Genomic DNA, 144,179 nt, shown 5'->3' with positions numbered 1-144,179 from the left:
CTATTCTTCCAATCCTTGAGCATGGAATATCTTTCCATTTCTTTGTGTCGTCTTCAATTTCTTTCAATAATGTCTAAATTATAAGACATTATTGAAAGTCTCTAGAACATTCATCTAGAAGTTCAATATGGATCTTTTTTTTATATCATCTATATCTCCCCTAAAACTATTCGTTCCCCTGTACATACTTGAACATATGGAATATATTAATCATAGCTATTTTAACATTTTTCTCTCTTAATTCTATTATCTGTGTTATTTCTGAGTCTGTTTCTAATTGATTTATTTTCCTCCTCATTGTGGGTTACCTTTCTTGTTTCTTTGCATGTCTGGAATTTTTTGATTGGATGCCAGACATGGTAAATTTTATATTTTGGCATGCTAGATTGTTTGCGTTCTTTTCAGTATTCCTAATCTTTGTTGTGGAATGCAATAGAGTTCCTTAGAAACATTTCAATCCTTTTGTAGCTTGCTTTTAAGCTCCATTAGGCAGAACCAGAGCTGCCTTCAGTCTCAGCAACTACTCTCAACCAGGGAAGATTTTGACCCTAAGGGACGGGGACATTTGGCAAAATGGAGACACTTCCAGTTCTCACAACTAGAGGAGTGGAAGTGCTACTGGCATCTTGCAGGTAGAGACTAACGCTGCTAAACACCTTATAATGCACAGGACAGCCCCCCACAACAAAGAATTATTTGGCCCAAAATGTCAATAGTGCCAAGATTGAGAAACCATGTTCTAGGTTATGTTGGCTCCACTGCTCAAACAACATCCTTCTGAGTGCTCTACCTGGTGCCCCATTTATTAAGAGATTGTTCTATTCTGGCTGTTGGGAAGGTAAACTATTCCAAGCTCTGAGGGATGTCTAAGAATTGTTTTCCCTTCTCCTTTCTGGTGGCCTCAAGTAGTTTCCTCACACACACATGCTGATCAGTTTTCAATTGTAGAAGGAGAGGACTCTCCTGCAGATTTCCAAGCCCTGTCTCTGTGACACTTCTCTTCTCCAGTACTTTGCCCTGTGGATTCTAGCCATTTTGGCCTCTGAATTCTCAACTCTGTCTCCTGAACACAGGGTGCCCACCGGGCTCTGTTTGGGATTTCCTTCCCCGTGCTTTGGTCTGGAAAGTCTCTCTGAGCAGTAAGCTGGGATAATTGTAGGGCTCATTTCATTCATTTCCCTTCTTTCAGGGACCACTGTCCTGCCCTGCCTGTCATCCAACGTCTGAAAGCCACTCTTTCATACATTTTGCCTGTTTTTTTTTTTTTTGTCAAATGATTAAAAAAATAGGTAAGATATATGAAACAATGGCTTTGATCTCTGAGCAGTGGCTAATGTCTCAAGGCACAATATTCAGTTAGATAAGGGTTCATCCTTAAACATATTTCAAGTAGTCTTGGTAACTTAGAAGATTTTTCCTAACTTTGTGTCAGCTCTAATTAGTATCATTGTTTTATCTCATTAGATGGCTGACAAAAGGTTCACACTAGGAGGAATGTGTCAGTGCTGCTATTTTCTTGTTGTTGGTATTTGCATTATTAGTGTTCTCTTCAATCTGTTTTATTTGTAAAAATCTATTTTAATTTATTATAGAAAAATTCAACCATACACAAAGATAGCATAACGAACCTTGATCTGCCCTTCACTCAGCTTCAATAATTATCAACTCACAACCAATCTTGTCTCATCTATAGTCCTACCCACTTCTCACAGCACCCTCCCTGACCCTGGATTATTCTGAAGTGAATCCCAGGTACCATATTGTTTCATCTATAATTATTTCAGTGTGTATATCTAAAAAACAAACCACAGTTCCGTTATCACACCTAAAAATATAGCAATAACTCTTTAATATCATGAATATACAATCCAGCCTCAAACTTTCCTGATTACTTTAAACTTCTTGTTTTTTGTGTTTATTTAGTTGAATCAGCATCCAAATAATGTTCATACATTTTGATTGTTCATATGTCTTTCATGTCTTTTTTAGTTTATAGTCCCTACTCCATCTTTTATTTTTCTCTCTTTCTTTCTCTGTAGTTTATGTGTTAAAGAAACAGTCGCTTGTCCTGCGGAGCTTCCCACCACCTATTTTGGCCAGGCGTCGGGTGTCATTTAGCATATTTCTTAGTTCCCTATATTTCCCATGAATTGGTAATTATATGTAGAGATTTGATCAACTTCAGGTTCAACTTATTTGCCAAAATTACTTCATGAGTGGTATGTAATTCTATCAGAAAGTATATTTTGTAATGCTAGCAGTCCTGGATAATCATTGCATAAATCCATTAATTCATCAGGGATATGGCGTCAGTCTAATCCAATCATTCTTTCTTCAATTATCAGCGGGAATACATGTGTAAAGGCAATCTTTTCTTCACGGTTATATTCTAATTTTGTCATGCCTTCTTCATTTAGTAAATTGAATACTTCTATAAAGTCAATACTTCTTAGCTTCAATCATTTCTTTTCCCAAAGAGTAGAAATTGTATAGGAAAGAGCAATAAATGCTTAATTCTTTTCCTTTATTTACCATTTTAAAAATAATAATTGCTTCCTTATCATCCTTTAAAGGCAACCAAGGATTTTTTTTTTTGTATCATTATGAACGCATGGATTTAAACCTATTTGATGTGTATCAACCCATTGCACTTATCATTCTTGTTGATGCTTGATTTGTCCCACATCTGGGCAGTGGGAGCCTATTCAAGTTGACTCTTGCAGGCTTTCGACATGACCCCAGTAGTCTTTGATAGCTTCCTTTCTATCTGGTTTGACTGGATATTTCAGGCTTATGGGATTTTGCTAAACAGTAACAAATCCTCTCCATGGGGAGGTACCATTTTGCGTCCCCCCTGTAATATATGAGTGCTACTTTCCCCACAACCTTGCCAAGAGAGTATTGAGTCAACCTTGGAGTTTTGCAAATCTGATGGGTGGTCAAGGACATCTCTGTGTAGTTTTAATTTGCACTTATCACTGTGACTTAGGCTAATTATCTTTTCATATGGTTAAAAGGTATTTGCTGTCAGCTGTTTGTATCCCAGCCCGTTTTGCAAAAGGCTTCCTAGTAATCTGTAGCTTCTTTGCAAGACTATCCTAAGCCATGTGTCTATTTTGTAAAGTCAGGTTAGTCAAAATATAATATAATCTGTAAGTCCATTTAACCAGGCAATATAAATTTCAACATGCACTGTATGCAGCAATGAAGCAAAGACTGAAGGCCCTAATGATAGACCCTGAATTACAGCTCCCGTTATTCTTTCCTCACCATATCTCATGTTCTATATGTGACACATTTGAGCCATACATTATAGTTTGGGAATGTTTCATTTCTTTCTAGTGTTTTAGATAAAAATAGAACACAATATACCTCAATAAAGTTAATTTTTAAGTGAATATAATCAGGTCTAGATTTTCTTTTCCCACCCCAGTAGCTTATCTTCCACACCCCCAATGAGAGGTAGACGAAACCTGCTTTGGAGACCGCTGACCACAGGATAAAATTCAAACTTCTTTGGCTTGGCATAATGGAAGTTCTGCCAGAATGTGGCCCCTGTCCACATTTCAGCCTTATCCCATACCACTCATCCACTTGCTCGAGCAGTAAGCAAGTCTTCAGAGTTCTCTGAACATGCTCTTCTGTTTTAGGCACACTGCATCGTGCTCCACTCTGACCAGCAAGCTCCTACACTGGGCCACCAAGTAACCTGCATAAACACGCCAGGCAGCTCTGCTCCTACGCCATTGCAAAGACACAGCTCCTCTGTGAAGCCATCCCTGACTTTGTCAGGCTGACTTAGGCCATATCTTTCTCTAGGCTCACCGTGAACACTATGGTAAAAGCACTGAGAACTTTTTGGAGAATCTAGCAAACAAGCACTACTGGGCCTCTTCCCTTCACTCAAGAATCACTCTCCGGCAATCTTCAGAGGCAGCATAAGAAGAGGTGACTGAGAACGAGGTCCAGCCTGCGTCTGACTTCCTCCCCCACTCGCCGCATTATTAGTGATCTGTCTGGAGAGCTGGCTGAAGGCTCAGAGCCTGGGTGTGGTTCCTTGGAGTCAGGCAAGGGACAGAAGTCCTTACTAGAGATGGGAGAGAGAAACTGAGCTGGAGGACAGAGCCAAACCCAAAACTGGGCTAGAGAGGTGAGGTGCAAAACTCATGGAGAAGTCAGGTGGAAAACAATTTGGAGGAGCCCAGGGAAGAGGATTTCTAGAGGGGACTCGTCTCTGAGCGCTCACCCTTTGGGAACAGCGGGGAAGGAGGAGGGACTCACAGACCACACCTGTCAACCAGACAGAGTTGCCTTTTCCAGCGCAGGTCAGCCTCTTATCTCTCCATTCCTCTGGACCTGGCCAGTTGTACCTGACCCCACCTCCACTCTCCATAGGGAAAGCCCCCTTGTTGGGGCCTCCCTGCCATTGTCCAGCTTCAGGCCTGCAAAAGCCCCAAGTTCTAACAGAGAGCTGGGAGGCCCCAGCCCACATGTCATCATAAGCCTGACCACAGAGTGCTAAGTGAAACCAACACTTAGCTCCCCATTTGACTTGTATGGATTGTTCGATGGATTAGAACACAGAGGGGAGGAGGGAGGAACTATGGGCTTCTCCGACCTCAGACAGAAAGTCTCATGGGACAAACCTAATCAACCAAATGCACTCCACTTGAAGAAAGACTGAAAAGGAAGTGAACCATCAGTCTAAAACTACCTTCAGCCTTTATAAATCCTGCGGAGAATGTGTTAAAAATGCAGATTCCAGGGCCTCTCCCTCCAGATTTTGATTCTGGAAAGTCTGGGATGAGACCCGGGAATGTGAATATTTAAGTTCCCCAAGGAATTTGGATGCAGGTAATTTTCAGACCAGACTTTGAGAAACAGTGGCCTGGACAATAAAAGGGAGAGATTTAAACGTTTGAAGTTGCTGGGGTCACCTAAGCACCATGCAAGGGGCAGTCAGGCTGTACCAGCTGCACCCTTGTGGTGAATTAAGCAGCAAAACTCCCCTTGTTCTAGCTGTGGGCTCATCCACAATCTTCTGGCCATAATTTGCCTTCCCTTGTGGCTTGCCTACGGGGAGATAACCTACAGATCTGCTGACATGAACATTCTGCTCTGTCAACAGCTGTCTTTCTCATTATAAATCAATAGTTGGCATTCGCTTATATTTTCATTTCTGTGGCTTTGCTTAATATGAGTCCCTTCTGAAAAGCAGAGCTTCTCTCGTGGTGCAGATGAAAACCCTTTTCTGCCGTTATAGCAATTGAGCCTCACTGTGAACTGATCAGTCTCACTCACTGACGCGTCCAGAAGAATGTTCAGAACAGTAACTTCCCGCTCAGACCATCTGCTCTAATCCCCACTGTGTCTACCCTGCTCAGAGCTCCGCCCCTGCCCAGGCTTTGTTCTCAACTCCCAGGGCCACCCACACCACCACGCCTCTCCAGGGCCCTGGGGAGGCCCTCCCTTCACTGAGTGTTTCTTGTTTCCTATCACCTCTTGTTTTTCAAACCCCTCTGCTCCCCGCTCTCTCATCTCTTCTCTTCCCCTCCTCAGCTTTTGGTCTGTGTTGTCAATCATTCCATTCCCTCTGCTTTTCTGTCGTCGTCGTCCCCCCACCCTACTAGGATGGAGCTACGGAGAGTTTCTAGTGGCGGAAGTTCTGGGACAACAAAAGACCCCTTTCTGTTTCCCTTGCTCAGTGCACGCCTGACCCCAGAGGGAAGCTGGCTGTGTGCCATGCTCCAGGAACAGAAGGAGGAGGGAAAAACTCATCTGCCAACAGGGTTAAAGCCAGATTCTTTGCTGTGTTCAATTCATTCCAGTGAATGTCACCCTGTGCTGTGTCTTGGCAGCTAGCTGGCTTTCCTGGGCGACACCTCTGTGAATTGCCTGAACCACATGCATTAGCATTCACACCGCATCGCCATTCCAGGAAAAGTACAGAAGAAAGGCTGAACTAGATTAGACCAATCTTCCTTCCCTGGCAGTCCTGGGCTCTTAATAGCAGCCATGACTGACAGGTTGCCCTTCAAGCTATTTACCTCAATAGACTAGAGACAGCCTCAAACAGTTTATTTTCTTTAGTAACCTGTTATTTAAGCCTCTCTTTTCTTCCCTCTATCAAATTTGTCATCACATCCTGACAATTTCTGTTGCCACCATCACCATTCAAATCATTCTAATCCTCATCATCTCACATCTGGCCTATTAAGAGGGCCTGATTTCTGTGTTATCTTCCTTCACCCCCACTGGGGTGATCTCCATGACTTTCAAATTTCACTTGCTGGCTCAGAATCCTACTAGGGCAGTCAGATTCAGGCTCCCCTTCCCAGATCCTAGCAACCTAGCCCTACCTGAACCAACCTCACATCCCAGCACATACTCCTCTCCGCATTCAAGCCCATTTTGGTCCAGTGTCCCAAGCCTTCATGCTCATATCTGTCTGCAGTGCCCTCACCTGCATTCTCTTCAAAATTCTACCTCTTTTTAAAACACCAACCTCAAACCTTGCTCTGTGTCAAGTGGGCAGCTAGGACACGGTGAGATGGCACTGGGTGTGGTGTCACGGGTCCCAAGTTTCCAGCTTTGAGACTACTTCCTTGGCCGTGTGGCCTGGGGCAGACACCTTAACTTCTCCGCACTGCAGTGTTATTAGGCAATAATCATACTTCACAGAGTTTTTGTAATTTCAACCAGTTTGTTAACAACCTGAACTTGATGAGGGATAAATAGGAAATGATTTTATTTTCCTCCAGCTTCGGCCTCCCACCGACTTATATTGACTCTCCCTTCCTGGCCTTTGAACAACAGGTTTCTGGAAATTTTGGGGTATAAGAAAAAACCTCACTTCCGAATACTAAAAAGTCCAGTCCAACCCAAATACAAACCTAAAGGCTTCTCCCCTACCACCACTCTTCCTCCTCCCCCCAACTCAGCTGACTCATGGCTCAGGGCCCTGCTGCCATCTAGCCTTTCATTCCTTCTTGCTCTTCCACTCCTCTTTTGCCTGCTTCTGGGTCTTTCAGAGTCAGAGCAGGAGGAGGGAGAAACAAGAGAAGTGGCAGTCTTTTTACTTAGCTGCTGCTGTCTTATCACTGACGCTCTCTGTCATGACAGAAGACTAAAGTCTTGGCTCTTTCGTGGGGTGCGGATGTGTGGATTCTGTGGAAGCCCCTCAAGGACCTCTATGCCACACAGCTCCCTAAGGAAGACAATGCATTCCCCAGCTGGCCTCTTGATCCTGTGCCCAGCAGCACACACCACGTAGCCTCTTCTTGGCTAGAAGAACTTTCCAGCAGGGTTCCATTAACACGGACGACGGAGCCCAGTTATCTTCCCCAATGTCTAATTGGCCCAGCAAAACTTTGTGTATCTTTGCCATACCAACACCAGGCATGCAGGCTATCGCCTCAACACAGTCTCTCCTCCCTTGCCATTGTAGGCAGCTCCACCCCAGCTCCAGCTTTCAGTATCTCCAGGCAAAAAGCAGCTCCGTTTCTGCAGCTCAGCCAGCAGCCACCTGAGGCAGGAGATGACAGTCTCCTCTTGTTGCATCACCCTGATCATTCCTGGATTCCTCTTCACCTAGCTTAGGGGAAGGTGGAGCACAGAACTTACCACTAGGTCGAGAAGTCAATACCTCTTCTGCCTCAATGACATTTTCAATCATCTCTCTCTTCCAGTCTTCTCTTTACAGAGGCTGTACGTGGGTAATGGCAGTGAGAGATGGAAAATCAGTTTGGCAACCTCTCAGTTAGTTGTGCAGGGAGATGTGTCTAACAATTCCAGTTAAAAATGTGTGGCTATGGGGCTAGCCCTGTGAAATAGTGGTTAAGTTCAGTGCATTCCATTTTGGAGGGCTGGGTTCATGGGTTCAGATCCCAGGCATGGACCTATACCACTCGTCAGCCATGCTGTGGTGGCCACCCACATACAAAATAGAGAAAGATTGACACAGATGTTAGCTCAGGGCTAATCTTCCTCAAGAAAAAAAAAGGGGGGGCTACTTATCATCCATTGTTCTTAGATTTGGAGGCCTAATCCAAAAGTCCCAGACCTCGGAAGTCCCTTTCAATATTCATCCCATGTAGAACAAAGCAAATAATGTCAAATTCTCTATACAGAGCCTGACATAGTATACCCTCCATAAATGGTCATTGTTACATGGTTGTCCTCTAAGAATGGTAAAAATAGCATATACACGTGATAATCTGATGGTGGTCCTCTCTCAACTTTGTGTAGTATTTGTTGTCTATACACTGCAGTATGAACCCACTACGTGCTAACTGACTTAGTCAATCATTCTTTCATATGTAGATGCATTGGATTTTTAACTAGAATGTAAACTTCTTGAAATTATATATTTTTTTCTATTCCCTATAACATAAAAAATGGGGCTATGTCATAATTGCTTAAGTAAATATTCATTTGACTAATTTATTCTCTCATTTTCCTTTATTTGATCTTTAATTATATTCAATTTAGAATTTCATTATACTTTTCTTTGGTGATTTTCCTATTGTTTTGTGGGTACATTTTGCTATCCCAAGAAGGCTATAAATTTGCTGAGAATAGGTGTCCAGGTGTTTGCTTCTTTGCCATCTCTTGTTCAGTCTAATCCAAGAGCAAAGGCGAATAGACAGGAAGGTAGAGCGTGGGTTGCAGGAGAGAGGGGAGGCCCCGTGAATGCATTGTATTTAATACAGAACGAGGTCCTTAGTGACGTTCTGAAGAATAGTTCATCTTAGAGACTCTTACAGGGGAAATCAGACTGATGGAAGTTGAGGATTGTAAGCCAAGAGCAGCAAGTCCAGTTCAAACTTAGAGGGAGGGAGAGAAAGGAGAGTAGCTGCAGAGGAAAATTGGGCCAAGGAGGACAGGGGTTTGGAGCAAGTTTATAGGTCAAAGGAAAGGTGCTGATGTGGTGAGTCTTAGGGTTGACAAGAGGGACAAGCAGTGAGAGCCTAAGCTGAGATTAGCCTAGAACACGTGATCTCGACTAGGGGTGATTTGGCCCCTCAGGGTACATTTGACACTGTCTGGAGACATTTTTGACTGTCATGACAAGACATCCAGGTACCAAGACAAGGTATCCAGTGAGTAGGGACCAGAGATGCTGCTAAACATACTACAATGCACAGGATAACCTGCCCACCATCCCCTACAAAAGCAAAAAATTATCTTGCCCAAAATGTCAACGGTGCCAAGGGTGAGAAACCTTGGCTGAGAAAGAGGCAAAACGGAAAGTTAACATGAAACAGATATTCATTAAAAATAGCATGAGTGAAAACTGGGGGTTATTTGACAGGATTCAGGGGACAGTCCCAAAACCCAAGTTTGGAGGAACAGCCTCATAGGAACTGGAGGGTGATTTGGAAGCCACTCCCTCCACCTTGCTCGCTTTGGGGTCACAGACTTCCCTTTCTGCTCTTGCTCACCTGCTTCAGCTCCTCCTTCCATTCTGCTTCCCCAGCACATGGCCCAGGCAGTCAGTCCCAACTCTGACTGCATAGCAGTTTGTGGTCCAAGTCTGTATATAAGCATTAGTTGCAATCTTTGTGCTTATTAATTGTTCAAAAGGAGTTGTAGATTGGCCAATGGATGGTCTGGCTTTGAGTCAGACTGCAGTCAACTATGGGAAGAGGGCAAGATTCTGTCCACTGTCCACTCAGCAGGACTATGGCAGGCCTGGCAAGGAGAAGTATTTTTCTTCATAGATGTAAAGAAAAAGAATATTTGAGGCAAAGGGAAGAGAAGTCTAAGGAATTGAAATCAGGTGCCCAGAAATCTTGATAGAATAAATGGCCAGGTCACCCGCCAAGAGCAGGGCCTCTGGAAGAACTTGGGAATCTCCAGGAGAAGGGGAGCTGGGATGAGTGGCTGTAGGCAATTTGATAAGGGTTGACCAGGAGGCAAAGGGTTGCCAAGTGGCTCTGAGGGTCTCTGCTGGAGCTCGAGAGGTGCCTGCTCAACCCTCCAAGGAAGGGAGGGGCTCCTACCTGAGCCCATGTTCCAGGGGGCCCCACAGGTCACAACCACCAGAGAGTCATTTTTTGGTCTCGAAGAGAGTTTTTTGAAAGTTTGGTAAGTGATTGAGAAATGGGAGTTTTGGGAGAGAGACACTCCAACCAAATTGGACATCCCAAGACAGACAATGAGGGGCTGAGAGTCCACAGGGACCCACCCACTCCACCCTGGGAAACCAAAAGAGGGCCTGCTTTTATTTGAAGTTGACCCTTCTCAAATCACCCAAAGTGGGTATCCAGGCAGCCTTCCTCCCTCTGCTTCGGTGTTGGACCAATTGTCAGTTCATCACCTCTCAGTTCCAAACACACTCTTCATTACCTGCTCTGTGATCACGCAGATGGACCCTGTGGGCATTTTTCCTTTGCAGCAAGCACAGTGTTAAGTTTTATCAGGACAGGACATTGGAGGGACCTCAGAGGATGAAGAGGCTTCTCTTCTCAGCTACAGTGTGCTTCCCTTTGCTTCTTTTGGATCCTACTGCAGAGCTGTAGGAGCTGTGGAGTATAGAACATCCACCCCAGCCAGGTGCCCGGACATGCAGTGTCTTGGCAAACTCACAGCCCTGGCCTGGTGACCACCTCACTGTGGCCCTCCTGATGAGGGTAACGTGACATATGCTTTACACACACACAATACACACACACACAGGTGATGTGTGTGCCTGTTAGCAATGATTGTCTCTATGCTGCGGGTTTATGGGTAATTTTAATTCTACTATTACATATATGCTAGGAATCGAGGCCAAAGAAAAGAGGTACAAATTCTCAGGTTTTAAAAGATAATCTGCTTTCGCCCGTCTTTTAGAAAGAAAAGTTCTCCAAGTTACACTGGTATGTATCAGTAGATTAACTTTGCTCATGTAAGTGCACAGAACTATTACATTAAGCTCTTACATTGTTTTGGACTCCATGAAATACAAAGAAACAGAGCAGTTACTTAAGTCTACTGTTTACCTTCTACCAAGGACAATGGCAACCCACCCAGCAGGATATTGTACATAGAAAAATGCATCTTGTATTTCTTTCTCAAAACTTGGGAGGTAGAAGGAGAAATTAAAGGGAATGAGTAATGCAAGCAAATATGAGTAATTATATGTGCAAATGGGTAGGTACTTATTCTTTTGGGGTGTTTCATTTTGCCTTCAAAAATGTATACTCTGAAACCACACGGGATTATTTGCATGCACTCTGAATTTCTACCTTAATTGCCTTATTAATTTTAGTGTTCCATGAAAGAAAGCCCCAGGAAAGAGAGGGGGTGGTGTATTGGGGGCGGAGGTTGCATTTGCAAAGGTCATTCTGCTATAATACTTGTTAAGCCCAAACTCTATGCCCTCTTTTCTATGGGTTAGAAACGTTTGTCTCTAATGCCAAAGTAAATTTATTCCTTGGCATTTAAAAGAAATACCCAAGTAACAATCTCAATGTGTTAAATCAATTTCAATTTCTAAGAGCGAAGGAATGTGTGTACGTGTGTGTGAGCATGAGTGTGTGTGTGTAAATTCTCTTCCAAGTCTCTTGGATTTTACTGATACCATTGTTACTTCTCGAGAATAGACCCTTCCTAAGTCATCCACTCATATTTTGAAACGTGCCAGGATTTGAAATAATTTGATTCATTTTTAGTGCTAAAATTATCCTTGAAGGAAAAGTTCTACACACCAAACATTCACCCATAAAGATGACTCTAAAAATGCAAATGTTTGGTTGTTTGTGCCAGCAATGAAGGTTGGAGAAGAAGTGAATTCATCCCTGCCCATGTTAGGGAGGGAAAAAAACCTGCTGTGCCTCTCACAGCACAAGTCCATCACCATCGTGGCTTGCAAGCCTGTTCATCATGCTACTGTGTGTGCTCACTTTCCTCTCTATTGATGCTCTGATTTTTGAGAGCTCCTTTTTCAGCTAAGCAAGAGGAGGAGTGAATCCAAGATGTCCACATCTCCTGGATAGCTGAGTTGCATGGATGGAATGGGCAATGATAGAGTGAATAAATGAATCACATTGTCAGCCAAGAGAATTTTTCCACTTTTTTGAGGCAGTTTTTGTAGTCTAGAAAATACATGAGTTTCTTTAAGGAAAAATACATCACAGGAATATTGTGTATATGAAATAATATCAGTACCATGACACCATGAACAATTATTGCTACTCTGTTTAGGATTAGAAACACTGGTGACTTTAATAATTCTGATTTGGCTTTAACTGGAGCACAGCTAAGTTATTTCAGATAGAGGTAACAGTTTTTCTAAGAAGCTTCAGTTACCTGGGCTACAAAGCCCATTCATTTCACAATATTGCATCCACCATACACGTAAATAAATGATCGAAATATGACGATTTAGAAGATTCATTTGATCACAAATATGGACTTTGCCTTCTAGCCTCAATAATTTATGTTTCCTTTTTCTGGAAAAGTCCCTTCCCTCCATCCTCCCTATCCTCCCTCCCTCCCCCCTCCCCACTTTCCACAACCCCCAAACCCGTGCATCCTTCCTCTTATTTCCCACAAGAGAAATTCCTACTTCTCCTTCCTGATCCAGTTTACCTGCCCACTTCACCCCAAGGACCAACTTAAATGAAGTGCCCTTCCTCCATGCTCCTTTGTCACCCTCCACCTATAGCATCGCACTTAATAAGCTTAATTGTAGCTGCTTTTCTCACTTGTCTCCTCCCACCTGACTGGGGGGCTTCTGGAGGGCAGCAATTGAGTGCTTTAATCCCAGCATTGTATTTGGCACAGAGAAGAATCTCAGTAAATTATGAGCGAGAGATGTTGATGCTCTCCCTCTCAGGGTTGGGTGAGGATCCAGGGAGATGAGGCATATGAGATTGAGTCTCAAATGGTAAGCCCCTTTCTAGATGGTAGGTAGTTTTGGCAAAACAGAATACCCATAAAATTGTTCTACTGTGCTCGTATTTAAGTGGAAGTTTGGAACAGCTTATGCTTGTTACGATGAATGAAGGGAGTTGGGAGGAGAATGAATCTTTACTGATCACGTTCTTTGTACCAGGCATTGTTCGTCTGTTTTCATTAATCCCTTTACCAATCCTGGAGGTAGCTATTAATATCTCGATTTTACAGATGAGGAAACTGGAGCTCAGCGAGACCAAGATACTTGCCAATATCACACAGCTAGTAAGTGGCAGAGCCTGGATTTGATCCCGGTCTGTCTGCCTTCAGAACCCGTGTTTGCTCCCCTCCAGGATGCTGCTTTTGCAGAAGAAATAATCTTGGGTCACAGATAATTACCCTGCTGATACCTCCACCCCTTCCCCATTCCATTGACCTGAAAAAAAGGGGCACCAGAAGAAACTACCTAAGGCATGCAGCCCAGTGGTGGCTGAGCTGGGGATGGCCCAGGACTTGCACAGCAAGTGTTGACTGGACACCTGGAAGACAGGAAGTTGTGGCATTTTCCACATAGCAAAAGGAAAAGATATTCACCCACAAAGTTAAGGCCACAAATCCACAAACAACTGGAGTCTGATAGTTAAGTAAGCATATTTTTCAAGCTCTGATTTTTTCCCCACAAGTTAAGGAACATAGGGATTTTAAAGGGATGGTAAAAGTCAGCTTAATCATCCAGTAAGTGGACAAGGAGAACTGTAGTGTGTGTTCTAACAACAGGAAGCTGGATTATTATTAAGAACACTATTGTTTCTATATTATTCTATAAATTGTATTACATATCACATATAATGCTGTGTATTATATAATTGTGATAGATTTAATCACGGTAGAGCAAAATCTTGACTACGATGTAAGTGCCTATTCGATTAGTTTGTCCCAACCTTTCTGGTATACAACTTGCAGCAAGTTCGTGAAGTGTTTTGCGGGTGTACACGGTAAAGAGGGATTTCATCATATAATCAGGCTGAAGCATGTTTGAATCTCACATGACAGGCACCTAGCCATCACCTGAACACCCTGCGCCTGTTAACAGTTAATAGAGGACTAGCTTCCTTTACTCAGGCTGCTCCTTCGATCGTGAAGCAACGCACACACACAGCCCTAGAAAACTCCTACACATTTTTCAAGGTTCTGCTCAGGTGTAGTGTCTTTGAAAGGCCCTTCTAGACACAGTTAGGGAGAATTAATTACTTTCTCCTTTGTGTACTCATAGATCTTTGCAGGTACTTCTGTTGTAGTTCCTTTTCACACTGCGCTATGGTTAAATGCCTCTACTGCTAGACCAAGAAATCAGCAAGAGTAGGAACTATGTCTTAACATCTCACTGTTCTCAAAGCCTGCCCCAGTGCCAAGCATGCAATAGATGCTCAATAAATGTTGAGTAAGACCACCCAAAAGGAAATGTTTATTGCACTTTATAGCCTCATAACACCACTAGAGGGCAATATAATCAAGATTACGAAACATGAAGTTGCAGATAAATAAAAGTGGTTTTGAAAAACATATATCTTATTTCTCAGATGTTCTTTGTATTTTCTTGCCATGCCTTTTAATCAATTGTGTGTTTAAGTTTGAGGAAACATTCCACAAATGTAGAAAGAACACGAAACAGAGGCTAAGTGCCAGAGGGCCAAGGAGTCTAGGGATTAATTCTCCGGCCTCGAGAGAAGAAACTGTGGGCTACAAATGGGGTTGGAGATGGTGCTCCTTATTCTTCTCAGACAGGAAGCAGCTTCTGAATATTAATGTTATATCTTTTCACATTTAAAAATGTTTGATCTTCCACATTAATCCCAGGCTGAATTTAAGCATCGTTGCATTAAAACAACAAACAAAATTGAGGGACAAGGGAATAAGTATTTACGGAGTGAGTGCTGAGAGAATAGAAATTGAGTGCAACTCTCAGTCTAAAAAGTTTCTGCATATCTATTTCTGAGGCATAGCAATTCTTCTGTTCAGATTTCAGGCCAAGGGGCAAGTTTCCAAGGAGACATCTCTTCTGTAAAATGTAAATAAACTCAGTGATCATTACCATGGTGCCAATGATGCCTCCTCCATGAAACCTTTCCCAGCCCTTCCAGCTACAAGTCAGCTCTCCACTGTTCAGCTCCCATGGTTCTTTTTGCCCCCCTGAGAGCGTCCCTCACATTCTACTTTATACTCTATGTACGTGGGTACCTGCCTTTGCTTCGCTCCTAGACTGAAACTCCTATAGGGTCAAGGCATGTGTGTTCATCCTCATAATCCAAAGAATATCTATGAATATTTTCATATAGTAGGTGTTCAGTCAATTCTGTTTAATTAAATGGAATGGAATTGAGTTTATGTTCCAAAAACTGGGAATCTGAAGCCCGCTTTTTGAAGTCTGTTTCCGCTTTTTCTTCACACAGTTGATTTAGCAGTAGCACTTATCCGTTTTAAACTTGGATAGATTCTTGTTTGATTAAAAAATTTCCTATCATAAACATTTAAAGCCAGTACCACAATTTAGCTAAAAGTTACATATTCATTTAACCTAACTACTTCTCTCATCTGTATTTCTAGGGGTGGGGTATGGACAAAAATAATTTTCAAAAAAATAAATTAATAACCGATGTCCCTTTTATTACTTTCCCCTGCCCATGAAGCCTATGTTTTGAATGATTTGACCAATCTAACTGCATTTATACATACAAGTAAGTTTATTATTCTCTAATGACTTCAAAACATAATTGGCAACAAATAACTGTTGTTATAATTCTGACTTGATATAATTCCAACCCAAGTCATTTCTTTGTTTTCAATAAATGTTTATTAAGTGCCTTCTGGGTATCAGGTTCTGTTCTTGGTATTGGGGATAATGATGAACAAAAGAGGCAGCATCACTGCTCAAGGGGTACTTATGTTCTAAAGGGGCTGAAAACACAGAAACTTGATAGTTATCAAGATCAAGTAAATGTATGTGGCAGTATTTGATAATAAATGTAAGACAATGTAAGCTTTTTAAAATTTGAAATAGCTTGTGGTTTTCACTGTTACTTGTGTCTAAAGACCTCCTTTGTCTAGAGAACCAGAGGACTAGAAGCCTTCTGAGGTTCCTTCTATCTAGAATATTCTGGTCCCATTTTTCCTGACTGCATATCAGTTTTCTATTGCGGTGTAAAAAATTACCAAGAACTTAGCTGCTTAAGACAATGCCCATTTATGATCTCACCATTCTCTAGGTCAGAAGTCAAGGTGGGCTTCTCTTCTCTGCCTAGGGTCTCACACTGCTGAGGTCAAGGTGTTCGCCCACTGGCTCTTATGTGGAGGCTCTAAGAAGAATCCACTTATAAGCTTGTTCAAGCTGTTGGCAGAATCTGGTTCCTTGCAGTTGTACGGCTGAGGTCCCCGTTTCCTGGCTAGCAATCCCTGGGACTTCTCTCTCAGTATCTTAAGGCCATTTACTTTTCTTCTCATGGCTTCCTCCCTTGTCAGAGCTGCAATGGCACGTGGAGTCCTTCTCATACTTTGAATCTTTCTGACTGCTGCTGCCAGCCAGAGAGAGCACTCCAGTTTTCTGGGCTCGTGGGGTTAGATGAGGTCCACCTGGATAATCGCCCTGTCTTAAGGTCAGCTGTGCCACATAACAATCACAGGAGTGCGATTTCATCAGATTCATAGGGGCCAGGTATTAGGAAGGACATCTTTGGGGACCATTTCATAGATTCTGTCTACCACACTGACCAGTGGAATTTATGCCTCAAGCAATCAGTCATTTAGAAACATATGTTGCCAGACAGGAAGATTTCAGACCCAGGACATAGATAAAGTTTTTAGATTCATGTACGATTATTTTATTTAATCAAATGGAAGTCTTTTTTTATTATTTGAGTTCATAATAATTTACTTCATTGTGAAATTGCAGTTGTACCTTATTTCTTGTCTGTCACCACATAAGTGCTCCCCTTCACCCCCTGTGCCCACCTCCTACCCCACTTCCCCTGGTAAGCACTGAACTGTTTTCTCTGTCCATGTGCTTGTTTATATTCCACATCTGAGTGAAATCATCTAATGTTTGTTTTTCTCAGTCTGGCTTATTTCGCTAAGCATAATTCCCTCCAGGTTTTTCCAAGTTGTTGCAAATGGGATGAATTTGTCTTTTTTCTGACTGAGTAGTATTCCATTGTGTGTGTATATATATCTTGTGTGTATATATGCCACATATTCTTTATCCAATCATCAGTCGATGGGCACTCGGATAGTTTCCATGTCTTGGCTATTGCGAATAGTGCTGCAACGAACATAAGGGTGCACCTGTTACTTTGGTTGTTGATTTCAAGTTGTTTGGGTAGGTATCCAGTAGTGGGATAGCTGGGTCATATGGTAGTTCTATTTTTAGTCTTTTGAGGAATCTCCATACTGTTTTCCATAGTGGCTACACCAGTTTGCATTCTCACCAGCAGTGTATGAGGGTTCCCTTCTCTCCACAACCTCTCCAACATTTGTTATTTTTAGTCTCAGTGATTATAGCCATTTTAATAGGTGTAAGGTGGTATCTTAGTGTAGATTTGATTTGCATTTCCCTGATGATTAGTGATGTTGAACATCTTTTCATGTGTTTATTGGCCATCTGTATATCTTCTTTGGAAAAATGTCTGTTCATATCCTCTGCCCATTTTTTGATCGGGCTGTTTGGTTTATTGTTGCTAAGTTGTGTGAGTTCCTTATATATTATGGAGTTAACCCCTTATCGGATATATGATTTGCAAAAATTTTCTCCCAATTGGTGGGTTGTCTTTTGGTTTTGATCCTAGTTTCTTTTGCCTTGCAGAAGCTCTTTAGTCTGATGAAGTCCCACTTGTTTATTTTTTCTTCTGTATCCCTTGTCTGAGAAGACATAGTGTTTGAAAAGATCCTTTTAAGTTCAATGTTAAACAGTGTACTACTTATCTTATCTTCCAGGACTTTTATTGTTTCAGGACTTATCTTCAAGTCTTTGATCCATTTTGAGTTTATTTTTGTGTATGGCGTGAGATAATGGTATACATTCATTCTTTTGCATGTGGCTGTTCGGTTTTCCCAACGCCATTTATTGAAGAGACTGTCTTTTCTCCATTGTATGTTCTTGGCAGCTTTGTCAAAGATTAGCTGTCTGTATATGTGTGCTTTCATTTCTGGGCTTTCAGTTCTGTTCCACTGATCTGTGTGCCTGTTTTTGTACCAATACCATGCTGTTTTGATCACTATGGCTTTGTAGTACATTTTGAAGTCAGGGATTGTGGTGCTTCCAGCTTTGTTCTTTTTTCTCAGTATGACTCTAGTAATTTGGGGTCTTTGCTTGCCCCATATGAATTTTAGGATTCTTTGCTCTATTTCCATGAAGAATGTCATTGGGATTCTGATTGGGATTGCACTGAATCTGTAGATTGCTTTGGGTAGTATGGATATTTTAACTATGTTTATTCTTCTAATCCATGAGCATGGAATCTCTTTCCATCTCTTTATGTCATCATCTATTTCTTGCGATAATGTCTTATAGTTTTCATTGTATAAGTCCTTCGTCTCCTTAGTTAAATTTATTCCTAGGTAATTTATTCGTTTTTTTGCAATTGTAAATGGAATTGTATTCCTGAGTTCTCTTTCTGTAAGTTTGTTATTAGACTACAGAAATGCAACTGATTTTTGTAAGTCGATTTTGTACCCCGCAACTTTACTGTAGTTGTTAATTATTTCTAATAGTTTTCCAATGGATTCTTTAGGGTTTTCTATATATAAGATCATGTCATCTGCACAGCGAGTTTCATTTCTTCACTCCCTATTTGGATTCCTTTTATTCCTTTCTCTTGCCTAATCGCTCTGGCCAAAGCCTATAGTACTATGTAGAATGAGAGTGGTGAGAGTTGGCATCCTTGTCTTGTTCCTGTTCTCAGGGTGATAGTGTTAAGTTTTTCCCCATTGAGTATGATGTTGGCTGTGGGTTGGTCATATCTGGCCTTTATTATGTTGAGGTAATTTCCTTCTATCCCCATTTTGTTAAGAATTCTTATCATAAGTGGCTGTTGGATCTTCTCGAATGGTTTCTCTGCATCTATCAAGATGACCATGTGGTTTTTATTCCTCATTTTGTTAATGTGATATATCACATTGATTGATTTGTGGATGTTGAACCATCCCTGTGTCCCTGGAATAAATCCCATTTGATCATGATGTATGATCTTTTTGATGTATTGCTGTATTCGGGTTGACAATATTTTGTTGAAGATTTTTGCATATATATTCATCTGCAATATTGGCCTGTACTTTTCCTTTCTTGTGTTGTCCTTGTCAGGCTTTGGTATCAGAGTGATGTTGGCCTCGTAGAAAGTATTAGGAAGCGTTCCATCTTCCCTAATTTTTTGGAATAGCTTAGGAAGGATAGGTATTAAATCCTCTCTGAAAGTTTGATAGAATTCCCCAGGGAAACCATCTGGTCCTGGGCTTTTATTTTGGGGGATGCTTTTGATTACTGTTTCAATCTCTTTACTTGTGATTGGTCCATTTGGATTCTCCATATCTTATTGATTCAGTTTTTGGAAGTTGTAAGAGTCTAAGAATTTATCCGTTTCCTCTAGATTATCCATTTTGTTAGCATAAGTTTTTTGAAGTATTCTCTTATAATCTGTTGTATTTCTGTAGTAGCCATTGTTATTTCTCCTCTTTCAATTCTAATTTTATTTATCTGAGCTTTCTCTCTTTTTTTCTTTGTAAGTCTAGCTAGGGGTTTGTCGATTTTATTTATCTTCTCAAAGAACCAGCTCTTTGTTTCATTGATCCTTTCTACCACCTTTTTTGCTTCAATAGCATTTATTTCTGCTCTGATTTTTACTATTTCTCTCCTTCTGCTGACTTTGGGCTTTGTTTGTTCTTCTTTTTCTATTCAATTAGCTGTAGTTTGAGATTGCTTATTTGGGTTTTTTTCCTTGTTTGCTAAGGTGACCCTGTATTGAGATGAATTTCCCTCTTAATATGGCTTTTGCTGCATCCCATATAAGTTGGTATGGTATGTTTTCATTTTCATTTATCTCCAGATATTTTTTGATTTCTCCTTTAATTTCTTCAGTAATCCATTGGTTGTCCAATAGCATGTTGTTTAGTCTCCACATCTTTGTCCTTTTCTCAGATTTTTCCTTGTAATTAATTTCTAGCTTTATAGTGTTGTGATTGGAAAAGATGCTTGTTATTATTTCAATTTTCTTAAGTTTATTGTGGCTTGCCTTGTTCCCCAGCATATAGCCTGTTTCTGAGAATGTTCCACGTGCACTTGAGAAGAATGTGTATTGTGCTGTTTTTGGATGCAGTATTCTATATATGTCTATTAAGACCATCTGGTCTAGCTTTTCATCTAATTCCACTGTTTCCTTGTTGATTTTCTGCCTGGATGATCTATCCATTGATGTGAGTGGAGTGTTGAGCTCCCCTACTATTATTGTGCTATTATTAATGTCTTCTTTTAGGTTTGTTAACAGTTGCTTTATGTACTTTGGTGCTCCTATCTTGGGTGCATAGATATTTATAAGTGTTATTTCTTCTTGATGGAATGTCCCCTTGATCATTATATACTGCCCCTCTTTGTCTCTCTTTACCTGTCTTATCTTGAAGTCTACTTTTTCTAAGTATTGCAACACCTGCTTTCTTTTGTTTGCCATTAGCTTGGAACATCATCTTCCATCCCTTCACTCTGAGCCTGCGTTTGTCATTGGAGTGGAGATATGTTTCTTAAAGGCAGCATATTGTTGGGTCTTGTTCTTTAATCCATCTCCCATTCTGTGTCTTTTTATTGGAGAATTCAATCCATTTACATTTAGGGTGATTATTAATATATGAGGGATTAAAGCTGACATTTTATCACTCATTTTCTGGTTCTCCTGCATTTCCTTTGTTTCTCGTCCTGTGTATTTTGGTCTACCAATTGAGTTACGTAGTTTTTTATGTTGTGTTTCTTTGTTTTCTCCTTATTTATTATTTGTGTCTCTGTATTGCTTTTTTGCTTAGTGGTTACCCTGAGGTTTGTATTCAAGATCTAGTGGATAAGACAGTCCCTTTTCTGATGGCCTCTAATTTCCTTAGACTAAACTGATTCAGTCCCTCTCCTCTTCCCCTCCTAAGTTGTTTTTCTCACATCTTATTTCTCACATCTCACATCTTGTGTTATGAGTTTGTGGTTAAAATGACAAGATTATCTTTATTTTTGGTGTTTTCCTTCTCTATGTCTTTAACGCTGGATTCTTGAGTATTTGCTATCCTGCTCTGAGTCTGTCAACCTATTTAACTCCTTACTCTGTGCTTTGTAACCCTTTTCTAGCCCCCTCCCCCTTATTTTTTTTCAGGTATGAGGGCCTTCTTGACGATTTGTGTGTGGGGGGGGGGTGGGGCATGTCTTGTAGCTCTGAACTCCCTTAGCTTATGTTTGTCTGGGAAAGTTTTTATTTCTCCACTGAAGGATATTTTCACTGGATATTCTTGGCTGAAAGTTTTTGTCCTTCAGTGACTTGAATATGTCATTCCAGTCTCTCCTAGCCTGTAAGGTTTCTGCAGAGAAATCTGCTGAAAGCCTGATGGGGGTTCCTTTGTAGGTTATTTTCTTCTGCCTTGCTGCCCTTAGAATTCTTTCTTTGTCATTCAGTTTTGTCAGTTTCACTACTCTATGCCTTGCAGTAGGTCTTTTCACAGTGACATATTTAAGAGATCTGGCAGCCTCTTCCACATGGATTTCCTTCCCTAGGTTTGGGACGTTCTCTGCTATCATTTCTTTGAATAAGCTTTCTACTCCATTCTCCTTCTCTTCTCCTTCTGGAATACCTATAATTCTTATTTTGCATTTTCTAATTGAGTTGGATATTTCTCAGAGACTTTCTTCATTTCTTTTTAGGCTTGGTTCTCTCTCCTCCTCTATCTGGAACATTTCAACATCTCTGTCTTCGATTATGCTGATACACTCCTGTATGGCGTCTGCTCAAGTGTTCAGGGAATCCATATTTCATTTTATTTCTTCAATTGTGTCTTTCATCTCTAATATTTCTGATTGATTCTTCTTTATAGTTTCAATCTCTTGTGAATTAGCTCCTGAACTTGTTGAATTGTTTCTCTACATTCTCTTTTAACTTGTTGAGTTTTTTGATGATAGCTGTTTTGAATTCTTTGTATTTAGATTACACGTTTCTGTGTCCTCAGGACTAATTTCTGGGTACTTGTTTTCTCTCTGGTCTGGAGACTTGATATAATGTTTGATATTGCTTGAGAGAGTTGGTCTGTTCTTTCACTTCCTGGTGTTATTTAGTTGCAGTTATCACCTATCGCCACTGGGTAGGGGTCAAGAGCCAAGTATTCTGAGCCCTCTGCTTTCAGCTGAAATCCCAGGGGCTGGAGCCATGCTGAGTGGGTGGGGGGAAGGGCGCTTTCTCCTATGTGCTTTTGGGTTTTCTCCCTCTGCTCTCCTGGGGTGTTGGCTTGATAAGGTCACCCCCTGAGAAAGCTTTTGCCCTGGTAGAGGGCTTCCCTCTAGGCTGCAAGGGCCCTTGGGAGTCCTTGATGTTCCCATGAACAAATGTCCCCTCCATGTTCCTTCCCTCTGGGAGGCCTCCTGCAGTCCTGATCACAGTCTTTAGGGGGAAGGAGCGAAGATTTCTCTTACCCCGTTCCACCTCCTCCAAGCAGGGCTCCAGTCTCTCCGGCCTCCGTGGTATGGCTGCATGGGTCTCTCCAATGTTTTTTGTGTTGTGTTTGGATGTCCTCTGTTGGATTATGGATGTTTCCTTTGTTGTATATTGGAGGGGAAAGATTTCTGAGAGACCTCATTCCACCATGATGCTTACATCACTCCCCAAATGGAAGTCTTTCAAAAATGCATTTTGGAATTTTATAGAAATCTTTTAAAGATTATTTTGGTCCCTTTCTCTTCATGTCCTTTCCTTAGAAAACATTATCTTTTTAGGAAAGTAAAAGGTTAATCAGATACAATAAGCATCTTACAGGAAAAAGAATAGCAATATTAATGAGTTGTCATTTACTGAAATCTTTTTATGCCTGATCCTCTAAGGCATGGGTTAATAAACACTACAATTTTCTTTTGTCCATTTTATCTGTCACTTATTGAATTGAATATTGAAATATGTGAACTATTTCATCAATAGAATACAGATAATGATGAGCTGATATCTGAAAGGGCAAGATGACAATAATGGTGCATATCAGTTTTATGCACCATTTTTTACTTTTATGGAGTTGAAGAGTAAAGGAACTATTAGTTTTGTTTAAATTTTCTGATCTGATTGTTGACAATTTGAGGTGACAGTTCAATTTTCACTAAGTAATGATTACTTAAAACCTGTTTTCCCCACTTCACCACATAGAGGCATAAGAATTATTGTCATTGTGGTTACAATAAAATCATTTCTTATGACAGCAAAGCAGAAAATGTATGATTTTAAGTTTCAAGAGCACTTATCTTGGCAGATGTGTTATAGACAAATGACAAACCAAAATACAATTTATTAAATATGATTTAAACTTTTTTTTATTTACCTACATATTTTCCTTAGGAGCTTTCAAAACTAAACTTATGAGACAAATACCTCTACTCTCTGAAAATGATACCTATCCAAACATATTAGACTTGGTCCATCACGACTGACTTCAGAATCATCTAGAGTAGCTTGTTTAAAATAAGGATTCCTGGTCCCACCTCAAAGTTACCACAACAGCTAAGATTTATTTCATTGCAAGTAACAAAAACAAAAAACAAAACATACACACACAAACTTTCTCTCAAAAGAAACAGGAGTTAATAAATCAAAGGGGTTGAGTCGCTTGTCAATGTCATTAAACAGCTGGTTCCTTTTTTTCTTCCTCTCTGCTTTCCACGGCGTCAGCTTCACTCTGAAGGGAGGTATCCCTAGCTCCCTGGGAACTTGCTTCCTCTACCATATCTTGGAAGAGAGAGGACGTTGTTCCTACAAGTTTCTATGTAAGGAAGCATCCTCCTCTAAAAGTTCCCAGAAAACACTGCTTCACTTCTTGTTAACTTGCGTTGGGTCATGTACTGATTCTGGAGCTGAATACCGTGATCCAGAGATGGGACTGTGTTTGATTAACTCTGAGCCATGTCTCCCATACTCCCCAACCAGAGGCGGAAGCATGGTCTCCTAAAGCACCCTGGGTGGGGGTGGGGGGGATATATTTACCAAATGAAGGGGAAATTGATGTTGGGAAGACACCACAATGCCCGCTATTCTCCTGAGGCTCTACAGTCAGACAAGTTGTACACTCATGTTCCAGAGAGTACCATCCTCACAGAATACAACATGAAGGCCTACCCAACCTACATCCCCATACAACCTGACAGCCCTAATCTCTGGCTGAAGCCTGAAAGTCTGCATTTTAATAAACTACCAACAGAGTCTGCTGCACAGAAATGTTTGAGGACCATTGTACTAAATTGCAAACTTCTTGGGGATAGTTTCATAATTCTTGTATCTTAAGCACCCAGTCCAATATTTTGCCTACTATAAAGTAAGTGATCAATGATGTTGGTTAATTCGTGATGGAATTATTGATTTTATCAACCAGATAAAGGTGGTCAGGAAGGCCTTATAAAATTGAAATTTGCAGTGGTACACTGTCTACAGTGGGAGAGAGCTGAGGGCACTGACGTTCATCCTGCCTTCTCTGAGCTTACAGACTAGTGTCTCATCAGCAGCAATGGACAAATAATCTAACAATATAACAGGGCCATAATGCAGAGTCCAGATTTGTCCTTAGGAATGGGCTTCCAAAAGAGGTTTGTAATCAGCATAATTATAAAAGCAGATGAGTACCAAGGTAGTCATGGAGCTTCCTGATTTCACCATGAGCTTCTTTACCAAGGTATTAATACTTCTCTATTGATAGCAGTTTTTTCAATAATTAGATGTTTTAGTGCCATTTACCATTCTGCCACTAAGCAAAGCGCCTGCACAGTGAAAAGAAGGGTCAGAGATAAGGAACAATGGTCCACAATCATCAGAATGCATTAGCACAGACCCTGAAGCCAGGAACTCCTTGACATTCTGGAAGGTGTCCTCGTGTTGGCAATCCTCATATCACAGGATATATTTATCCTGTGGCTGATGATGTAACTCAGCACTTCAGCTTCCTGTGAAGAAAAATATGATAGAGATAGAGTCACCCCAGGAAGGTTTACAGTACCTCCTTTGTCTTTGGAGGAGATTTACCATGTGAGTGCATCCTATTAGTGCTAATGCCTCTACCTAAATAGTGGTACCGGGAATGCCAATTTCATAATTGCCTGCCTTTTAAAAATAAACTATAATACCTGATGTCTTTAAATAACACAGGATTTACTAAAATCTTTCCAGAATGTCCCATGTTGCTCTTCTGATCCAAATGTGATTGTAACATCTGCAGAGCCCCCAAAAACAGTCTTTGTGAAGCATTTGACATTCATCTATTCAATATTTGTTAAGCCTGTGGGCAGGAGGTTGCAAAAGGCTGGGGATCCTCTGTATCTGTCCTCAAAAACCTCTAGGGGCAATAGAAATTCTTAGCCAAAGATGCTTAACCTGGATTGCCACCTTAATAAAGGGTGATTAGTCCAGTAGCTCTAGTAGAAAACGTTCTGTTAGGACATTGGGCAACAGGGAGGTGCTGGGTGGGCCTTCAGTAGCAGTCCTTTATTGTGACCAAATTCATGAGTTTACAACATCCTAGATGGTATACAATTATAGGATCTCAAAATGAATAAAATGCACATCTATTCCTGCCATAAACATTTTTTGAGTAGCACTTCTGTGCTTTGTGGGAAGTAAAGAGATGAATCTGCACAGTTTACTAGACATGATTCCAGAATTTCCCCATCTATAAAATGGGGATGAGTTCCTACCCTACAGCAATATCAAAAGTAGGTTCTTGAGAAGAATACATGAACCAATCCTCGGAAAACACTCATCACAGTCTCTTGTACCCAGTAAGTGTTCATTAAGTCAGATTTATTAAAATGCATCATTGTTCACAAAGCACTTTTGTACGTTTTCTCATTTTGCTTCACAACACCCATGCAAGGGTAAGGAAACTAACTCAAAGACAGAGGGATTTTACCAAGGCCACAGAATTAGTTAAAAATTGGAAGAGCCAGAACTAAAAACCAGTTTTCATAGTGCCTAATTTCACTGTGTTTAATACTTTAAGTTGAAATACAGAGGCTTATTTTCTAACTCCAAAGAAGAAAGTTCATGCTTTCACAACGGTTATTGCAATTCCTGATATTAATTATAGAATTAGATTGAGACATTCTACTCAATTAGGGTTATGCCTATACAACTGAAAGAACAAGTTAAACCAGTAGAAATTCAACCATTTTACTAGTTTTGGGATCAATCAAGACAAAAATATTATGGGGTGCATGTGTGTGTGCATGTGTGTGTGCACTGAGTATAACAGGAATGTGTTTAGCTGCAAATGATAGAAAAAACAATTAATGTGGATTTAAACAAGATAGTGATTTATTTGTCTCACAAAACAAGAAATCCAAAATATAAGCAGTCAAAGCTGGTCTATCAGTTCCACGATTTCAAGAATCTTCCAGATTCTTTCTTTCTACTACATTGTCTTGAGTGTTTGACATTCAATTTCACGCCTGCAGCCTCATGGTAACAAGATGGTAGTACCATATCCACATGTCATATCCTCATTCCAGGCAGGACAAAGGTAGCAAAACCTTTCCCTAAAACACTCATCTTACACCTCATTGGCCAGAATTATGTCACATGGCTACCTCTAGCTGCAAGGAAGGCCAGAAAACAAAACACTTTTTATTGGGCATAGTACTAGCCCAAATTAAATCAGGGTTCTGTTAGCAAGACAAAAGGGAAGAATGAATAGCCATGTCTGCCATTCTGACTTGTTTCATTGTCTTCAGCAACACTAGAACACAGAGAGTTTCTTTTAACCTAGACTCACGAAAATTTGAAATAGGTGCATCATGCACAGGACGCTTCTGTTGTCCCACTTATTGTTTTATTGTTGTTTTTGTCTTTTGTGAGTAGAAAACAAAGGTAAAACTGAGGTTAAGATTTAGAAGAAGTACCTATCTATCTATCTATCTATTCCTTTGGAAATATCTAGAGGGCATCTTGAAAACACAACAGATAGCCACATTTCAAGTGCTCAACAGCCACATGTGCCTAGTGTCTAGCATACAAGACAGTACAGATACAGAACATTTCCACCATTGCAAAAAGTTGTAATGGACAGCACTGCTCTGGAAGCCCAAGGTTTTTAAGAAGCAATATCAGAAGCAAATCACCTGAAGGAGAGCAGCCCGTCACTCAGAATGTTTTTGAAATTCCTCTTTGGAAATTGTTTTCAGAGCCCCTTACAAGCCACATTAAGAAAACGTCTTGTTTCATCCATTCTGAGCTTATCGAGTGCTTCCTCAGCAGTACGCTCCAGATAGTGTGCTACACATGGGAACTCAACAACTAAGTCGACACGGTCCTTCCCTTCTGTGCCATGACCTGTTGGAGGAACAAATAGCTAAAATGTAACGTAACAGGTGTTTAAATGTAAGGATGTGCAATATGTTCTGCATGCAAAACGAAACAAATGATCCTAATTAGAACATTAAGAAAACGCCTTCTTTGGTAAAAAATTCAGGTGAATGCCATGCTAGGGTTTCAGAGTTTTGCTTTGAAAGACCATTGAAGTATTTCTAAACAGAGGCCTGACAAGAAGTTATGTATTCTGAAAAGGTCATTCTAGTAGCAATTAGAGCAGGTAAACCATTGATGGCAAGAACAGTTGGCAAGCTACAGAAATAACCTGGGTTAGAGATGTTGAGGGCCTTTAGGTCAATGGCCATGGGAACCCAGACAGAGAACAGATTCAAGAGAGATCTGATTCAAAATACAAAGCGTGATGATTATCCATTCTATTCTTCAGTCTTGGCTCTACATAACAGTGTGCAATTAAAAGAAAATTCATCCTCTAAAGATAGACTTACCACACCACTGGGGATATTCTAAAGAACGAGTTGTACAGATTCAAAACAGTATTTCAGTACGTTCTGTTTTAATAAAAACAAAGTAAAAACAAAGTAAGAAATATCATATATGTGTGTGGATAGATAGATAGATGAGAGATAGATTGATCGATCCATCGATCAATCCACAGAGATGGGAGATTTTATAAAGACACAGACCAAGGTCTTAGTCATTGTCTGAAGTTGGGTAGGATCCAGGGGTTATTTTCTTCATTTTGGTAATCTGTATTTTCTACCTTTTTCTGTAATGACAACGTATTGTTTATGTAATGAAGAAAAGTTATTTTTTAAATAGTAATTTTTAAAAGCCCCAGTCATTCAACCTAAGGAAGAGTTGTAACAACATTTTCAACAATGTCAAATGGCTAAAATAAGTTTATTTCCCCAAGTTTACTACTTTAGAATAACACTCAGTTGAAATGGAAAAAGATGTTTTCTTTAAAAAATCAAGTTTGTTATTTCACGGCTGTACCTTCTATAATCAAGGTATTAATTATAAACCACTTTTAAATGACCTGTCAGAATTTACTTTGCTGTTGTTCAGTAGATTAGTATTACTGTGTGTAATTACGATAGAATGTTATCTATAATTTAGACCTTTCATTACTTTGTAATTTGGTCCTTCCTTTTCTTCCATGGAAATAACCAGTTCTCTAACCTCCTCACTCTCCAAACTCCTATTCCCCATAGGTATACTTAATGAGCTCAGGTTTTCCTTCTGGGCTTAGGAAGGGGAAATGTTTCTCCTGCCTCACTCCCCATTTTTCCAAAGCTATGAGTGTATACTTGGATGCCATCACTGTTGCACTTCTCCATGACACTTGGCATAGCCAAAAAGCATCTTCTCTGCCCCCTTGTACAGAATAGTCAGAGCTCTCTGTATGTCCTGCTCTACAACCACCTCTCTCCTACCTGGGCCCCTAGAAGCATGTCGGTGGCACTCTCTCAAGCCCATGAGTTCCCCTCGAGCCATCACTGTGCAGCTTTCCGGTAGCCCCCTTCCCACCCTCCAACCCCCATCCTAGAGTGCATGCGCAAGAAGGAGGGATGGGACATCCAGAGTAATATATTTAATAGGAAGTAAGCGAAAATATCAACGAATAACTTATCATTTTTGGTATGTACTTCACAGGTGAATTAATCAGTGGGCTTGTTTAGAAATAGATTATCCATTGTGGTGCAGTAGCAGAAATTAAAATTTCTGACTTGCCTTGTTTTGCCAATATTTAAGCATTTTGTTCTATTGAATGTGACTGCATGTACAGACACTGTTTTATTTTGTCTCTCACACGAAAAGAGAAAGCATAAGGCATGTAACTCAAGTGGTTTCTCATCCAAGCATTTTTATTGCAAATTACTAATTCTAGCTGAAAACAATAGGAAAGAGGATACTTTTTCCCCCTAGTATTTGTTCTATCCACCTACCTTAGCAGCATAGAATATCTTGTAGTTAAAACAAAAGCTTCCGTTTTTGGAATAACATCTGAGTTGTTGCTTTATCAAAAGATCGGCATGCTGACCTGCTAAAGTTAGGAAATACTTGTATGTTCCTCTCCGTAGGATAAGTATTTCAGAGGTTTAAGAAGGAAAGAAAATCCTGAAAAAGAATTCAAGAAAAATAGAAAGGAGGAGAATGCTTCAGAGTAACCTGTGTATACATCATTTCCCTCCAAGGCTAATTATCACTGAAATACTTTTTGCTGACTATATGGCACTTACTCCATACCTTTTGCTAATTAACATTTAAATAGGTGATGAGAGCAACTATATTAAAACCAGAAAGACTTTCTATAAACGAAAGTCAGAATTTATAATTTAGAAGGTAATCTTGAATACCAATTATTATATTCATTACATTGCTTCAGATCCGCTTGTTACAAATTCTGGGTTTGAAAAACAGGCAGCCTCATCTCGCAATGCACTGTAACTAGTACTTACTTATGCTAATAACTGTTAATTAGGTAAAGCAATAGATAACCCAAACATCATCTGGGTTTGTTTCATATTTTTGGTTCTCATATTTGGATCTCGATCTGAAAATTCACTCAACCTCGAGTAAAACAACAAAGCCACAACTTAAAAATCTGAAGACTTGGATGTCGAGAAACTCCCTATTTTTAATATTAAGGTCATACAGCGCATTCTGACTCTCCCTTCTCTTAGATCAGCAGGTGTCTCCGCAGCTCCAAGAGACTGAGAAAGGAAAAAGAGGGGGCGATAAGAAAGGAAAGGAAATTGTCTAGGTGGCGTGGGGGTTGGGGTTGTTTTAATATCACGATTAAAAGCTTTCCGCCTCAGTTTTAAAGTTCTTACCCATTACGGATTATGCAGCAGAATTTGGGTCTGTCCATCTGTAATTTATAAAAGGAAAGGAACAAGGAAGGAATAGGAGGCAGCAAAGGGATGCAGAGAGAGAGAGAGAGATGTAGGCGCGTGGGGACGGGAAGGGAGAGGCGGATTTGGCAGAGAAAGGGGGGACAAGAGGAACAGGAATGGAAAGTGTGGCCTGGCCGTCCGGCCCTGCGGTGGGAAGGGGGGGCCACGACGTCTCACTGCCCCTCACCCCCAGGCTTTTTCTTTGTAGGGGGGGCTACTAGGGATCTAGAAAGGGTCGGTCCGCTAAGAAAGGCAGGGCTGTCTCCCGAGGATGCGCGGGCTCGCCACCGCTGTCCTGGGGGGAGCAGGGACGGCAGGGACAAGCAGCAGCCCCGCGGCAGACGGCTTTGTGGGCCCTGGGGAGGGAAAGGCCCCCAGCCCGGATCCGGCGGGTCCAGGCGCCCCAAGCCAGGGCGCCCGCCCCGCCCTCCAGGCGCCACCCGGGCACTCTCCATCTCCTCCCGACCCTTGGCAGCCCTCGCCTTGATCCCCCGAGTCCAGACCCTACAGTACGGCCGGGGCGCGGGGACCCTCTCCTCGCCCTCTCGGGCGACAGTCTGTAAACAACATGGCGGCCTGGTGTCGGCCGCGGCGCCTCCTCTCCGGGACCTCGGGGTTGGCGAGGGTGGCAGCAGCCGTCGCCGCAGACCCGCCGCCCGAGAGCCCCGCGCGGGGCGGGGCGGGGCGGGGTGGGGGCGGCGGGCGCGCGCGGGGGCGGTGGCAGGGCGGGGCATCCGGGCGCGCGCTGGGCCGCGGCGCGGGGGGGGGCGGGGGCGGCGGCGGCGGCGGGGGCGGAGCGGCGGCGGCGGTGGCGGCGGCGGTTGGAAGCGGCTGCCCAGAGCCCTCTCGCGGCCGCGGCGGCAGCAGCGCCAGCCCCAGCCGCAGCCCGGCCGCCGCCGCCGCCGCCGCCGCCGCCTCGCGCTCCCGCCGCCCGGCCCGACATGAGCGAGGAGGGTCGGGTGCCCTCGCCCGCCGCGCTGCCGGCAGAGGCCACGGCCGCGCCTGAGGAGAAGAAAGGGAAGGAACTGGAGCGCGACAAGCTGCCGCCCATCGTGTCGGCGGGCGCCAGCGCGAGCGCGGTAGGTGGCGGCCGGGGGTCGCTGGGCGCCCCGACGGCGGGCGTCGGCAGGGCGGGCGAGGGGCGCCCGGAGGCCGCCCGGGGAGATGCGCCCGCCCGGGCCTCGCTTCCTCGGGCCGAGATCAGAGTTGTGGCTCGTGGGCAGCCGCGGCCACTTCGCGAGCTGCACCTTCCCCCCTCGGGAGATGGTGGGGTGGCCGGGTCCGCTGGCTGTGTTCGGTGATTTTCTGCTTTGAAGGGGCCCCTGCTTTGCCGAAGGAAATTTCTAGCATCTTGGAACGGGCATTATCTGTTGGATGAGGCTAAGGTGTCAGGCAGGCGCGAGTGGGTTTCCGCGGAGCTGCCCGCCTGCCTGGGGCGCCGAGATGTCCCCGTTCTCTTCGCGTTTCTTTCCCTTCCCGGTTCGGGTGGAACAGGCTCCGCGGCGAGTTTCTACTCGATCATGACCTTTCGGCGCTGTCAGGGTGGTGGGAGGTAGATGCCTCGGTGATGGTTTGCTTTTTCTTATGGTACAGGCATGTGACGTAAGGTGGAGAGGCTTTTTTAACCTTTTATTCAAACTCAAGTTCTCTAAGCTTGACAGGAATGGTTTCCCAGCTGGGTTTTCTTAAGGATTATTTGGAGAGCGCTCAGGCTTCAAACTACACGTTGCCAGATGATGTAATGGGACACCCCCCCCCCCTTCCTTATTTTTACTGGTGGTTATGACTTTGGTTACTTTGGAGCACCAAAAAAAATATTTTTCTGATTTTTGAGATTTTTATTTGACATACTATTGAAATACTTTTTGAAAGTTCGCTTTGGTACGTTTAAAGACCATGACTTGTCAGGCAGCTGTGCGTGACAAAATAGTAAAAGTTTAGAGAACATGATACATTTTCTTAATTCCTGCTTGCAATTCATTACTTAAAACCTCCCTCTTAAATGACTAAGAACTTACTAAAATAGCTCGCTCATCTTCAAAGTATGAGTATTAGGAATAATGTTTCGATTCGGTAGGTCTTTCAAAAATGTCTAAGGACTGTGATAACTGGAAATTGTTAGAATAAGCTCTTTAGATTAAATCAGGGCAGCAAAGTGTGGACAGTAATAAAATGACACACATTTTTAAATATGGCTATGATTGATTGGTGAAATGGAGTTTGAAGTTAGCAATTTCTTTGGGAAACGCTTTGAAGGAATTTGTCTCCCAAGTGCTTGCAGACCCGCTTCCTGTTGTTCGTACCCTAGGTTTTTAGAGCTTTTCTAGGAAGTTCTTAACTTGCAAATAGGTAGCGTTTCAACAGCTCTTGTCTAAGTCAGTGTTTAAAACAGTGAATGCATTACTTGTAGAAACGGTTACATGAATGGGGTCAGGTCCTCTAGTGAACACCCTCCCCAAAACATATTTATCTCAGTGTAACTGAAAACTTGAAGGTTTGGAATAAAAATTTGTAGAAATTGTTACAGTGTGGACACACATCTAAAGACTGTTATCTGAAACCCTTGGGGCTTTGGAATTCAGAGTTTTTCAGATTTTAGAAAGCTAATTTGGTATACTTATATATATATATATAATACCAACAGTGGGGTCCTGGCTATTTTCCCATAATCAAGCCTGTTAATAGCTCTGCAGTGAAATGTGTGTATGTTCACTCAAAATGAGGTGAAGTCAAACCATAAGTAGCTTCATATCAGTTCAGACCAGGTTGGATCGTCAGAGTTCAAGTCAGGTACCTGTTTTGTCGCCGAATAAGTTGCAAAAACCTTTCAATTTTAAGAGCTTACAGGGTTTTGGAATTGTGAATTAAGGATTATGCACTTCTGCTACTAGTCAAACAGAAGAATAGAGTTCAAGAAATTTTTTAAATCTTGAATTAAACCTTCAAAGGCATAGGTTAAATTAGAAGAGGATGAGGATGAATAGAAAGACGTAAGATTCTGAAGGCAATTTCTGGTTCCTTACAGAGTCTTTTAGGATTGATAGCGTTGTTTTTATTTTAATGACAGTTTTTTAAAAAAAATGACGTTCAGAATTTATGGCTCTTTGAATTCACTGAGGTTTGTCTTTAGCACTGTTTTGGGTCAGGACAGGAGGGAAAAGGACTTTTTCTCAGGTTTTGCAGTAAGAGAAGAGTAAGGGGAAGATGAGGAACTTATTGGTGGGGTGTGTGTGTGTGTGTGTGTGTGTGCGTGTTTGTGTGTGTGTGTGTTTGTCAGAGAGAATTTCCAGAGCTGAAATTCCCACCTATGGCAATAAAAAGCTTAAGTCAAGAAAATGTGTGCTTGGGCCTCCAGAGGGCAAGAATGCCAGGAGAGCTGGGATGATGACTGAGTTTACCAGTGGGTGGGGAAGGCCTTCGTGTGGGAGGCAGGGAATGACAGCTTGTGGCCTGTTTGGTGGATTAAATAGAACTTCTGGAGGTTTGCTTAGGAACCTAATTGCCATCAGCAACTTTTTTCTTTGCGCCTTTGTAGTGATTCTTCCTTTTTGCCCCAGGTTAGTAGCTCTGTCTATGTCGATTGAGTTTATGGCTCAATTCGTGTAGCCCTACAGTACTAGCTTTTTCCAAGAATCATTCTATCATGTTTTTATAACAGTATGGAAATAATTTACAGTGACAGCTCCCTAAAATAAGTAGAAGGCCAGATTAGGATGACCTTAACTAAACTTGAAGACTTGGGACTATATCCCAGAAGTTTAAAGAGGTGCAGGGGTGGGACAGAGGGTGCTGGAAAGTGCAGCCCTGGAGTGATTGATCCTAAGACCAGCTAAGTGTGCAGGAAGTCCATTCTAGTCTGGAAGTCCTAACACAATGGTCTCAAACATGACTGACCACAGAGTTACCTTGGTAGCGTGTTAAAGTCCTGAGTCCAAGATTTCACCCTAGAGCTCCAGTTGTCAGCCTTTGACACGCAGTAGAATCAACTGGTGGACTTTTAAAGCCTTCATTGTCCAGGCCCAAATGCAGGCCAGTTAAATTAATTTCTGGGGATGGGGCTCAGGCATCTTTTTAAAAAATTTCCAAGTGTAGCTAAGATTGAAAATTAATGCTTTGTGTACTGAATCAGAAGCTCCATGGAATCTGTATTTTAACTACACTGCCCCAAGTCTCCTTGGTTTATGGAGCACCATTTGAAATGGACTGGTGAAGGGTATGGATAGTGAATGAGGCACAGCAGAAATGGGGTGGGGAAGTGGAGAGAAATGGCAGTCAAAGTGGTTCTAGGTAGAGATGCTCATGAGGCTCAAGATAGAGCCCTCAGAGGACTATCGTTGTTGGGTGGGGGACGGGGGAGGTTGGCCTTGCTGCTGTGGAGAGGTGATGCAAGACCACAGAATTGAGGAGAATAAAGAATTTGAAGTAGTGTATGGGTATGAAGGGCTGATGATGTCAATATTGCATTTACTGAAGTTGATGGATTGGAGTGGAGGAGGATATTGTAAATTAGTTGCTGATGTAATAGGGAAGTTAGAAAAAATTGGTGAATGGGGAAGGAGAAAATGGTCAAGGAGGGGCAAAAATAACCATGGCAAGTGAGGGTGAGTTTGACTGTCTACTTAATATTTAAGTCAGATGAACAGGAAAAAAAGAGGTTCTCCACGGGAAAGGGTGGCAAGGAATGAAGTGGTTTTGAGAAAGAGCTAGATTTTACTTAAGTCAGGGAAGTGAAGGAAATCAATTTAGGATTTTAAAGGGAAGTTTGCCCACAGTGAAGGCCCGAAGACTTGTCCAGTAGGTGGAAGGTCAGGGGAAGAGTTTGAGGGAGAGCATAAGGTATGTGGAGAGGATTTGATAGGAAATCAGTACTAACAAGAATAAGTTTGTATGCGTTGTGTCAGGTATGTATAAATGGGCTTGTTGGAGCTGCTGGGCTAAAATATAACTACTAATTATTGAATATCTATTATGTTTAGTTTTGCACTAGATACTACAGAAAACACAAAGACAAGGTTAAAAAAAAGGTCCCTGCCTCGGTAGGCAGGGCTAACACGTGAAAATAGAACAAAGCAAAGCATTATGTAAAAGGCACAGTGAGCCATAGAAACAGTTTACACTATAGGAGATCAGAGAAAGGAAATCAGTGTGTGCAGAACTGTGAAGAAAGGCCTTGAAGTAAGCCTTGAAGTAAAGGTAATTATTTAAGCTGGCTGGCCATTGAAGGATGATAGGATTTGGATGGGCAAAAGAAAGCGGGAAAGTAATCCAGTGGGGAAAACAACATGAACAGGCTTAAAGGAGAGAATTAGAGAGTAATAGGGCGAGCCCAATGGAAACCTGCTGGGAACTTGTGGGAGGTGATTGCATGAGGGCTGGAGCCACATCACTAGGCAGAGAGGCATGGACATTTTTTTCTGTGGTTAGTGGGAAGCCATTGGAGTTTCTTAAATAGAGGAGCGACATAATGAAGTCAGTGGTAGTGATTAGAGGTAGTTAGACTGGAGGAGGGAGGAGGAGGAGCAGGGCGAAGGAAGAAGCTTTGTAGTTCTTACCTGTGATGATGGCGCATCCACTAGGGTGGCGGCCATGCGGTAACTTGTAAGGGATGGAAGGGTCCACACTATGTGGAAACTAAGTAGATAACAGAAATGAAAGAGGAGGAAGATTAGTAAAGAAAGAGGATTCTGAAGTTTCCAGATGAGTTCTCTCAGAGAAAATATTTACATAAAACACTCCAGTCAACAGCATTCCAAATAAATATGTGTATTGTGAACTTACAAAAACTCTGCCTATCTAGGTGTTTGGAACAATCTTATACATGGAAAATCTTTGTCCATTATGTACTAAATAGAAGGTGAGATGGGAAAGAACAAAGGCTATGGGGGCAAAGGCATTTTAAACAATTTAATAAACCATAGATACTACAAAAATGCATTACATATGTATATGTGTAATACATATAAGTAATATAAAAGCTACTGTTTGAGTACCTACTCTATGCTAAGCATTTTCCCTGTCTCTCTCATTTAGTCAGTCAATGCAACCAAAAACAGTAACACAACAACTGCTGTGATTGTGAGGAAGATATTGTTCCCATTTCACAGGAAGAATCTGAGAGTCAGAGAGGTTATATGTACCTTACCAAAGGGTAAAATGGATAGTAAGGGGCAGAGCTTGTTTTAAAATTGAGATGTTTCTGACTAAAATACTCATGCTCTTTCCCCTATTCCATATACTCTGTATCCGTGGTCAGAGGCCATGTGGTTCAAAGAACCTGCACCTATAGAAATATTTCTTATTTTAGAAAAGAGGATGTGGTCCAGTGACAAATTTGTTCAAAATTTTGTTGCCAGAGGTAGAACTATTATGGGAGAGAAAGATATGTTCTAGGATATCTGATAGTTTCAGTTTTAATATGGTATGAGTGTATCATTAAATTCTATGTAAAGTAAAGCAATCTCATTAAAGAAAAAGAATCTGAGTCTTAAGACATAAAAAGGGAGGGCTGTAAGCTATATCAATACATATCCAAGGTGTGTCTAATTTTGAGTGGGTGTAAAGTCTGTCAACTTTTTTTTTTTTTAAATGCAAAGCCATAGTGTAGTTGCCTGCTTATTCTCCTGTTCATAGTTAATTCAGGATGGTAGGACACAAATAATTTGACTGTATTTAACAATTGGAGAAAAGTGGTCATTAGAAGTTGTGAACCGGGGAACCTCCAAAATTGTTAAATACAATACTGCTTTGCTATTTGTAGCTCCCTGTCTATAAAATGGGGACAATAATAATAGAACCTGCCTCATAGGGTAGATAAGAAGACTTATCTAATAAATTAATTAACACACATAAAGCGTTTAGAAAAAAGCCTTGACAAAGAAAGCACTCAATAAGTGTTAGATGATATCATGATTATTAGCAAACCACCCTCTACAGCGGAAAGCTGTTTGTAAATCAGCCAGCCCTTTCTACTCTTGTCCTTTGGCTTGGGTGCTTTCCTTCACAGCCTTCTCTATCAAGCCTTTATCAGCCCATCTCCCTTCTCCTCCCCTAGCCCTCTCCCTGTCTCTCCTTCCATCTCCCTGTCTCTCCTTCCCTCCTCATCCCCCCATCACCCCCCCCCCCCAGCCGCACGCGCACACACGCTGAATTAAGGGGTATCATGAACTCTCTGAACTTTTCAGGGCTGATATATGTCTGGGTGCATATGAATTTCTTTTTAAAAACGAAATGTGGGGATAAAGCTTCAAAAAGGTGTACAGCTAGTGTTGCTAGAGTAGCAGCTTATTTTGGCATAGTGTTTAGAAATTAACTTGCTTGTTTTTAGTTAGAGTTGAGGAAGAGAGAGTAGAGAAAGATCAACAGAAGGTGAGTAAGGAAGAGAGTGGAGCTGAGAAAGCTCTGGGAAGCTTTGATTTCCCTATTTTTTCTCCTGGTTTTTTCTAGTATTGTAGTTGACTCTATGGATGAAGGATCCCTTTGCATTGCAAAAATGTTACTAGACTCCTAAGCCTTGTGTGAGTAACTGGTTGTTCCTAAGTTGATATTTATAACTGGGTGACATTTTAGTAAGCAATCAAAAAATTTGGGGGGAGAATGAATGTAATAAGTGAACAAGCCTTTTAACAATAGAAATTATTGAAGTTTTACTAATTCAGCTGAATTGAAAAGTCAGTCTGAAGTTTGAGCCTAGTCATTAAAGAAAGCCGTATTTCAAATTAACTTAGTTTTGATCCAGATGTTTTTATTAAAGAACAAGAAATTCATTGAGGAATGACTGCACCAAATCACACATTTTAAAAGTAATATTTTACTATATAAGAATAATCAATTGATGCAGTTTCTTTTCCTATGTTGTAAAAAAAGTGAGTAAAATCTCTCATGCCACCTTGCCTTCCTGATGACAAGTGAACACAAATTTCTGCGCTTCAGGACTAACATTTCTATTATATTAAGTAGGGTTAATTTTCAGTTATCTATAAGATCAGTATCAACTGTGTTGTGACTTTTTTGGTGACAAAATTTTGTTTCAGAACCCACATCCTTATTTCCTAGTCTCCTTTGAGAGATGTGCTTTATATCACTTAAAGAAAGCAATTCCACTTGGGCCAGTGCTATTTAGTTTGGGAGGGAAGTTCACACCCTGAAAGTAGCTAATTTTTCACATCTTAATGGAAGGATGTAGAGCAGAGATAGCACTTTTGATTTTATAACCCTTCATTCTTATAGGGAACTGTGAAAAAACATACAAAAAGAGAAACAAAATATCTTTACCCAGTAACAGAGCCTAAAATATTCTCCCTTGTAGACTCTAAAGACAATTGAGGCCTCTCAGCTGATGTGGTCCTAACTGATAGTTTAGGTTAGTCTATTTAAAAAGTTGGTAAAGCAGAGTATCTTAAATATTTTTAACTTAAAACATAAATGAACATTTGTTCACCAGTCTTTTGACACCATAACCTTTCTTAGTATCTCAGGAAGCCACTCTCTCTTTCGTAAATGGAGTTTTTCTGTGCCTCATTGAGACTGAAGGCAATGGGCCTTATATTAGGGGTGCTTAATCTATTGCCAAAATAGTCATCTGTGAATTTGAAAAGTAAATTTCCAAAAGTATATAGATTACCGTTGTCCCTATGTACATATCAGAAATTACCAAATCAAGAAACTCAGTGTTTGTTCGTTCAGACACCTTTTATTCTTTGTCTGTGGAGTATTTTATACCATATTTAAATTTGCTGCCTTTCTGGCAAATCTCTTTTTCCAAATGAAGCAGGGAAATTATGAATCAGAACAATAATTCTATCTTTTTTCCTAAGATTGTTTGTTAGGTTGGATCTAGTTTAAGAAAGTATGTTTTATCTATCTAGATCAGCTCTGTCCAGTAAAAATATAATGTGAACTACCTATGTAATTTAAAATTTTCTGATAGCCACCTTAAAAAAGAATAAACACAGTTAAAATTAATTTTAATAATTTAACTCAACATGTCCAAAAACTTACCATTTCAGCATTTAGTCAATATAGACACTTAATGAGGTATTTTATCTCTTTTCCATACTAAGCCTTTGAAAATTGTGTATTTCACGGTTACTAGATATCTCATTTTGGACTAGGACATTTCAAGTGCTCAGTAGCCACATGTGGCAAATTGCTGTATTAGTGTAGATTTAGATGATATTTTCTTGTTCTGCCAAGATTTCTTAAATTTGTTCTTAGTTCTAATTACTGTTTATCTCTATTTTAGCAGTCTTCAAAGTGTGGTCCTCCATATCCTTTTAGAGATCCACGAGGTCAAAATTACTTTCATAATGATAGTGTTATCTGTCTTGTCTTGTTCATGCTCAGTCTCTCATGAGTGTAGTCTAGGTTTCTAGAGGCTACATGACACATGATATTGTAACAAATTGAATGCAGAAACAGGTATAAGAATTCAGCTGTCTTCTCTTAAACCAGATGTTTAAAAAGATTTGGAAAATAGGGGCTGGCCCTGTGCCTGAGTGGTTAAGTTCGCGTGCTCCACTGCAGGCAGCCCAGTGTTTCGTTGGTTCGAATCCTGGGCGCAGACATGGCACTGCTCATCAAACCATGCTGAGGAAGCGTCCCACATGCCACAACTAGAAGGACCCACAACTAAGAATATACAACTATGTACTGGGGGGCTTTGGGGAGAAAAAGGAAAATAAAATAAAATCTTAAAAAAAAAATTTGCAAAATATAAAACAATGCTACTCTTCTCACTAAATTTGTTTTTGTTTGGGAAAATATAGTTATTTTACATAAAATATTATTTATGTTAATAAGAAATGGGTTTATTTTTATTTTAAAAGGAATTAGTACATACATACAATAATCTTTAAGAGTATAAAGGGATCCTGAGACCAGAAAGTTTGAGAACCACTACCCTAATGTATGTTGAATTTCTTTTGTACTGTTACTGTTAATGCTTTTTATTTGTCATTCTTGACGACAGGTATTCTACATAAGTGAATTTTCTGAATAACAAAGTATTACGGGACATTTTAGAATGCTTAGTCATTATTTGTTATATGGAGCATTTTCTAAAATACAGTGTGTACATCTCTTCTCAAAGAGAAGATATTGAACATCATTTAACATATACTGGATCCCCTGTGACAACTTTGCATCCAGAGCCCACCAAACCAAAGAGCTCTATGCAGAGTCCATCTATCTAAGCATTTGTAGTGTGTTGTCTCTTCAGTAAATAAAACTACTGCCAGCCTGACCTATCTAAATAGATAACCAGACTGCAACATTAATTTTCTCTTGATGTAGTTTAAAATGCAAGCATTTCCAGCTTGTTTGCAAAGCTAGTAATTTAAAATATGTTATAAATAATGAATTTTGTAGACAGAAATTCAGTTTAAAGTATTTTAATTCAGAGACTCTAATATAGTGAAATATGGCTTTAAAAAATGTTTCATGATGGAACAGAGCCAGCAATTATTCTTTTATCAAAGATTGGTTTAGATTGTGAACAAAAGTGTTTTATCTTTTAAGGCACCTTTTGGAGGATAGAGGATAGGCAAAGTAAATTTTACCAGAATTTTTTTGGAGGGGGTGGTAAGTGAGGAGGATTGGCCCTGAGCCAACATCTGTTGCCAATCTTCCTCTTTTTACTTGAGGAAGATTGTTGCTGAGCTAACATCTGTGCCACTCTTCCTCTATTTTATGTGAGATGCCCCCACAGCATGCCTTGAGGAGTGGTGCTATGTCCGTGCCCAGGATCCGAACCTGTGAACCTCGGGCCGCCAAAGTGGAGCACGCAGGAACCTAGCTAATACACCACCAGGCCGGCCCCCTTACGGGAAATTTGAATATAATAGAACTTTGTATTCAATACAAAAGCTGTTGTGGAAAACTGTGAATATCCTTCTTATTGGCATCTAATAGAAAAATATGAAAGAAATCAGAAATTTAACTCTATGTAGTTTGTCCTTCAATAAAGACTGAAAGTAGGAACTCATATATTAAAATAAAATTTTAAAAAAGGTTGACTAATTATTTTGTTAGCAGGAACAGAACAGGTCCTCTAAGTTTTTGTTTGTTTCAATTTTTTTAAATTATATCATGATCTTACGTATAACCTGTGTGATTATATTGTCAAAAAGACCATTGAGGTCCATGGTGGGTATTTGTGAAATATGACCTTTGATTAGTTATGTTATTACTATATAAAATTTTTCTGCTATTTATTAAACACACAGACTCTGCCTAGAGAGGCAGGTCCATTGTTTATTATGCCAAATTTAAGTATTTTGAGTTTTTTCCCTCAGTGAGTTCTGAGTGTGTTTTCCCCCTGTGTTCCCTGTTTGTACTTATCTTCAGTCTACAGCAGCTGGTTGGGTATCCTGCTACTATCTGTTCTTCAACACATCCAGCCCACTGTTTGTAGGCTGGCCGCATTCCAGGGCTTCATCCTCAGTGTGCTCCTTCTGAGGACTCGTGGATAACACTTCCTAAACTCCTCAGGAAGCCGGATCTAATAACTGTGGTAGATCCAATTCTTAGAAGGCTTATAAAGTAATGTTCTTTAATCTTTAATTTAGTCTGAAGTTTGATGTCGTGTTAATACCCAATAGCTTCTTGATTTAAGTCTCTAATTTTTAGTTAATCAGTTTACCATTGCACAACATGCTGCCCTGTTTTTCCTCATGAAAGCATTAGGTTGTGTGTAAGATTTCTCTTGTGCAAGGTAGTAGAGGACAACTGCTGTATTGAAGGTTTGCTTTATTTATCTGTAGTGCCCTGTCAACCTGTACAATTGTCCATGATTAATTTCTTGTCATCTCAAGTATAAAATATCAAGAGCACAGTCATCTTACAAACAAGGGACTTATTATTAGACTAAGGATTTTTTTTCATTTCCTTTTTTGGTTACAAGGAACAGAAAATCATGCCATATATGCCTCCTTTTGGAAAAAGGGGATTTATTGGAATGATATGCATAGATTAAAACCAGAAAGCAAGCAGGAACAGAGACTGGCTGCTCTCTGTGCCTCTGCTATTCTCTCACTCTTGGCTGGTCACTCTTTTCCATATTCCTCTGTCTAAAATCTGGAACAGACCTCCTCTGATTGATATCCTAGGAAGCATCAATGCCTTTTATGTCAGGCCACCTACATATGGCCACCTAGCCTGGAGGTGGCTTCCTTTCAGTTGAGAGCCTCTCTCTCCTCCAATCTATGGCCATTCCTGCGCAAAGAATAGCAGTAATGCTATGGGGACTACGAATAGGTCAGTTTAAATAGAAGTGAACATTGGATTGGGCAGCCATGATGCTCAGTGTATCTTTCCTCAAACCTGTCTACACTTCCAGCCACTGGCCTTTCTCTCCTGTGAAGCTTCTGGACAGAGCAATCCCTGCTCATTTCTTTCATTTCCCAACTTCCCATTCATTCACCAATCCATTTCGCATGGTTTCTGTCACCACCATTCCCTTGAATCTGTTGTCTCCATGGTCTGCAAGATTTCATAGTTGCTCATTCTAGTAGGCACATTTTAGACCTAACCACTCTTCATCGTTTAACATTGTTGACCACCTTTTTTCTTGAAACTTTATCCTCCCTTACTTTTTAACATATCGCCTTCTTTTGTGTTTCTTATCTCTTTGCCCATTCATTCTTAATCTTCTTTGTCAGCTCATATCATACATGCCAATATTTCTCATGGTTCTGTCCTTATATTAGTTTTGCATAACAGTAGCATAATGGTAACACTGTCAATTAGAAAAATTCTGTAATGTTGTCATGAGAAGCATGCTTTTGCCTACTGAGCATTGGTTCCTTTTCTAGTCATTCACAAATCGTATGTTTCTATAACCCAGTCTAGAATTTTCTTCAGGTTTTTACACATTCTTAAGTCCTAAGTCCTCTTCTTTACAATGTGGTGTCAAAGTTTGTTTATTTTCCTGAAATTTGAAATAAAGCATTGTTGTTCTTCATTTCATTTATTTTGTAATTTATGAAAGGATTCTCAGATTCTCATTATGCTTCACACTTGGACCTGAAATAGCTTTTACCATTTTTCCGTTGCTTTGGCCCAGGCTGCCATTCCTCTTCCTTCCCCATTACCACTGTCTCAGTTGGCACTTCATTTCTTCCAGAAGGCCTGGTTCAGCTTCTAGTAGTGCTCCCCTTCAGTCTGTTCCCTACAATGCTGCCAGAGTGATTTTTCTAAGATACAGATATGATCTTGTCACTCCCTGTACCTTCCAGGATAGAATCTATACTCCATAGCCCGAAGCCTTCATGATATGGTTCTTGTCTACCTTTCCAGTCTCGTCTGGGCCATTCTCCCTTTCTGATTCTATATTCCAACTGCATTGGTCCCTACATTCTGTTGTTGCTCAGTCTTAGATAACATCCATGACAGTTATCAACAAAAAAACACCTTCTATATATTAAGTTATTGTAGATATTTACAGCTAAGTTAACAAGGCTTTGTTACTGACGGGCCATTCATTGACCTCATTTTACAAGTTGGTTTCTTTCATTAATTACCATCTATAAGTGGTATAGTGCATCAAATTTGCCTTTTGTTCCCACTATTATTTAAGATGTTCTGGTAGAACAAAGCATACAAATAAGCAAACGTGGCCCCAGTAGTTAATATAATTCTTATTTAAGTATCCTAATAATTATAGCAAGGAATGATTTACTTTTTAAAATGCATAGTTTATTTTGGTTTTATTTTCCTAATCAACATACTAGTTCCGTACACTTGAGCGTCTTGCTTTAATTTACCAAGATTATGCAAATTATGTAATCTACTAAGACTGTTTTATAGAAAAGTATCTCATATCACTGTCTTATTTATCTCTTTCTCCAATTTTTGTCTCTTCTCCTTGGGAATCTACATTATAAATCTACTAGAGATTAGAACTGATAGTTGTTAAATGGCTTTATTGATTCAATCAGTTACTTGTTATTTTTTATTATTTGGAAAATTCCCCAAGTGAACTAAGCAATGTTCTTTGGGATCTCCTTTTATTAAGAAGGGGTGGAGGAAGGAGTAGGAAAAGAAAATGAAATATTGAGTCTTTCCTAGATTGCAAGGACATCAAAGATTTCCCTAAGGTACACTTAGTTTTTAATTTCTTCTGATGAGGTGAGTTGCTCCTAAGGCTATTAAATTTCCTTCAGTGTATATCTGTACAAGTAGAGAAGATAATATCAGCCACAAACAGCTGTTGTGAAAACAGGGTGATATGTGTAACTCACCTGTTATCATAGGATAAACCCTTAATGTATGATAGCTACCATAGTGAGAGACTGTGAGTTGTAGTGGTTTACGAATACACACTTCAGGGTCATTCAGATTAGAGCTTGAATTCCCACTTGCCAGCTCTCTGAACTTGAGCATAGTGCTTCAGATTCCTCATTTGTAAAATCAGGAGTAAATGCATATCTCATAGGAACGTTGTATGAAATCACGTAACGTAGTACTAGGCATATAGCAAGTACCCAGTAAATGACTTGTCTTAGTATGTTGTTAGCACAGGAATAATCATTTCTTGAGCACCTGTTGTGTTGTGCTGTGGGTTCTGTACAAGACCGTAAATGATATTGTCTATGGTTCTGAAACTTCAGATTCATAACTAAAATCTATTAGAGGACTACTTTATTTAAGTTAGGCAATATGTTTAACTTTTATAGGCTGGATCATGTAGGCTAATCCTAACACAGAAGTATTAACTCAGACTTCACTGAGCCTAAATGTATCCAAGAAGCAAGCTCAAACAAATAAAGCAAACAAACAAACAAAAAACAACAAATTCTGTGAGCAGCCAAGATTTCACATGCAAAAAATTGCATATACATACTTTCCTCGTGAAAGTATTCCTCAAGTTCTCGTTTAGTGTCCATCACACCTCTGTTGCTTGTTAGCTGAATGACTTTAGGTGAGTGTCAGACAATTCCAGTTTCCTCATCCATGAAATAAAGGAGTTGAATAACTCATTTCTAAAAATCCCTTAATTCCAGAAGCATTTTAATTCTGTGTGTATACTATCTGAAATTTCTTTCTGGGCTCGTTCTTTAAAAAAAGGAAAACATAAATTTACTCTAAAGTACAAGATCTATGCACAAAATTCACTTATGTCAAGCTCTGTGATGAATAAGGAGTTTCTGGTCTGGCATGAAGGACCAGTATGAAAAAAATTATTTCAGTGGAATAATTTAAGTAAATTACAAGCATAAATAAGAATTTGATTTTTGTGGAAATGGTCACCACCAGAAAAAGCTTTGCAGAGTAGTTACGATAGAATAGATTATGCTGCATTAACAAATTAGCCCCAAGTTTCAGTGCTTGAAAACAGTAAAGGTTTATTTATTGTTAGTGGTATAATGTAATGTTGGTCAGCAGTGGCTTCACTCCACATAGTCACTCAGGCACCCAAGCCATTGGATTCTCTAACATGTCAACCTGTAGCCTCCATGATTGTCACAGTGGAGGAAGAGAGAGAAGACTTGGGGATTTGCCCACCAGCCTTAAATGACTTACTACTTTGTGGTCCACAAATGACATCATTTCTACTTGTGGCCTATTAGAATTAATCAGACGGCTTCACCTATCTGTAAGAGAGTAGGGAATATGGGAGAGTGAATATTTGGTGAGTGTAAATGTTTTTGCTACATAGCATATGAGCTGATTCTAAAAAGGTAAATGGAAATCAATGAGGATGGAGCAGATGAAAAAGAAACTCTACTGTGAAAGCAAAGAAATTGTAAAGAAGTGGATGTTAAGGAAGAGTTAACTACTAGATTGTGTTAAGCATCTGGAAGCTAGAACATAGTGTAAGCTGGAAAGAGCTGAGGATAAGCCATGAGGTAGCTCTATAGCTTTAATAAATTAATAAATTAATCTTTATTTTAAAATTATAAATAATTTTAATAAATTAATCTTTAAATTTAATTAATTTAATAAATTAATCTAATAAGTTAATCTTTATTTTAAAATTATAAATAAAATCATATTACCTGTGCAATATTCGCACAGGTAATATGATTTTATTTATAATTTTAAAATAAAGATTAATTTATATTATGAATTTTATAGTTATTCTTTTGTGGAAAGTGTGTAAATGGGTAGATTCTAGCTATAGAAAGATTGCTCTGTTACCTGTGCCTAAGGATTCCTAAGTGCTTAGCACTATTTTTTTAAAATCCTGGTACCCAAAGTACAATCAGAGTGCTTAGAAAGAAATGAACTCTGCAGGGTTTATCTTTTTACCTGAACTTTTCAAGTTGTGTCAAAAGACAAGAAAACCTTCAATGAATCAACGTAAGTATTAGATACATGTTAACTATTGAAAATAATATTTGTGGAGGTCACAAAAACAGTGTTATGTAAATACAAAGTTAAAATAGCAGTTAATATTAATGGAGTGTGTACTATGTACAAGGATCTGTGCTAATTATTTTATACTTATTATCTCAGCTAAACCTCACAATAATTCTTTGAGGAAGGTACTATGATTATCCCTATTTCCAAACTTTATCAGTTTGTGGGTAGGTAGATAATATGACTGTTTTCATTTTATGCTTAATTTGGTCCTAGAAAAGGTAAGTCAATGTTATATATATGTTTTATCTCTCTGTCAAATATCTATCATCAAAGTAAAATCTCTGTTATAAATGTTTATGATTTCTGCAATAAAACAATTTAAATATAGCTAGTAGGAATTATGCTGCATTGTTAACTTTTCTGTTTTTAGGGTTTGGACAGAGGATCTAAAGGCCAAGTTTCCACTTTCAGCAGTTGTGTTTCAGCTGTTAGCCAGAAGAAGGAATCCGCTGAAAACAGAAGTTCACCTGCACATCTTGTTTTCCCTAACATCAAGAATGGTAATAAATAAATAAATTAATTAATTAATGTAATTATAATTATTAAAGGTACACATAATCTGTATATGTTGGCTGAAAGTATATTTTCCAGCTATTTAAAAAGTAAATTTTAATTATTCAGCATTGTTCTGGTAGATCTTATTAATGAATATGATAAGAAAAGGAAAATAAGCTGTATAAATGTTTACAGAAAGGAAGAAAATCATTATTTTTAGGTGCTTGTTACCTGGAGTAAGACAATGAAATACAAAGCTCATGAGTAATAAGAAAGTTTGGTTAGGGAGCCAGACACAATATAAATATACAAAAATTCAATAGATTTCCTTATTTGAGCAGTAATCAATTATAACACTTCATGGAAAATATATGAAGCACTTAGAAATAAACCTAAAATAAAATGAGCAAAACATATATGAAGAAAATTAAAACTTTATCAAAAGACTAAAAGGTGGTTTGAATGGAGAAACTTAACATAAATATCATAGAGCTATCAGATACACCCAGTTTACTCTCTACATTTAATAAATTTTTCAACAGTTTTTTTAGGGAAACTTAAGAAAATGATGCTCTATTTGATCTATAAGAATGATCTATTTGATCTATAAGAATAGAAATCTGAGAAGATACAAGAAAAATAATGAGGGAGCCCATTCCTCCACTGGACCGTATGTTATAAAACTGTACTAATGATAACACTGCCACGAGATAGCCAAATAGATGGAGATAGGTCTGTAAAAAGTCCTGTACATAAATGGTATTAAATTATTCAAAAAATGAAATTAGGCCAACTCGATAACCTGTTGAAAATAATAACTTTAGATTTTTTAAAAGTACAAAAGTATTAGAAGTAAATGCAAGAGATTGTTTTTATAATAATTTTCTTGGAATGACAACATTGCCAACAGCTACGGAACAAAAAATTGATGTTTGAATACATAAGAAAATTTAAAACTTCTATAAGAATTTTAAAAAGTCGTAAACAGAGTTAAGTACAAACATCACAGTCAGTGAAAAATACATCCTTGAATCATAAAGATCATTAATAAATCATTAAAATGAAGATTCCAGGAGAAAAAAAGCAAAGGGTATGAACAGACCAATCAAAAAGGGAATATGAGGGGCTGCTCCCATGGCCCAGTGGTTAAGTTCACGCGCTCCGCTTCAGCGGCCCAGGGTTTCACCATTCGGATCCTGGGAGCGGACCTCACACTGCTTGTCAGGCCATGCTGAGTCCACATCCCACATAGCACAACCAGAAGGCCCTACAACTAGAATATACAAGTCCTGGGGGGCTTTGGGGAGGGAAAAAAAAACAAAAGAAGATTACAACAGATGTTAGCTCAGGTCCCAATCTTTAAAGAAAAATAAAGGAAATGTGAACAATTAGTACACATGTGAAAGGATGCTCAATCTCACTAGTATTTAAAGAAGTATAAATTAAAACAAAGAGTTACCATTGCCCTACTCAGTTGCAGAGAATAAAAGGATTTATATCAGTGGTGTTGTCTAGGGAGTGTGAAAATTGGCATTTTTATGAGTATAGGGCTTGGAAATTGATACAGCCTTTCTGGAGGGCAAATTATTGACACATACTCAAATTTTTAAATGTTCATATACTCACCCAGGAATTCCATTTCTAGGAATTTATTCTAAGGAAATAATGTAACATACGTGCAAAGATATACGGAAAGAATGTACATTGTTTATAATAGTGGTATTTTAAGCAATCTAATTGAATTGGTTAACTGAATTATAGTAATTCATGTTGTAAATACTTTGCTTCTATTAAGAAAAATGTGATATGTTTATAAAGTGACTAGGAGAAATGCCCACAGTACATTGTAAAGTGAAAAATGCAGGTTACACAATAATAGGTAGAAAATGATTCGAAGTTTTTTAAGTGTAGGGAAACCTTTTATACTTCTTTGAGCATATAAAGAGGTATGGAAGGATGTCCACCGATCTGTTAATGGTTTCCTCGGGAAAGTAGGATCCGGTGTGTATTATTAATATGCTCTATTTCTTATACAGCTCTATATTGTTTTATCACAGGAAACATATATTACTTGCATAATTTTAAGTGTGCTTTGCCCTGTAACAAAACAAAACAAACCTAGAAATGACTAAGGACATAGTTTCTGGTACATTCCCTGTGTCCATAAGCTATATGTGGCATAAATTATTCTTGCACAGATTTTCTGTTGACACTCCACGCTAGTGCTAGACCTTTTCTACATGCAGGTTGGTGTTTACATTACTTCATTTATCAACCTTTGCCTTTGATAATGATAACTTCTTTCTTCCTTTATTTACACATACACACACACATGCACACATACATGCACAGGTATTCCATCACCTCATTCTTACCCCAAGAAGGCACCAGTGCTCGTCTGTCACAGTCCCCCAATCCACAACACAGCAAAACAGAACAAACCTATAACTGTGATCCCTTTAGAGAAATAAAGAATTAAAGAAAATGAGGCTATTTGATGAGGAAGAGGAATTGAGAGAGGATTTCCATTTTAGACATATTAACTAGATAATACCTATAACTTTTATTTGTGTAATATTTATAATTTAGAGAAAACGTTCATATACATTGTTTTATTTGAGCCTCAACAATCATAAAATAAAAGATGTTAGAATCTCCATTTTATTTGTTTCCTATTTCTGCGTAACAGATTAGTACAAATCTAATGGCTTAAGAACGACACCCACTTATTAGCTCATAGCTCTTTAGGTCAGAGGTCTTGGCCGCTGTGGCTGGGTTTTCTACACAGGGTCTCACAAGGTGTGGGCTGGGCTCTGGGGAAGAATCCTCCTGCATGCTCCTTCAGGTTGTTGGCAGCCTTCATTGTTTGTGGTTATGACACTGAGGTCCCATCCTCCTGCTGGCTGTCAGGATTGCTCTCTGGTCCTAGAGACCACTCACAGTTTGCCATGGGCCCGCTCACAGCTCCTCTCACAGTATCACAGCTTCCTCTTGCAAGGCTGGCAGCAGGATCCCTTGTGTTGAATCCCCTTTGTGTGTCTAGTCTCTCTGGCTTTGTCTTCCAAAACCAGTGGAAGAAAACTCCCTGCTTCTAAAGGACTCATGTGATTAGGTTTGCCTATCTTGATAAACTCTCTATTTTAAGGTTAACCAATTAGTAACCTTAATTGTATCTACACAATCCCTTTTGCCATGTAATTTAATTATGATGTAACACCAGGAGGCTGAGAATCATGGAGACCCTTTTAAAGTTCTGTTCGTCACACCAGTTTTATAAGTAAGGAGACTGCGGCTCAGATAGGGTAAGTGACTTGGCCAAGGTCACACTGCTAAGTGACAGAACCAAAATCCAATCCCACAATTTCTGACAACAAAACTCTTGTTCTGACAGATAGAGGAAATTCTTGACTGACTTGTTTCTCTTGTCTGATTAATCATATCACATTAATCACACAACTCTAATTACATCATCCTGAAACTCCCTAATGCTTCCAAAATTAAATAAAAAATTTTTTCCTTAACACTCGATGTTCATAATATGACAGCAGCTTTTCAAATTTATCTCCCACTTTTCTTCTACATGTAACTTACATTTCAACTCTTCTCCTGGATGCCTCACATCTTACCTCAGAGTTTTTGCCGGTTTGTTCCCACTGCCTGAAATGCACTCTCCCCTCTTCTCCACCTGTCAGATCGTATCTGTTCTTCAGAGCTACCTCTCTCCTAACCTTTGCTTATTCTCTGCAACCAGGTGTAATTCTTCCCTGCTTTGACTTGCCATTTAGATTTTTTTGTTGTTGACTCTTAATAGTCTCCCAGTCTTGTGTTATCTGTATACTGTAATCTCCTAGACTGTATGTTCCATGAGAGAATAAATGCCTCTGTAATCCCTGCAGAGCTTAGGTCAGTTGCCTTGTCCATCAGAGGTTCTTAGCAAGTATTTATTGCGTAGAATAAAATGAGAGAACTTAGGGCAGGAAAATAGCTGTGAGAGTGGATGTACCAGAGCAATAATAACAGCAGCCACAACAGCAACTTCATATAGTGCTTACTGTGTGTTAGTTATGATTCTAAGCATTTTAAGTATGTGAGCTCATTTAGTCCTTACAGCAGCCTGAGGTAGGAATTATTTTCCTGTCTTAAGGGTAAGGAAACTTAGAAACTTAGGCCACAGAAAGTTTTAAGTGACTTTCCCTGCATGAGTTTACATAGCTAGTGAATGGCAGAGACAGAAAAAGGAAAAGAGAGCTTAAGGTAGTTTGGGATAATGCCTTTATTAAAAGAAGGTGAGTTGGTGAAAGAAAAGGAAGTGAGTTCTGAAGGAGATAAGAGAACCAGGTTGTACAATGACTTGAAAATCAAGGGAAAAGAAAATTTAAAGAGGATTTGATCAATAGTGTCATTGCTAAGAGCAGACAAGATGACTAAACACTGAGACAAAGCCAGGAATTTGTTAATGTGTTTATTGGTGACTTTTTTTTTTTTGGTGAGGAAGATTGGCCCTGAGCTAACATCTGTTGCCAGTCTTCCTCTTTTTGCTTGAGGAAGATTATCCCTGAGCTAACATCTGTGCCAGTCTTCCTCTATTTTGTTTGTGGGATGACACCACAGTATGGCTTGATGAGCTATGTAGGTGTGCGCCAGGGATCCAAACCCACAAAACCTGGGCCACCAAAGCAGAGTGTGAAGATTTGACCTACACAACTGGGCTGCCCCCTATTGGGGACTTTTAAGAGAACAGTTTTAGTAGGATGATATGAGAAGAATTCAAATTGTAAAAAGTTAAGGGGTAGATGAGTGGTGAGGAGGTAGGGGCAAATGTGGACTCCTTTAGAGTCGCCTGAACTGAAAGAAAAGAACACTGGAATCTTGCAGAGCAGTATTGTCAAGGGAGGGGATACAGAGGGAGAGACTAAAGGTGCAGTAGGAACACAGAATAATAAAATGAAGAAATAGGAGAGAGAAGTGGTATGAGGATGGGATCAAGGAAGACTACAGCATAGGGGTTGAGATGTGGGCTGCAGCAAGGAGAGAGGGGCACTTCTTACTTAGATGATGGAACAGAGGGAAGAGAGGAGCCAGGAGGAGGAAGTGGAAGTAGAAAACTCATTCCTTTTCACCTTGAACTCGCTAGTCCCTTTGGAGGGTGTATGAATTTCCTAGGGCCACCGTAACAAAGTACCAAAAGTTTGGTGGCTTCAAACAACAGAAATGTATTCTCTTATGGTTCTGGAAGCTAGAAGTTTGAAATAGGCTGTAGGCAGGGTTAGTCCCTTTTGAAGGTTCTGAGGGAGAATTTGTTCCATGCCTCTCTGCTGGCTTCTGGTGGTTGCCAGCATTCCTTGGTGTCCCTTGACTTGTAGATGCCTCCCTCCAGTCTCTGTCTTGGACTTCCCATGGCATTCTCCCTTGTTTGTCTTTCTATGTCCAAATTTGTCTCTTTTTATAAGGTTGCCAGTCATTGGATTAGGGCCCACCCTAATCCAGGATGACCTCATCTTAATTTGATTACATCTGCAAAGACCCTGTTTCCAAATAAGGTCATGTTCGCATGTCCAGGGGTTTAAGACTTCAGCGTATCTTTTTGGCAGACATCGTTCAGCCCAGCAGGTTAGGAACCTTGACAAAATGGAAATGTCTGCTGTGGAGAATGATAAGGAGTCAAAAAGAAATGATGGATAACTGTAACCTTCTTTCTTTGGACTATGTTCAAATTCCTTAGCCTTTGATTCTACACTCTGATTCCCATCTGTTCCATCCTGGCTAGACTAACATCTGAATCTCTGAATCCAGCTTGTTGCCTGTATGTCCACCGCCTGCCTGCCTCCTCCTTGGGTGGCTATATTGACTCTGAGTGTGGTCCACCTACTTGAGCTCCTGCCACTTGTCTGATTCCCTGGCGTCTGTGCCAGTCTTGGGGAGCCTGGTCAGCCCCAACCTGCACCTGGAATGAAGCACCACTCCAGAGGAATAGACCTCTTAGCGTACTTCCTTTATCTTACTGGTCCTCCTGGTGTTGACTTCTAGCTGCGATGTCTGGATGCCACCTGAATTCAGGTGTGACATGGTGTTCATAGGTCAGGGCTGCAGCAGAAAGAATTATTGACTAAGTCTTCCAAATGTAAGCATGTTTATATTTCCTTGATCTTTTGGGAAGCCTCTCTTACTTGCCAGTAAGATTGTTTCCTCAGAGATGCATCATTCTTGGCAGTTATTACAGTTTTCCTCCCTCTTCTCTGGTCGCAGGACCTATGCCGGGTTTTCTCTAACAGCTTGTCTCCCTGTCTGATCTTCAAGTGGTATTAGAGAAACTGCAAACGCCCAGCGTGGGCTTACCTAACAGCTGAGGGATGCCTTTCCTCCCTGTAGATCACATGACTAGGTATGCCTGTCGAGTTGGCTGTCCTTTTAAAGATGAGAGAAGTGTAGGAGTTTTACCTACTATAACAGCTGCTAGGGATGATACATCTTCAGAGAAACAGCGTAAATGAGAAGTAGTGGTCGGGGGTAGTTAGCACTACATTCTCCCTCACTCCTTTGTATCTTCTTTCCTTTCAGCAGAACATCTTTAAGAGAAATGAAGCAGTTCCTCTCCAAGCCTTCTAAAATATCTTTGTACTCTTGGTAATTCAGAAAAGAGTAGACATGAATTCTGACATTTACCTCCAGGGACTGTTCCCCTCCCAGTTCAGTCCATTTCATGAGTTTACTCTGGAGGAGCCCTGATACGATGTGATGAACTGTGTTGTTTTTACACGCTTACATAAATGCATCCCGTAATCTTTGGCACTCTGAACTAGACAAGGGAAGACCAGAGTGGTCTTCAGCTCAAACACTGATTGGATCTGTGTGTGGTGGGGTCCTCTGATCTGTTCTCAAGTCAAGTGCCACAGAGTTTTCAGTTTCTTCAAGAGCAACTTGAGAGGCAGTTAGGGAAATAAGCTGTTAGAAGAAACCCAACACAGGACTGGCTCCCTGGGGAGAGAAAAGCTGCCCTAGGTTTCCTGCCCTAGAAGAAGTATCTCTAAGGCCTCAAATGACCCCTTCTCCAGGTTTGTGCAGAATGAACTGATTTTGGACTAAATCTCCAAGATCCTTCCCTCCGTCAGAGTGAGCTTTTCTTAACTATTCCTGTGGGAGAGGTGTATCTAGCAAGAACTTAGAGTGCCTTGCTGCATTTATGTGCTTATTTCTCTGTCTCTTTACTAGTCTGTAAGCTCCATAAGCTTTTATTTTGGGGAGGGAAAAGGCTATCCTTTTTCTTTTTTTATATTAAAGTTAATTTTTTGAATAGGTAACACATTTTTGTTTCAAAAACCAAAACTATAAAAATAATTATGTTTCAGATGTCTCACTTTCACACTTTTCCCTGCTGCCTTTGTATTCATGTGTTTCTTTATGCAAATGAAAGCAAACATAAATATACATTATTTTCCACCTTTTCTTAAAGAAAAGGTAACTACATACAAACTGTCCAGCACCTTGTTTTGTTGGTTAATATATCCTGGATCTCTTTCTATATCAGTACATAGATTCTTTATTCTTGTCTATTGCTATATTGTGCTGTATTGGATGTATTATAATTTATTTAATAAGACTCTATTAAAAGAAATGAGTTGGGTTCATTCTTTTGCTATTGTAAACAATGCCACAATGAATGACTCTGTACATATGTCATTCTGTTCGTGTGCAGGTTTATTTATAGGATATTGCTAGAAGTGGGATTGTTTGGTCCAAGAGTAAATGTAGTTACAATCTCCTTGAGTTTTTAATTCATCTGTGTATCTCCAGGATCCAGTGTCCATGGTACATGGAGTCTTTACTCAGTAAGTAATTTACTGAATGACGAAATAAATGAGAGGTACTTTTTCTGAGTGTCTGGTCATTTTGCCCTCTTGGGGTCAAACCCATCCAAGGCTATCATAAATTCTCTAAGATAAGCCCAATATAAACCATCTGTTCCGTTAAAAATAACCTCCTACAAAGAGGAATTTTGATTATTTTTATAAATAGACCCATAAAAGAACACTTCACCTATGCTTTTGTTTCATTTTTATGAAGACACACATCGTTGAACTTAGTAGAAAGTCTGTCTCCAAAAACCAATGAATGTATCATTTTATTTGGCTCTGATGGCTAAAGTCCTATGAGTCAGAGTTTTTTCCCCCTCTTTCTTCCTTTCTCTCTCCCACCTTCAATTTTATTTTTTGCCAAATGTTCAGAAAAGTCATCCTATAGACAATGATGTAAACACCACCTGTTATGACTAATCCACTCTGGTCTTTCCCTGTTTCGGCTGCCTGCCACTACTGAAGTAGTCAAAAGCAATACTAAAGTACTGAACTGATGGAGGGATCCTTCAAATTGCAGCTCATTTAGTATCTGCCTGATACTCACAGGTTGTAAATTATAGTACTAAATAAGAACATGCATCTTTGAGTGTATTACTACCAATAACTGTCATTGTGACCTTTAGCATTAAACTTAACCCTCATTTACTCATTTATAGAATGAGAAAATGGGGCATTAGGAGTTGTAAAATATCTTCTACACCTGAGTTTTATGATTTTCCAACATATTGATTTTGCTTGATCCTTACTGAGTTTTGTTTGACATTTCATAGTTTATTATCTCCTGCTTCGTTGTAAGTTTAAGGTTCAGTTTTGCTACTTGTTTTTATTCGTGGTAGAAGCTATGGCATCATTCAGTAGTGAAAATAACATGAGTTTTGTAACTTACCAGGCTGAGTTTGAATCCTGGCTCTGTAACTTACCAGCTGTACGATCCTGGAAAAGTTATTTAACCTTTCTGTGCTTATTTTCTCATCTGTAAGATAGGACAATAAAGAAGCTACCTCATAAACTTGTAAGGATAAATTAAAAAAGCATTTAAAAGCATTCAGTTCCATGCTTTGTGAAATTCAGTAAATGTGACTGATCAATATATACAAGCAGCCAAGTAGTAGGGGAAGGGATTGTGATGGGGCAGGAGTTTCCATTACTCTTACCTCATGAGTAACTGACTGCACAAATTGTTTAAAATTTGAAACATGTCACGCATATAAAAGAATGTAATCAACATATGGTTTTAATAATAATAAAATGAAAACTCGTGAACTTAGCACTCAAATTAAGAAAAAAACATTACCAGCCCCTTAAAAGACCCAGTGAGCCAACCCCAATTGCATTGCCCTGCCTTTCTGTCCAGCGGTAACTACTATTCCTTTGATTTTTTTTAATAGTTTTGTTACCTCTGTTTATTTCCGTAAACAATATACTGCTTAGTTTTGAAAAACTGAATAGCAAGCACAAACCTGGATGTGTAATGGAGGGACAATATTGCCACTACTAGGCGAAGATTCCCAGGGGATGTTAATCTTGAACAGTCTCTGAATCACATCTGGCTCTAACTTCCCCAAGTATGTCTGAGTCCCTTCTGGAGAAGTCAATGGGTAAGGTTATGAGTGAGTCCTCGGAAACAAAGGATAACTCTTGGGATACCTGACAGAGCTGGGATTTGGACTATGTATTAGATGGCTAGGAGAAATATGGCCTCTCTGGCTGTCAGGCGTACCTTCAGTGAAAGCAGTGAGGTGAACTGACTGTCCTCACCTGATTCAGATAGTAGAACAAGAAATGGAGAGCAGGGATTTCATTTCCCTACTGTCAAGACCACCCAAAGCGCAGATAGGGCCAGGCTCACCTCTTCGTTCCATCTTCAGTTAAAAAAGAAGAGTACAAAGAGGGTCAGGATCTTCGTGATGACAGGCATCAAAATTACTAACTGATAGGTCACTCTCTTCTAGTCTGTGCGGAGTGCAGCTCTCATTAGGCCATTGTGACCCTGCCCCTTTGTTTGAGATGGCTCCATCTCTCTGGAAGTGTGTGGAGCCATCTTTTTGTCTCGGGGAGGGTGGCGGGTGGCGGCTAAGATTGCACAGTGCTCTTCCTTGGTGTGGGTCTATTTTCATTCCTTGTTCTGCATATTTGGTATGCCCTTTCCATCTAGCAGCTCATGTCTCTGAATTCCAAGAAATCTTGTAGGATTTTTTTGTTGATGATTTCTTCCCATCTACTTTTTCTGTTCTTTGATTCAGGATCCCCTATTATCCAAAAGCCAGACCTTCTGAACTCCTAATCGTCTTATTTTTTTCACTTCCATTTTCCATTTCTTTATCCTTTAGCTCTATATTTTAGAGAATTTCCCCAAAGCTCTTCTGTTGAATATTTTATTTCTGCTAATATCCTTTTAATAAACAAGAATTCTTTTTTTCCCTTTTGAATATTTCTTTTTTTATAGCACCCTGTCAGTTAGTGGTTGTACTATCTTTTATCTCTCTGAGTAAATTAGTGATAAGTTTTTAAATTTTTTCCTCCCTGCATGATTTCTGATTCTTCCCGGTTGCTTTTGTCTGTCTGTTTTGGTCTCAATCTTACGTATTGAACCCTTTTTTCAGATGTTTGGTAATCTTTTGTTTTCTCTTCATGGTTAACAGTGGGGGACCAAACAGATGATTGGAAGGTGAGGCATGGATAAGATTTGTTGACCATGAGCTTCATTATAGGGTGATATGAACAGGCTACTGGTTTGGGAACCCTGATATCAGTATCGGTTATTTCTTCTTGGTCAGGTTCCCCAGAGAAGTGTCTTGCAATCTCCTTTCTTGGGAAGGGACAGGGTAAGGGTCTGGCTGCAATGTTCTGTTTGCTGGGGGAAGAGGGGTGGCTGTCTCTGCACTGATCATTTAATATTCAGCAGTTAATTATTTACTGCCCCTATTTCTTGGGTTAGTTTGTATAATCTCATCTGTGTCTAGCATTTCCCCAGTCCAAAGCCCCTCTGTTTCACTCTCTCCAAATAGTAGAAATTTTCACACTTCTGCTGGAGGAGATATGGGGGAGGGATAGTCACTCAGAGGCAGGGAGGGGGTCTAGGGATCTAACTTTTTCTTCAAACAATTTTCACTGTAACCCTGATTTTAGTGCCCCTTCCCCCCCCCCGCCCCTCCACCCCCACACACACCCAGTTCTCTATTCTGTGTGCTTTAAGGACTTTGTGGTGTAAATCAGGTTGCTTTTCATCTTTCCCTGTAGAGGCTTGGTATTCAGCTTTCTCAGGTCTCTCTGCTTTCTAGCTTCTTTTTACCTTTGAGGTTATGGCCTTTTCCCTCTTCTCTTTGTCCTTGCAGATTTATGTCTTTAAAACAATGACAGAACCTTCTACTGTAGTCTTAGTAGAATTTTGGGAGGAATTAAATATGTGTGTCCAATCTGCCATCCTAACCTGGAAAACCGCCATTTGTTTCTTTGTTTAACAGATGAGGAATGTATTCTGAGAGATTGTGTGCGCCAGATTACATGTTCCTGTGTCTATTTTGCATAATAATAAACCACCCCAAAAATTAGTGATTAAAAACAACTGCAACATTTATTTTTTTCACAAACGTGATTTGGGTGGGGATCAGTGAGGAGGCTCCTCTTTGTTCTCCTGATCCTCAGCTGAGGTGGCTCAAAGGCTGGGGGCTGGACTCACCTGAAGCCTTGCTCGCTCACGTGCTGGCAATTGATGCCAGCTATAGGCTTGGACTTTCGATGAGTTCTAGCTGGGACACCTACACCTGGCCTTGTCATTGGCTGCTTGGCTTCCTCACAAGAGACTGGATTCCAAGAGTGAGCCTCCCAAAAGAGAGAGCCAAGCAGAAATTTTATTGCCTTTTGTAACCTATTCATACACCATCTCTTCTGCCACATTTTTCATTAGCATTGAGCCACTAAGTCTGGCCCATATGCAAAGGGAGAAGAATTAGACTTCATCTTTTGATAGGAGGAATATCGGAGAATTTATGAACATATTTTAAAACTACCACATCACGTGAATGTAAAATGTAGATCCAGAAAGAAAAACCAGGTCTTTTGATTCTTATTTTAGGACTTTTTCTTAAACCCTGTTGTAGGACAGTAAGTTGTAACTAAAATCAGGTGTTTAGATGACACACGCATGTTATGTTTCCATGGTTTTTCAATTTCTCTGTTATAGGTATTCTCTATATTCAATTTCTCATTATGTAGTTCACTCTAATAGAGAATTTTTTAACTTTTTTTATTGGTTTATAAGTCCTGTGTATTTTGTTCTTAGATAGTTGTAGAGATACAAGTTAGAAATCATGTCTAAACCAATGGTTTTCAAACCTATTTTTGTTCTTGTTTTTTATTTTTGTAGCAAAATGCTTTTTTTTTTTTTAAAGATTTTATTTTTTCCTTTTTCTCCCCAAAGCCCCCCAGTACATAGTTGTATATTCTTCGTTGTGGGTCCTTCTAGCTGTGGCATGTGGGATGCCGCCTCAGCGTGGTTTGATGAGCAGTGCCATGTCCGTGCCCAGGATTCAAACCAACGAAACACTGGGCCGCCTGCAGCGGAGCGCACGGACCTAACCGCTCGGCCACGGGGCCAGCCCCCTGTAGCAAAATGCTTTTTGAAAAACAAAATTTTTCTTAGAGCATCATTATGTTAAGCAGAGAATAGCTGAGCTGCTCTGAGTAAACCCATCCACACAGCACTGCTCCCCTGAGGTGGCCCTTGAAGTTCTTTGGAACCTGGGGAATGACTGACTTAGGCCATGTCTTTCATTTTATAATGTCAAAACTGAGGCCTAAAGAATTTCCATGAGTTGTCTAAGGTTAAGAAAGTTAGTAACACAGCCAGCAACAAGACCTAGTCCCTTACTTCCAAGGCTGGTGCCTTTTCCATTATTTATTTATTAGTACTTATTTAATTACAAATTATACTCATGTGTTACTTAACAATGGGGATACATTCTGAGAAATGCATTGTTAAGTGATTTTGTCGTTGTGCAGACATCATAGAGTAGTGTACTTAGACTAACCTAGATGGTATAATCTACTACACACCTAGGCTGTATGGTACCAATCTTATGGGACCACTGCTGTATGCAGTCTGTCATTGACCAAAACATCGTTATGCAGCGCTTGATGGTTTGGGATGAAATTTAGGGTATAGCATTTTGCGATGTTGTGTCACCAGCAGCAAAGCTTTTATATCAATATTTCCTCTCTTGATGTAGGATAAGGAATGGAGGCCCCGGTTCCTCTTACTGAACACCCAACCTACATAGAGACTCTTGTTTACCTGTGATGCTGCTGTTGCCATCTGTACTGACTGACCAGGAGTAATCTTCAGTCTCCTAATCATGTGGCCTATTTAAAATGTCAGTCTTTGCTTTGGTGGCTAGGTTGTGGAAAGCTATATATTACTAGTTTCCAACTAGAGTCAGCTACGATAGCTTCTTCAAAATAGTGAGCTGGTAAAATTTGGTTGATAATCTCACACCCTTATATATAGTTGTATTATGATCTTCACATTTTTTTAAATATACTGCCAGCCCCCACCACAACCCTTATTCTTGCACTGGCTTCAAATGTTTTACTTAATGTTTCTAAGCAACCAACTAAAATTGGCAACACTATATTAAAAGAAAGGGAAAATGATTACTGCTTATCAATTTAGCACAGAGTGTTCCCAAGTATTGGCTGAATGAAACCTAAATGAGAGGTTTTTACTGATAAATATATTTTGGCTTTTTTCAGTGTATTATGATATTCTATATTGCCAAAAATCTGCATATAATAAAACAAAGATTTGCCCATTCTACTTGTAATATCAGTTTGAGATTTAATTAATCTCTCATAACCACATTGATTTTCTCTTTTGAATTAGATTTTAATAACCATCTGTGAGAACAGGCTGAAAGCCTGTCTCTGGAAACAATGCCTTGATATTCAGGGACATGAGAGCAGCTGCAAGCTGTTATTCTTCCTTTCTTAATAGCTGAATGTCACATCCTGTAGTTTGGCTTTCATTCACTAATGTGAGCAAAGGATTCTGCCTTTCTTTCTGACTCAACTTCCATTAACATAGTACATTAATATTCTGCATTACTCTTCAGTCCAAGTTACCTTCTGAACTAAAACTAAATCCCGTCTGGACCTCTGGTTCTAACCTTACCCTATAATCCTCTTGGCCTTGGCTTTACTATTTCTCTTTATATAAGAATCTCCCCACTCTGAGGCTTTGCCAAAATCCAGTTCTCTTACTAACTAAAATTTCACTCTTCTTCCGCCTCAGCGTGGTATTAATAAAAATGAGTGGGTATAAAAATGTGTATATATGCTATGTGAGTGAATAAGTTAATTTATATTTGAATGAGTCTGTTTATATCTAATAGTGGGTGTTTATAGCCAGCTTGGGAAAGGTATGTGGGAAGGGAAAGGAAAGGGTAAGCCTGGTGAAGAGGAACAGAAACTGTAGAGGAGTCTCAAAAGATGATAGTAATAAGACTGGTGTTGGAGAGAGGAGACTATCATCTATTTCTTTTCTGCTGAGATGCCCTTTTCTTTCCCATTAACAAAGATTTCCAAACAATCCATAAGAAATTATTTATAGAGAGATCTAATTTTACTTGCTAATAAATTGAGCCTCTGTCCAATTTCTGCTTAAAGTACAAATTACTAGAAGTTGGATATTTCCATATTTAATAAAGGGTATAAGTCAATTATGGAACTGAATTTAAGAAATTTAATAATGTTTTATATTGTCAGCATCATTGCTGTCTCTTCTAAAAGCCATTGAACAATATTTCTCAATATGATCCTCAGACTGGCAGCATCAGCATCAGCTGGGAACATGTTAGAAATGCAAATTCTTGGGGAGAGCCCTCAGACCTATTGAATCACAGACTTTGGGGAGAGCCTAGTAATCTGTGTTTTAATAACCTCTTCAGGTGATTCTGACACACAGGAAAGTTTGGAAACCTTTGCTGTTAAGTATAAGAAATTAGCATCTTTGTACTATTTTCTAATATGAAAGTTTACCTTAAAATGTACCCTAACCCTAATGAAATTTATCTTAGTCGGTTGAAGTAGCTGATAGATCCAAGGATAGATGCTTGATTGGGAGAGTGGATACGGAAGGAAGGAAGACCTTATAGCTATGTTACTGCTGTGATGGTTGATATGGCTGTATTTGCTTAGTTGAAAACATGTCCTGATTACATTAGAATTAAATTCTGTATATGTACATTTCATTATTGTAGAATTTAGAATCTATAAAATATTAATCTATTCTGTTGGTTTGGAAGTACTAATACTTGAGAAAATATAATAGCCTAAGTAAAAAGCTTGGTGGATGGGCTCAAAAGCAGAGTGGAGGAAACAGGAATTAATGAGCCAGAATAAAGAACAATGAAAATTACTCAGTCTGAACAATAGAGAGAAAATAGACTGGAAAGAAAAACATGAGCCGTCTGAGAGACTTGTGGGACTATAACTAAAAATGTTACATTCTTGTCATTGGAGTCTTGGAAGGAGAGGAAAAAGAGGGTACTCTGAAAAAGTACCTAAATAAATGACCAAAAGCTTCCTACAGTTGGGAAAAGACATAAACCTATAAGTTCGAGAAGCTGAGCAAACCCTATGCAGGATAAATCCAAAAAATGCACAAGACATATCATAATTAAATTTTTGAACCCCCCCCCCCCAAAAAAAAGGTTGAAAAGCAGCCAGAGAAACACAACACCTTACCTATAGGGAAAAAAACATTGAAATAACAGTAGATTTCTCATCAGTAATCATAGAGGCCAGAAGGAAGTAGCTGAAAGAACTGCCAACCCAGAATCCTATATGTGGTGAATATATTTTTCAGCAATGGAGGGGAAAGCAGGACATTCTCAGATGAAGGAAAACAGAGAATGTGTTTTCAGTAGACCTAATCTAAAAGAATGTGTTTAAGGTTCTCTAAACAGAAAAGAAACAATAAAAGAAAGAACCTTGAAACATCAAGAAAGAAGAAAGAACATGATAAGCAAAAAATAGGTAAACACAATATACTTTTCTTTTTCTTTTATATTTTCTAAATTATAGTTGACGTTGGAAACAATCATTATAACACTGGTGTGGTCCTAAACATGTGTAAAGGAAATAAGATAATTATAGAGAGAAGGGTAAAAAGATGCTAAATAATGTACAGTTTCTACACTTCACTCTAACTGGTAAAACAACACCAGTCTACCATGATAAGTTATGTGTATGTAATGTAATATCTAGAGCAATCTTTCACAAACACTACAGATAAATCAAAATAGAATTCTAAAAACTGTTCAAGTAACCCACAGGAAGGTAGGAAAAATAACAGAGAAAACAAAAAAGAAAATGACAGAGTTAAGCCCTGACATCTCAGTAATTACAATTAAATGTAAACAGTCTAAATACATCAGTTAAAAGATAGAGATTGGCAGAGTAGATTAAAAACATGACCCACCTCACTCGTGTCTACAAGAAACTAAATTCAAATATAACAATATAGGCAGGTTGAAAGTAAAATGATGGAAAAAGATATAGAGGAGTGGCTATATTACTATCAGATAAAGTAGACTTAGAGCAAAGAAAATTACTGTAGACAGAGAGGGAGATATATAATGATAAAAGGGATGATCACAAAGAAGACATAGCAATCATAAATGTGAGTGTATCAAACAGTGGAGTTGTAAGATAATGTGGAGCAAAAACTGGTAGAACTGAATGGAGAAACAAAAATTCACAATTGAGTGTTGGTCTCCAATGATAACTGTGGATTTGGTAGAACTAGACAGAAAATCAGCAAGGATATAAAATATAGAAGAACTCAACATCATCAACCAGCAGGATCTAATAGAGATTTAGAGAACACTCCACCCAACAACAGCAGAATATACATAATTTTCAAGTGCTCGAAGAACATATGCCAACGTTGACCACATCCTGGGGCATAAAACAACCTCAAAAACTTCACAGAATTGAAATAATATAGAGTATGTTCTCTGACCACAGTAGCATAAAATTAGAAATCAATAACAGAAAATAGCAGGAGAATCTCTAAACACCTAGAAACTAAACAGCACACTTCTAAATAGCACAGGGGTTGAGCCAGCCCTGATGGCCTAGTGGTTAAAGTTTGGCACATTCTGCTTCGGTGACCCAGGTTTGATTCCTGGGCATGGAACCACACCACTCATCTGTCAGTGGCCATGCTGTGGTGGTGGCTCACAGAGAATAACTAGAAGGACTTAGAACTAGAATATACAATTCTGTAGTGGGGTTTTGGGGAAGAAACAGAGAGAGAGGAGGTAGGCAACAGATGTTAGCTCAAGGTGAATCTTTCCCAGGAAAAAATGAGATAAAATAACCTGTGGGTTAAAGAGGAAGTCTCAAGGGAAATTTAAAAAAATGAATAGAACTGAATGAAAATAAAAATACAACATATCAAAATTTGTGGGAGACTGCTAAACCAGTATGGAGAGGGCAGTTTTTACCAGTCAATGCATAGATTAGGAACAAGGGAAAGTTTCAAAACAAATATCTAACCTCCCACCTCAAGAACCTAGAAGAGAAGAGCCAAATAAACCCAAAGCAAGCAGAAGGGAGGAAATATCAAAATGAGAACAAAAATCAGTAAAATTGAAAAGAGAAAAATTGAGAAAAATCAATGAAACAAAGAGCTGATTTTTTTGAAAAGATGAATAAAGTTGACAAACCTCTATCAAGACTGACAGATTATCAGTATCACTAATGAAATGGGATGCCACGGCAGACCCTACAGACATCAAAAAAATAAAAAATACCACAAACACCTCTGCGCACATAAATTTGACAACTTAGATGACATCAACCAATTTCTCGAAAAACACAAACTCATCCAATATGAAATACTCCTATCAGCAATACGTGAAATATCAAATTGATCCACATCCTCTCCAACATTGTCATACTTTTTAATTCTTGGCAATAGAATGGGTATAAAATTGTATCGTTGTGTTCTTTAATCGCATTTCCTTACTCACTGAGACTGAACGTCTTTTGATGTGTGTCATTTGTGTGTTTTCTTCTATTGTGTGTTTCTTTTATTTGTCTGTGTTTATAATCAAATCATCTGAAAATGACACTGTTCTTTCGTTCTAGTCCTGTGTCTTTAATAACTTTTTCATGTCTTTGCACTTGCTGGAAGCTCCAGTACAATGTTGAATAAAAGTACTGATAGTAGACTTGTTCCTGTGTTATTTCAGCCCTTATTTAAAAGAGAATGCTTGCAATATTTACCCATTAATTATGATGTTTGCTGTAGTTAACTTTGTATTCTTCAAACAGAATATAGGTTTTTTAAAAGTAAATTTCACAAAATATAAAATTATTTTCAATAAGTTACTCATATGAGGAATTGTAAAGCCTGTATCTTTGACAGCAATGCCATAAAACTAGAATTAATAATGGAAATTTAAACATACTGGCTTAGAAATTTTAAAAATAGATTTCTTAATTTCTGCAGTAAAAAATTAATACTGAACTTAAAGGTGTAGAAAATAGCAACTATGAGAATTCTGCATCATAACTTATGAGATAAGGCTAAAGCTATGTTCAAAATAAAAGTCATAGCCTTTAATGTTTTCTCCCTGAAATAGAAGAGGAAATGTTGGTAAAGTAAACTTCCAATGTTGGATTGCTCCAGGGCTCAGTTCCCAGAGCTCAGTCCTCAGGCTTCTTTTCTGTTTACCTCTCCTTAGGGATCTCATTAAGCTCAGTTTTACTCCCTTCCATGAGATAGAAACCTTCACATCTCCCCTGCGCTCAGGTGTCACATATTCAGTTGTCTGCTCAACATCTGCACTTGGGTGTCTAATAAGCATCTTACATTTAATGTGACCAAAAGAACATTCTTGATTCCCACCTCTCCCCCTGAGAAAACCTCCTCTAGTGTTCTCCATTTCAGTAAATGGCACCACCATTCACCCAGTTAGTTAGGGTAAATTATTGAAGTCATCTTTGGCTCCTGTCTTTCTGTCAACAAATTCTGGCATTTTTATCTTTCTCTCAGCATATCTTTCAACAGCATATCCTATTAAGTCTGTATTCAAAATATATCACAAATCCAACCATTTCTCATCATTTCCATTACTACCACTGTGGTGCAAGCCACTACTGTCTCTCACCAAGCCTGCTCCCTTACCGTGTATTGATAGATATTATGAAACAATAGTAACTGAAATTGTTTCATACAGTAATAGGCCAGTCAATGGAATCATATGCATAGCCCAAAATTGGCCCCAGTATGTAAAAGAACTTAAGCCATGATAAAAGTAGTATCAAGAAACAATGTGGAATGACATGCTTTCATAAACAGTATTCTGTAATTGGCCACTTAGGGAAAAATGTGTATAGTCTTACCTCTTATATAATAAAATAAATTCCAGAAACAGCAGTAGACAACATTTATTGAGCATTTACTATCTTCCAGGCAATGTGCTACATGTGTGTGAAGGATGCAAATTAGAAGAGAGAGATGATCATCTGATCTCTAGAGAGGGAAGGGTTACTAATCATAAAAATATCAAGTACTAAATTAAAAGGTTGATGAAATTAGCTAATACAGTATTAAGTATCTTCTGTTTTCAGAAATAAAATTAAAAGGCAAACAATAGATTCTGTGAAGGTAACAGGAGAAGCAGCATTGTTTTTTAATCTCTCTAAAGGCCCCAATAAAACATACAAACCAAATATATAGCAAAATTAAAAATCATAGACATCAGAATTAGTTGGTAAAATGTTCCTATAAGCCTCAAAAGATAAGCAGTACAAATCACCAAAACCATAAGATCTCCATGGTGTTAGCTTCTGGGCAGGAGGAAGCAGAAGGAAGCATCTGGGTGTTTGATGGACCTGAGAACAGGAGAGCTTCAAAATAACGAACAGGTGTTCATTGGAAAGCTCAGGAGGCCAGTCCTAGAACAAAGGCTGAAACTGGGAGGGGTTTTGCCAAGAGCAGGTGAATGTCGAGGACCTATGCTAAGATCTGAAGGGAGGAGGTTACCTCTGTGAATTCTCAAAACTGAATGTCTAGGGCTCCTTTCCAGGCCAGGGCCCATACTGAGATTAGAATCAAATTTGAGCAATGCAGCGACAATAGAGATTAAGGCAATAGGATATCTGAATGAAAGTGGAGGAGGGAAACTAAGACGACCTTGAAGTCTTAGAAAACAAGCTATCATATTTGAGTTCAACATAAAAAGAACAAAAAAGGGAGCTACACCTCCTGTAAGTTTGGGAAAACTAATTCCAAATGAAATTGGCAACAGAAAAGGAGCAAGGACAAATTTTATAATTTTTAATTACAAAATTTTACTGTAATAAAAAAGAGTAAAAAACAAAATAACAGCCACTCAGACACATGCCCACAAAAACAGATAAAATTCTATTTCAGTATGAGCTAAAATTCATTAAGAAAATGATACAACACTTGAAAGAACAACATATATCAGAATTGTAAAAACTCCAAATGCAGTGAAATAAAGGAAAGAATTAGAAATATTTTTTTAAATTTTAGAAAGAAACTAGAAGAAACACGAAAGCAAACAAACATAACAGATAATGTCTTCAGAGAACTAGAAGATGAAAAGGAGGAATGTTTAAAATTTTGAAAGAAATGAAGAAAGAAAAAGAATTTGAGAGAAATTAAAGTTGAGGTGGCAGTCTAGTCAACATATGGGTGGTTGGAGCAAGGAGGGCCTGGTAACACTATTCCTTGACTGGTAGTGGTTTCAGAGGCATTTGTCTTTTACTAATTCATTAAGCCATACATTTGTTTTGTGAGTTTTTTCTGTATTTGTTTTATTTTACAATTGTAAGATTGTGAAATGCAGCAAAAAGACAAATAATGAACTGGAAAGTATTTGCAAAAAAGAAAAGAATAGGAAAAATACATAAAATGTTCATGCAAATTGATAAGAAAATGCTAAAACTCCGATAAAGAATTGCAGAGGATGTAAATTAATGATTTACATGTATTCAAAAAGCTAATAAACATTGAAAATATCAAGTATTACTGAAAACTCTATATTACCTATATATGTAATATGTATGTATATATGTAATATATGTTTATATATTTTGTAATATGTATTTACGTATTTACATATGTTTATATGTATATATGTAATATAGAGTTTGTTTCCCCTGGAAGACAGCTTTTAGGAAAGGAGGGAAAAGAAACTTTATATTACATCTGTAGATAACTTTTAATGTAAGATACAGCCTAGTATGTGTTGTGGATGAAGTTGGGGTGAGGTGGCAGTAAGACCGTCCAGTAAGTGCTCTTCACTATGGTAAGTTTTTCTGTTGTATGATTCCCAAGGTGAATGCAATACAAAATAATTCATTTGTTTTCTGTTCATGTTCAGTTAGCTTGGCATTTTATAACTTGGAAAATTTTTCTGATTGATCACTTTGATTGCTGTTTTATACTTCACAGTGAGAGACCTACCACCAACTTGCCTTGATGTTAGACAAAAACAGCGTATCTCTATGGATGCATTATCATCTGAAATGAAGGCCCCAGTTCTTCCAGAAGCTGTCCTTCCTGTCCAGCCCAAAACTATGAAAGACTTTCAGTAAGTTTCAGCTCACTATTATATGTAGACATATAGTCATCTGCATGTTAGCACTTGACATAATTTAATATTTTTGTTTGAGAAATTGATTGAACTTGTGGATCATTATAAGGTATTAGCCAAGAGTGAAGACATGGAATACTAGATATCTCAAGCTGAAGATGAAAACAAATGTGTAAATAACAGATAAAGGGTAGATAATGTTTCGACAAAACAAACACTAAGAGAATATAAGTCAAAACAGGCAAAAAGGTGGTGATAATATAGTAGAATGTTTCCTTTTTTGAAAATAAAATTCCATCTAATATGTAACACATAAACTATAAAAGCTGTGCCACTACTAAAAGAATCCAAATGGATACTTGAAGGACTAAGTGAGAATGAGAAATTAGAGACAGAATGTAAAGGAAATCTCTCTGGAAGTTTGACTGTGAAGTGAAGGAATGAAAGAGTGATCATTCTAAGGAGCATGTGAAGAATGAATTTTTTTAATGGCAAGTAAATGGGAAAGTTGAAGTTAGATTAATGTCTTAATCCAATTAAGAATTATAAATTCACAAACTATATTTTCATTAACTAACTGGAACATATTTCTGTATTCAGCTTCAGTATTTCAGATTGCATGTTTGCTGACATTTATTTGTAAAGAAGTAATGTTATTTTACCTGAATAGTATTTCTATTTACTATGGTTAATAATTATTTTCGTTTTAGGGAAGATGTAGAAAAAGTTAAGTCATCAGGAGATTGGAAAGCAGTACATGATTTTTATCTCACAACATTTGATTCTTTCCCAGAGCTAAATGCTGCATTTAAGGTAATAATACATAAAACACATTTTTCACTTTTAGTTTTAAATTTTCCAAAACGGATACAATAAATTTACCTCTTTTTCTACCCAGTATTGACTTAAGCAACTGTTTAAACGGACATACGTATGTATTAATTTCCAAAATTTTACATATGACAAATATTAAGTGATATCTGAAAGAATATTTTTATTTGTACTAATATTAATTTTTTACTCCATTCTTTCAGTTTTAAAAAAATTGTTATTGGGGCTAGCCCTGTCAAGTAGTGGTTAAGTTCTCATGCTCTGCTTTGGCAGTTTGGCGTTCGTGGGTTTGAATCCTGAGTGTGAATCTACACACCACTCATCAAACCATACTGTGGTGGTGACCCACATACAAAAGAGAGGAAGACTGGCACAGATGTTAGCTCAGGAACAGTCTTCCTCGAGCAAAAAAGAGGAAGATTGGCAACAGATGTTAGCTCAGGGCCAGCCTTCCTCAGCAAAAAAAAAAAATAAAGGTATTAAAATAATCCTTTTATGTTTATTTTTTAGCAATATTGCCCCCAAAGTTCTTTTTCATCCTACTAAAAAATACTAGAAATTATGACGGAATAACTATGGTTCAGATATTACTAAGAATAGTCCTTAAGGGGCTGGCCCCGTGGCCGAGTGGTTAAGTTCGCGCGCTCCGCTGCAGGCGGCCCAGTGTTTCGTTGGTTCGAATCCTGGGCGCGGACATGGCACTGCTCATCAAACCACGCTGAGGCAGCGTCCCACATGCCACAACTAGAAGGACCCACAACAAAGAATATACAACTATGTACCAGGGGGCTTTGGGGAGAAAAAGGAAAAAATAAAATCTTTAAAAAAAAAAAAAAAAAAAGAATAGTCCTTAAAATGTAATATACACTTATTCTTTAATTGAATTTGCAGAAAGATGCCTCTGCCTCATTTAATACTATTGAAGACTCTGGAATTAACACTAAATTTGTGAATGCTGTATATGATACCTTACTTAATACTGTAAGTATTTATGAACACATGCAAACAGTATAATTCTTTGGCTCTTTTGTATTTTAAAAGCAGCCACATAAATATTATAAAAATCTCCTTATAACAAAATTATTTTAGAAACTCTAATATAATAGTAAATTTAGTTGGGATTTTCAGAAAGTTGGCTTCTTTTATTCTTTTATTTTTTTAATTAAATGAGAATTGAGCAGAAAATATTTTTATATCCAGTTCTTGTTTAGAAAGAATTGCTAAAATAAAATTCGTGCTTCATTTACTCAGCAAAAGGAAGTAAGTTATTTGATTGTATTGGAATTACACTGAATCTCTAGATCACTTGTTCTCAAACTTTAGCATGTATCAGAATCATAGGAAGGGCTTCTTAAAATACAGAGTTTTAGATTCAGTAGGTCTGGGGTAGAACCCAAGAATTTGTGTTTCTAACGACTTCCTTGGATATATTGATGCTCCTGATCCAGGGACCAGATTTTGAGAACCCCACTGCTGTAGGTCAATTTGTGAAGAATTGACACCCTTTCAATCCATGGGCATGGTATATCCCTCCAATTACTTAGAGCTTCTTTAATTTCTCTTGGTAATATTTTGTAATTTTCTAAGTAAAGGTCTTACACATTTCTTGTTACATTTACTTCTAGGAACTTGATTTTTTTTTGATGCTATCATAATTTCATTTTCTAATTGTTATTAGTATATGGAAATACTTGCATGTATTTGTCTTTATCTAGTTACCTTGCTAAATTCTCTCATTAGTTCTAATAATATATCAGTAGATTTATTTGGATTCTCTATATACACAGTCATGTCATGTGTGAAGAATGAGTTTTATCTCTTTCCAGTCCTTATATCTTGTATGGATGTACATGTTTGCCTTATTGCTCTGGCTAGGACTTCTTATACAATTCTGAATAAAAGAAGTAATAGCAGGCATCTTTGTCTTATTCCTAATCTCAGTACTTCACTATTAAATATATAAAAGGGTACTTAATAACATTTGTCATCAGAGAAATGGAAAAAACATTACACATCCATTCAAAAGTATATAAAAATTTTTTTTGAAACTTTACTGAGAATTGGCAATATTGTGGAACAGTTAGAACTTTCATATCCTGATGAGGTAAGTATAAACTACTACAACCGCTTTGGAAAACTACTTGGTATTGTTTACTGGCACCAAGTATGTGCATACAGTGTGCCCAAAAGCTTCACTCCTAGGGACACTTCTCTGACTTTTTTTGACTTGGAATGATGTTAATGTTTTATAGACACTAAAAAAATTAAATCTACAACATGAGGCGAAAACCCTTTAAAATGGAATAAAAACAGAAAGAAAAAAACCTAACTATATTTCTAATGAATACCATAACCATACCAGAAAACAAAAAAGGAACTAAGTCAAGTAACTTTTATACATAGCACTTTATATATCTTCAGTCTAAAGATTAAAAGAAAGCTGTAAACACATCTTCAACATTCCTGAGTTTTTTTTTCCCCCACTGATACGGGTTAGCAATTCTGAAACTACTTTCTGTGTAGTGTTGTTGAATTAAAACAAATATATTGATGTTGGGAGTCAGGTTCTCACTTCTGGAGAAGAGAGATAAAAATATGAGTTGGAGGATGGCCCAAAATAACTGGTATTGAGGCATCATAATGAACTCAGGAATTTTAATAGATAGATGGGGGGGGGGGGGTGTGTGTGTATTTCCTAACCCTGTCACTGAAAGGGCCTAGAAATAATAACATCCCAGTAGCAATAAGCACTTTAGTGTACATGGTTTCTAAATGCCATTCCCCACTACAAGGAGTCAGAGCTCCCTAGAGAAATGGCTGATTCCAGGACTGAGGCAGGGAAAGTACAAGATGAAGATGAACCTGGAACATCTGGTTTTTCACCATTAAGAAATGTTGTCAGCTGTAGGTTTTTGTAGATGTTCATTATCAAGTTAAGGAAATTCCCCTCTATTCCTAGTTTGCTGCGAAGTTTTTTTTTTTAATCATGGATGGAGGTTGGGATTTGTCAAATGCTTCTTCATCTATTGATATGATCATATTATTTTTCTTTTAACCTATGGATGTGATGAATTAATTGATTTTCAGATGTTGAAGCAGCCTTGCATCCCTGGAATAAATCTCACATGGTCACGGTGCATAATCCTTTTTATACCCTGTTGGATTTGATTTGCTGGTATTTTGTTGAGGATTTTTACATCTGTGTTCAGGAGAGATACTGATCTGTAATTTTCTTTTCTTGTGATATCTTTGGTGTTGGTATGAGGGTTGCTGGCCTCATAGAGTGAGTCGGGAAGTATTCTCTCTGCTTCTACTTTTTGGAAGAAATTGTAAAGAATTGGTGTCTTTTCTTTAAATTTTCAGTAGAATTCACCAGTAAAATCATCTGGGTCTGGTGTGTTCTGTTTTGGGAGGTTACTAATTATTGATTCAGTTTCTTTAATAGATACAGGCCTATTTAGATTATCTATTTCTCCTTGTGTGAGTTTTATGAGATTGTATCTTTCAGAGAATTGGTCCATTTCATCTAGGTGATCAAATTTGTGGGCAGAGTTGTTCATAATAGTCCTTTATTATCCTTTTAATGTTTGTGGGATCAGTAGTGACGATCCCTCTTTCATTTCTGGTATCAGTAATTGGTGTCTTCTTGCTTTCTTTCTTGGTTAGCCTGGCTAGAGGTTTATCAGTTTATCAGCATTTGGTTTCATTGTTTTTCTCTATTCCCTGTTTTCAATGATTTCTGCTCTAAGTTTCTCATGTATTTTATTCTGCTTACTTTGGAATTAATTTGCTGTTTTCTTTTAGTTTCCTAAGGTGAAAGCTTAAATTACTGATTTAGCTCTTTCTTTTTTTCCTAATATAATCATTCACTGTCATACATGTCCCTCTAAGCACTGCTTTAGCTGTATCTCACAAATTTTGATAAGTTTTATTTTCATTTCCTTACAAAGCTAAATGTGAACTTACCATATGATCCAGCAGTCATGCTCCTAGGTATCTACTCAAGTGATTTGAAAACCTGCACACGAATGTTTATAGCAGCCTTATTCATAATTGCCCAAAATTGGAAGCCATCAGGCATATTGCCAGATGTCCTTAAATAGGTGAATGGATAAACAAACTGTAGTGCGTCCATACGGTGGAATATTATTCAGCAATAACAAGAAATGAGCTGTCAAGCCGTGAAAAGACACTGGGGCGGGGGGGACCTCAATTGCATATTGCTAAGTGAAAGAAGCGAGTCTGAAAAGTCTGCATACTGTATGATTCATACAATATCACATTCTGAAAAAGAAAAAGCTATAGAGATAAAAAAAAAAGATGAGGGCTCGGGCAGGGAGAAAGGGAGGAATGATCAGGCTTAGTACTTATGTCACATTGAAACTTGGAGCCTAAACTTTGTCTCAGCAGCAAGTTGAGGTAGTTGAATAAGAGATCCGGGATAAACCAGAAACCCTGAAAGAGGTGCTAAAGTGGTCTCACGCCTGAAGAGCTTCCTTTCCCCCACTGCCCTCACTGTCTTGCCCCACTGACCACCAGCTTCTAGAGGAAGGAAAATAAAAATCCTCATTTTTAGGACCATAGGATTCCTAAAGAATAATAAATATCAATAAGCATTCAAAAAAATAACTATGAATGAGTCAGAAAAAATAACATAGATTTAGATCCCCTAGGAATTCAGATATTGAGATTATCAACAATGAGACTATCTAAAATAATTAGATTTGATACCAGATAGAATGTTTAGAAGTAGAAAAATCAATAGATAGATTAAACAGCAAATTAGAGACAGCTGAAAAAAGACTGGAAGATAGAAGTGAAAAGAAATTTCTGAGTAGACCACAGAGGGAAAAAGAAGAAAGTATGAAAAAAATAAGATATAGAGGGTAGAATGAGAACATCTAAGATACATTTTATTTGGAGTGTCAGAAGTAGAGAATAGAAAGAATGGAAATATATTTAATAGCTGAGGATTTTTCAAAACTCATGTAAGACATGAATCCAGAAATAACACAAGAAGCACAATATATACTAAGCAAGGTAAAAGAAATCCAAACCTAGACTCATTGTAGTGAAACTGTAGAACATCAAAATAAAGAGATCTTATCAAAAACAAAAGAGAAAAGACAGATCATCCACAAAGGAATTGCAATTTACTGTCAGCAGACATCTTCACAGCAGCAATGGGATCCAGAAAACATGGAGTAATATTTTCAAAATGCTGAAAGAAAATAATGTAAACACTGATTGACATAGCCAGAGAAACTAACTTTCAAGAATGAGGGTGATGTGAAGATACCTACAGTAAATGAAGACCAACTTTACTACCAACAGACATATTCTTAAAGAAACTTCTAAAAAATGTACTTCAGAGAAAAGGAAAATGATTTCAGAAGGAAGATCTGAGATGTAAGAAAGACTGATGGAGAAGAAATTGGTAAATATTTATATGTTAGTCTAAACAGACAGTGCATGAAATTAATGTCTAATGTGTAATTGAAAAAAACCAAAAGAACAGAATAATAACATGTAAGTAGAGCAAGGTCATTGGAGTTAAATGTATTCTAAGATGCTCTGAAGAGAGATTAAGATGATAACTTTAGACTTGTTAACTATGGATCATAGAATTTTAAAAGTAACCTCTAAAATAATGCAAATTTGGCAAGTAACATTCCTAACTAAATAGGGGAGTGGAGAAAGAAAACACGCTAACAGGTGGAGAAATAAAACGTGATCAGTTTCTTTAAAGGCATGAAGAACAGAACCATTAAAAGTGTGTTAAAGAGAAAACAAAAAGTAAGATTGTAGAAACAAGTCCAGATATATCAATAATCACAAAAAATGTAAATGGGTTAAACTCACTGGTTAAATGACATAGACTGTCACTTAGGATTTTGAAAAATTTACCTCTGGGCCGGCCCTGTGGCCGATGGTTAAGTTCGTGCACTCCGCTGCGGTGGCCCAGGGTTCAGATCCTGGGCGCAGACATGGTGCCGCTCGTCAGGCCACGTTGAGGCGGCGTCCCATATGCCACAACTAGAAGGACCTGCCACTAAGATATACAACTATGTACCAGGGGGCATTTGGGGAGATAAAGCAGAAAAAAAAATTCACCTCCATGCTAGTTACAAAAGACACTTGAAACATGAACATGAAAAGATTGAGAGCAACAGTATGGAAGAAAATATACCAGGCACATATTAACCAAGAGAAAGTTCAAGTATCTGTTACTAATTTCAGACAACATATAGCCTTTAGGAAAATAAATACTACAGGTGATCAGCTGGAGAGACATCATTAGCGTTGGGAAGGTTATACAGAAAATGTTGATTTTTATTTGCACCTTGGAAGGATAGATCTTAAGTACAGAGTCAGTCATTCATTCAGCATGTATATATTGAATGGTATATCCTTGTTATTGAGGATATAATGGTAAACAAAATGCACAGAATATAAATCCCCAAGGATTTTATGCTCTAATGCTAATAGGAGCAGGTGGATAGATAATAATCGGGAAAACAAATAGGAAAGGAGATAATTTCAGTACTGATAAGTGCTATGAGAATACAGGGTAATGTGGTAAGGAGTGGCTAGGGGTTGCTTTAGCTAAGACACTCGTGGAAGGCCTGTGTAAGTGACATTTGAGATCTTAATGATGAAAAGGACTGAAGCCATGTAAAGATCTGAGAGCAGCACACTAACAGAAGTTGCAGCTAATACAAAGGTCCTGAGAAGGGAGCACATTGGCAAGATCAGAAGTAAAGCTGTTGTAACTAAAGCTTAATGAATTGGAAAGAAAGGAGAGGACTGGGGAAAAGAAAAAAAGGAGGGAATCAGGTTGGAGAGATAGGGATCAGACAAACTGTATATGCCCCTGTGAGTTTGAATTTTAATTGTAATGGAAAGTCATTGAAGGATGTTAAGCAGGGAATGGGGGGATGGTGTGACATGATTTACAGTTAAGAAAGACCTCTCTGGATGCTTTGAGGAGGATGGTCTGTAGTGGGGCAAGAGAAAGGAGTTAGGAATAGCTTGGATGTGGGACTTGAGGAAAAAAGGAAACTGAGTGGATAATACTGCCATTTAATTAAATGGATAAGACTGAGGCATCAGCAAAGGAGAGAACAAGTGTTTCAAGAAGGAATGAGTAATTAACCTTAGATGCTGCTAAGAGGTTTAGTAAGATTTGCACAGAGTCAACCATTGTATTTAATAAAATATTGATAATTGATGACTTTAATAAGAGCCATTTCAGGGGAATTGTGGGAACAAAACCTGTTTGGAATGGGTTGAGGAGAGGAAGTAGAGATGGTGAGTATGGACAACTCTTGAGTTTTGCTATGAAGGAAAGCAGAGCAATGAGGGTTACCTGAAACAGTACATGGGTCCAAATGAAGGGTTTTTAATATGGGCAATATATTAGTCAGTGTCCTGGCAGGAAACGACAACACACTCAAAGTGGTAACTTGGAGAGGACTCTTTACAAAGTTGTTACCAGAGTAAGGGACACCATAAAGAGCAGTACAATATCTAGGGTAAAACCGGAGATGGGCTATAGGGGAGAGGGCTGTCTTACAGATGTGACATTGTGTTGAGGAACACAGCCAGCCCATGGTGACCTTGCAGGGAGGGAGCTGAGGGAATAAATATCCCAACTTACCTCTCTTCCCTCTCCTGTCAGTGTTCTATCTTGGCTGAATCCAACCAGAAGACAAAAGGCAAAGGAGTCTGGTTGATGTGGTCCTTAGTAGTCAGCCTCCCAGGGCATAGAGCAGGGTCAAGAAGGGTGGAAATGTAGAGGCAAATTCACGCAGATGATTTAGTATGTAGTGTTCTACTGATGGGAATGATCTAGTAGAAAGGAAGAAATGGATGAGGCAGGGGAGATAAGAGAACGCTGAATAACCAGGTCCTTGACAAAAGTGGGAAGGGTTGGGATATAGGGCCCAGGTGAAAGGGTTGGCCTTGGTCAAGTGCAAATGCAGGTAAACTGGTAGAATTGATGGTGTAACCATGAATCTCTTCTCATCTGGGTGCTGTTTTCTCTCTCAAGCCTGTGACAAGGTCATAGCTGAAGGTGATGAATGGGAAGGAGGTATTGGAGATTTGAGGAATGAGAAGTAGATTTGAAATAGTTGTCTTGAAGAGTAGGGAGGTAATTGAACTGGGGAAATGTTGAGGTACTGTCAATACTGTTGAGCATCTTTTTGAGATTTGTGTCATAAACTTAAAGTGTGTCCAGTCAGCACTTTCGTTTGATTTTTCTCCTGCAGCCTTCCACTGTTAAGGGTCAGACTCTAAATAAGTGGTTAATTGAGCAGGGATGGTGTTTACCTTCTGGGAGTGAAGGGTCACTGTAAGACAATGGGGAGAAAGGAGCGATATATTAAATATATATAAAATAAGATGCTAGGCTGAATGAGTGCTGACAGACAAGTCTGAGAAGTGATGGTTGTGGTTTTAAAGTCAATCCATGATATATGCTTGTTATCTTGGCCTTTGTCTCTTTCATATAATAACATGACACAACATGGCCTTTGTCTCTTTCTTACAACAACGTGACACAGAAACTTTAATGATTACTTGAAGCTTCTAGTTAATGAAGGTTTAGTCATTATTTATTGTAAGCTAAAGTACCATCTAGATGTATTTTATTTTATTTTCATGCATTCTTATTAGGCATGTTTGGGAGTAAATAAGGTTTTTTTAGTATTTGAATTATTAAACAATAAAGGAATGTTAATTTTGTGCCTTTTCCAAATCCTATAATGAAAAAAATCGTTGTCTTTTTTTTTATTGAACATAATTTGGTTGCACTTAGTAATTGTGGATTTAACTGCTGATTGTAACTTGATATTGGTAGGACCAAGTATGTCCACAATACAAGCAATCTTTTTATATCGTTAAACATGCTACTCTTGGACTTGTATTCATGATTTTATCCTGTCAATCCAGGGAAAGTGAAATTGTTTTTCAGTTATAGAAGACTGATGTTGGTCATCAAGGGCCACCATATATGTTTGTGCAGGTTGTACACTGCACATTCCAGAGAGCATTCTCATTGTAATCTTAGGATATTGGTGCTCCCTAGGGCTCTCAGGTGTGAAATTGATACTCCCATGAGTGGCAGTCCTTGGTCCTGAAGTCTGATTTTAACTATTGAAACAGATCTGTAAATATAATTAACATATAAAAGTCAACTAAGTAGCTAATCCTAATTATCTTATGATTTTCTTTTGCCTACAGCCTCAAGACATTCAGAAGACAGTATTAAAGGGAATCATTAACAGCCTGTTACGAGAATGGAAAGGGTATTTGTAACTAATATTTAGCTAATCAGTATAGATGGTTAATTTACACATCTTATACATCTTTTATATGTATGTATGTATTTTACTCTCAGAAAAGATTTTAGTTGTTATAATAAAAACATAGATCAGAAAGAAATTATAAATCACTTATAACAAAGCTTTTTAACTTGAGATTTGTGGCTTCTCAGGAGGGTGTATAGGTGAGCTTCAGAGGATCTGTGAATCCTGTAAAATTGTGTATACAATTTCTTGTGTACACATACATGTGCTTTATAAAAATGAGATAGGTAGTTACATCAGTAACCTAGAATGAAATAGTTTGGCTATTAAATTTAGCCTTCAGCTTCCTGGTAGCTGGGGCAAAATTTTTCTTGTTTCTAATATAAGGAAACATAAGTTTAGCTACTGAAGTATTTTTTTCTTGGAAATAAATATTGAATCATTATATAAGGAAGGACAGGCAATGTAATTGATAATGTTTTGAACTGTGAATATACAGGACACACAAGAATATACTTTTAAAAGTACATATTATTTAAATTGATGTTATTTAAGTAGCGTTATACTTTAAATAATAGCTTCTATGAAAGCCAAGGAATACCATTAAATTCTAATTCAAATGTTGGTATTAAGCCCAGTTTGAAAATAATATCAAACTAGAATTGTTAAATATAATATTAAATGTACCCTGTATATTTTAATAATATTGTCCTGATTTTCAAAGAAACTTATGGTTACTATAGAAAATTTAGAAGAGAGAGTAGTATAAAAAAGTTAAAAAATTAACATTTTGCAGTTTTTTTCTAATCATCTTTTAAAGTAATTGAAATCATACTGTGTAGTTTCATGTGGTTTCTAGCTTAATGATATTTTTCTTGATTTATCATTCTAGTAATGAATTTTTCCTTGAATTTCATGTTTCTGGTTGAACACATAATGCTTTGTTGAAAAAGAAGAGAAAAACTTAGAGTGTAAAGAGAATTCCTAGGAGAAATGAGAAAATCAAGTTGTCTGAAACTATTGGGATCTCAGTCCCCTCTAATAAGCAAACTCTCAAAGCTTTCTAACCTCTGTTTCTCAAAAATGTGCCTGAGACAGATGAAAATGATAATTTGATGTGACTTACAGGTCAAAGAAGCATGTAGTCTTTACTCAGAAATTTTGTTTTACTTTGCATTTATTGTGTCAACAACAGATCTAAAGTTTATTGACTGTTTGTTATGGGCTAGCCACCTTTCTAGCAATTTTACATGTGTTTCTCATTGAATCTTCACTACCATCCTCTGAAATAGGTAATATGATTATTTTCATTTCACAGTGGAGGAAACTAATTTACAGAGAAGTTAAGTAAATTGCCCACATTAGCATAGTAAGTGCCTTAGTCAGAATCAGAATTCAGGCAGTCTGTACCCTTAACTTTATATGTACTGATATGCTAGTACACAGGACAGGAAATTGGAAGTTGTCGTGGTACAACTGTAAAATGGAAAAAAATAGGACTCTCCTAGCACCAGGAATTTTAATGTTTTTGAATTGCCTTGAGCATTTTAAAATATTTTCAAATTATAATTTCTGAGAGAAAACGGTAGTCCCATTGAGAAAATAGTCTGACAATTATATAGAATATTATAGACAGAAATAGTTTAGACTTGATTTAAACCTAAATAATTTAAATCATTATTTAGTTGAGATAATTCTTCCACAAAGAAATATGATTGCTGATTAATATAAAAATTTTATGTACATGTGTATACATACTTATTTCAATTTTAATACATATGCTATATATATTTATATTTCAGATTATATGGCTTTACCTTTTATAAAGGTTACCTAGTACATATTGGGCAATGATTTGTGTTTTCAGATTTATTTTGTAACTATAACAGAAAAATAAATAATTATTTGGTCATTTTATTTTCTAAAGGAAATTCAAGGAGATACTTGGAGGTGAACCATTTTTTCCTCAACATTTAACTTTGAAAAATTTCAAACTACAGAAAAGTTAAAGAAGACAATGAAAACTCATGCTCCCTTCACATAGATTCACCAGTTGTTAGCTTTTTGCCACATTTGCTTTTGCTTTCTCTCCCTTAGTGTGTAGGTAATCTTTTTAAGTAAATAGAAGACATTGTGACATTTCATCCCTAATGACTTCAGCATATATTTCCTAATAATATTTTCTTGCGTAACCATAATACCATATCCCGCCAAACAAATTTAATATTCATCTAATAATATTCTGTAAAAGTGTAGTCACCTTTAAATTTCCCCAGTTGTCTCAAAATTGTTATTCAATATCTGGGTTTTGTTTTTCAATCCAGGATCCAGTCAAGGATCTTGAATTGCATCTAGTTATCATATAGGTGAACCATTTTTAATTCAAGAAGTTATTTCTTGGGACCAGCCTGGTGGTGCAGCAGTTAAGTTCGTACGCCCACTTCAGTGGCCTGGAGTTCGCCGGTTTGGATCCTGGGTGCGGACATATGCACCGCTTGTCAGGCGATGCTGTGGCAGGCATCCCACATATGAAGTAGAGGAAGATGGGCACAGATGTTAGCTCAAGGCCAGTGTTCCTCAGCAAAAAAGCGGAGGATTGACTGCAGATGTTAGCTCAGGGCTAATCTTCCTCAAAAAAATGAAGTTACCTCTTGACATTTGTGAAGGTGTATTCACTAAATCTTGAGAGGGCAAGAAAGAAACACTAATCAGCTTTGGGAATAAAAAACTCTTGGTCATATTTGATAATGTGAAAATCCAGATTAATGTGGAAAAAATTAAAAAGTTAATTTTCCGTGGTTCAAAATATTCTTTTAATTAGGAACATACTAGATATATTTAAAGTGTGATTTTGATTTGCAGACATTTCCTACATCTGTCACTTCAGGACTAGACCTATAAACACAAACATATTTTCTTTCTTTAATGCATAAATATTTTTAAGTGAGATATCAGCTATCCTTTATTAAAACAAAATCTAAGTATTCTAAAATGATTGATTAATTGTCAGACTCTTAACTGTTTCCAGAGTTAGTCATGATACTTAGCTTATAAAATGTTACAGCCTAGTTAACTCAGAACCAGCCTAGAGTAGGCACAGAGGAACCTGTATTGCCAACATGTAATGGATATGTTATTGTTTCACTAGTAATACATACTAAGTCTAGTTTTTGGTTTTTATCAACTCATTCTTACAAAAGCATTTATTGAGCATTTTTTATTAGATACTGTAAGATTAAACATTCATCTCTAATCAATCATGCTTGTTTCTTTTTCAGTCCACGAACAAAAGATGATCTTAGAGCATATTTTATACTTTTACAGGTAAGAAAGCAAGAATTTAGTTGAAGTTTGAAGTTGTCTAATTCATATCTTAATCTATGCATGTATAAGTGAAGTGATATCAAATACTAAATACTGTTTTGAGCAACCTTATTAATACTTTTTAGATTATAGTTACTTTTAAACAGAAAATTAAAGCTACAACAAATAAACAATGAGAAGCTAAATTATCTCTGGGATCAAAATTTTAGTTTAGTTCTTGCCTTCCTGCTGCGAACAAACACAATGGAAGCACTTCCTCCTCCTCCAGTCACCCTCCTTTGTTGTAACTAGTTTTAATGGGCTCCAAAATTTTCTTTTATTTCCCAACTAGTTGGTTTCTAACTTCTCTATATATTTTCAATAAATGCTTAAGTTAGATTCTAATGGAAATATCAAAGTGGTTGCTTATATTTGCTAAAGCAAAGATGATGAACTTTTTCCTCTTGAGAGATACAGATTCATAGATACAAAAATAAGTAAAGGACTAGACAAATGAAGAGCCGTTTTTAGTTTTTATTTTTTTGAGAAAGAAGTATGTTATTCCCATAGCTAGCATACTACATTTTTTTTATTCTTTGTAATTTACAAAAGGTGTTTGTGTAGATTAGCATTTCATTTAAAGGTAAGAACAAATTATATTAAATAAGATAGTGTTTAGTTCAATATTATGTCCAATAGAAGGAAATATTCAGGATAGGGGATCAAAGAAGGGGGAGAGAGGAAAAAAGAAAAAGGAGAAAAAAGGGGAAAAATAAACAAAGAGGTATTTGAGGAGATGTAAGGAAGGAAAATAAAGAGGTTGGAAGAGAAAGGCAAAACTAGAAAAAAAAAGGAAGTATACATGGAGAGAGTAAAGACTGGAAAATGACAACATGAAGCTCAAATTTTTAAGTGAGTTTATTAGTCAGCGGTAAGCTCTGCTTATGATCTCTTGTTCTTCTCATGACCCTCACTAAATGAGTTATCAGCTGGGGTCATGCCCCAGGTTTGAAATGTCCTGCCGATAAGCCAATTTTGAAAAATACATGATATGTTCTTATTTTTCACAATTTCAGTTTATTTTTCAATAATATTCATTTTTCTATGAAGTTCTGAAATGTACATTGTAATGGAGTTTTAGATTTTGGAAATATAACTAGAGGTTTTATTTAGTTTACAAGCACTCCTTCAATGTCCCTTTAACATTTAATAGTTGTCAGAAGCTGCTCTGTGATTTTTCTTGTTCTTTGTGAGATATGCGGATAACTCATTTCAGAACAGCAAAAGTTTCACAGCCAGCTTTTATTCATTTTTCTACCTTGCTTTCTTTTTTTTAAATCCAGGAAGAGCTAGGTTTTTTGTTTAATTGGATTTTAGTGATTGCCACCAATTATACCAGGCCCTGAGCTAGTTGCTTTACATATATTTTCTTTTTTAATACTCAAAACAATGTCTAAGATAGATACTATCTTTCCCATTTTACAGATGAGGAAATTAAGAATCAAAGTTTAAGGAACACGCCTTAGGGGTGTATAGGTAGTAAGTGGTAAAATTAGCCCTAAGACCCAGATCTGTCTCAGTTCCAAAGCCCATTCTCTTTTCACTGTTTTTGTTGTCATTAGTGCCTCTGAGTTGATTCTGACTCCTAGTGACCCTGTGTACAGCAGAGTGGAACCCTGCCCTGTCTTATTGTCCCTTCTTCTGAGCTATATAGGACAATGCTCCACTGCTCTTTATAGGGTTTCTTGGCCAGTTTTTTCAGAAGTGGGTGGCCAGTTCCTTCTTCCTGGTCTGTCTTAGTCTAGAAGCTTGGCTAAAACCTGTCCACCATGGATGACCCAGCTGGTATTTGAAATAGTGGTGGTATAGCTTTCAGCATCACGGCAACACACAGCAGCCACAGTATGACAACTGACAGATGGGGGTGTGGTTCGCTGACTGGGAAACAAACCCAGGCTGCAGGCTGTGGTGGTGAAAGAACCAAATCTTAACTACTAGACCCCCAGGGCTGGCTGTTTCCACTGTACCATGCAGAAATCCAAGTCTCTGTTAATTAAATAATTAAACAAATAGATTATTGTTTTAAAGGATTTCACCTAGTATTTCATAATCTCAAATTTAGTTTTCTGAATTTGCTACTTAGCTTATTAAGCTTAGTGTTTTTCCTTTTACATATTAACAAAATTTTAGTACAATTATCTTTAATATCTTTTTCAGAATCCTCAATTTAATAACACATCTACATATGTCATCTATGCTCACTTGCTACGACAGATCGCTACCTTAGTGGAAGCTGACCATCATTTCCTGGTTCACTGGTTTAAAAAGTAAATCATTCTATGATATTAAGAACTTTTATAATCTTACAGTTTTTAAGTTTGATATTAATAATTTTATGATAAAATATATTAAATGTTTTCAGGTCTTTAGAAATGATACCAATTAATTCACAGTGCTTCAAAAGCCATTTATAAGCATATACTTTAGTACTACATAGAAGATAATTTAAAAAGTTGTTTTTAATGTAAGTAACCATTTTGCTTGTGCAAGATGGTAAGATTTCTATTCACTGCTTTTGTGTTTTATGAAGCACGGTTCCTATCACTGATTTTTCATATATTTCAAAGATGGTGACTGGATTTGCTCAGACATTACTATTTTAATTTGTGTCTTTTTATTTCCTATCTCTATGTTAATAAATCTATTATGTACAAGGTGTCTTTTCCTTACCTAAAAATGTCGTTGTAATATATAGGTTAGCCATCAATATCCATTTATAATAATACAGTACTTTTTTTCACAGAACTATACTCACATTAATAATTACTTTTGTCCATGATTGATAGAAGTTAGAGGCAAAATATTTCCAAAATTAATTTTAAATACAGTCTGTTCTCATTATTCACAATAATTATGTTCTATAAAGTTACTGTGAACACTGAATTAGTGAATGCTGAACCATTGCTCCTATGGGAAATACAGGGTTAGGTTCCTGCAAGCCTTTGGTCACAACATTTCATCAACCAATCAATACACAACCTTTCTTTGTCTGTATTTCTATTTAAAGACATCTTATTTAGTTGTTTCATTTACATTCAACTTAAAGTCTACAGCACTGTAACTCATGTCTGAACAAATTTTATCTAACACAAATGTATTCTCCATAAGGCACATTACATCCTTCTTGTACTTAGGAACACTAGACAGAACCTTAGTGCTACATTTAAGGGCCATTTTAAAAGTGAAGTCACTAACGAACAGCACAAAAATGTGACAAACGTGACACTAAATAGGCTGCGTAAAGGACACTTGTTTACAGTATGAGACCTGAAACGAGAAGGCAGAGCATCACCTTATTCAACCTTAGCTGGGGATGTGCATATTGGGCAACTCAAATTTTTTGCCACTCTTTGCACATCTGAGAATGACCATGAAAGTGCCACAGTATTAATTTGAGGATTACAATTAAATTTTAGCAAGTAGATGAATTTGCACATGTGGAGTCCGTGAATAATGAGGATTGACTGAGTATTGAAAGCCTTAAAACTGAAATGTTCAATACTAATTTTATAGTCATTTTGGTGTTCATTTCTTATGTAATGAAGAAGCAATATTCAAAGTTAGATTTTTCATCTTTCTGAATTTTTGGCAATTTAAGAAATAGAGTTTGAGGGAATATTCTAAAGTTCTGTGCACATAGGATTCAGTTTGATATGTAACAAATATTTTTCCAAAATAGAAAATGTGAATTTTGATTGGAATTATTTCCTAATCTTTACCAGATTATCCCAGAAGAGGTTCAAACAATTGGTAGAGAGATTGCTGCAATTTATTTCTTTACGCCTGTTTCCTGCAAAGCCTGAAGAATTTCCACCTATAGCAAAGTGTTCCTGGTGGATCCCATCAGCATCTAAAGTGTTGGCTTTACTTAGTAGGTTTTATTATTCTCTCATCTTTACTTTTCTCTTGTTAAATATTAGGGACATTTCCATAAGGATCTCAGAGTACTATAGAGGCATTCTCACATTTTAAACATTCATTTGAGGTGAAGAGTTGTAATTTATTTTCTGTTTGATAGTGGATTTCACAATTAATTTATGAGCATGAAAAAGCTTCATGCATTTTCTTGGGCAGTATTCTGTTACAGCTATCAACTGCACATGACCTGCGAAGTAGTGATTCCTAAGAAAACAGGAACTTCCCTTAATTCCTGAGGACCCCTGGGAGAGGACACACTGACAGGGAAGAAGTAGGAGTAGATGGCCATCCTCCTCCTCCCTTTATTATGCCCTTATACCCCACCACAGGGTTTTTTTAAAAAGCAAGGAATTGTTGGCTGCATTTTGACCACAATTTTAAAACTCTCTTTTTCATTTGGAGCTGAAATTGCTTAAAATAGTAATTTCTAGATAAAGTCTTTCTAGTGGACATTAAAGTGTTCTTATTATTAGAATGAATCATGTGTATGTTGGAAAGGATCATTATGTAAGAATTTACCTTCACAGATACTGCAAATGATTTGGTTCACCCTCCCCTTATTCCTTATATTGATTTCTATAATTCTACATTGGATCACATTGATCTCATGGAAGAATACCACACCTGGCAGAGCTTTGGAAACTCTCACAGGTATGACCGGAAGCTCATTTGATTACTCACCTAAATAAAATACTGTTCAAAATAATGACTGGATTTTAAGTTTGATAAGTAAATTTAAATATACACATATCTTTACATATAAACTTACATATATAGTTTACATATCCAGCCTTGAAATATCATTATATTTCCTAAAGCATTTTCTTTTTTTGTTAACATTTTGAATTTATATACATGTTTATTTGGTTTTGATTTGATTAATAGCATCTTTTTAAGAAAGGAAAGGTTCTATCTTAGTATGCAGTTTCTTATATTTTCTCACTCTATCTGCTGTCTTCCAGCACAGGTGTCAACAAACTTTTTCTTTCTGTAAAGTACGAGATGGTAAATATTTTTGGCTCTTTGAGCTTTACAACCTCTGGTCTACCAATGTAGCACAAAAACAGCCTTAGACAATATGTAAATGAGTGGATGTGTCTGTGTCCCAAAAAACTTTATTTACAAACACAGGTGGTAGGCCATATTTGTCCCCAGGGCCATAGTTTTCCAGTGCCTAATCTAACACAGTGATCACACACATGTGCACATACACACATAAATTCACTCATTTTTTCCCATATGCTGTAGGAAAAGTGGTTGTCCTTTACTATAGTATAAAAAGAATGGATGTTACAGAGAAATGGCTTCACCACAAATTATTTATTACAATAGTGTAATAGATTTTCAAAACACCTGACCAAATTCTTTAATACACTGCACCTTATATCCATACTTATAGTTTGGATTAAACCAGCCAGACTATCCCAAACATAGTTTATTCCCAGACCGTGAGATATCCTGGAGAGTGCATTTATTCTAAAGGAGACTAAGAGACGTGATGTGGATATAAGTAACCTCAAAACCCCAGATTAGTTCATAAATTGGTTCAGTCTTCCAGGAACCTCTTCTACTGGAATTGGCCTAAAACATAGACTGACCTTCTGGACATATCTCAGTCCATATCTGAACACTCAGAACCAAATAAAAATTTCATTTCTGGGGATCTTGGTCAGTCTGATGCATATTTTCTTGACAAAGTTTATTTTGCAAAGACATTTTTTTCTCCTACTTTAATATGATTGTAATGTTACAGATGAAACAACTCCAAGAGTTATTGTGCATATTTCAGTGACATCTTTTAATGCAGAGCTCCTCTAACCACTATGTATTGGTGTACCAAGAATGAGTTACCGAGGAGTTTTGATCCTATGATCCCTTCAGCCCTTGGGAAGCCAGCCTGGACTTAGAGGGGGACCTGGAACCCTAGGGCAAGTCACCTCTGGCCATCAGCAGCCTCATCTGTATTTCTCAATGTGTCATACACATAGTGTCATTTTTCTCTGTGCCATGACTAGTGAAAAGTTGAGATGCACTGTTTTAAAGTATGTAATAAGACCAATTTGTATCTAAGTTCATTGCACTTCCTCTCATTTCTAAGTTTTTAGTTAGCGTTTAGTGATTCAAAATTATTACACATTAGTACTGAACAACTTTTACTGTTTATGAACAATTTTGTTCCAGGAGAAAGCCATTTAATTTTCAGTTCACACCAGGGCTTTCTCCTTTTTTCTCATGATGCCATCATTGCACCCAGTGGTCACAGATGTGCTGCTTGTCTATACTGAGATGGATGCCAACTCTAACTGATAGATTCATTGCAGCCACTTCTCATGGGCGTCTAACTCCTGAAGCATCATTGCTGCCATACTAGTTCTCTCTAAATGCATTTCTCTCTGTGTAGTTTTTGGCTTTTTTATGTAACATAAAATGAGCTCTGACCCAGGAAAGAAGTTATTTTTCATAACCTTTGATCATAATGTTGTGTCTTTACAAATACATGCCATTGCATATTACTGCACCATTAAATACAGTACTAACAACAACATACTTTTTCCCTTTTATTTTATCGCTCTTAAATTTATTACTTTGCTCTTTACCACTGTAGTTTTTGCTAGATTTACTCATTTCTGAAGCTCACACATCAGAAGTATTCTTATAGTAATGGATTCTTACATTAAATTCTGCATGTGAATTTTCTGTTCTAATCCTCTTTCATCAACACTTCTGCCTCCTGGTTTTTGTGTTGGCCATATTTTCCACAGGTAATGATATACGGTGACTATTCATAAACTGAAATTATTTGTATAAACAATATAAGTGATTAGCATATATTTCAGAACATTAACTGTAGCTTCCTCTAGAGAAGAAAGGCACTGCACATCTAGTAATGATACATACTTCACAGGGCTATGGGGATTGCAAGAAATGATGCACATAAAATTATTTTGTAAATGGTAAAACACAATACAAAAGTAATGTTTTATATTGTTAGAAGAGGTACCTTAGATTCCCTTAGTATAATTTTGCTAAAAATACACCATTTTGCTTTTTCTGTTTTCACTTGTTGAGCAGGTTTTCCTTCTGTCAGTACCCATTCGTTATTTCTATAGCTGCAAAAAAAATCATTATTCAGAGAGACTCAGAACAACAGATGATAAGCATCGCAAGGGTAAGCCAGCTATGAAAACATATTTATGCTGACTATAATCAATATAGTAAATAATTTAATAAATAAGTCAAATGTCTTGTGAATTGTTCTAGCATAATCAGGAAATGTTAAAAGTAAAATTCATATTATACTCCCCCAAAAAGTACTTAAACCTGTTCATGATACAGGAAAAAGATACTCTCATCGACTTCTCCTTATATTATAAATATGACAGGAAGATTAAATGCCTCTCACAGATCCAGAGTACCGGGAACTTGTTGGACATCATTTTGTAGATACCGTGTTTCAGCTCCAGGGTAACTAACAGAGAGGGCAAGGAGTGTCCTTAAAAGCAAACCACTGAAATATTGTCTAGGTTCTATGAAAATCAAATAGAAACAACCATAAAATTAGAAGATGTAAAAAATGTTTAATCTTGGAAAGCTGAGAAGTATGTCCAAAGAAGGTGAAAGATATTTTATTGATTCTTAGGAAACCAAAATGCATGGAGGCCCATAGAAACTGGGGTAGCAGTCAGGCTGACTTTAGGCAAATTGTGGAGGTGGATGAAGTTTATCTCTGGGCCTGTCTTTATCACTCCCTCCTGTTTGTGTTTCAGCACAGCACAGTAATTTTATGTACTTTATCTAATAGATATCAGATTAAGTGAGCTTTTTGTTTTTTATTAGAACTCTAGACTATACATTTAAATTTTCATATATTTTGAGTATCTGCTTTATGACATGATTACTCACAACTTGACCAATTAGAGGGAAGATTGGCCATAGTCTTCTTAAAATAAAAAGAAACCCATAGAGTAAAAAGAATGATTTCCATGTCTTATGTCCTCTAAGAATATAAAAAGAATCCTAAATCATAAATTATAATACTTCAAAATAAAAAATAAGAATTGTTTATTCTTCGGTAATTCACTTCTTAAAAGGTGAATGTTTTTGTCTCTCTCAGAGTGGGACAAAAGATTTGAGTGACTGGTGACATGCCAGAGTCAGCTTACACTGAGTATGGGGATGTTAGAAGAAATTTGATGGCCTTGTATAGCAAGGGAGTTCCCTAGCCACAGTACACCCCTAAAAAGTAAATTTAAACAGGCATATTTAGCAGCAGAATTATTACTTAACCTTGAGTAGATATTGGCTCAAAGATTATATAGTCATTTTGAATTTTCTGTTAATTACATTTATGCAATTTCATGTGCCTTTTTAGTACTTCTTTTTTTTTTTTTTTTCACCTTGGCTTATGTTTCTTTGTATTTGTAAGGAAAAAATCTGAAGAGCGAGAAGATTATCTAATTTCCTCTGAGCAGTTTTCTGCTATGTCACTCACACTTACAATATCAAATATCTTCTTTTGTGGAACTTTTCTTCCAATTAAAAGAAGAAGAGTGGCAGCTGTAGACTGTGTCACAGGCTGTCTTCCACAGAGCACGGACACAAATGAGTAGAGATTGAAGAGTCAAGTGGCATTATCAGTTCTTATGGGTGTTTCCCAACATTTTAACTTGTAAACTGCCGTACCACTTGGAATTAATGACTGGTAACTATTTTGACACAAGGACAGCCTTATGGGTAGTTAATGTAAGCAAGAGCTTACATGGTATAAACTAAAGTTGCAAAAGAATTCCCCACCCTAAAAATAACTTCCTCATCAGACTGTCTAAAATTCTACTATTGTTGGGTTATTTCTTTCATTTGAAGCACTTTCTATTAAATATGAATTCCTGATTGGAGGAGTAGCGACTAAGCCTTGTCTTCCACCAGCATCCTAGTATAAATTTGTGTCTTGGATATTTCCAGTGTGATGGCTTCCCAGGAGCTAGACTGGGAACAGAAGGTAGGAAAGGGTAGGAAAACAGGTCCATGACACAGGATACTATCCCAGGAATGTAGACCTGTTTGAGTGTGAAAGGGAGGGCCCGGTGGAGAAAAGAACTGTTAAAAAGCCTTTTGAATTGGGTGTCGGGGAGATGAAGAAGGGCTCTGAATTAGAATGTTTTATTATAGTAATCCACAAAATCATGAAAGTAGCTTTATTATATAGATTTGGGGTATTAAAATTTTATCTACTAAAGGAAATTGCTGCATGTATTTAAAGTGTCTGAAATGTTCATCTTTAATCTGCACAATAATTCATTTTCTTTGCTACCTAAGAAGGTGAAATAGTCTGAAAAAGATGTAAATAAGTTAAATATGCAAGCATGTAGACTTATATGATAAATGATATATATGTATTCCTTATATTTTTAAATGTTGTTTTTTACATAGTCATTGCTTATATTTTGAAAAAACATGAAAAATAAATTTTTAAATCACCCATAATTTCCATCACCCAAACATAACCATTGTTAACATTTTTGTAAGTTTTCTTTTAATATTTTTTATCTATATTATCTTTAAAAGGCAACAGAGTTGAAACAGTATTGTATACACAATTTTGTTGCCTCCTTTTTTTCAGTTGTACCTTCCTTAAACATTTTCCATGATATTTACAGTTTTTATAACCATCATTTTTTGATAGCTGTAATGGATATTCCTAAAGTTTCTCTTTTATAGATAATGCTGTGATGAACATCTCACTTTACAAAATATTTTCTTTGTTTAGAATTCCCAGAAGTGGATTACTGGGAAAAGGATATAAACATTGTTAATGTTTCTGATAAATATTGACAAATTACTTTCAAAAAGTAGACTCTGCCTTTAGAATAAATTCAATATCTAAAAAAAGTTTAAGCCAAGTTTATTATCAGAAGTACATATACCTTGTTTCAACTGTTTCCACTTTCTATCTAATAAACAGAAAACTTTGCTGTTTAAGAGATGAGCCATATAGAAATTATAATGCAACACTCTTTACTATAGAAGGTGAATTATTTGAGGTCCTCCATTTTGGACCCCCTGTGGTTATCATTGTTCCAAAATGAAATAATAATGCATTTTCATAAATCAAAATTTTTATGATTGAATTTATGAAATTGTTTATATGAGAGATGGCATAGAGAAGAATATAAGTGATTTTTACTGAAGTGTTTAAATGTTTTAAATGAAATTATAGTTTAAGTAAAAGTGAAAATGTTTGCTTTCTTTTTTAATTAGCAAAGTCTGGTGGATAAAGTATCCCGAAGACAGAGACCTGACATGAATATGTTATTTCTAAATATGAAAGTAAGGCGGACACATCTGGTTAGCGATTCTCTTGATGAGGTATAGATCATTTATTCCAAAATGGTATTAATTGATTAAAGCTTTAAATAAATTGTACAATATGGTTTATTACTAAAATCTTAGTAAGCTGTCTTTTATTTCTGTGTGCCAATCAGTGTGCTTGCTTATATTTTGATGTTATAGTTAAAATCAGTTCTGTATTCACAGTTAAGCCTTATGTCCATTTTTTGTATGTTTATTAATGGTTTGTTGTTAATTCCCCAGGAAAGGATTTTATATAGAACACTTAAATGAGTAATTCATGTTTCTGAATATGTAACCTAGATTCTAGACCCACCTTTGTTACTGGCTGGGTGAGTAACAAGTCATTTTAACTTCTCCTGGCCTCAGATTACTCATCTATAAAGTTACAGGTCTGATCCACGGGGTATATTGGGTCTATTTAGGGTCAAACATGCTTTGATTGTATGTACATGTGTTATAGCGCTTCGTGCACATACAGCTCTTCAGCCAGATCTTCATGTGGCTATTATAAAATAGTGGCTGATTTAGTTATGTAATTTTTTAAAGTTTAATGTTGAAGGAAAGTTAAAGAAAAGGAAACAAATTGTTTTATATAGTAATCTGCTAAGTTAAACTCTTGGAGACACTATGATAACGGGAGGCAATAACCTTGGGCAAGGTACCTGACCTCTCTGTTTCTTGATCTATACAACAAACATACCAATACCTTGTTCACACAGTGTTTGACAGATTTATTGGATAGATGGATGAATGGATGGATGGAGTTTTTTGACATTCTAAATAAGATAAAGACTGCCTAACACATTTCCCGGAATTAAAGTTAATTTCCTTTTTACTGCCCTTTTTTCTCCTCTGCTATATAATTTCTTCAAACAGTTAACCCGGAAAAGAGCAGACTTGAAAAAGAAGTTGAAAGTTACATTTGTAGGGGAAGCTGGTTTGGATATGGGTGGCTTGACTAAAGAATGGTTCCTTCTTCTAATTCGCCAAATTTTTCATCCAGATTATGGTGAGTATTTAATTTTTATGAACAGCATTTTTTCATAATTGTTAGATTCAAGAAGTCTCTCTTATTTTTAATCAACCCTATGATTTTACAGATTTTTTGCCAATCGTAAATGTTGAATAATTTTTTAAGGACTGTTATTTACATTTTAAAAGTAGACCAAATTGATGATCAAAGTGTTCGTTATCTTTCTAGGAAGCCTATACAAAATGTATAAAGATTGAAAGTATACATTTGCAAGGAAGCATCCACATCTTTCCTGAATAAGTCAAATGCATGAAAATTTAATTTGTCATTGAAATAAATAAATTAGAAATTAAAAAACAAAACTATAGTTTGTTTTATACTAACATTCGATTCCTCTTTTGTTAAAAATGAGACATTTTAATAGCAATTCACTAATTTTTAAGACAAAAATAAACCTTTGAAATTTAAATTTGGTTTTACTTTATTTAGAGAAAATACCGTGTAATCCTTAGTATCTGTTAAATGTTTTTCTTCAAAGGAGAGTTTTAAGTGTTTTTCTTGGTCTTTATTTTTCTTTATTTTGTATATATGTATATATATCATCTTTCTGGCAATGGGAAATAGAGATGACATGGATAAATTGAAATCTCCAGATAATCTTCAAAATTAATTTTGATCGTATCTTTAAAAATTTATAAAACTATAGTTTTTATAAAAGAAAGCTGATTAGTTTCTGTCTTTTTACCTCATGTTTTCTCCCTTCGTTCAGAATACCCCTGAACAATAAAATGCTCTTGCATGCTCTCTGTTCATATATTTGATGCATTTTAACCTGAAAGATGGTTTGTAACAGAACTATTGCTGGTTTGCTTCTAATGGTTGAGATATCATGTACGTTTTTACCACTCTGGTTTTTTTAATCTGTCACATTAATGAAATTCTTCTTTTTTCAGGCATGTTTACATATCATAAGGATTCATACTGCCATTGGTTTAGCAGCTTTAAATGTGATAACTATTCTGAGTTCCGATTGGTTGGAATTGTATCCTTTAAACTTTCCACTAGGAGGTGCTAGTAGACTAGGGATTTTTAAAAATTTTATCTGAATTTTGGAAAACTTCTCGTTAAGCATTTTATTCATATTAAACATTCTTGTCAAATTTACTAACAGATTTTTCAGTAACTTTATTATTTGCAATATCACAGCTATATAATGTCAGCAGATTTAATTGAAAGGAATGACTGAATTTTTTATATTTTTCTCTGAAAACTTTATCTCAAAATAAAAATTATTTCCTATTTCATATATAATCTAAATTATCAGAAATTTAAGGCATTAAAGTATCTTTTCCATTTATAATGTACTGTTTTTCTGTTCTTTCACTTTGTGCTTATTTCACTCAGTTTACTATGTTGAAATTGTGGAAATTAAATCTAACCCCTTAATATGCTCTCAAATCCTGAGGCATCCAGAAGAATTAAAAATTGAATGGAATAGGAACATTTAAAGCAAATGACATTATTTTATAGTGTTTTCAAGATTATATAAATTCCTGTGCCATCCTCTAATCCCTATCAGGTGTATTGGAAAGGGTGTTCCTGCACTGGGTGGGAGAGTGGCCTTCTACAGTAGTTTTTTTAAGTTCTAAGAAATATAATTGTGGAAGAAAGGAGAGAAGAGTAATTAAATGAGCAAGGACTGGAGATACATAGGTTAAAAGAGGGGGAAAATATCCACCATTAAGAAGCTTACCACCTAGATGGACAGAAGACCATCAGTGCAGGGTGTTTTCAATAGACCAACAACGTCTATTGCAAAATGCAGTAGACCAACAATGCAGTCTGTTTTCAGAGTCAAATGACCATTGGGCATTAAGTGCTAAGGAGTTCTGAGAAGGGAAAGATTCAGTGTATTCCTCCCAAAGAAGGTGGAGATTTAAAAATGGGACCAATATATTTGATTAACACAGGGCTGAAGAGAGTAGGACATGGACAGGGAGAATGGTTAGAAAAAAAGGCTGCCTTGTGCTGCACCTGTTCCAGAGCAAAGTGTAGGTCCACTCAATGGAAGCAGAGGGCGCACTGAAAGTTATAGAAGATACCTTCAGAAAAAGAATTAAAAGCCTCATGGAGGGCTTTGAATGTCTGTCTTTGCTGCATTTGTTGGAATATATGCTGAAGAGTGTATGTGGAAATTGAGAGGCTGATGGAAGAAAAGGTAGTAGGGAGAAAACTACACATTGAGCTGGTAAACTTAATTTTCAGTTTTGTATATATTGTCGTGTCTAAAGGTCCAGAGTGCTAAGTTCCACAATATGGAACACTTAATGGTTCTTAAACTCCTGTTTTTGTTCTGTTATCTACAGTAATCATTTGTTGCCTGTTTCAACTTAATTGAAGACCTGAGTCATTGAGGTTCTCAGTACACTATGAGCTATTTGAATTTTCCAATATCTATGTTTGTCATACTTTACATTCTTATCATGGCTTAGATTTGGGTCATATTTTGACTTTCTAATATTTGTAATAAGGTATTAGATCTTACTTAGCTGGCTAGAGAGCAGTAGATTGAGAAGCATGCTGATGATGACAAAATAATAATAGTGAGGATAATAATAAAATAGTTAATATTTATGGAACCATATGTGCCAGACACTATTCTGATCACCCTTTTCAAATATAAGTTTGTTTCATACTTATAACAGCTCTTTATGTTAGATAAATGTATCAGTGGTGGTATACAGTATCATGATTTGCTCATTGTTTTATTTTGCAATAGACATTAGTTTTTATTCAGTCATTCCTCAAAGGAGCATATTAAGCATACTTAGATGTTTCATATTAGAAGTTAAACACTTAAATCTAAAATTAAATTATTATAGCTACTACTGTCTCATTATTATGTGTATTTATCTCACACACAAAAAAATAAACTATACAAGATAAGATTGTTGCCCCAAAAGCAGGATAATATATAGAATAAATGTGAGGTGATGGTGGATTGTGATCCTGTAAGTGGTTGAGAGATGTATCAAAGGCAAGGAGAACTAGAAATTGAGAAGTAACAGTCATGACGATTGGGAAAATATACTTGGTTCTCTACATAGTTTCAGTTTTTAAATTTCAGGACCAAAGATTTGTTGTTCTACTAGTTCTGACAGTATTGTGTTTCTAATACAATTCTTTTTAAATATGGTAAGGCTTTGGAGTTTACAAGAAATGTTATAGTAAAACCTGTAATAATAATTATAAAATATTGTAAAGATTGCATGAAGAGCTGTAATATAGCAATTTTTTAAAAATAGAATTTCCTGTACCAAAGGGGCATTGGAACTAGGAGTAGGAACAATATAATATAGTGCAGAGTTTTCAGACTCTGCTCTTTGCACCATGTGACAGACACCTCAGCAGCTCCAGCAGAATCCCCCAGCACCCATCCCTGCTTCAACCAGAGCAGGTTGATTTAGTATGAAATGAAACATTATACTTCTGCTTATGAAAGTGCCCTGTAGCAAATCCTGTGAGCCTACTTCCTCATCTGTTAAAAGCCTTTCTTCAGGACTATTAAAAAAAAATTTTTAATGAAAAATGCTTAGAACTTGTCACCATAGTAGATAATCACAAATGGTAACTACAGTAGTTTGTGGTTATTATTGTTACTGCTATTGTCACAATTATGGAAGTGTATTAGAACTTATTTTCGCTGTCTGTCTCCTTGAACACACTGCTCAGTCTCTGTTGATATGGTTACCTATAAAATAGCCTGTCTATTCCATAAATTATTATTAGCCTTCGAATATTCTGCCTTAGCAAATTAAAATACCGGCTGTCTTTCAAGTTTTAAAAATTGTTTTCAATAGTTTATCCAGCCCATATGTTTAGATTTCCTTTTGAGCCCATAAAAAATGACCTCCTTAATAACTTGATATAATAATCTTTATTTGACAGTTGAAATATTATGAAATTTGATCTAAAACCTCTCTTTTAGCAGGGATAAGTTACATTCTGCCATATAACTGATAAATAAATAAAATACCATTGGGCAAAGTTTATAAATAGAACATCTGTAGTTTTTAACTTTAACACCTTGAGTAAACTCCAAGTAATAAAAGCCTTTTAAGTATTAGTGTAGGAGATTAATTGTCCTATTAGCTTGTCAGTAGTGTGTGTCTGTATGTATGTCTGTGTATCCATATGTTTATTCAATACAGCTTTCTTTACGTAGTCTGTACTGAACTTTACAATAGTCAGAACGATCACTAAAATCAGTAATGTGTTCTGCATGAATTCTATTGAATAAATTGCTGCTGCAAAATCACCATTATCTTTGTTTAAATTTAGAAAACTTTTTTTATATGTTACATAATTTATGTAAATGTATGCAATTGCTATCTATTGTGATTTTAGATAAAGTTTTCTAGGAAAATCATTAGATACTATCAACTGAACCCCTCCTTTTTACATGACTTTTGGTAATCAAGGAATTATATTACGTAAAATAAAGGGAAAATAAAGAAAAGGAAGTATGTGGGATTAATTAGAAAGTCAGTGTTAGATCTGAAAGAAGTATGCAAGAAATAGACCGATGCATAATTCAAAACTCATTTGTTGTCATGGATTTTATGTTAATGCTTAACATTTAGTATGCATAGCTTATGGGACTAGCTGTTTATAACAGCATTACCTTGGATATTCGTTTCCCCCCCTGCTGTTACAAGAAATTATTGAGCCCTCCCATCGTTCCTAGTGATCAAAATACACCAGTAGGCATCTGCAGTGTTACCACTGACGACTTATGTCAGATTATGCCTGTGAGTATAAAGTTATTAATGTCTTCTCTCTTAATGCTAAATCTCTCTCGTCTGCCTGCAGTCTCTCTTCCTAATGCTATTTTTATGTTTAAAAATGGTTTCCCTCTGCCTTTGTAACCCATCTGCTTTTTCATCTAGCTTTCTCCTTTCTTATGGAGACGTAACCCACCTTGTAGCACTTCTAGGCTCTCGTAGCATAGTAGAACAGGCTTTGAGTGAGAGGCAAAGATTTGATTCCAGGCTCTGCCACTTATTAGCTCTGTAAACTTGAATAAGTTGTTTACCCTTTCTGAGCTCTAATTTCCTTATTTGAACAATAGCATAATAGAACTTATATATTGGGGGATTACATGAGATAATACAGTGCTTAGTACTTGATCACTTCCGTGGATCCTTTTTCAAATTATTGTGTGCAATATCATTAACACTGTCCGCAACAGCCTCTCTAAAATAAATGTATGAATTTCACAGCACTGTCTCATAACATTCCTCAGTTCAGAAATTAGAATTCTGATCATCAAATTTAATCCACTGTTAAAATTTAGTAGAGGAATGAATAGTATATACATCCTCCTGACAGTCCCATATAGTAATATTTTTTACAGCTGAGTTTTGATAACTACTGGTCAGCAGAGAACTCCCTGTAATACTCTTAGCAAGTACCTGGATGTAGACATTCTCTGTTGCTCATTAAGGGCCTATCTGAATATCCCTGTGTTTTAATGGTCAGATGAGTTTGGTGTAGGGTTGGCACCTTCCTGTGGATGTTGAGAAACCTCTCCAGAACACCAGACCAATTAGAAGACCATTCTTCATACTCCCCGGGAGTGATATCAGACACATTTTTGGAAGTTGGTTTGGATTCTTTCAGATTAAGAGCCTAAATCCGTATTTTTATAAGACTCAATAGTTAGGAAAATAGTGTGATGAGACCGCTTGCAAAAGGTAATAGAGCAGGCTCTGATTAAAAAACTGGAAGATCTCCTTTCTGCAGTGTTGTATCTACCACACTCTACCTGTGAGCCTGGATGATCCATTTCATTTTCTTATCTGTAAAATGATGGGAGCAGACAACTGCTCTCTGAGTTACCTTCTCATTTTAGATGTCTGTGATTTCTTTTTGGTCTGGCATATTCAGTTTTTGCCAAATGTTTTTACAAATAAATTTCCTAATTTTATTATTGGTTTTTACCAATAAATTGTCTAATTTTATGAATAAAGCTATTTGAACTTGACTCATTTAGATCCAGCTTTTTTTAGTTAATAATAATGGAAATTTTATGAATGACTATAAAATATAGTGTATTATGTTATGGAGATGAAGATGACAGTTAATTTCATATTCTTATATTGGCTCTTTAATAATGAATCAAGATTGTGCATATACTTTGAGATGAACTGTAGAAAAAACTAACTTTTTACACATGCATGAATAAAGATTGAAAGGAAGCAAGAAAACTGTGTTAGGATAGTGGATGTAGGTAATTTTTTAAAATTGTTTATAAATGGATTATTAATTTATGAATAAATGGCATCTGTTAAAAATTGGCACCCAATTTCCATTTCATATATGGTAAAAATATATCCATAAAAAAGTTTAACTCCTTTTTTATTCAGTTGTTTGTATACCATTTGTATGTCTACATGGTGTGTTTTCAGGAAGAATAAACAGGAAAGCAAAGAGAAACAGCTAGATATGTTTCTTAATTTAAACACAGTATCTGTGAATATAGGACAAAAAATACAGAAAGTAAGCAAAATATTTAACAATGGGGCCTTCAATATGGTGTTAATAAAGGCAGTAATTTTCCATGACCATGTTAATGAACCCCACTGTTTCTCTAGAGAGGGGCTCCATGACTCAAAGCGTCAGAATTGTCCAGCAACAAGAACAGCCATCTTCTCCACACAGTCTTGTCAAAATCACGCTCGAGGGTTTTAGTTGAGACTAGAGGAAAAGCAAGCATAACCTTGAATTATCAACCATATCTCTTTTCCTTCTGCTTCAGTCACACTCAAATGTGCTCTTAAATAAGATCCAGGTATTCAAACTGTGTGTAAAAACAGTATTCTTTATCTCCATACACTCTTCATTTCATTATAGGTTTACAAAATCATAAAAAAAGTTGAACTATGTGGGTAGTTAATATTATTTTAGAGATGGCATATTACAGTTAAGAATGTAAGTATGGATAAACAAAAAACAGTCTCCAAAGAAATAGGGGTTTGAAAATACAAAGGCTGGGAATAAAATGCCTACAGTCCTGAATAAAGCAGATCTGAGTATGTAACTTCATGACCTGTTGACTTTGTATTTTGTCATTAAAAATTGAATCTTTGAAGGAAGATATTAAGTCCCTTCCCTTGGATTCACCTACCAGTCCCTAGAGTTCTTTAAAAACATCACAAATCTCCCAATTATAATTTTCAGCATCCAAAATTTTTATTAATACTCGAAACAAATGATGACAATCATCAAATCTGTGTCAGCCTAGATTTGTTTAAAATTTTCTGGTTTTAATGGAATGGAAAATTTATTAGGTAAAGTATGTAAGATCATTCTAACCATGCTATTCTTTATCTTTTCTTCTAATAAGTTAAAACTTTAATTTTTTCATAAAATCTGAAAAAAATTTTTTAAAGATTGGGTTAATTTTTCTATTTTTAAATCTTCATTCATGGAAAACATGAGTTATAATGTAGGAAAATCTTTCTTCTGTTCTCAGCTTTTTCTTAGGAGAGGAGGGCACTGAAAGTGAAGTGTAAAAACCACTTCACAGGTATAGACTGTATTTTTATGTTTAAAAGATGAATCTTAAAACAGATTTTTTAAGAATATAAATTGATAATGAGAAATACTACAAATTCATAAATGATGATGTTGCAGATAGCAGTGAATTAGGATGGAATCTGTGCTTTTAGCTTCCTGCATAAGAATAGAACGCAGAGTTTGAAGAATAGACCTCTGTGGTTTGAACTGGGTATTTTCCTCTTACATGACCTTTTCCAGTGAATTCTTCTAAGCCTTTTAGATGGTAGAAATCATTAGCAAGCATTTTGTGCCCTGAAAAATACATCTCTAATGTTATCTTTATTTCACAATCTGAAAGATTTTGTAAATGTAAATTAACTGTAGTAGATCGACGTAACTATTTGGGATACTATTTGATTTAAAAATGTAGATAACAGATTTCTCTTTTCAGGAGTTGGCCCATGGATTAAGTGAACTCCTGTCATACGAAGGCAATGTTGAAGAAGATTTCTATTCAACATTCCAGGTACTATTAAGGGCAAATAGCTTTCTGTTAACTATGTGTTTCATATCTATAAAATGCCATTTGTTATTAAATACCTATCATTAGAAAAGATGAACAAGATTAATCAACACATACCATCCCCTATCTTAAAGGATCTTAACCTCATAAAGGAGGGACACATGTAGATGAGCAGTCAGTGAAAGTGCTTAAAGAAATTCACCAAGGATAAAGGACTCTTGATAGGCAGCTGGCATATTCCCTTGACTCTGTTACTTTCTCAGAGCTTTCAGCTTCTAAAAATAAGCCTCTCCTGTAGCTTTAGTACAAGAAGTTAGGAGCAGAAACTAATGGATCAGACCAGAGCTCTCTCATTTCTACTCCCCTAACAATAATTGGGAGAGGAAAATTATAGTAATCCATGTAGCTCCGAAGACCTGAGTATTACCTAAAGGGCCACACAGTTTTACGAACATCAGTATTTAAGTGTATTCAACAGAGAGAGTTAAGTTAAGGCCCCACTTTTTTACCCCATAATCCCCTCATGATACCTCATTCTTAACACAGATATCACAAGAGCTTAGCTTTTCTGTCATTTGTGTATTTAGAAGGGGGAAAAACCGTTCTCTTTAAATTTTACGAACCTGTTCATTGAACCCTGTTGTTAGATCAACCATACCACTAAATATGCTTGTTGGAATCTCCCATCAGGTTTTTCAAGAAGAATTTGGAATAATTAAGTCCTATAATTTAAAGCCAGGTGGTGATAAGATTCCAGTTACCAATCAAAATAGGAAAGGTAAGTTGGATGCCATTTCTTAATTAAAATGCATTAATGTTTACTGTTTACTTTTACTAATTAACAATGTAAAATTGCTTTCCAGAATATGTACAGCTTTATATTGACTTCCTTCTCAACAAATCCATCTATAAGCAGTTTGCTGCATTTTATTATGGATTTCATAGTGTGTGTGCTTCAAATGCCCTAATGGTGAGTTTAAAACTTTATGCTTTCAATGACGTTTTGTAAAACTATGATATTGACAAATAGTTCCGTAAATATTTTTGCAGATGAGCTTTTAAAATAGAAAATGTTTTCTACTTTTTAAAGATAGAGCCAGAAATAAAACTAGTTCTCCCATTTCAGCCTTGATTCTCTAAAGGGAAAGGAGGCCAGTCAACTCCATTTTTCTCCCCTTGTACTATGTCTTTCAGGGCTTTAAAAAATTTCCCAAGCAGGGGCTGGCCCCGTGGCCGAGTGGTTAAGTTCGCGCTCTCCGCTGCAGGCGGCCCAGTGTTTCATTAGTTCGAATCCTGGGCGCGGACATGGCACTGCTCATCAGACCACGCTGAGGCAGCGTCCCACATGCCACAACTAGAAGAACCCACAACAAAGAATACACAACTATGTACCGGGGGGCTTTGGGGAGAAAAAGGAAAAAATAAAATCTTAAAAAAAAAAAAAAATTTCCCAAGCAGAGTGGATGATGAGATCCTGGGGACTAAAGGTCTTAATACTGAGGGACAAAGCACAGAAAAAAGTTAACACGGAAGCTCCAGGGCAAAAGCCATACGTCTTACTGATTAAGGCACATATTCATAACTGCTTCCTGCTGCTTCAAGGGTCCCTCAGCAACTCTGAGTTGCCTTTTACCCATAGGAAGTGGTTTGTCTCCGGAGTCATGACGGTCTCCGGTTGGTTTGACTTACCTTAGCTGTGTGAATATGGGTCAGCTCCTATTTAGAACACCATGTGGGAAATAGCCTAAGGAAAAAAGCATCATTTTCTAAAGAACTGGTGCTCCTCACCCCAGCTAATCCATCATGCCACTGGTATCTCCCCTCAGTTTTATTATGAGGGTTGGGTCTTTTGTTTGAATTATTTTTCATAGGAGAGAGCTTGTTTTAGAGGAAGCTTTGTCACCTGTTTGTTGTTAAAAGTACCTGTGAAAACAGGGCACTTAATTGAGCTCTAATTTAGAGTTTGTCTGTGACACATTGGTAGTTGTGTGGGTGGAGGGAGGAAAAATAAGAGTTAAATGGCATAGCCTGGTCTCTATTTTTAAGTTTTAATCTCTTTAGGTGGGAGATAATCTATGTAGCTGAAAACACAAGACAAACTACAACCAAGTCCCCAAACTCTGCAGTGCACACGGGAGGCGTCATGGGATATTGGAGGGAGGCAGGGAGATCAGTGAATGCGGGAGTAGCTAAGAGAGTTTCAGGCTGGGTTTTGGAGAAGAGTTGTAATTTGGATTCAGCTTGGTCATTTGCTTGTTTTTCTAGCAAACTGCTAATTACTATTTGCAAAAAGGGGGACCTAATAGGTTTGAAAAGACTTAGGAACTTTCAGAAGCAAAAATATCTTACCTGAGTAGGAAAAATATAAATGGAGAAGATTTTTCCTTAGCAAAAAATGGTTTGATTTGCCAAAAGAGAAGTCATGATTTTTGTAATTTGATTCAGTGAAAACAGTTCTAATTTCACTTCTTTTTAAGTCATCACTTTTTATCATCATTTTTGATAAAAAATTATTGGCAGCTGCTTCGTCCAGAAGAGGTTGAAATTCTGGTCTGTGGAAGTCCTGAACTGGATATGCACGCTCTGCAGAGAAGTACGCAGTATGACGGCTATGCGAAAACTGACTTGACTATAAGGTGAGCTCTTTATACTTCTGACAGTGAGGTTGCAGAGGAGGGAATGAAAGAGAAGGTGGTTCATTTATGTGTATAACTAACAATCTTTGCATCAAGTAAGTCCGTCGAAACATTGTAGAGTCCCAAACTGCCTTATTTTATCTCTAGAAAGTAATGTGAGAAAATTAAATACGAAATCACTTAACAGTCCCCTTGGGAGAAAGTGATAGATTCTACAAAAGTATAGAGATTTTACTTTTCTAAAAATGACTTTGGTTCTAGAATTTCAGGGATGCTATAAATCGCATTTTAAGAACACCGTGTTGAAAAAATAAGACTTGTAAATTTTATAGGAGAAAATGGCTTTTGTACTATCCACTGTTGGATTTCTTTTATAGTTTTTTTGAAATGTTATTTTTATAATAATATTAGTCAAAAATCTAATTGATATTTAGAAGCTTGTCATTCCTTAATTTCACATTAAGTGTATTATGTATGTTTAAGGGAAGTTTTTTCCTTAGAGCTTACTTTATATTACTTTATTCTGATCTGCAGGATTTTTGTCAAGACCTTTTATATAAATTTCCTTTGGTGTTCTCTAGATACTTTTGGGATGTTGTGCTTGGATTTCCTCTTGATCTTCAAAAGAAGTTGCTACATTTTACGACAGGAAGTGACAGAGTCCCTGTAGGAGGAATGGCTGATTTGAACTTCAAAATCTCAAAGAATGAAACTTCTACTAACTGGTAAATTTCTAGATTATAATTTTATTTTTAGTCTATAAGTTTTGCTAATAATATGTTTGGAATTAGAGGATTCTTTCAGTCTGATGTCATTTTCATAGAAAAATCTTGGGAGTAAATATGGCCTTGAACTGAGAGAGACTGTGGCTTAAGGTTCTCTATCAGTTTTTGAGACACACCACCACTAACTGATGATGACTCCTTTCCATCAACTTTTTACTTTAAGTGAACTGCTTTGTAGTCTCTTTTAGAATCTAGCTTACTGTTAGTAGTAGATTATCTAACTTTAATTTTTATTTAAAAGTGTTTTTATTAAAAATATTAAGGTGGGTTTTTGGGGGGAGGGTGGCCATTATAATTAGTGCTAGAAATCCACTAGTACTAGTCCTTTTTTTTTTAATATAGTGCTCTTTGCATATGAAAGTAATGATGACAGCTTTAAATTATTTTCTAATAGTGTTGATGGGTTAATGCTGATCTACTTCTTTTCCAAATATCTTATAATTTGAGTAGACACTACTTTGATTATAATCATTTTTTCTCCTGCCTCTTATTTCCCCTGAGTTCTGTCAGTTCTTCCTTTCATTTTAGACTTGGACTCTATTCTTTCCTTTCCCACTGCCACCTCCCTGGTATAGTTACTTTTTGTCTAATTCCTAGCTTATTTAAATAGCCTCCTTCCTGGTCTACCTGCTCAAATTTTTTTCCTTTTTAATTATTTTATCCTCAAATTCATTTTCCTTAACACTGCTTTGCTCATGATATTTCCCTGGGCCATAATAGCTTTATTGCTCTCCATCACTTTCAGTTCTAGAATATGGATCCTGTCAAATAAAGCTTCACAGTCTTCTCCCCCAAATTACCTATCAATTTTCACTTCTTCCCACACTTTGGTCGACAGGCTCTATTTTGTTATTCCTTAGACTTTTTTTTTTTTTTGCTGAGGAAGATTAGCCCTGAGCTAACATCTGTTGCCATTCCTGCTCTTTTTTCGCTTGAGGAAGATTATCCCTGAGCTAACATCTCTGCTAGTCTTCCGCCACTTTATATGTGGGTCACCACCACAGCACGGCTGACGAGTGATGTAGGTCCATACCCAGGATCCCAACCCACAAACCCAGGCTGCCAAAGCAGAGTGTGCCAAACTTAACCACTATGGTACAGGGTTGCCCCTCATTAGACACACTTTGTGCCTTCCTTTCTCCATACTTTTAAGTGGTTCTCTTTACATGTGACATTTGCTTGCTACCTCTCTACTCATGAAAATTCTACCCCTCTTAAAGACCCAGTTTCACGTTGACTTCCTCTGTTAAGCCAGTCATCATTTCTTCAATGAGCCCCTCAAATATTTTATAGAAGTCATATGTCACTTATCGTTTTGCACCTTTGTCTTAGTCATTTAGCCCTTCAAGGTAGAGGCCATGCCTTATGCATCTTTGTAATCTTCATGTAGCCACACACATATTAGGTGCCCAGTAAATGTTTCTTGAATGAATGCTTAAGTCACCATCAAGATTATATTTAAAACATAAAACAAATATTTACATATGTATATAAAATTAAGAAATTTCTGAATAAGATTTACAATTAAAGACCTGAAATGAAAAAAGTTCAAGATAAGCCTTTTAATGTTATAAATTTATTTTCTTAACAGAAATTAATTTTTCAGAATATTTCATGTTAACAAAAATATTGTCAATTTAAAAAGAGTAATCTGAGTAATGTATTTAATACAAGGGTGACATTATATCTAAACTTTTCCCACTATTATTATTTCAAGGATTCTTTTTTAAGCTCACGTGGCTTAGGCATGAGTCTTGAACAAGTCTAGGACTTCAAGTGGGAAGTTCACATATGTTAATATGGGCGACCATGAGAGACGTGGCACTTCACCATTGTAGATCCATAAGTGTCTGTTCAGTGGAGGCATTAATGAGTCATGTCTTAGCATAGCAAAATAGATTTGAATTGTGTGTGTTTGACAGTTTCTTAGTGGTCATTCTGTGTGTGTTTTAAAACTCAGTATCTGTAAAAAAAACTTTTTTCCCCAGGTTGCCTATTGCCCACACCTGCTTCAATCAACTCTGCCTTCCCCCCTACAAGAGCAAGAAGGACCTGAAACAGAAATTAATCATTGGAATTTCAAACTCAGAAGGTTTTGGACTTGAATAACCTAGGAGACTTGAAATATATTTTATATGTAGCATTTACTTCCCTCTTTTTGTGCCTTTAACCTTTTCATGTTTCTGTTTCAAAACACCTTGACAAAGCTCACCAACTTTAAAATACTGATTTTTTTTTAAATCAAATATCAAGTATGTTCAGTGGAGGAGGCTTGATTTTCTAAAAACACAGAAATTGCTTGAATGAGGAAAAGACCAGATGGCAGAGACAGGTGTGGGTCCAGTCCCTCTTTTTTATAGCACTTTATCATTCCCCATAAGTAGTTTGTCACAGCTGTTCCACTGGGAAAGCAGAGGACAGTGAAGAATGCATCAATGACGTGGTGGAACCCAGGGGCAGATTGTGTGCTGCTAGCACACAGTAGCAACACCGAGAGGAGCTCCATTACCGTTAATGTGAGGCCTAGAGCCATATTTTCACATAGAAGTGTAAACAACAGTACAATTGCAGATGCAGTTTACAGGGTTTTTTGATATACTGGCTTTGGTCCTATAAGATTCTTTTCCACTGTTGCTGAAAAGCATGTAAATAACTACATAATAGCCTGAGAATAATGGGATTTTGATAGTGCCATTTATTGCTAAAGATTTATTTTTACAAAGTAAATTCAGGGTTTTAGATGTGTATACAGCTTTTACAAATCAATAAAGATGATTGTACAAGAGTGTAACTATTTTCAGACTAATTGGATTCAAGGTTATATTCTTTTAAGTATTATTGTTAGTCTGCATGCACATTGGCAGTAAACTAGTTACTTTGAGTACTCTGTAATATTTGTATAATGATAATTTCTTCTTAAGTGTCAGGATATTAGAAAGGAAATCAGATCTAACTGATCGTTGCTAAATTAAGTCAATTACAAGCACAAAAGAAAAGAACTGTTTTTATATATACTTTGATCGATGTACAAGGCTTATTTCTAGTATTTTTTGATCACCAGTTGTACTGAAACACTAATTTTTGGAAAAGGTAGGATAAGATATTTGACAAAAGTGAAAACAATGTAACATTTGTGTCAAAATGATGTAACTTGTTGTAAAAGTAAAGTTCAACATTTTGGCCAAAATATTTGTTTTTCACTGGATCCTGAATATAGTAAATTCAAAAGTACCCTTTTTGGAATTTCTAATAAAGTAGCATGTAAAAAGAAACTGCATTTTAAGTCAGATAGTAAATGGTTTTCTTTTTAACTTATAGCAAATGAAGCAGTTTTATTAGCATGTTATAAGTATCTCCAAATCGACTTCTCTATTATACTTTGATAGCTTTCCTTCAGAAAACTCTGAAGATATATTTGCAATAATAACGAAGCCAGCATTTAATACCAGCATATCGTTCACATGCAAATAATACTTTCCCCCGATTTTTTCTGAGTTATGTTGTTTTCTATTGCTCTGCGTCCTGCACCCAACCAGCAGAATCCTTCCAGGGTGGAGGAATCATCAGCTCGTTCTCCTGCAGTTCTGAAGCAACCCGCGAATCTTTGAGGAAAAGGAGGTACTTAGTTTACTGTTGTCTTTGAGGCAGAAGCGACTCTGCTTTTATGTTTGGACATACTATTTAAAGGATTTTTCTTCTTCAAAATCTTGGCAAGCCTCAGACAGTTAAAAGCTTGTTGGTTTTGTTTGCTCTGTTTTTAATCCACATGCAAATAAAACTGCTTCTCTCTTACACTGCTTGAACTCGAAAGTGAGATTTTGAATGTAGGTTACTACTAACTAATAAGCACAAAAGAATCATGTATAAGAAGCCAGGTTTCAGTGTTTTAAATAAAATGTAAACAAAGTTTGTTTGATCGAGATGGAAAAATTGTGTTGGCTGGTCTGCATGTTTAATGATGTGCTTGTTTCTCGATAGCTATGTCACTTTTAAATAAGAAGTACACAAGCAAGCCAAATTTTTAAATGACAAAGTCCATAGATAACTGGAAAATTTTTGTTGTCTGTTGTTAAGTTGAAATTTATAACCATTTATCACTAAATTGCACATTGCCTTTATTTATTTATGCTCTGTTTTTGGTTTACAGTGTAATAATACCTCATTTTTTTAAAAAAACCACTACTGTTATATTTCGTTAATTTAAACAGCTAAAAAATTCATGTAGTTGCTTTTTTTTATATAATCTGTTAATGAATTCTTGATTTTTGTATCTGCCACAGTAAATTAAAGCATTGCACAGTATTTATCAGTATTTACAAAATGTCCTGTCCTTTTTTAGTCTTTGCTTAATCATATTTTTGTCTGTATGATCAGAAGTTTTTAACAGTCCCTCTTTTTTGTACAAATCTGTATTATATTAAGTTGTTAATTCTGGATAAAACTTTTCAAATATTAAAGTTATACAATCAGCAAGGCTTCAGTTCATTTTTTGAACATTAGACAATTAAAACTGTAACTTTAAAATATCTTATAAATGCAAACAATTCTCCTTATTACACGCTCAAACTAGTGCTTTAATTGCTAATTTAATTGCTAATGTAGCTTCAAAAGATGTGTGTTATTATTGACACCAACTATAACCAACTTCTTTAGCATTATTTTCAGTATGAAACTGTGTATATCCAGTGTCTAGATGATCACACAGCTATTCTGCCAAATGAATGTTATAATGCCAGGAAACGAACTAAGTATGACATTTCATTGGCCACAGATAGACAACTTTAGATCTTAAGTATTTCTTCCCAAAACTATTAGTTTGACCTTTTTTTCCCATGGCCCACATTTCCTATGCTTAAGGAGAGGAGAGAGTATGAGAATGTAGGAGAGAATGTCATGGGTATTAATGGAAAAGGATAGGTAGCTGGGTGGAAAAAAGACTAGGGCTGGTTGTCACAGGGGAGGGTACAAGATCACTTTGCCCAGATGGCCGCCCAGCCTTTAGTCCAGGGGAGTGGTTAAGAACTGGGCTTTGGAGCCAGACTGCCGGATTTGAGATTACTGTTCACTCGCTGTGATTCCATGGGCAAGTTACTTAATCTCCCTGTGCCTCGATTATAAAGTGAAACTAATTTGTAAAATGGAAACAAACTTACCTATCTCTCAGATAGGGTTGTAGGGAGGATTAAGTGAATTCATACATGTAGAGCACTCAGTGCCTGGCATATGGTAAGCAATATAATGCGAGAGGAATCCCGGTGCGAATGTGATGACATCTTACCACCACTGCTCCCGAAGCCTCTGGAGGTTTGTGACCGTCAGACATTGGGTGCAACCACAGGTTAAAGAACGCAAAGTGCTCCTGAGGCATTAAAATTGTGTTAGGAGAATCTTAATCCAGAAACAGTGTTTTAGAATTTATTATAGCTGTATCACTAGGCAAGGGTTTTTAATATTACTTTACAGATGTGTAACATGATGTAATCTTAAAACAGAAAAATCAGTGGGCAGTTTATTTTAATGACATACTTCAAATATAGAGAAAAATTTCAGAGATTAATACAGTAAAACACCATGTCCCTACACTCAGAGCTAACAGGTGTTAACATTTTGCCAGGCTTTTTTAAAAGTAAAAATTACAGATGAGTGGAAGCTGCTTTTTGTGCCTTTCCCCAGTCCCAGTAGACTCTCTTTTCCCCATCACACCGCAGCTGGTGTGAACCCTTCCCACACTGTCTTACGTTTGTATTATACATGTGGCTAACTGCAAACGCTGTAGTATCATTCTAGTTGCATACAGAATCCCATACTCTGCCTATCTTTACACAACTTTTTACACTCACTATTGTCTTTTCTAGATTTATCCCTGATTATACATTTAGGTGTAACTCATCCATTATAGTGGCAGAACAGATCCTATTAAATGAATATACCGCAGTTCGGTGATCCATCCTCCCACGGACTAGCATTTAGATGTCTCCCCCGAGGTAATCCAGGCTACGATGAGCATCTTGCCTGTGTTGAGCATGCATGCACAGGTCTCCCAATTAACGGCTCTGACATGGAGTGGCTGGATCACAGAGGGCACATCTTCAGCTTTACCGGATGCTGTTCAGTTGCTCTCCAGAGCGATGGTTCCAGCATTAATTTCCACCACATTAGGAGAGTTGTCGTTTCTCCACGTTCTCAACACTCGGTTTTACCTGACCTTTTTTTGGCTAATCTGACCAGTGTGTTTTAACTTTCATTTGCATAATTGCTAGTGACGTTGAGTACCTTTTTGTACATTTACAGGCCATTCAGATTTCTTATGGGAATGGCCAGTTCAATATTCTTTGCCTAATTTTTTTCTGTTTTTCTCATTTGTTTTTAGGAGTTACTTTATTCTAGATATTGATCATTTGTTAACAGGAGGTACATTCCTTCAGTTTGAATCCCACATCTGCCAATGACTGACTTTGAACAAATTGCTTAAGATCTCTTCACCTCAGGTTACCCATCTGTAAAATAAAGAAATAATAATACATAGCTCATAGGGTTGTTAAGCCTATGTGTAATTATATATGCGTGTGAGTATATATACTTACATGTATATATGTATATATCTTACATCTAAATAATGTAATATGTAAGTTAAATAAGTTTATAAGTATGTGTGTATATAGATGTATTAGGAACATACATATATACTAATACATGAAACATATAAACTTATTTAACTTACATATGTATATAAATGAATAAGTACTTAGATTTATGCCTGACCCATAATAAGTGTTATGCGTTTGGTGTTATTACTATTACTGTTACTGTTATTATAGCTCATGCATTGCAAATATCTTCTAGTATGTGGCCTGACTTTTATCATTTATAAATATGAAATTTTTAATTTTAATTTAGCCTGTAAAACATTATTTTATATAGTTGATGTTGTTTAGATTCAACCACTTTTTGTTTGCCATTCCACCCTCTATTGTTCACACCTACCTCTGGGATCAAGTTTCTTCCTCCTAAAGCACTTCTATGAGAAAGTCTTTTAATGAGGGTTGTTGGTAGTAAATTTTTTTCATTTGACTGAAAATGACTTTATTTCAGCTTTATTCTTGAAAGACAGATTCATTAAGCATGCATTTCTAAGTTGATGGTTATTTTTCTCTTATAGTGGCAGAACAGATCCTATTAAATGAATGTACCGCAGTTCGGTCATCCATCCTCCCATGGACTAGCATTTAGATGTCTCCTCCGAGGTAATCCAGGCTACGATGAGCATCTTGCCTGTGTTGAGCATGCATGCACAGGTCTCCCAATTAATGGCCTGTATATTAATCCACTGCCTTTGGGTTTCATTGTTGATAGGAAGTTAGCTATCAGTGTAATTGTCATTTCTTGGTTGATAATCTCTCTGTTTTCTCTGGCTACTTTTAAGATATTTCTTTTCTCATGAAACTGCAGAACATCAAAGATAATGTGTATAGTGTATATTTTTTTTATCCCACTTAGGATTCATGGTTCTTGAATCTATGGAGTTGTATCTTTCAATTCTAGAAAATTCTTCAGTCATTTCCTCTTTGAATATTGCTCTTCCCTGTTCTCTCTAATCTCTCCTGTTAAACACGTTGGACCATCTCATTCAACCTTTCCATCTCCCTCTGTGCCTCATCTATTGTTTAACCAATCTACTGAGGTTTTTTGTAATTTCAATAGCTATATTTTTTATTTCTAGAAATTCCTTGGTTCCTTTTCAAGTCCACCTGCTCTTTTTTCAAACTGTTCTTTCTTTCATATGGTTTTATTTCTTTAATCATTTTCAGCATACTTGTTTGATGTTCTCTTTTAGATTGCTCTCCTCTCTTCAGTTCTTGAAGCACTAATTCTTGTTTTTGTTTGTCTACTGGCTCTCATAGTGATTTGTTTCCTTGTGTGATTTGTAATTTTGTATTTTTGCATTTTTTATTTAATTTTGTTTCCTGAATAGTGCAACTTCCCTAGCAGAGTAGTTTCATGTTGTTCTCAACCAAGGCCATGTAGGTTTCCCCCACCCATATTTATGTTACCTTCCACTTGCGTAAATTTGGACCCCCACACCTACAGTGGCATAGGTTGGGGTTTATGAGTAGAGTTTTTCTATCTTTTTTCATACACACAGCAACCAGTTTATACTCTAGGCTTTATGAAGTGGGGTCAGTTTGGGCTCCTCACCTGGAATAGGCCTAAGGCATGTCTGTTGAACTCGTGTGGGCATGAAAATCCATTAGAAGGTTCATCACCCTCATGAGTCACTGAATCCTGCTTACTACCTTTGGCTTTTCATTTCTTTCTCATTTCCTGTAACTGATGATTTCCCTTCCTTTCAATCTTGAACATTTGTATTTTAAATTTTTGTAGATATATGTCTGAAATTTATAAAAGCTCATGGTAGTAAATGGCCTCTTCCATTTCAGTTCAGCCTATACAAGCATGCCCACTGGTTCTTTTTACCCCATCCAATGCATAAACTTAAATGCATGTTCTCTGTAAATTATTCACACCAATGTTTAATAATTTGTTAATTTAACACAAGTTTATGGGGTGCCTACAATATTTCAGTTGAAGGCTGATCTTCAGTTTCATACAGCACTTGCTTATTCTTTACAAATGTTGGAAGCAGATATGATTTTGAATAGTTCTTTTATGAAGCATTAAAATGTGTCTCATAGCAAGAAAATTTCTCCAGGATTTCATGACAATGATACAATTCAATGTTTAATCAATTAGATGTTACATTTCTGAACCCAGGGGTACACATATAATAAGAGCATTAGTCACCACTGAATTAAGCTGCTAGGTTTTTCTACAACCTAACTTGACTTTTTCTAATTACAATAGAAAAAAATAGAGAATTCTTTCAGTAGGGTTTCTCAAGGAGCACAATCTTGCATATAGGCACCTCTACTTATAAGACTTTCAATATGCCTGCCTTGTCCATTTCTGTCACTGGCAGTCTTATTCTCCTGATTCCCAGGCTCGTAAACATTGGTCTCATTCTGATTTTTCCTTCTCTTTGACCTCATGTCAGCAAGCTTCATCTTCATGTTGTCTCTCAGGTATGACCCTTCTTTCTACTCCATTCCTACAGCCTCCTCCTTGGTTTAGACGCTCAACCCTTCATAGCTAACTGGCCGCCTTGACTGTAGATTTACTCTTCCCCCATTTATCCTAAGGTCCTTACAGTTAATTTTTATAAAATTCTGTTCGTATCGTGTGCCTCTCTCTCCATCCTCTAAGATGTATCTGAGGCTTATCTGATCACCTTCCAACTCCAAAGCCTACCATGTGTCCACTTTTATATTGAATATTCCCCAGTACCAGCTTCCGAAAGGATTTCTCCTTTGCTGTCTCCTGAACACACGCTGCTCAGTCCGGTCCCTGCTCAGCCTCGTGCTTCCGAGGTGCTGCTCCTGCTCCTCTCCCACCAGCCAACTGCTCCCTCAGCTCTATCCCAACCCAGGTAGGTCTCCTGCCCTCTACAACCTCCCCAGACCAGAATTTTCTCTCCCCTGCCAAAACTCACCCTGAACCATCACCACCCCTCAAACACAAAACTTCATAGCAGGCAAAACCCCCTCTTTTTCACATCCATCCCTTCCCCGCCTATCTTCGTTTCTCAGTGGCACTTAGTATTGTCAAACTTGTGTGTGGTTAAATGTGTGCATATCAGCAGCTTGAGAACAGAGGTATTTCCTGCGTCCCCACCTAGCACAGTGCTGGGTCAGTAAACTCAGATAAAATCCTGTCTGACTTGTTGACTTGACTGGGCAGGTGAAACACTCATCAAATCAGTGGAGTGAACCAGAGACCTGCATGGGGAAGGAGTTTCATCTTTATTCGTAACCTATTACCCTGACTCACACAAACCCGTTTGCATCCTGACTGTCAAGACTTCAGTGTGTCAGCCTCGGAGGAACGCCTTCTGAACCCCCACCTACCACCATGTTTCCACTCCAAACTACACAGAGCCTTCGCCTGCCCACCTCCAGTTACCAAGTGGCTCATTCACCAAACGGAAAATAATTAATGAGCACTGATGGCCATCATACAGTAACCATGACAGGGGCTGGGGAGAAGGTTGTAGAACAGCTCTATAGTATCATCCAAATTTTGAGTGTGTGTGTGTGTATGTGTATGAATGTGTGTGTGTGTGATCTGAAAGATTATATTGCATTTTGTTAATAGTAATTATCACTGAAATTATGCATGATTTTACTTTTGTCTTTTTTGCTTGTTTGTGTTAATTTTTCTGCAATGAACATTTTGTAATAAGAAAAAACTTTTAATTTTTTAAAACCAGTTATCCAGTACCCTGAGCATCTACAGAATATTAATTGAAGGAGCAGAGATGAATATTTATTGATTACCTATGGTGTATGAGGCATTTTATGTACACTATTTCAAGTTTCATTTAATCTTTACAACAACCACATAAAATTGGTGTTATCATCCCCACACTGTAGATAAGGAAATTGAAACCTAGAGAGGCCCACAAGCTTATCCAAGGTCACACAGCTGTCAAGAAGCCAAGGCAGAATTTGAACGCGTATCTGTATGCCTCAAAATCACAATTTCCCGTTTCATATGCTCCCCCAACTAGTGAGGCTTTCCAGAAAATCCCAAGCTTGAACTATCCTGCTGGAAGTGGATGAACGTTTTCTCATTGATGGGACCAGGATTCAGTCAACTTGGGTTCTAGTCCTAAGTCTGATAGTTATTGGCTATGTAAGCTTAGATGGTTTCATTTGCTTTCCTTTTTGTCTTCCAAAAAAAATAACAGATATCCTTGGAATTTTAAAGTATAGTATAGAATAATAATTTCCTCTGGGTCGAGGAAGAAATTAAGTCTATAATAATGATGACTTAGAAAATCATGACAGAGGCTGGCCTGATGGCGTAGTGGTTAAGTTTGCCTGCTCCACTTCGGTGGCCTGGGGTCCACAGGTTTGGATCCTGGGCACTAACCTGCACAGTGCTCATCAAGCCGTGCAGTGGTGGTGGTCCACATAGAAGAACTAGAAGGACTTCTGGCTGGGATATACAACTATGTACTGGGGCTTTGGGGAGAAAAAAAGAGGAAGATTGGCAATAGACGTTAACTCAGGGCCAATCTTCCTCACACAAAAAAAAAAGAAGAAGAAGAAAACTATGATAGTGAAAACACTATATCTAGCCACCTGGGATATAGACTATTATTGGAAGGAAGAGTGTTTGTGGGAAAATTTATAGCTTTTTTATCAAAAGATAAGATTAATGAATTCAACAAATAAATTAAAATTTCAGTGAGGGGGACAGGGAACATAGAAAAAATAAATAAGTAAAAAACAGTAGAGCTGAAACATAAACCCAAAAGCATGTTCCTTGAAAAGGCTGATAAAATCGATAAACTTCTAGCAAATATTAATCAGGAAAAACACACCAGATTAGAAACAAGAAGGAGTTGCAAATGGCAGGGGCGTGCCTTGGAGCCCAGGTTTATCCTGCTCAGCCGAGGCTGCAATTCCATCACTGCTGGGAAGAAAACAGGTTTGATGGGAGAGAGTGTCAGAGGCTGTTTTTGCAACACCCTCCAGAAGCATGGCTAAAGATGTACCTCAGGTGCATGTCATCTTGGACATAGTCCCCACACTTACGGACTCTTTCCGGTTGGGGACCCTAACCTCTCCTCTGAACTCCACTCCCAGATTTCAGCAGCCTCCAGACAGCTCCACCTAGGGGCCTCACAGCTCTTCCAAAATGCAGCCATTTGCATCTCAGATCTCAGACCTCCCCTTCTCCCCCTCTTCTCCTTCTCCTTTGTTTCTCTTCCTCCTCTACCTTCTTTCTCTGGTTCTAGAAATAACACCCCAGCTTTCTCCTTTGTCCTTGTCCTTTCTATATCCAAGCCATTGCCAAGCCCCACAGTCTGTCCCCACAGTGTATCTGTTCACACTGCCGTGGACCTAGTCCAGGTCTTGATCACCTAATCATTCTGGGAGCTCCAATCTGGTCTCCCTGTGGCCAGTCTCTTCCTTCTCAAATCCATCTACACACAACCTACCACCACCGCCTTCCTCAGAAACCCTCACTGGCTCTCTACTGCTGACAATACAAAGTCAAAACACATCAGCCGGGTTAGAGGCTTTCCATTATTCTACCCAACTTGTTCAACTCAGCTCCTACGCTTCTCCTTCAGATAGGCCGTAATCCTCCCAAACAGCACGCACCCTTGTCGTAAAACCACAAGAGTTCTGAGAGAATGTTACTAAGAAATTGTGTATCCACCCAAGTCATCCTTCAAATGAAAGCAGCATAAACATTCTTGAGCATGCAAAAATTTGAGGAATGCACCCCTAAAAGGCTAACCTTTACAAAAAAACAAAACAAAACTACTAGATGACAAAATCCAACTACAAGTGGATGAATTCTAAACATCATAAAACAAAAGCAAACAAAACATTCTATGGGGCAAACGAAACTCTACACGAGACAAACAAAACATGTTCTTTGCCATCCTCAGCTGAGGAAAGGATATGGCGCTGGGTTTTAAATCCCACCTTCGAGTCAAACTAGACCTGGATCTGAATCCTCCTCTATTCCATTCTAGCTATGTGACTGTGGACACATGTCTCAATGTCTCGGGGCTTCAATTTCTTACCTACATACCTATCATCTATCTGGATCTATTGTCCATCGTCTGTCTACTATCTCTATCTATCCATTATCTATCTTTAATCTGTCTATGTACCATCTATCACCTATCTACCCACCTATCTATGAATTATTGAAAGAATTGAATGATTCCATTGTTGGGGAATGGTAGTCCTCTTCCTACATACCAACCTTGACCCAAAAACAAGGCCTTTGATTCTCCTCTCCAGTCAGTGGGTGTTAGAGTGAGAACTTGCTTTCTCTCCCCTCTCTGACTGCTGCCCCCAAGGGAGGGGAGCTGCATTTTGATTGATGAGAGCCTGGTTGCATCGGGCCATGTTTTGCTGGAGTATGGATCTTGCACAGAAAAGCCGCCCCAGGCCTTGTTCTTCTCTCTAGTTCTCCAGGAATCTCTGACCTGCTTGAGTCTAGGCATAGTGGACACATGAGCTTTCAGTCACCCCTGGTCAATGGCCACCCCCAAGGAGACCTGCCATTCTCTAGCTTCTCCATTTGTATCTGGGGAGGTAAAGGTGGAGGGGAGATAAGTCAGGGAAGACCAACCTGAGGTAACAAATGGATGCCCAAAACTCAGTGGCTTTGTACAGTAGAAGTTCATTTCTAACTCACTTACCAGTTCTGGGAGGGTGTTGGGGTCAGCAGGGAGCTCACCCCGAAATGATCCCCAGGTGCCACCATCCTCTAGGGCATCATTGACATTCATATGCAGCGGGCTAAAGATGAAAGCATGATGGATCCTCCCAGAAGGTTTTCATGGGCCAGGCCTGAAAATGACGCACACTGCCTCTGCTCACACTACATTGGAGAGAACTCAGTCACACAGAGTCACAGGCTGGATTCAGGAAGCAGATGTTGACATGAAGGTTATTAGGAATCAACACCTGTGAAAGGAGAGGGGGAGGAAACAGAATTGGGCAGAGGGAGGAGTCAGACTGTAACACAGTCCTGACAAAGCAATGGTCAATCCAGTGGGGAACTGTGGAGCAAATATTGACCATGTGAGTTGTCCTCTATTGGGCCACAATGGCCGGGCGTCGCTGTCGTGCCTCACACAGTCGGGTGGCTCCTGGGAGGGTGTGACATTGGGCGAGGCAGCTGTCTGCAGCTCAGACCAACCCTGAAGGAGCTGACAGCCGGAGACTGTCTGCTGACTGTACTTCCTGCCTCTGGGGTGCAAGATCCTTCCTTGAAAGGGCATCTGGAGGTGCATCTGCACATCTACCATACATGGCCACACCTGACTGCGAGGGAGTCTGAAAAATGTGGTCCAGCCGCCTAAGAAGAGGAGAAAGCCGAGCCTGGTGACAGCTTAGCAGGCAGGTAAGATCTCAGCATGTTCCACAAATTGACGTTACCAAGCAGCCTGTACCTGGGAGTTAAATGACACAGCTGACATTTTGATCTCCATTTAGCCACATGTGTTTATTCCATCTGCTAGAACCCAAGGGGAGCGCGACAGAGGCGCACAGGAACCTAGCCCCAGCAATGAAGTCTGCGAAGTGCCCAGGCAGGAAGCGCCTGGTCAGTGTGGCTTCCATCGCCAGCTTTTATTGCTGAATTGGGCTTCTTTGAGAGCAGCAACAGCCCCAACCGGGGCCCAGCTCATCAGCGCTCAGAGAGATTTATTAAGTCAAAGGGGGAGATGAGAGTGGCCTCTGAGTTACACAACTGCCTTTGTTTACGTGTGGGCCTGTCAGCCTTGACCTCCAAGGCGCTGAGGGCCTCTGATCACTCTCTGGGTCCAAGACAGAAATCTAGAAATCTAGAAATGAATCCCCCACTTTGTACCAAGTGACCTACTTTTTTCTTTTGACTGTCACTTCTGAGGTTCCAGTGGTCAAAGGAAAAGTTGGGAAGCTCTCCGTGCAGGTTGCAGCTAAGGACACAGCTGCCAAGCCCTCCTCTTTGACCCCTCACAGGAGAACTTCGGGAAATTTAAGCCAAACACAAGTCCTGACCGCCTGGGGAGGCTGCCGGGGTTAGTTCTGGTCAACCGGAGCCACAGGCAACCAGGATTGGGTACCACCCAACCTCCCTGAATAGGGAAAGTGACAGGCTTTCGAGCTGAGGTGGGTGAGGGGCAGGAGGGTTGCAAAGGAGAGCCTGGGTGGATGGCAAATCTAGGTCCATTCTTCCTCCTCCTGCCACCCCTCAGAGGTGCCCGAAGCCTGGTGTTCCCTTTAAGGAGAAAAGGAAACATCAAGAACTGGGGGGACTCTCAGGCCCTAGCCCGCTCAGTGACCTTGAGCAAGCAACATTACGGAGCCTCCATGATGCACCATTAAATGGGGCGAAAATATCAAGTCCACTTCTCTAGTGGCCTTTTAAACCTTGGGTCTGTGGACCTCCAGAGTCCATGCACATCCTCCTCGAGGCCAATGGGCTCTCCATCATTTTTCTTTTTGATTTTGATGACCTAAAATGATTTCCAACAAGTAGGTTCTGGCTTTTCCCGAGGACCACGTTATGCTGAGTCCTGGGTTAGTTCCCCGTCATCTGGAACCACAGATGTGTCATGATTTCAGACATAGCGTTTTTGTTGGGATCCAAGGGAGACCAAATGGCATCTCAGCCCACAAGACAAATGAATGAAGGTGTATTAGTTTCCTGTTGCCACTGGAACAAATTACCACTAACTTGGAGGCTTAACAACACAAATGTGTTATCTGACAGTTCTGGAGATCAGAAGTGTGAAATGGCTCTTACTGGGCTAGAATCGAGGTGTGAAAAGGGCTGCATTCCTTCTGGAGGTTCTAGGGGGGACTCTGTTCCATGCCTCTTCCGGCTTCTAGAGGCACCTGCATTCCTTGGCTCATGACCCCTTCCTTCATCTGCAAAGCCAGCAGGGTAGCGCTCTGACCCTCCCACCGCCCTCTTTCCCTTATGAGGCCCCTGTGATTACACTGGGCCCCCCAGGTAGTCCAGGATAATCTGCCCAGCTCAGGATCCGTACTTTAATCACATCTGCAAGTCCCGCTTGCCATGTAAGGTAACCTACTCTCAGGTTCCTGGGATTAAGACGAGGACATCTTTGGGGACCACTATTCTGCCTGCCACAGAAAGTTTTCCATTGTCCAAACAGTCCAACTGAAGACACAGTGGATGTAATAATAGAGAACGCTCAGAATGGCAGAGTGAATCATTTATCCACAGATTTCCTACAACAACGATCATTCTTGTGATGGCTTTTTAATTTAACTATAACTGAAGTATTTGAAAACTAATTCCAGATATTCTCCTTTTCCTAAATACAATGGAAATAATATTGAAAATGAAATAAAACAAGCTTTATATACTCCTGGTTTCCTTCCTTTTCTAGATTCCCCAAGGCATTAAGAAGACCTCTTCTTGTTAAAAGGAGCAAAATAGACCAACATGTGCTAACCTAGACAAATGTCCAAAATACGTGGTTAAGTGTGAAATGCAACCCTGAGAGCAGCATGCCTAGTGTGACCTCATTTCCACAAAATAATAGATTTATGTTTGTCTCTACAAGAAAAACCCCCAAGAATATAAACGAAGCTGTTCACCGTGTTAGCCTGGGGCTGGGGCACCAGAGAGGAGGAAGTGATAGGGTTCCAGAGGTTTTCACTTCCTAAGTCATAGTTTCTGTAATGTTTGACTATATTTACATATGTACGTTCTTTATATATATATGGTATTGTATTAGATATATAATGTTATATCTAATAAATAACGTAATATGATATATATAATAAACTCATATTATTTTTTGTAACCATGAAAAAATAGGGCAGTGCTTATTTGTCCTTGTTTAAAGACTAACGATATCTTCTAAAATATACCTTTTTCCAGAGAATAGCATCAACCAGAACTTCAGGATTCTGCCCAGTCAATGCCAGCCTTAGGCCTCCCTTCTGAGCGCTTCCCATTCCCTCTTTCCGAGTCCTCCCTGGAAGTCTTAGCTCGCCAGCCCCCTGCCATTGCGCTCACAGGAAATGTGGGTCAGGTAATTAGTAACCAGGGGGTGTTTACTTTGGAGAACACTCAGGACACGTGGGCTAAATAGGCCAGTTTCCATTCCTCAGGGCAGAATCCTGGAGCTTTTGCAAAGGGAGGGACACTGAGGTCACTGGAAGCAAGTCCGTCCCCCCCCCCACCCCCGACCCGCTTTGTACCCTGAGGCCCAGAGCTAGGTCACCAGCTAGCAAGCAGCAGTGCTGGGACTCAGGCCAGATCTGTGGGATTCCTGAAAGCATATTCTTGCCACTTGACTGCCCCCTGGTCGACTACTGACCATCCCTTCCTGGGATTCCAACCTGGGCTCCAGAGAGCTGGCAGGGCCCAGATGTGCAGTGATGGCTCCACTCATGCCCTGCTTCACCTTGGGCTGGGACACTGTTGACCACAGGGAGAGATTGGAAGCATTTGTCACCTGAACAGTTAGTCCAGAGATGTACATGTCACAAATGCGTCAACAGTTTTATGGGGCTGGTGCTGGTGCTGCTGCAAAGCAGCACCATTCGTGTTAACGCTGCAGTCTTGGCAACTTCTTAGGTAGTCTTTGGCTCCTTAAATGTGGAGTTTTATAACCAAGCCATTCTTTTGAGTGAACTGAATGTGGTATGACTCGTGGACCCCAGAATGGTCTGGCCAGTGAGAATATCATAGCAGATGAGAGGAAGCAGCTTCCAAAAATCACTGGGGGTGCTTACATCACCCACCCAAGCATCAGGTGAGCTGGAAGATTCACATGCAGGAAAGCCGGAGCTCCACCCAGAGGGTCAGGACAGGAGGTCCCAGGATCCAGCAGCATTTGCCCCAGGGCTCACCAGTGGGCAGGAGTCTATGCACAAAGGCAGCCCAGCTGGTAACCAGCCTGGAAATGCTGCCTGATGTTTTCTTACCAGACTCTTTGCTGGTGTTGGTGTGGCCACCATACTCTCCCCCAACCAGGACAGGGCATGCAATGGAACATGGTGGGGACACGTAGCATTGGAGAGCAGGGCAGAGCTGCTTCTGGATGACATGCCCAGGGTGTCACCATCTGTGAGCAAAGCCTGATCCAAGGAACCTGCCAAGCTTCATCTCCAAGGAACTCGATTCCCAGTGACACACCGTATGGATCCAGCTACTGCATTGCTCCATCCCTTGAAAGCTGGAAACACATATTTTGTTCTACAAGGGTGAGATGCATAAAAACTGGAGCAGCTACTCAGACTCAGCATTATTTCACAAGGAAAGCATTTCCTCCAGAGCCATCTAGAGTTTTGTTCTCATCAGTCCCAACTTTCAAGGACTCACCAATGGGGGAAGACAAGCAGCTATTCTCTGTGTCAGAGTGGTGGTCCTTCCATCCCAATCAAGAGAGGTCCTAGGAAAAGACACCGCTCTCTCCTCCCCACCACTCCCCTGCTTATAAGCCTATGTTTGATGAGTGGGGAGAGCTCCATCCCTACGTCTTCCACCTAGAATCCTATTCAGGATAGCAGGTGTTGGAGAGGAGGACGGATGTGAGACCAGATTTTAGACATCAGGAAGCGCTATCTTCCAATGCACGTATTTTGTTCCCTCTGAGTCCTACATTCAAATGCCTGGGGACTATGGAGAAGACATTTTTGCAAAGGTTGATTTGGTGATGGCCAATACTGCTACTGTGGGCAAAATCGCAGCCTGGCTGCAAGGGAGCCCGGCGCCCACAGAACTGGAAATCTTCTAAGCTCGGTCAGAACTCAGAGGCCACCTAGGAAGGAACACAGTTATACCATCATGGGCTTTGTACTCAAGATCACAAAGGAGATGGATGATCTTATGGCAAATAAGGCCCCCAGAGCTTTGGAAGTCTTCTCAGGAGAGTAACCATTTTTGCGTGTCAGATTTTCAGATTCACTATCCAGAGTGTGGCAGAAAGCAAAAAAAGGCAGGTGGCCCCAACCACCTTGGCAGTCTCCCTCCCTCCTCCACTCCCAGGAGGGGAATGATTCATCACAGCACCTCCCTTCCCTTCCCAAGGCCTGCAGATTTCCCCGTCTAGGAGAGCGGGCTATGGAAGGAGCTGAAACGGCCAGGGCCCAGGGTAGGAGCAGAGAAGAGGGGTGAGAAGAGAAGGGGGTGCCCTGGGAAACTTGCTCTGCTGGCTCACTTGGGACATCCCAGTGGACTGGTAGAGAGCCCCCCACTGATGGAGCAGTGCTAAAATGAGGCCATTCAGACTATAATTAACAAGACAGGAAACAACAGGTGTTGGAGAGGATGTGGGGAAAAGGGAACTCTCATACACTGCTGGTGGGAGTGCAAACTGGTACAGTCACTATGGAAAACAGTAGGGAGATTCCTCAAAAAATTAAGAATAGATCTACCATACAATCCAGGTATTTCACTGCTGTGTATTTATCCAAAGAACATGAAAACACGAATGCATAAAGATACATGCGTCCCTATGTTCATTGCAGCATTATTCACAATAGCCAAGTCTTGGAAGCAACCTCGATGCCCATGAAGGGACGAATGGATGAAGAAGATGTGGCATATAAATACAATGAAATACTACTCAGTCATAGAAAATGATGAAATCTGGCCATCTGTGACAACATGGATGGACCTTGAGGATATCATGCTAAGTGAAATACATCAGACGGAGAAAGTCAAATACCATATGGTCCCACTCATAAATAGAAGATAAAACAACAAACACATAGAGAGAGATTGGATTTGTGGTTACCAGAAGGGAAGGGGGGTGGGAGGAGGGTGAAAGGGGTGATGAGGCACATGTATGTGGGGATGGATTGTAATTAGTCTTCGGGTGGTGAACATGATGTAACCTACACAGAAATCAAAATATAATGATGTACACCTGAAATTTATATAATGTTATAAACCAATGTTACCGCAATAAAAAACAAAATGAGGCCATTCAGACTAAGGGGGCGTGCACCCACCTCTTCATCCCATCCACCATCTGAACTTTGAATATATCGCTGTGAGTGTGCAGGAAAGAACTGCGGACTTTGTGGTCTCGTGCGTGGGCGTGGGGCTCATCAACAGAGCCGGGAGAGAGGAGGAGCACTCTGCCCGACTGCTGCGGAGACCTGCACAGTAGGCAGGAGCCAGAGGCTTGCAGCCAAGTGCAGGAATCAGCTAAGAGAGGGGCTGCTTCCTTTGACACGGGGGTGAGGGACTCAGGGCACTGGCCACCTGAACTTTGTCTTGCAGTTCCCTTGAGGGCTCTTTGTAGAACCTCAGGGCTTCGAAAGCCCTAAGTAGAAAAAGTCACCCATGCAATCCAGCCTCATCAGCGCTGGGAGGAAACCAGGGGGAGGAGGGGACGCCTGCCCCATCGCTGTCACACACCTGGCAGGGCCATGCAGAGCTCCGCTTGGCCCCCCTGGCCATTCAGCTTTTACTGAGCCACTCTTGCTCTTTTCAAGATTTCTTGGAGCTCTGACAGCCAAGTCAAGTTGCCGCAAGGCCTGCGGTTGCATCGTTGCTGCCCTAAACAGTTTTTGAAAGAGTTGGGCACCCCTGGCTCTTCAGTGCAGGGTGGCCCACAGCTGAGGCATGTGATGAGGTTGAAGGCTGCCCTTCCTGTCTCCTCCTGGTCCCCCTTCTGCCTCTACTTGTCGTGCCTGATGCGTCTAAGCAAGCCACTGCCTGGCACTGACGAAACACTGTGTGGACAGAGGAGTGACAGCAGGGATGACGCAACGGTCTTTCTGGCATCTCTGAAAGGGCAATCCAAACAACAAGAATGTGGGAATAGGGGCTGGCCTGTGGCCGAGTGATTAAGTTCGTGGGCTCCACTTCTGCAGCCTGGGGTTTCACCAGTTCAGATCCTGGGTGTGGACCTAGCACTGTTCATCAAGCCATGTTGAGGCGGCGTCCCACATAGCAGAGCTAGAAGGAACTACAACTAGAATATACAACCATGTACTGGGGAGATTTGAGGAGAAGAAGAAAAAAAAAGATTGGCAACAGATGTTAGCTCAGGGCCAATGTTAAAAAAAAAAAAAAAAGGATATGGGAGTGATGCATGTTTGTAAAGCACTTGAGACTTGACTGTTGGTTGGCATCAGCTTTCAGAGCCTCTTATTTCTCTTAACCCCTCACTGACTTCCCTATTCCTCCCTAAGTCTTTGTCCAGGCATTTAATCTCCAAAGCGCTGGGATCTCCACCCCTCTGCCCTCCACTAATGGGGCCTTTGTCCCAATTCACTACCCTCTGGCTCTAAGATCTCAGGATCCTTCCTGCTAGTCTCAACCCTCAATTTCCACCCAAGAACCCTACAACGAAGCTTCTACAGTCCAGTTCTGGACTGCCTTCTCTGCTCCCTTGGCATGGGGCACAAAAAGCACAGAGATGAAATGAGAACCCCACCCTTGCTAAGCTCGCCACCTCCTAAAGAGACGGGATCTACATGCATTAGTCCCTGGGTTCTTGGTGGTGTGTGCTGTAGGAAAGAATCATCAAAGAGCCACAGAATCTCAAGAAGGGAGTGATCATTTCTAAGTGAGTAGATCCAGGATGGCTCAGGGAGCGTCAGGAGGGTAGAAGGATGAAGAGCAAAGACACTCAGGTCAGGCAGATCAGGTGTAAATCTTCCACTTCCTGCTGTGTGATTTTGTTCCTGTTAACGTCTCTGAGCCAAGCCTCACCTGTAAAGCAGGGATGGTGATACCCATCTCATAGGGCTACCGAAACTTGTTGAAGATTGTGTCCTTGGTGCTTGCCCCCTTGTGGATGCTCAATAGGTATTATTTTTATTTCCATGGAGGAGGAAACAGTGTAAACTCTCTGAGGCCAATGGCTAGAGTTGGTTTTAGGACATGGGCTGTGGAGTCAGAAGACCTGAGTTTGAATCCTAGCAAAGTATGCAGCTTTTCTGAACTTTGGTTTCCGCACCTATAAAATGGGAATGATGCTAGGACCCCAACTCAGAGGTTTGGAACAAGCTTGCAAGACAATTAGCACAGGCCCTGGCATTTAGTAAGCACTTAATACTGGCTACTGTCACAGCTTGTCGGCTCATGCAGCCTGGGCTGACTGGTACATGTCACTCACTGGCCCAAATCCCAAATGGCCTATAGCGGGGACATAGAGTGAGGGTCTCTCAGGGGTCAAAGAGCCAGCCACAACTATGAGGTTCCAATGAGTCCTTTCATCAAGAGACCACTCCACCCAATGTCACAAAGGCTTTGTGGAAACTTCCATTTGCTCAACTAATTTCAATACCCTGCTTGCTGGTCCCACCTCCATCCCATGAATTCCAGTCTGTCTGTCTGAAACTTTCTTCCTTATAGAAGGTTTACAGATTTGACTTTGAAGTAATCAATGGTACCATTTAATAGTCCACCCACTCCTCCATTCAGTCATTCTAATGACGAGTCAGGTCAGACTTTGATCTCAATTCTGAGCTGTTATGATAACACAATAGTAAATAACGTCTGTCCAGCATATGCAGCATCTTTGCCAGACACTATCCATTCAATCCTCACAACAACCCATGAGGCCAATGGGGCAAGGATGTCCCAGCAGGTTAAGATTTGGACAACCTTCTCTAGGCTGTCTAAATTGTCGTTGCTTTGGGTCAGCAATCTGGAGAGGGAATTATCTTGAAATTTGGTGTGTGTGAGAGCACCCTGCTGTGGGTTGATTTGGGGGTGGCTTGGGGAACTTATAGCCACCCCTGGGGACCAGCAGACCTTTGATATCATCTAACTCAACTTTCTCATTTTACAAATGGAAAAAGTCGAGCCCCAAAGAAGGGAAGTGACTTACCCAAGGTCATGAGATGGTCAGTGCAGGGAACAGAACTCTCGTCTCCCAATTCCCACTTTTGTGATTTTTCCACTACACCACCACACTGCCCAGCACATTTTTGTTTCATAAGTTTTTAATGAAGTTTAAGTAACTAGTACCCAGATTAAGAAACAAAACACTAACAGCATCCTAGAAGCCCCCTCCATAACCCTTGCGGTCACTAGACCCCAAGGATAGCTATTATTCTTATTTCTATCATTTTATGGGATTTTTTTCCTGTTTTTAGAGCTTTACATAAATGGAATTATATTGTACTGCATCTGTATCTTTTTTTTCCTCAACATTGTGTTGTGAGATTCATCCAGGTGTTGCATGTGATTGTAACGCATGGCTTTTCCACTGTTACACAGTCTTCCACTGTGTGAATACACCACAATATTTTTATCCATTCTACTGTGAATAGACATTCAGGTAGTTTCCAGTTTGGCACTATTACAAAAAGTGCTGCTATAAACATTCTTGTACTTGTCTTTTGGAATTGCTGAGTCATAAGGTATGCACATGTTCAGCTTGAGGACATAGTGCCAAACTGTTTATAAAAGTTAAACCAACCCACCATCTGTGCATCAGCATTCTGCCCCAGCACTATATTAAGGTGAGGAAAACTCAGGCCCTGAGAGGGCTAGTGACTTGCCCCAGGTCACACAGCCAGGAAGTGGTGAAGTTGGACAGGTAGCCTTGCACTTTCTCCTGCCCCCTGGCTCCAGCCCCTGAAACATGAATGCCCATGTCCCACCCCGAGGCTCCAGACTCAGCTCCTGTTGTGCCTGACTGATCCTCCTCTCACCCTGCCGGATTCTTTGCACATTTGGCTGTCTCCCTGGTTGTCACAGCACAAAACGGAAGCCTACGTGGTTGATGGGACATGCTTTCATTTCCTTTGGGGAAGCCAGAGCCCCCTAGATGGGGATGAATACAATAGACAGAAGTTAGGGCTGCGGCAGTGCCTGCTCTAGAAAGCAAGGGAAGGGGAGGTGTTTCACAGACTGGGGGGCAAGCAACAGGGATGGTGAAGCAGGAGGGATTAAGTACCCTCCACCCAACAATTTCTCATCACTAAAGTCTCATCTTTATGAAAATGGTCCCGGTGACTTGGTGAGACTTCCCAAAGGTAGATTTTTCTAGAAAGAGTGGCATTTTCTGGCTCTTCCCTTAGCCCAGTTATGTGGTTCTACGGGAAGTGTGGGCTGGGTTTCTTCTATCTGGACCGAGGCGGAACATGGGGGTTTGTGAGGTCAGAAGGGAGGAGATGCCGAGGTGGAAACTGCAGCCTTCTGTTCATTGTGTAGACCTGGGGAAGAATGAGGGGGCAGTCGATTGGCTGCAAAAGGAGGCTGGGGAAGCTTAATAGTGATAACAACAGTTACCATTTAGTGGGCATCTTTTCTATGCCAACACTACTGTAAAGGCAATATTCAAATCAACGCCCTATAGGTGAAGAAATAGAGGCCCAGAAAGTCTCAGTTCATCAGAGACTGAGCCCCGAGACCATCACCCAAGAGGTAGAAATTAATATTTTTTTGACCATCTGAAAGGTGCCTAATTAAATCAAATTTAAAAGGTTCATTTCCCGCAGGACTTCTTAGTCTTTAGGATAATAATGTGCATTCATTTCTAAAAGGAAAATCATTTATAAAACTTTTTCCAAACTTTAAGCCCTTTTTATCTCAACAAACAGTTATTAATGGCTTCATAAATAACACAGGTGGGAAATGTTGGTCTCATCTTGCCTATCTATTTGCAGCTCTAAAACATCATTTCCTAAGCCAAAAACCAATCATGATTAAGAAGATAAAGGCAGGGATCGCTTCTTGAAAGGAAAAAATAAATCTTAACAAAGATTCAGTAGGAGCGTGAGATCACATTGGCTGCAGGCTCGACGCCTGGAAGTTTGTTACCCACCTATCAGCAGAAGAAGCCTGAGGGAGTGTGCCAGATTGTATTTTCCAAACACGGCTGCAAAAATCTTTCTTTCTCTTCTCTCCACATTCTCTTCTACAATGCAAGCTTGCCAAGCCACTGTTAGGAGGCAGAGTAGATTTCCCTTTCTCTTGAACCTTGGTGGTCCTGTGACTTCTTTGACCAACAGAATATGGCAGGAAGTAACACTGTGTGACTTGTGGGCCTGAGTCATAAAAAGCGATGCAGCTTCTACCTTGCTCACTGCAATACTCCCAGCCGAGTAAGAAGTCCAGCTACCCTGAGGCTGCCATGCTGTGAGGAAGCCCAAGCCCCATGGGGAGGCCACATGTAGGTGCTCCGGTCAGCAGTCCTGGTCTTCAAGTCATAGAAGCTGAGGCGCCAGCCATGTGAGTGAAGGGTCTTCCAGAGGATTACAGCCCCCACCTGCTGGGACACTCCCAGCCTTGAGTCTTCCCAGCTGAGGTCCCAGATGTTGTGAGGCATCCCCTTCACGTCCTGTCTAAATTCCTGACCCAAAGAATCTGTGAGCATAATAAAAATGGTTGTTATTTTAAGTCACTAAGTTTTGGGGCAGTTTGCGATACAGTAGTTGTAACTGGAACAGGAAATGGGTACAATATGGGCATGAGTGAATATATTTAAGTTAAGGGTTTAGGTTAGTATCAATCTTCTCTTTTATATCGACTGTTGATTCTCTCTGCATGCTTTTCTGATTGGCATTCAGCCTTTTGATTGAGGATTTGTTTATTCAACAATATATATTAAGATACAGCTATTTGCAGGATCAAAGGGACAAAGCACAGATGCAGTACCATCTCCATGGAGCTTATATTCTATATTCTAAGTGTCCACACTTAGTCAAATGCTAGTACCACACAACTGGAAATACTCAACAGGAAGGAGGGACTCAGGGAGGAGAAAGGCAGAGAAATTCCCTGGTAACCAGGAGATAAATAAAGCACTGGGCGCTTGAAGCCACGGAGACAGTGAGTCAAATGCCTTGAAGCCGGAAATGATTTTCCAACCAGCTGTGAATTTGAAAATCCCATATGTGGTACAACATTAAGCTGCTATTTTGGAAATTCTTTCATCTTTTTCAGAGGCATCTCAGGAGTCCTTCCTTCCTCTTGAAAGGCAGCCAGTTCTCTGCAGAAATCACTTCATCAGCAGGAACTAAGGCATTTTGCATGCAATTGTGTAATTTTGGAAACGTGGTTTAAAAAATATTCTTTCTTGGGTGCAGAAAGAAACATCGCAGAGCAGCATTTCTGTAAGCACCAGCTGGGCAGCTCTGGATGCACTTTTTATTTCCTTTTTTCCTTTGAAATGGCAGAATCCTGGCACTAGTGTGTAAGCATAATGTGGCATGGTCGATTTCCTTAAAAGAATGATGATTCCACTTCTGAGTTACTGGGATTTTTCCATTATCACCAGTGTCTGTGGCACCAGTATCATCCCCTTAGTTGTTCAGTTGCATTTGTAATTATTCATTGAGTATTTACATCAGACACTGTGTCGGAAGTTGGAGATGGAGCAATGAACAAGACAGTCATGGTCCCTGCCTTTACATAACTCACATTCTAGCCGGGACAGCAGACATTAGACAAACAATTGTAAGTATATAAATACTATGAAGGGAGAGGAAGGTGCAGGGTACAAAAAGGGGCCAGGGAAGTCCTCTCTCTGAGCAACACTCAAAGGAGAAGTCAGAAGTAGCCAGATGAAGGGAAGGAGGAGAGCAGAGCTGGTGGAGCAAAAAGCATGACGAGATCTGGCTGCTAGAGAGAACTGCTAGCATTTGAGGAACTGAAGGAAAACCAGTGGATGGACAGGGCACACGGGAGAGCAGCATGAGGGGAGGCGGGGGTGGGCAGGGCTGGACTCAGGCAGAGCCTGTGAGCACCCTGAGGATTTGCTATGTTGTCTGAAGCACAATGGGATACCACTGATGTATTTTAAGCAGGGCAGCCATGTGAGCACATTAGTGTCTTGGAAAGCTCGCTCTGGCTTTAGTGTAAAATGTAAGTTGGAGAAGACAAAGAATGACGTCAGAGAGGCCAGTTAAAAGGCTACTGTGACACTCCAGGTGAACAATTGTGCCAACCTGGACTAGTACAGTGCAGGGGCGATAGACCATGTAGGAATGCATGTTGGCAAGAGAGAACTCTGACTTTTGTTTAACAAAACACTCTGCTGGGCCTTCTCATTGTAGTAAGAGATCCTAAGTCTTATTCAGAGGCAGAGGAATTAGACCGAGGAAACTAGGTTCCTGGCCTAATTATGTAAGAAGTTGAGGTCTCCACGGGCAATCTCAAAGGAAGGGATGAGGAAGCACAGGAATGGGGAGACATTGCTGCAACGGGAATGGAGAGGGAGCTCAGCAAGATGGCAAGAGCCAGGGTCCCGAGGGGAGGCAAAGACCAGGGAGCAATCTCAGGGGACAGGGGTAGCAGAAGGACATTTAGGAACCAGGAGGTGGTTTTGTGCTGTGTGTTGCTACTGTTGAATGCCTTCTCCACCCGTATCATTCCTGCTTCCAATTTCCCATGAATGCCCTGAGAGCTACACGCAAGTAACATTTTGAGGAAATGAAGGGGAAAAGGCCATGATCCAGGTCTGGGTGGGCACTGAAGGAGAAAAGCAAGTGGCCTCGAGAAGTGGATGCTGAGCCTTTACAAAAGCGGGAAATCGGAACAAGAGGTGACTGTGAGTACTATCCGGAGAAAGGCACAGGACACCAGGGCTTTTCACAGCGTGTGCGAAGGGCGTTTGAAGCATCTGTAGCCAGATACTACAGGTTAAGTAAAATAGTAAAGAAATACTATTTGTAGGCTTTGTTTGGATTCTGATTTGAAAACCAACCATGAAAAGTAATTGAATTTTCCAGCCACAATGACTTCCCTAAGAGAACATGCCTCTCTCGAAGGATCTCCTTCATCTCTCCTCCATCTCCAGGAGAGAAAAGGAAACACAAGAAGCTCCTGGAGCAGAGCCCAGTTCCTACTTGATGGATGTGAAATGCCTAGATGCTATCTAATCACCACCTGTAGCCACACACAAATGGTAGTTTTGTGTGCTGGCTGCTCCGCTGTCTCTGGCAGCCTCCAGGAGGAAAAGCAAGACTTACAGAAGAACGTTCCCTCAGATGGAAGCAGCACTAACAGCACCCTGCATCGGCATGAGTGGGAAACCAGCCCAATGCACACATTTTGGATACAACAAAAAGTAATTGAGACAGAGAACTTTGAATATGAACTGGACATTAGGGGTATGTAGGAATTACTATGTGATAATGGCATTGTATATGGGTGGATTGCTGTTGTTTTTTGTTTTAGTCCTTTTCTATAGCAGTATTTATAGGTGAAATAATATGCTGGCAGGGATTTGCCTTTAAAATGTCCGGGAACATAAAACACACACACACACACACACAGAAAAGCCCCAGACCCAGACGACTTCCCAAGACCCTTCTACCAACCCTTTGGGAACAGGTGATTACAATGCTCTTTAAACAGTCCAGAGTCCTGAAGATGTATTCACTCATTTAATCCTCAAACAACCCTATGAGGTGGCGGTAGTTCACTTTACATATGAGGTCACCGAGTCACAGAGACATGGAGAATCTAGCCTAAGGTCACACAGGTGGAGGTGGTGGAGACAGATTTGAAACCAGGTAATGCAATCCCAACTCACGTGCCTCTAACCTAGGGCTGCTGTGTGTGGTCCTTGCAAATAGCACCCCCTGGAGAACACAGCACAGCCTTGAAGAACGTTCATGTGGGCCTACCTTTACCACTATGCTATTGGGCCTTTCATAAATGAATAAATGCGTGAATAAACATATGATAAGTGAATGAGTAAATTCTCTTCATTTCTGCTTACTAGGTTCACCCTCAACAGACGGGTTCCCTAAATCCTGCCTTGTGCTCAAGAAGGCTGAATGCAGAGGTATCCATGCCAAGACTGCACTAAGAGAGTTCCAGCAACCTCTTTGCTAACTCTGCTTTACTGCTTGGGAACACATCAATTGTCAAAATTCCGTTAGGAAATGAAGTGATGTTGGCCTGGTTCCTCTCAGCTACCCTGGCTTCCTCCAACGGAGAGGGACAGCAGTCACCCCCTGTCAGAAAGCCTGGCCTGAGATGAAGGAAAGAACTGCCAACACAGTGGGGTGCAGGAGAAGCCAGAGGCCCACCTGCCCCAAATTACCTACCTCCTTGGGCTGCTTCTGTGCTCGGAACTCCTGCCACTGGCTTCTCTTGCCCGGATCAAGGCCCAGTCAGAAACATGAATTTGTGAGCTGAGGGTAAGAGGGCACAGATAACCCTTGGTAACACTTCATGAACACAGCTTCCTTCATCAATGAACTGAGAGAAGTAGGACCAAGAGGAATGGAATCCAGATGGGTGTGACAAGAGGAGAGGGGAATCCCAAAAAAGTCCCAAGTGTGTGCTATTTGTTGAGAGGAATCCGCCTGAGTCTGGTGCCATTTTGGAGGGAGGGATGGCCTGGGAGATGGGACCAGACAGCATGTGGACACCGGGAGACCAACAGAAGAGGATGTGGGAGACTGGGAGCTGTGAGAAGAGAGAAGACTGAGAGAGGGTTGTGATAGATGTCTTGGTCTTCACTTTCATGTGTCCAGCACGCTCTCCCATGCTCTTTCCTTTGAATTCTTTGGGGAATGCCTCCCCATTTCATAAGGTCCCTGGTGAGGCTGTCAATCAGTGTCTGCCTCTTATCTCAATGAAGTTAGCATCTGGTCCAGGCTAAGCAATTAGACTCTTCCTTGAGATTGATACATGGACATTGAGAGAGAGACGTCTGCCATGAACATCTTTTTTCTTAATTTTTAAATTTAAATTTTCAAAAAAATTCAAACTTATGGAAAAGTAGCAAGGATAGTACAACAAACTTAGTATGCCCTTCACCTTGAGTAACATATTACCAAATGTGCTTTATCATTCTCTCTCTCCCCCTTCTCTGCATATTTTATTCTAATCTATTCTGTGATATTGTAGTATTTTTGTTGTTATTGTAATTATTACTGCATTTGAGAGTAAGTTGCAGACATCTTGACCTTTTATCCCTATATGCTTTGCATTTATCTCTTAAGAACAAAGATATTCTTTTACATAACCACAATATAAAGATCAAATTCAGGAAATTTAATATTGAAACAATACTGTTACCTAATATACAGCACATTCATTTATAACAATTTATTTCCCATCCAACGTCTAATCCACAATCTAGGTTGACACATTGCATTTAATTTTCGTAAATGAAAATGAGAGTTTCTTAATCTCATTTAATTTGAAAAGCTCCTTAGCCTTTCTTTGGCTTTCAGGACATTGGCACTTTTAAAAAATATAGGCCAGGGGCTGGCCTGATGGTGTAGTGGTTAAGTTCAGCACACTCTGCTTCAGCGGCCTGAGTTCATGGGTTTGGATCACGGACACAGACCTACACCATTCATCAAGCCATGCTGTGGTGGCAACCTACATACAAAATAGAGGAAGATGGGCAGAGATGTTAGCTCAGGGCTAATCTTCCTCAAGCAAAAAAGAGGAAGATTGGCAACAGGTATTAGCTCAGGGTCAATCTTCCTCACCAAAAAAAAAGCCAGTTGTTTTGTAGAATATTCCTGATTCAGTTTGTCTGATTGTTTCCTCATGATTAGATTCACTTTGGGCAGGAGTACCAGCAGCTTTCTTGACAATCACATGGGGAGAGCCAGTTGGAGGAATGAAACCTTATAGAGACAAGATGAGCAGAGAGGTAGAGAAAGAAAACCAACTGTGATGAGCCCCTTGCTCCAGTGTGCCTCAAGCCACCCGTATCTCTGGACCTTCCAGTTACATAAGCAAATAAATTCCTCTTTTTTGCTTAAATTAATCTGAGTTGGGTTTCCAGCTATTGCGACTCACTCGTATCTTAGCCAATAATCCTGGGCCACATAGTATCCTCAAAGAGCCCTAAGTCAATAGGACCAAATGAAGTCTGACCAGAGAACATATCCCAGGCATCCCACACAAAACCGACCATCTTCCCTAGGAACAAGTCAGACTCCATGCCAGCAGTAACCACTTTCTCTTGTTTCCCTCCTGAGAGCCCCTGCTGCGCTCTAAGGAGAAAGCCCTTAACCACTGTGGTCTGTCCAAGACCTGGGGTCACAAAGAAGAATCTGGCTATCTACAGTCCAGGGATATGGTCTTTCTCTTCTCTCTGCCTCTGCTCCTTCTCCAGGACCTCCCCGTGGGGGCCTCCCCTCTCTTCTCCATTGTCCATCAACTTGTGGCCACCAGATATCGTATCTCCATTGACCATTTCCCTTATTATGTCTCAGTGCTACCTCACTATAAGTAGCACAGTTACACAGAAGCTTTAGCCTCTGGAAGAAGAGAGACTGGGTGGGTAAAACCAGCTCTTCTCCAAAGGCACTTGGCTAATCCATCCTCTTCCCTCACCCTGTTGGATCATTTTCCTGCATGAGAATTGTGTGTGAACACCAAATCTGACCATTTCTTCTAAGTTCCTGCTTTTGTCAGTTATATTTGCTATAGTTACCCTTTCTCTATCCATGTATGGAGAGTCTGTTAGTTTGCTAGGGCTCTCACAACAAAATACCACAGACAGCATGGCTTAAACAACAAAAGTTTATTTTCCCACAGTTCTGGAGCTAGAAGTCCAAGATCAAGGCATCAGATGGTTTAGTTCCTTCTGTGACCTCTCTCCTTTGTTTGCTCATGGCCTCCTTCTCGCTGTGTCCTCACATCTTCCCTCTGTACACGTCTAGGCCCAAATTTGCTCTTCTTACAAGGACACCAGTCATATTGATTAGGACCCACCTTGATGGATTCTTTTTAACTTAACCACCTCTTTAAAGGCCCTACCTCCAATACAGTCACATTCTGAGGCACTGGAGGTCAGGGCTTCAACACACGAATTTTAGGGGGACACAATTCAGCCCACAACAAAGAAGAATATGTCTTACATTACTTAGGAGTGCATTTAACCTGCATTCAACTTAATCCAACTAATAATTATTTAAGCAATAAAGACATTTTATGATCTCACATAGGAAAAGAAGTATGGAGATATTTTGTTCCCAGAATGGTGCATTGGCTTAAAGATATTACCAAGGATCTAGTGTCTTTTCACCTGTCCCTATGCCACCTTTGGTATATTGTGGTTTTGTCCTTTCACTTGTCACAAGATGGCTGCCACAGCTCCAGATATTATCATAACATTCTCCCCTTGCAAATTATTGGCCAGAATTGAATCATGTACCTACTCATAGCTGCAAGGGAGGCTGACAAAGCAAGTATCAGGCAAAGGAGAATAGGCAGTGTGCAGAAAAGAGCTAAATTAGGAGGCCTGAGACTGCTATCCTTAGGAAACCCTGCTTACGAAGTTGCCCCTTGGCTGGCATCTAGGAATTTGGATTTTGGGAGGGTTCCCACCATTCCAAGACTTATAAGAGTGGCTCACTGTGCTGAAACTGAGTGTGCAAGTAATAAAGTTTATGCTGGACACCTGCTTTCCTTCTGGAAGTCTGAAAAGTTAGTATGTGCTAGGCAAAGAGTGTCTATGTGACCAGCCCTCAATAAAATCCCTGGGCACTGAGTCTCTAATGAGCTTCACTGGGAGACAGCATTTCACGTATCTTGTCACAACTCACTGGAGGAATTAGCATGTCCTGTGTGACTCCACTGGGAGACAATTCTCAGAAGCTTGTGCCTGGGTTCTTGTGGACTCTGCCCCATGCACCTTTTCCCTGTGCTGATTTGGCTTTGTAGCTTTTCACTGTAGTTAATCTTAGCCATGAGTACAACTATATGCTGAGTCTTGTGAGTCTTCCGAGCAAATCGCAGGACCTGGGGTGGTCTTGGGACCCCCAACACAGATAGCCACCACAATCTCAGACTCATCCCCTGGGGCTGGTCACATTGGGGGTTTGTCAGTGGAGAAGAGGAATGAAATGGCTATGGGGAAAGACAACAGGGTCTACTGTCACGTTGATGATCAGTGAAGACACATTGATACTGTACTAACAGATATACTTACCGCAAGAACACGGACACCTGAAGACATCTGCAGAGTTTTTGTTACTTGCAACCACAGATTCCTGACTCATTACAGAGGTAAGAAAAATATGTGTCACAATTGGAACCGAAATCTAAATTGTAAAGAAACTTACTGATAATCTCATTCAAACCCACCCTCCTTGACCTCTTTTTCTATGGGAAGAGAAGTCACAACAACATGGACAGGAAGTATAGGGGAAAATTCCGAATTTTATGACAGTTTACATATTGCCCCACTGTAGGCAGGTTTGCACTCTGAATAAGGGTGAATGCTCCCGTGCTTGTATATGTCAGAGGCTCAGTGGATGGCCTTAAGAGGCAGAGAATTCCTCGTTGGTGAAATTGGCTGGCAGTTCAGTTGTTGATTCTCACATCACAGAATGAGCATGATAGATGACTCCCAAATCAGTTTGCACTCTGATGTATTCTGACTCTCAGTAACCCCCTGGGCTGTGTCCATGTGAGAAGGAGAAAACAGAAATGGCTCCATACAATGGCATGTGGAAGTGTTTGCTACAGTGTTGTCGGAACCCAGCATGACCAAACATATGAACATAGCCACAGAGAATGACATTTGGCTAAAGACGACCTTGGAGGAAGATTCTGGACTATTCAAGCACTCTGCCTCCCCAAATCTCTTTAGCTCTAATTTCCTCATTTCAATCAGTGAGTAATCCCAGTCTTCGGTTGGGACTGAGAAAGAAGAAAGTAAAGGGCATGGTTTATGCCCTCATGGAGCCTGTATGTAGCTGGGCACAAAAACAATGAGAAGCAAACTGTGGGTGCACTGAACTGTATATGCAGTGGGAGTCGGGGAATGGGGCAGCCAGCATGGGCTGAGTGACTGGGAGGTGTCCTGGGGACAGGACACGAACTAGGTCTTGAGAGATGAGTTGGCCTTAGACTAATGCAGGAAGGGTGGGAACTGTGCAGCCAGGCACAGAGGCAGAGATGAGGTCAGCGTATTCAGGGCTCAGCAGGCTGAGGACTTCCCTGGGAGAGGAGCAGGGAACCTGGCCAGTAAGTAGGATGAGGCTGGGAAGGGAGGGTCTTGAAAACAAGTGGAGAGCAGAGCGAGGAGTTTGACCCTGGTGAGGCCTGCCAGCCATCGGCAGCTGATGCAGGCTCTTGGGCAGTGGTGTGACTGAGACCCAGCTGAAGAACTGGAGACAAGGAGAAACACTAGGAGGGCCTCACTCCCTGAAACAGAGGCCAGGGTTTTAGAGACCGGAGCGGGGCCAGTCACCCAGAACTAAGAAGATGGGCAGATTGGAGACGCACAAATGAAGGCAGAAATGGCAAAGCTCCAGGATTAAGCACAAGAATAACACAGAGACCAGGAGGCATGCCTCTAGGACTTTCTGCCCAGGAGACCAGTATTTCCCCTCGTGCAGGCTTGAGGAGACACACAGCTGCTCCCCATCTGCATTAAGCCTCACACTGACACAATGGGGTGGTTAGGAAGTGGCTTGGCAGGGTCCCTCCTGGCTTTTTCTTTTTGTTTTTAATTTTTTTTCATTGATTTGTTTATTTTTGGATGTACATCATAATATATTTCGAATTCTGTGTAGATTACATCATGTTTACCACCCAGAAACTAATTATAGTCCATCCCTCACACGTGTGCTCAATCACCCCCTTTGCCCTCCCTCCTCCCCCTGCCCTCCTGGCTTTTTCGAAATCCCTGTGAGGGAAGGTCGGTTTCCCTCCCCCATCTTCTCCTTCCCATCACCCACTGCCTCCTCCTGTTTCCTTCCCCCTCCCCCACGCTCTTGTCTTTCTCTCTCTCACCTTGCTCTTCCCCTTCTCCTCGTTTAACTTTCTGGCTTATAGGGGAAAAGCAGCCACAGTTCCCTCTCATTGTGCCCCCAATTCCTGGAGGACAGACCCACCCTCTCACTGGGCCCAGATGGTATCAAGAAAATGCCCGAACACCTCTGCCTACTGTTCCCACCAGCCTGGCTCCAGCTGCCTCATCCCCAGAAACCTGTCCAAAGGAGAGGGGTCCAGTGATACAAGGAGCCCTCATTTCTCTTGAAACTCCCCAAACTTCTGCCAAAAGCTTGAGAGGAGAGGGGATGCAGTGGCATTTAGGGCAGGAAGGATATCCGCTCACTAGAACAGCTGTCTTTGATTGCACAGGGACTGTGTGTGCTCAGAGGTCTGTGGCCTGGCACAGCCAACACAACCCTCTGTTGGTCTTGGAGTGTCTCCTCCAGGGGGCAGGGCTGCCTCTCCTTACATGTGTGTATGCAGACGTGTGTGTATATGCATACACACATGTGTATGCCACACACACACACACACACACACACAATAACCCACCCAACACTAGGAAAAAGTCATTCTAACTACCATTTGGTAGGAATGCAGCTCTAGATGGGAATTTGAAAGCCCAGGTCAGCTTGGAAACCAGCTTTACCCACTTCACTGAGTCATAGTCAACTCAATTACTAAATCCTGGTACCTGGGAAATCCTGCTGGATCTGAGAGAAAGAGAGAGATTGAGAAATGGTTCCACCTGTGGAAGGCATCGGCCCTACACAGGCTGAGATTTCGAAGCCCTCTCCTTTGTGCAACATCCTCCCAGAAAAACCAATTCCTACAGCACACAGCACTCTGCACACTGGAGATGCCCCACAAACACGGGGCAAGGGGATGTGGATTTTCCCAGAAATGCCGCTAAATCACCAGTGGTCTTGGCTGCATGGCGGTAGCTTCTCCTCCAACTTCTCACATTTGTAATTTACCCAAGGCCATTTGTCTAAGCTAGGAGCCGCAGAACAGCCCACACCTGAAATGCAGGTGATGTTTATGTCAAAACTTTCAAGTAAGGCGCATATCCTTGAGGGTTCTTTCCAAAGGGTTGGAGGATGTCACGTGTCTGGAATTTGCACCAAAAGTACAGCTCTCTCCTTGAGACTTCCTCTCCCATACATACACATGTCTACACACACTCACATAAACACCCTGACACATGTACATCTGTACACACATTAACATATTCACATGCAGCCATAATTACACATACTTTCTTCTTTTCTACTTAAGTTTTTGATAATTACAAAGGTAACAGGTTCCCTGTAATAGGCCAGATATTACACAGATAATACTTTAATAATCTCAATCCTTTGATGTAATCAGTGTTGGCAGTTGGGGTGTATCCTTTGGTATCTTTCTCTGAACTGATGCGAATATATATAAAATTCATTGAGGATTTTTAGATCTCAAAATAGGACCATTACTGAACTTGTTTTTCAGCAACTTACATCTTTGACGTTGTACTGTCAGCGTTCCTTGAACTCAGCACGTATGGATCTAACTTTTTAATGGCTGCACATGAACACGCACGCATAATCAATATCTACTTATGCTAACACAGACGTGTGTATAATTGCACACACACGTACCCCATCCCATCCCAAGGCTATTCAGACCGAAACTGCCCCAAGCCTGCCAAACATGGGGTTACTGCTGTATGGTTTTCCCTCACAACCACCTTCCAGACCTCACTGGCTTCACTCTCTCAGGAGGTTAAAGGTGTTCCCCCTGGCCCAGGCTGAGCATCCGAACAGGCTGCTCTCAAATCTCCCCAGCCCCTACCTGGCCTTCCAGGGGTAAAAACTTTAGCTGGGGAACATGGACCAAGCTCAGGGCCAGGCAAACAGAGGCTGCTATAGTGACGGGAGGGGAGAGGGTAGGAAATTGGCCAGGCCAGTAAGAAGCAAGGAGCGTCCTAAAACAACAACAGATCCTGAAGCCAAGGGAAGAGAAGCCTGGGTTCCAGCCCCAGCCCTCACAATAATTCACTGTGTGAGCTTAGGCAAGCCTTTACCCTCTCTGGGCCTCTGTTTCCTCCCCATAAAATGAGGGTGTTAGCACTGATGCTCCTAAGGCCCTTCTAGCACAAATGTTAGATTTGGTCAGTGAGTCTTGCTTCTCTTTCTGTGCTGGGAGCTCCCTCTAACATCGATCCTTCCCTGGGACTCTGCTCCCTGCACTCAGGGTCACTGGGAGGCAGCTGGCGTGGCTAGAGTGGAGGCTGGGCCTGACCAGAGAGGCTGGCAGAGAGGCTGCCCTGGAGGCCAGAACCAGACTAGAGTTTCCTAGGCCAGGCAAAGCCCCACAGCCTCCTCCTCAGGAAGGACGTGTTGTCTGTGCTTTGGAACCACGCTGCACAGTAATTATACCTGATGACACCAAGCCTTTAAAACAAAAAGTAGTATTTCAACAAGCTCTGAGCACGTTCCACCTTGCTAAGGGAGTACTTGTCTGATGGTCCCTTTTAACTGTGGGCCCCAGAATCGAAGCATGTACCACTTTCTCCTCTCTCTGTCCCCAGGGTCTAGATGGTTCCTAAACAGACTGAGTGTGTAGTAAAGATTTCTGTCCTCCCAGCTGACTCTCATTACACGTGTGATACACTGTGCTGTTAAAAAATCCCAAGACACAAGTGATTAAGCTTAGTAACTGCAAAGTTTCCCCAAATTCTATTCCATCCTCCTCACCACTAAGAACCATTATTAACAGTTTCACGACATTCTCTTATACTAGGGTTTGTCAGCCTTGCACTACTGACACTTTGGGCTGGATAATTCTTTGTTGTAGGGTGGTTAGCAGTCTATCTGGCCCCTATCCAGGAGATACCAGTAACGTCCCCTCATTTATGACAACCAAAACTATCTCCAGATGTTGTCAAACATCCCTGGGGGCAGAATCACCCCTGATTGAGAACCACTGTTTTATACGTATATAGATACAGAGAGACAGAGACAGAGACAGAGAGAGAGAACAAGTAAGCAAGCACAAGGGAACAGGACAGTGATAGGCAGACATAGGTATAGACAACTGTATATAAATGGTTGAAAGTAAATTAAAGTTCCTATTTCTGATTCTCCATCTTCTGTGGTCCTAGTCCCCTCATTCATTCTTTTCTTCATGCAGTAAATATTCATTGAGTGCTTACCATGTGCTAGGAACTGTGCTCATAGATATATTTAAAATACTAAACTATAGGTAAATTTTCTACCCACGCCCCCTTCTTCACAGGTATTTTCAAACCTCAAAATGAAGAGAGGAAGTTGGAGTGAGTGAACCCAGAGTTCAGACAGCTACACCTCCAGCTCCCACCTGTGCTGACCAGCTCCTTCCCTGCCTCCTGCCCACACACCTCCATCTGACTGGCTGCCATATTGGGCTGGGAAGAGAGAAAGGGGCAGAAGAGGAGAGAATAAGGAAAAGGTATTGCCTGGTGACCTTGGCCTTCCTTGGAATGGACAGCTGGAATAAATACTATCCAGAGAGCCTGCGGCTGTGGGTCCTGTCAAGCCCACCACACCCAGCACCACAAATGCCAGCCCCCTGCAGGAACTCTCTGAGCACTTTGTGGGTATCCATCTCCCAGATGACTTTCAGCCCGGTCTTGCCCACCTGGTCTCAACCTTAACTGTTTACCTGGGCTGGTCTCTGAGCAGAATCCATGGCTGCCCTCAAATCAGGTTACGGCCACAGCCTCTGGGTATTGACTCATTCAAAGATTACAGGTGAGCAAACAGAAGCATGTTAATTTTTAATTTCACTTTGCTGACTGGTAACCAGGCTGCCTCTTTGTCCCATAACCGATAATTACCTGGTCAGAAGAAACATGCAACCACTGCCCTGCAATGAAAGTCCACTCCTCTGGCCTTCCTGGCCCAAGCCGGGCTTTGTAAAGCAGCTCCCATATTGATTGGCCTCTGTCAACAGTTAGAGAAGTAAAGGACTTTTTCTGAGTCGGGCAACCCTGGATCAGTGTGAGACCCTAGCTGCTTGACACGATCCTCTAAGGTTTAGAAGGGAATTCCCAGTGGAGGCCTTTGAGGTTTGGGCTTTGGGGTAGGAATGGGACATTTCTTCTAATGAAGGAGAGACTGACAGAGAAAGTGTTTCTCTCCATGGCTCCCAGTTCAGATAAGTCACCACCTACACAGACATCCTCACATCCTGGAGCCCAGGCTGTCGTCAGCGGTGACTTCACCCCAGCACAACCTGAGGGCAGAAATCTACAGCGAGGTGTCACCTCATCCTCACAGGAGCTCTCTAAGTCCCTTAGTTCCCATCATGCCATCTCTGGGAGGTCATGGTCAGCACCCCGTGGTGTGGAGGAGGAAACTGAGGATAATTGGCCTGCCCAAGGTCGCACAATTCTTCATATCTTCAGGGGGTCCGGTCACTTAAATGCAGAGATCCGTCACATATTGTTCTCTTCCTTTTTCCCTTTCACTTTTTAGGACCAAAGTGGTTTCAGTTTGAAAACCATAATGAATTTAACATAGATCAAGAAAAGCCGCAGAAGCAATTTTTCCCATCTGGGAAGGAACAGAATATACAATTTTGTGCCATTTGTCTACCCTGTCACTAACTGCAGAGAAAACATTCTAACACTGTCCTTTGTGGCCTCAAGCCATTTCCCTGGGGCTATTGGACTAAAAAAACCCAGAGAAATAAAAAAATCAGAATCTAAGTAAAACTTGAACGTTAGTCAGAGACCCGCGGCACAGGGATTCATTCAGCTGGTTATTTTAAATAATTCACTCCAGAAAAAGACTGGTTGAGTACATGTGCATACATGTATATATCTCACCAACTTCAACATCATTCACAGATGTTGGCAAGTGACTAAAAAAGAAGTGGAACTTTGTTCGATGTTTAGAGATGGGTGTACCCAATTATACCCACAGAATTCGAGAACTGGAAGGAGACTGAGAAATCAGTTAGTAGA

At 39.3% G+C, this 144,179-nt stretch overlaps 1 protein-coding gene, 2 long non-coding RNA genes and 1 pseudogene across 7 annotated transcripts; 3 read left to right on the top strand and 1 right to left on the bottom strand.

Annotated features, from left to right (window-relative positions):
• The first annotated feature begins 31,144 nt into the window (after positions 1 to 31,144).
• Positions 31,145 to 109,426, top strand: HECTD2 (HECT domain E3 ubiquitin protein ligase 2). Of its 4 annotated transcripts, none has more exons than XM_070610417.1 (21): positions 31,145 to 31,431; positions 47,085 to 47,214; positions 68,558 to 68,696; positions 69,410 to 69,512; positions 70,422 to 70,511; positions 78,777 to 78,841; positions 82,120 to 82,165; positions 84,362 to 84,471; positions 85,927 to 86,075; positions 86,650 to 86,773; positions 89,195 to 89,291; positions 92,381 to 92,488; positions 93,350 to 93,482; positions 94,400 to 94,488; positions 98,099 to 98,257; positions 101,461 to 101,535; positions 102,223 to 102,310; positions 102,396 to 102,502; positions 104,053 to 104,168; positions 104,750 to 104,893; positions 106,942 to 109,426. In XM_070610417.1, exons 1-21 carry the CDS (start codon positions 31,294 to 31,296, stop codon positions 107,060 to 107,062), a joined length of 2,331 nt encoding a protein of 776 aa, XP_070466518.1. In that variant the 5' UTR covers positions 31,145 to 31,293; the 3' UTR covers positions 107,063 to 109,426. The 4 variants fall into 4 exon arrangements, 1 of the variants encoding a protein (XP_070466518.1); XR_011537482.1 differs by having other exon boundaries at positions 31,152 to 31,431; positions 98,090 to 98,257; XR_011537484.1 differs by lacking the exon at positions 89,195 to 89,291 and having other exon boundaries at positions 31,152 to 31,431.
• Positions 99,850 to 118,590, bottom strand: LOC139081947 (uncharacterized). Its single transcript, XR_011537486.1, has 2 exons — positions 118,242 to 118,590; positions 99,850 to 100,205 (listed from the first exon to the last, which is right to left on the bottom strand). It is a non-coding gene; the product is annotated as an uncharacterized lncRNA (long non-coding RNA).
• Positions 118,591 to 118,709: 119 nt separating this feature from the next.
• Positions 118,710 to 135,224, top strand: LOC139081948 (uncharacterized). Of its 2 annotated transcripts, none has more exons than XR_011537488.1 (3): positions 118,710 to 118,948; positions 133,215 to 133,776; positions 135,013 to 135,223. It is a non-coding gene; the product is annotated as an uncharacterized lncRNA (long non-coding RNA). The 2 variants fall into 2 exon arrangements; XR_011537487.1 differs by having other exon boundaries at positions 118,737 to 118,948; positions 133,215 to 133,635; positions 135,013 to 135,224.
• LOC139078231 (small ribosomal subunit protein eS27-like) lies at positions 132,222 to 132,490 on the top strand (annotated as a pseudogene).
• Positions 135,225 to 144,179: the final 8,955 nt, after the last annotated feature.

This window comes from Equus przewalskii, chromosome 1 (genome assembly GCF_037783145.1).
Source record: "Equus przewalskii isolate Varuska chromosome 1, EquPr2, whole genome shotgun sequence".
NCBI lineage: Eukaryota > Metazoa > Chordata > Mammalia > Perissodactyla > Equidae > Equus > Equus przewalskii.
Note: the sequence above shows the minus strand (reverse complement) of the source record. Positions and strands in the feature narration are given on the sequence as shown.

Coding starts and splice junctions, on each gene's coding strand:
- HECTD2 (XM_070610417.1), top strand. CDS start 31,294: ATGAGCGAGGAGGGTCGGGTGCCCTCGCCCGCCGCGCTGCCGGCAGAG. Junction 78,842..82,119: donor CTGTTACGAGAATGGAAAGG/GTATTTGTAACT, acceptor TTTCTTTTTCAG/TCCACGAACAAAAGATGATC. Junction 89,292..92,380: donor AGATGATAAGCATCGCAAGG/GTAAGCCAGCTA, acceptor TTTTTTAATTAG/CAAAGTCTGGTGGATAAAGT.